Below are 144,179 nucleotides of genomic sequence, written 5' to 3' on the forward strand. Positions count from 1 at the left end.
AGAAGGTGAGGCGGCTGTTGAGGTACCCTGGGCCTAGGTCGTGGAGGGACTTGTGTGCGTGGGTGAGGAGTCTGAACGTGATCCTCTTGTTGACAGGGAGCCAGTGCAGGTCTCTCAGGTGGCACGAGATGTGGCTGCGTCGGGGGACGTCCAGGATGAGTCGGGCGGAGGCGTTCTGGATACGCTGAAGTCTTTTCTGAAGCTTGGCTGTAGTACCGGCGTAGAGGGTGTTTCCGTAGTCTAGTCTGCTGGTGACGAGAGCGTGGGTGACCGTCTTCCTGGTCTCGGTCGGGATCCATCGGAAGATCTTTCGGAGCAAGCGGAGGTTGTGGAAGCAAGCTGAGGAGACGGCGTTGACTTGTCTGGTCATCGATAGGGAGGAATCCAGTATGACGCCCAAGTTGCGTGCGTGGTCCGTCGGTTCAGGTGCGGTGCCTAGTGCCGGGGGCCACCAGGAGTCGTCCCATGCGGAGGGTGATGGTCCCAGAATGAGGACTTCTGTCTTGTCCGTGTTCAGTTTCAGGCGGCTGATGTTCATCCATTCAGCGACGTCTGTCATCCCTTCGTGCAGGCTGGCTTTGGCGGTGTCGGGGTCTCTGGAGAGGGAGAGAATCAGCTGGGTGTCATCGGCGTAGGAAATGATGTTGAGGTTGTGTTGGCGTGCGATGGCAGCGAGGGGTTTCATGTAGATGTTGAAGAGAGTAGGGCTGAGCGACGATCCTTGCGGGACGCCGCAGATGACTTCGGTGGCCTCGGAGCGGAACGGAGGGAGGCGTACTCTCTGTGTTCTGCCGGAGAGGTATGAGATGATCCATTCCAGAGCCTTCCCTTGGATGCCGGTGTCGTTGAGGCGTTGGACTAGTGTGCGGTGGCAGACAGTGTCAAATGCTGCGGAGAGGTCTAGGAGGATGAGTGCCGCTGTTTCGCCGTTGTCGAGCAGGGCTCGGATGTCGTCGGTGGCTGCGATGAGGGCTGTCTCGGTGCTGTGGTTGGCTCTGAATCCGGACTGTGATGGGTCGAGGGATCCGTTCGTCTCGAGGAAGGCTGCCAGTTGCTTGTTGACGACCTTCTCGATGACTTTGGCCGGGAAAGGAAGGAGCGAGATGGGGCGGTAGTTCTTGAGGTCGGTCGGGTCCGCTGTTGGTTTCTTCAGCAGAGCGCTGAGTTCGGCGTGCTTCCAGCTCTCCGGGAAGGTTGCTGTGTTGAAGGAGGTGTTGATGATGTCTCGGAGGTGGGGTGCGATGGTAGAGGCTGCCTTGTTGAAGACATGATGGGGGCACGGGTCGGTCGGAGATCCGGAGTGGATGGTGTTCATCATGCGTGACGTGTCTTCGGGGGTCACCTCGGTCCATGTCTGGAGGGTGGCGGCGGGGCGCGAAGGTACAACCGATGGGTGCGGGGGTGAAATGTCGAAGCTGTTGTGGATGTCGGCGATCTTGCGGTGGAAGTACGAGGCGAGGGAGTCGCAGAGGTCCTGTGAGGGAGTGATGTCGTTGTTGCCGGTGCTGGGGTTGGAGAACTCCTTGACGATGTTGAAGAGCTCCTTGCTGTCATGGGCGTTCTTGTCCAGTCGTTCCCGCAGGGATTTCTTCTTGGTGGTGCGGATGAGCTGGTGATGTCTGCGAGTGGCGAGTTTGAGTGCTGTTCTGTTGTCGGCGGTCTTGTTGAGGAGCCAGGCCTTCTCGAGGGTGCGGCAGGCCTTCTTGGAGTCCTTGAGTTCGTCGGTGAACCAGGGGGCCTTCTTGCTTCTGGGTCTGGAGGGGGGGTTCTTCAGTGGGGCGAGGTCGTCGGCACAGGAGGTCAGCCACTGCGTGAGGTCGAGGGCAGCTGTGTTAGGGTCCGTGGTCCTGGCAGGTGGGCTCTGGCTGAGGGAGGTGGCGAGCTGGTCGGCGGTGATCTTGCTCCAGTTTCTGTGGGGAGCCTGCTTCGGGTGATTGTGGACCGTGTTCTTTCTGAAGCTGAAATGGACGCAGCTGTGGTCGGTCCAGTGAAGTCCGGTGGAGTGGCTAAAGGTGACGTGCTTGCTGGACGAGAAGAGTGGGTCGAGCGTGTGGCCGGCGAAGTGGGTGGGGGTGTTGACCAGTTGCTGAAGTCCGAGGTTGGCGAGGTTATCCAGCAGGGCGGTGGTGTTGTGGTCATTGTTGTTCTCCAGGTGGAAGTTGAGGTCCCCGAGGAGGATGTAGTCGGCGGAGGGGAGGGCGTGAGGGCTGATGAAGTCGGCGATGTCTTCGCAGAACTGTGCGCGTGGTCCCGGGGGTCTGTAGATGAGGGTGCCTCTGAGGGTAGTCTTGGGGTCGGTGTGGATCTGGAAGTGCAGGTATTCGGCGGCGTTGAATACGTCGATGGAGTCAGTCGAGATGCGAATGGTGCTCTTGTGTACGATGGCGATGCCTCCTCCGGTCTGGTTGACGCGATCCTTCCTGATGATCTTGTAGCCGTCCGGGATGGCTATGGCGATGTCGGGGGCTGAAGAGTCGTTCATCCAGGTTTCCGTGAGGAAGGCGACGTCCGGAGATGCGGTGTCGAGGAGGTTCCAGAGTTCCACGGCGTGTCTGTGGACGGAGCGGGTGTTGAGCAGGATGCACTTGAGGTGGTTGCTGTTGTCCGTCTTGGTGGGCGTGGTGCTTGTTTGGAGGCAAGAGAAGTTGCAGGATCGGCAGGTGAAGGGTCCATGGGTGCGTCGCGGGGACGCTCGGTAGCATCCGGGGGCTCGGGCGGTTTTGAGTGCGATGAGCGTAGCGAAGTCGTAGATCCTGCGGGGGGGCTGGCGGGCGCGGGGACCAGGGAGTCTGGCGCTGGGCGCGGTCCAGGCGCGGACGGGCGCAGACGGGCTTACCTTTGGCGCACCTTTGGTGCTCATTCGGCGCTCCCGCTGCGCGCGTCCGCTGCGCGGTCGCGGAAGGGGCGTCATAAGTAGGAGCCCGGAGGGAGGGTCAGCAGGGAGGCGGGAGGCTGGGTAGCCAATGGGCAGTGAGGGGAGGCGGGACTGCGGGGACCGGAACAGGGAAGCGGGAGGAGGGGAAAGAGTGACCGGGGCAGTGGCGGCGGAAACGGCGAAAAAGAAGAAAAACAAGCAGGCAGCGAGCGGAGGCCGGTACCTGAGAGCGGCGGAAGGAGGTAAGTGGCGCCAACGGGGGTTGCAGTGGGTGAAAGGCAGCGGCAGGCGTAGGCAGCGGCAGGCGTAGGCAGCAGCAGGGGATAGGAGCGACCGCCTGTGGGTCACAGGGGGGTCACACTGACCAGCGCGGTGAGGATCCCTAAGTAGGAGCCCGGAGGGAGGGTCAGCAGGGAGGCGGGAGGCTGGGTAGCCAATGGGCAGTGAGGGGAGGCGGGACTGCGGGGACCGGAACAGGGAAGCGGGAGGAGGGGAAAGAGTGACCGGGGCAGTGGCGGCGGAAACGGCGAAAAAGAAGAAAAACAAGCAGGCAGCGAGCGGAGGCCGGTACCTGAGAGCGGCGGAAGGAGGTAAGTGGCGCCAACGGGGGTTGCAGTGGGTGAAAGGCAGCGGCAGGCGTAGGCAGCGGCAGGCGTAGGCAGCAGCAGGGGATAGGAGCGACCGCCTGTGGGACACAGGGGGGTCACACTGACCAGCGCGGTGAGGATCCCTAAGTAGGAGCCCGGAGGGAGGGTCAGCAGGGAGGCGGGAGGCTGGGTAGCCAATGGGCAGTGAGGGGAGGCGGGACTGCGGGGACCGGAACAGGGAAGCGGGAGGAGGGGAAAGAGTGACCGGGGCAGTGGCGGCGGAAACGGCGAAAAAGAAGAAAAACAAGCAGGCAGCGAGCGGAGGCCGGTACCTGAGAGCGGCGGAAGGAGGTAAGTGGCGCCAACGGGGGTTGCAGTGGGTGAAAGGCAGCGGCAGGCGTAGGCAGCGGCAGGCGTAGGCAGCAGCAGGGGATAGGAGCGACCGCCTGTGGGTCACAGGGGGGGTCACCCTATTATTAACAATAGCCCATACACAGGTGAATTCTGCCAATATGTACAATTTAAAAAAAATAAACTGAACCCCCATATTACCAGCTGTAGAGATTTATAATGCTCAAACAAGTAGAGCAGCACTTTATGGTACGGAACTATGGGACCCACAACTAGGAGAAGACTCCCAGGATTTGCTGCAGCGGAGAAGAAAGTAGCGAGAGCTACCACGAAATCAGGCCAACCAGCGAAACACCTTGGGCGAATCGGCTGGCATGTAGGTCCTGTTGTTCTGACAGATCTTCTGGCATTTTTGGGTGAAAAATTCCAACTTTTAGGGTTAATGAGGAGCAGCACCTCTAACACCACTTCCAATGGTCCAGGCCAGTGGGCACCACTTGGTGGTTTAGGACTAACGGCAGCAGAGACCAGGTGCAGGGATCAAGGTCTCTGGAGCTTATTTTGTCTCTGTAGCTCAAACAGAAGACCAGCCAACAACCCTAGCCCTTTGAGTCACCCTGGTTGTCCTGCGTTTAAGGAGAGGGCTTTTTCTCCTCCAAGCAGCAAAGCAGTTCCCAAGCAGCAGGGTAGTCTCCTGAATAAAAAGACAGGCTTCAAGCAACAGGACAGTCCTCTAAAGGACAAGGCAGGCTGTGAGCAGCAGGGCAATCCTCTGCGGTACAAGGCAGGCCTTCTGAAGTCTTTAACAGGTCCAGGGGTCTACTGAAGTGTTCCGAGGGGCCAATATTTATGCCTGCTTCCTGCCTTTGAAGTGGGGGGAATCTTCTAGACTATCCCCACATCTGGTTCTGGAAAGCTCTTCCCTTCCACTGCCAAAGCTCCAAGAAGTCTGGGGTGACAAAAGACTAGTGCAAGGTTCCTTTATATGTGCACTGGAGGCAGGTAAGCGGCCAGGAAAAAGCTCCGCCACCAAGCAATCCAGGCAGGATGACCCATCCTGCCTAAACTCAGTCACTTCTGTCTCACTGTCTGGCAGGAATACACAAACCCCAACAGCAGAACCATACAAAGGCATGTGACCAAGGACACTGTTTTAAGTACACTAGTCTAAATAGTTCAATGGAAGCAAAGCAATACTGCAACACCCAAAGTGCATTAGCTGATCACATAAAGGTTCATGGCATGTAACTGTTTTTAATAAATGACAGGAAAAGAGGTGGTCCTCCCACCACGTAGATATCCCGCATTGGTCTTGAAAAGTTGAGTGTTTCGTTATGCAGATTTATATAGCGCAAACTCGACCTGAAAGTATTGGAGCGCTTTACATGAGCACCGGTTACATTACACAAGGACACATTCAGGCACAGGGAGATTAAGTGATTTGCCCAGAATCACAGGTTGTGAACGCGACCCCGTGGCATGAGCCCTGGTTTCCAGGGCCAAAGTCGGCAATCTAGCCGTCTCTCTTTCAGTGTTCCTAAAAGTTCTGAAACTACATTGATGTTGGAGCTACGTATGTATTAACTTGGAAATTTCTTTAAATTCTGTTGTTTCTTATAAATGTTAGTAACTGAATATTAAAATATAAAACAGGCTCCCCAGAAACTAAGAACATTTATAAACGTCAGTGACAGTCTAAAGTTCTACAGTATGTAATATATATTTGTCCAACCATAATCGCTTCAAATTTTCTTAAAATATAATATTGAGTGAATTTGCAACTAGTGTGTCTGTAACTCTAACCTCTAGTATCTGCAGTAGAAATTACCATTCTCATGTGAGTTTAGAGTTTAAGTGTTTCCTATCTTTTATGTAATTCGTGGACTCTGAAGTCCTTATGTATGTAACTGCATCTATTGTAAAACGCTCTGAGACCCTAGGGTAAAGATCGAGCTATATAAAAACTAATAAATAAACGTGGAGTAGCACACCCACTCGCACGCGCCATTTTGAATACATTATTGCAGGAAACCGGGAGCTCCCATTGGACCGTGATGCCTTTTACTATTAGAAATATATATGTGTAACCTGTTCCAAAATGGCCGCTACCTAGACGTTATGCGCCTATGGTTAGTCTATCTAGTGTCGCTATCTGTTTCCATGGATTCTTCAGCGTCGACCTAGCATTCATTAGAGCGGCACTAGACTCCATATTGGAGTGGGGAGTTACCATAGATGCCCCATTCCGTTGTGTGAGGCAGCACCAGCGAAGACGTTGAGGCTCCGAGGAAGAAGATGGCGGAGGTGGAGGATGGCGAGATCTCCGACTCAGATTCGGATATGAAAGTCGCTGTTCCAGCCGTGGTGGTGGAGAGAGATCCGCAAGAACAGGTACTGAATGCTTGAATATCCCACCCGCCGCTTCAGCTACCCGCAGCTTCAGCACAAAGCAGTATTCCATCTCTGTGAGTTTCCCGCCAGCTCCCAAAGAGCCACAGGGCAGGTGGCACGGAGATCCGCTTACTCCGCAGCGCGTGTGTGTTTTGAACGATAGTGTCTCGTCCCATGGGAGACGCCTGCATCTTACGCTAGCACTTTATAGGTGATTGTGTCTCCGTTAGTTTCTACCTATTGCCAGGGCTTCGGTAGACCTACGCCAGGTTGTCACCTGCTGCTTTCTCTGCAGGGGCTTGCGGCCGCCGCTTCTTATCGCAGCGCCAGTTACTACTGCAGTAGGTCAGACGAGTAACCCCTGTCATTCTGTCAGCGCCGAGACATGCACGTGAACCTTAGTGTCTACGGCAATACGCATATGTACTATTTAGAATTCAGCGTCATCCTGGCAACATCTTTAAGGAAGAAAGAGCTTGTAGTTGACGAGTGGCATCCCTGAGGCTGCTAGTTCAGCTTCTCAGCCATGTTCATGTGTAGGCCTGGCGTTAGCCAATTATATATACAAATCATAACAAAATTACTGCTGGATCCCATATGACTGCTGAAAGGGTCTGGTGTCACGAGGGGCGGAGTACTGAAAAGAAGAGCCTGACAGTCCACTTTCACATGACACAGGAAGTGTGCCTGCTCTAAGGCACAATCGTAACCTATCGCAGATCTGTGTTTTTTGTAGCTAGTTTAGTTTATTACTGCGTCTTGTTTCAGGGGTCCGTTTTTTACTTGCAGTTAATAAGTTACAGTACTGGTATAGCACAATGATCTAAACCAACATCAAAGAGCTGCATGCAAACTGCAGGAAATAGGTTTAGGACCTTATTGCATGTTCCTCAATCTTTTGTTTTTCAGAGGTTGCTAAAAACAGTCCATTTGGGTACTAATAAAACCTTAATATTGCAGAATACTCATAACCACGTTGTTGCTTCTTAAGTCTTGACTTTTTCCAGACCAAGCACTCTTTAGTATAGCGCCTAACAGTATGTAGGTCAAAAAGCTCTCTCTTTAGCATTCTTGAAGTGATTATGAGGCGAGTGCCTTTGTTTCTCTTCATTGCGTTGGCTTCTCATTGTTAGGATCAGATAGCTCCCACATTGGATTAGGCTCCAAACAAAAGGAGGGCTGATTACCTTTTAAGTGGAACCTTATGTGTTGGTCTCAGTTGAAAGTGAAAATCCTCCTCATCTCCTGCAGGCACTCGTGAATGTGCCATGAAGCCAGAAGGTTACAATGGGACAAATTCAGCATATTTCACTGGGGTCTGCCCAGATCCACCCCAATAATTGTTGCAGGTTCCCCTTCATATCCTACACTGTATACATACTTATGTGGAGGGGCTTTCAGTCATCCCTCTTCATCTACTGGTCTACTGTATTGTCACTTACATTTTGCTTCCTTCCACCACAGCATGGGACACAAGATTAGCACACTTCAACCACTGGTCTCCCTGATTGTGAGTGACTGAATTCAGCTCTTGCACATCTGTACAATAAGTAGCACTCTTCAGCACTGGTGCAATGTGTGCTTTTACAATTAGAATACATTTTTTGCTTTTAGACAAAGCTGGTTTCCCTGCAGTGCATGGCTTCATAAAGGAAATCACAAACAAAATAAGCATTAAAAGCCGAAGGAACGCAAATAGCCAACACCAGATCCGATATGCTTTGTAAAGTATAGCTCTCAAGAGGCTTCTTCTCATGTAACACAAGCCAGCCCGCTTTCCCTTTTACATTTTGGGACATGTAGTTTTCTTTTTTGTGTGTTAAATGCATCGTCTTATCTGTTCCAGCATGCAGGGTCGTGCTAGATTAGAGGGTAGATTTAACATGTGAGGAAATGTGTTCAATTAAAATACATCTTGAGCTGTTCTGTCAAGAATGTTGCGATTAGGAGACAAAAGGACTAAAACTCCCCTTTTGTCCTCTATGTACTAGAAGATCTAATGATACATTAATATATATGCTGTGCAAAAATTAAAAAACATGCAAACATTATATTATTTACTCTCGGTTTTTGGAAACAATGTACATGTATTAAAATGGCAATTCAGACACAATTCAAGCTTACATACAAAACCCACTCTTTTATTTGGTTTTATAACTATTTCTCATTCCTCATTATTTCATGGTGAAGGTCGCTAGTCCTTATTTCAGTCAATTGGACTGTGAAAGGAAATGAGTGCACAGTATTCATCAACTGGCTTCGGTGGTAAAGAGTAATAGCAACCACCTTCTTCAAGACCCACAGTTAGAAAGCTTTCACACAGAGTTTCCATGTGGCTAATATTATAAAACCACCATATTAAGTTAGGAACATGCCTGAAACCAACATACAATTCACATACAAGCATGATAAAAACAATTGCACACACGCTTAAAACAAAATTTGCTCAGAAAGCACAGCTGTAATGAAATATATGATGTACTTTTGACCACAAAGTACAACCTACTTGGTCATTAAGACCATAACTGTAGCTGTTATCCTAAATGGGTGCTATATCAATTATATACACAGTCAAAGGGTATGTAAACAAAGACCACGATTAGTTATCTGCGCCTAGAGTATGGCAGTTACTATGTTTAAATAATGCCATTGATTTTTCTCCCAATTTTGGAAGTTTCTTTCTAATTGTACAAAAAAAGTTATAATATTATACTGCAGACTTAAAAACCTACAATACTCTAAAAGATCCTAAAGAGGACACCACTATTAGCACACACACAAAAATCAGGGAGTGCAGCTTCCTTAGGTGAGCAAAGAGCTTGATTTTCTTTTTTTACCAATATATACATTCATGTGTTATAATATATGAATGCACTCTATTTTTTCTCTTTTTACCAATAAATAATTTTTTGGGGTTAAACATCAATATATGAATGTACTCTATTTTTAGAGCCAGAAGAATTATGTGCTGCTTACTTTGGAAAACATCACATTGGGCAAATACATTTTCCTTTATCAAAAGAATTCTACCGCAAAGTTTCAAGTAAAGCGCCCCAGGGAAAAATACTATCCAATATGGAGTACTAAGAGTGGTGTCCACTCTAGGATTTTTTTTTAGAGTATTGTATGATTTTAAGTCTATAGTGTAACATTATTTAGTCAGACTGTTTCAAGGTCCATCTATTGTTTACATAGGGGCCTTTCTTCAGCGATGTAACATGCTGTCAGTCTTTTTTGTACTAGTCATGAGCCTCCAAGATTGGTAGATAAATGAATATAATTATTTATCCATGGTAACTGCCATAGTCTAGGTTCAGATGACTTTTAGGGCTTTGTTTGCAGAACATATTGAAGACTATATATAATTGATATATCATCTATTTATGACAGTGCTATAGTTATGGTCTACATGACCAAGTGGGTTGTATTTTAAGGTTAAATGTACAGGATATGAATAAGCTTTACTGTTTTCAGTTTCTATTTTTGCTAAATTCTGGTGCACTTTTTACAGTTATTTCCAGTGATTTCAATACCTTAAACAGTGGTTACACATTTTCATGCCATTAAAAGCAACAGAAACAGTGTTTTCAGGTGCTTATGTAATGTTTTGCTTTTATTACTGCTTGCTTTCTGCACTGATAGTGCATGATATATAGACCGTGTATAAGAGGTCCAAATATATTTTTACAAATCAAACTTCTTGTTGTACTCCATACAATACTTGAGGGAACATGAAAGAAAGGGGGTTGCTTAGATGTAGTAGGAGATGGCGCCAACAAGAAGTGTGCGTATGGTTTGGCTAATGCTATGTTAGACGGAGCAACAGGTGAGGGAGAACCCCTAAAACTCATTTGGAAATAGACCAAAGGTCATACAAACAATTACAACAAGCCTGTGCACACGTATAAAGTATCAAAAACTTCTTTCAATGTAGCATACAGTTGTAAAAGGAATTTAGAAAGGCACATCCGTTCAGTAACATCAGAAAAGAGTAATCGTGATTGATATCTTTTCTTCTTTATTCCTGAACGGTTACCCAGCCAACACGTGTTTTGTCGGGGGAGGTACCCCACGACTTCTTCAGGGCTGAAAAGATGTACAATGGAACATCATGTGTCCTGAAAATACAAACTGGATAATTTGTTACATGTCATGATATTGACGTTTGGTGAGAACCCTAAGTGATAAACACACATCAGCAAATAAGTGACCTTTTAGTACAAATTACATAGTCAATGGTATGTGCTTCACACCATACATCTGAGGAGTAAGCAGTGGTGACACACAACTCATTTAACTTATGATTTACTAGTGTGCCACTGGTTGGTGGGAATGGGATCGCGACACTGTTAGACCAGTAAGTAGAGACAAGAGAGAAAAAAGTAGAGTGAAACAAGAGACGGGAAGAAAAAAAAAAAACTTCTTTCCATAGTGACAGTGTGTGATTGACTACGTTTGGTCATTGTCAGGGAAGCAAAAACCGTCGCTACCCTCAATTTGCATCAGAAAAGATCTCGAGTGACGGTTAAACCCTCCTGCTGTAACGTTTGGACAAATGCCTATTAGAGATTAAGCGCACCATTTCAAGATGGCCGCTTGACTCATCAGAACTATCTAAGTACTGTTTGACGCACGGGATCTCGCGAGATACGAGGTTTCGTGCGTCAGCGAAGAGCGTTCTCATGCGCACTTCAATTTAGTCCTTTGTGAGAGAAGTTGTGTTTTGGGTGCACTCCGTAGAACTTGAGTAAATTCCAGTGTGCGTCACATGCGGTGGCGAATTCTTCCGTAAGCTGCGGAAGAGGGATTGAAGAGTGAAATTCCGAGCTCCAGTATTATGGGAATATTCCCTCACAGTCCGCCTGAGAGCCTTCAGTGAGAGAAGAGATAAATAATTTCCAGGAGTGATAGGAGCAGTAATATTCCAAGAAGAACTTAGCAGCCTTCCTGCTCCGGTGGGAAATCGTCGAGTTTTAGGGAGCTAAAGAATTCGTGTCCAGACTTCCAGAAACAAGTAAGATCAACTGTTAAAGACTAGAACTTCTTGTACTCATTTGCTGAATGTGAAGAGACCACGCTGCCTGGCGTATTCCCCCCCCCCCCTTCGAATCTCCCCGCTTGCGTTCTTCCCTATTCTCTCCTTCCTAACTTTCCTTTTACTTACCTTTTTGCGCGCTTCCCGTTGAAAGCCAAGAATTGCCTGTGGATCACATCACCAGAAGCAGAACTATAGCCCATTAAGACTCTGTGGTCATCCCACCATTCACCAAGAGCAGTGCAGTCCTCGCTAGCAGTAGACCCCCTTGATAATCATTCAGTCAGACTACACAAGGTAAGAGAAAAGAAGGGGAGGCGAAGGAGTAAAGAGACCTGAGGAGAGAATAGGTAAACACCTGACTGAATAATATCTCTTTGTGCATTAGGTTGATAGAAACACATGCCAGAAGTAGTCAGCTGAATCCGAAGAGGAGCTCAAACTCCAGCAAACCTGGGTAGGGAAGGTAACAACAAGGGAGAACTGAAGCAGTCAGGTATTTAGAGTAAATAAGGTTAAGTGATTTCTCCCTCTGTGCATTAGGTACTCCAGACAACAATATCAAGAATAGAAAAAGGAGTCCAGAAAAGCTCGAGTGTCTCTTCTTGTCCCATTCCCCTTTCCCCCTGCCTGGAGCCATTGTATTCTACGGTGCGTTCCGGGAGGTGGGCATTGGGAGCTAGCAGCGTTCTGCCTCCGTGGGAATTCCGACACAGATTCTGACAGTCATGCTGTGCATGAAGAAGAGTGAACATACCAGCCGTTCACAGGGAGATTACTCCCTGGGGGCAGGTGATTGAACATGAATATGTTTAGGTCCGCATGTAGTAAAATACGTGTTATGAACAAACTCTCACTGGGTTTCCACCAATGTGGCTCATGTGGGGTATGTAGGTGGGCATCACTTACTAAAAAAAAGTTTTGACCGGATGGACGAGAGTTTGTGATTAGACAAAATATCAAATGCATTTCTAAATATGTGGTGTACATCGAGTGTAAATGCAAAAAACAGTATGTGGGCAGCGCCAATAGAATGCTAAAAGAACGAATCGGTGAACTTGCCAGGGCACTAAAACAATGCGATGAAAAGTATCCAGTGGCAGTCATGCCATGGACTGCAAAGCACAAGGACCCCTCAAGCAATTCTTGTTTTTTGGGATTGAATCAATCCCACTGAATCAGAGGGGGGCTAACAGGGAGCTGAAACTTCGTCGCACTGAGGAAATTTGGATTATGCGACTCAAAGCGGTAAAATGTGGTTTGAACACTGACCACGAGATGCAATATTTCTTAGGAGATTAAGCTTCTAGATGGGTGGTCTCTTTCACAGGGTGATATGAACTAGTATTATAGTTGTGTTGTCAATTGCACTGTGGGTCATACGTGTGAGATTACCTCGATGCATTACACTAGCCCTTGTCAAGCACCATAACACATGTGCCTTCGATTGTTTATCCCGATTATCTATACTTGTAACATGTGTGAAGTAATTGGGTTCTCCATCATTATATTTTTCTCTTTGTATTCTGCTGATGCACCCACATAAAGCATATGGTCATAAATTGAATGTTGTACACTTAATATAACCATGCCTAAACCGTATGAATTTTTTGCGGTATGCTTAGAGACCGAGATTCGGGTGGTCCTTTCTCTTATTTTCCAAGACACACCTCTACTGTCTGGCCTGCAGTTCTTTGGAAAAATTAAATCACTCCTCACCATAGTACCTTCTTCTTTATGGTGCACAGGTCCTACCTCTGTGATCTCTTCAAAATCTTGAATCGTATTAGTTGTAGTCGATATGGGCTGCCACTACTTCTTGTTGTCCGCTCCTGTCTTAGTATTATACCAAGATGCAAGAGGTACGTTTCTGGTACACTAGGGATTTCTCCTCAGCTCACGCTGTGGTTTTAAGAAACGTCAACTACTTGGAAACCTCTCAGGCTCTGTAAATATATCACATGGGTTTTGTGCCTTCACTCGCGAGTGTTTACGTGTTGTTTAGGATCTATAATATTTGGAGTGTTAATTATTATTAATTATTGGACCTGACTGTGACCAAAAATTTTATGGACTCATTCACTCTGTTGAGTTTTGGAATCAGACTTATTCCAGTTATCGTAAATTGCCACTTGCTCCACGTGTTTGCTGGGACTTATAGTTAGTCTCAACACGCTTGTAGGTACCCTTCCAGGACTCGTATGTTTTTCTTCAAGTTTACTTTCTAGTTTTTTTAAGGTCTCGCCTATTTAGAGACCACGTAGGGTCAGGACATTACTTCCGGGTTATCGAGGAACTGCGGAATGGCGTGTGCAGCGTACCCGGTGTCACAGGTAAGTGCAGATTATGGCGGTTAGTTATTACCGTATCCTAGTTGCCACATGTGGGTATCCCCCTTTTTCTGTTTTTCTGTTCAGATATCCTTACTCGGTATCTGATCTTCTCGGCCATCCACGCTCGCTAGATTCTCAACTGTGCGTTACCCATTCAGGTAACTTCACAAGTACAACCAATGTAGAATTCGGGCATCTGTTTTAGCCACTACCAGCCGTACATGGGGCCGGGTGACTCTTTACACGTTGTGCTCCGATATCGGGTTTTGTTTGTCTGTTATACAATTCTATTACAAATTATTGGCACTCAGTATTTTATATTTGACATGAGGCTGGGTGAAGGTTTACTCTTTGTGCTCCGACATGGGAGTTTTGATCGTCTGGTATATGATATATATTTTTGTACAAACATTTGGCACTCAGTATTTTATCTATGACACATAGGATGCAACCATTATTCTTTAACCTAACATGGTGAGATTTATTTACGTCCCTAGAAACTACTGTAGATTTATTTGCTTACGTATTGTCATTTATCTTCCAGCCCTAATCTGTGCATAACTACTGGCTTCCTAGTTTTAGGTCTCGCCTACGCAGCGTGCAAGCGCTGCTTTGGAGTGACCTTTTGGAATCACTCTGTACTTTCTTGGAAACTCGTGCATGTACTGCACTGTTTCCAATGAGTACTCATGCATGGACAGCGTTTTCCTTGCGGGAGCGAGCAGCGGCGCCATCTGTTTGCAATTATCTTGCCCACCGCTACTTGCTCCCGTAAGGTAAATGCTGTAGATGGGTTTGTTTACCTCACTAGAGTAAGATTCTAGTTGCGTCCCTCCCTCCCGCCTCACCCCACCAGTAACAGTTTGACACTGTCTGGCGCTTTCACTTTCGTTCACAGCCGCACTTTAATGAGCCTGGACAATGGCGGCCGCATGTTTTTCAAACACACCACAGGCATTTGTCCACTGCAGGCAAGGTGTGTTGTAGGACAGCCTCGGCGGTGCGCCCCGGGACGGCAAGGGGCACTGGCTCCTGTTCCTCCGAGCATGGATGAGGCAGGCAGCAGCAGCGCTTCCCCCGCAGCGGCATGGATGAGCGAGGGGGCAGGATCCGGGCGGGTCACTTTACAGGAGCAGTATCCCCAACTTTGCAGCAAAGGGCTCAAAGGAACACACAGCCACTGCTCCGGCAACACTCTGCCTGCTGCAGGAAGCAAGAGGCGTGCGCTGTTTCAATCAGAGCAGCCACAAACATGGAGAGGGGCTCAAGGCCAGCGCAGGTCATAGAGAGCTGTCTGGGGGACAGACTAGGCAAAGGGCGATAGAGTGCAACAAGGCCCACGAGGCTCTGATGGTCCAGCGAATCACAGGCACTTCAAATACTCCCTGTAAAGAAGCACTGCACTAGGAAATGCATGGATAACAAAGTCTCCTTGCGGGTTAGGATGCGATGGAAAATGCGAGCCAGGTTGATTTTATGGTGTTGAAAACCCTCCCCATAAACGAGCGTTCCCCAGGAAGTCTTAAGTCTGCTGTGCAGCATGTGGCCTCCCTCAGTGCGGCCCTGCAGGATCGTGGTTGGTAAAATCAAAGCCCACAAGCTTCTCACCGGTCTCCAGTGGGGTCCCTTGCCGTCCGCCCCACTTCACGGGAGGCTGTCACAGCTCACCGGCCATGGCAGTTGCGCCACATCCTCTCCCTTCTTGGTGTTTTTAACTATTGTAGGCAGGCACAGCACCATTGCACATTATAATAAATCCTTGCACCCTTCTAAAGTCAGATCAACTAATTTCCAGTCTCCAAGCGGACAGTCTACTATTCTTTTAAATGATAGGTTCAGATTTTTGCTAATGAATTCGTTTGCCCGTATCCTTGTTACTCTCCTGTGTTCGATAACGTTTGTTGAAATAAACCGGATAAGGGCTCTCCTGCAACCAATCTTGTCGACCTGTCCCCGCCTCCAAGGCTGTTTCGGCCAGTCACGGCAATTGTGGTGTCCAAACAAGCAGCACTGGCTAGCCCACAGTAAGCAGCCGCAGCCTTTGTTCTACATAAAGCAGAAAACGAGGGAAATATCGAGCAGTGTCCATGGAGCTAACCATGGGGACTATGGCGATATCCCCTCTCTGTATTATGTTTACTTTTACCAGAATTAAGACTTTATTCTCTAAGGGACAGATTTCGTCAGATTTTGTCAGCAGCCAGTGATCAGATTGCTGGCAACAGGTATGGCCGTTGCATTTTTCTCGCAATTTGGGGTTTGGTATCATAGTAAAATGTGCCATAATAAAGAAAAACTGCTCATTTGTACATTTCAAAGCTAAAGCTAGCTTAGCTTTCTGAAAGGTATCGTTAACAGATTGCACAACGTGGCTCTTATTTACACTGCTCATTGTGCACACTTTGCATCTAGCCTGTTTGAGTCCTGTGGTTTGAACTTTGAACTCCCCTTTCGCTGCCTGTAATGTGATCCCGGGGGCTCTCACTGTGGGAGAGCCCAATAGTCGAATGGCCAATGCAGGCCAGCCAGACTCTAGCACTAGCGCAAAAGAAAGGCACAAACATTTTTTGCACAAAAGCAATATTGGTCGCACAGTGTTAGCTGGGGACTGCCCCCTCCCTCTCAACTTTAGCTCTTTGTTCTCTGAGGGACTAAAAGAAATGGCTTCTTGAAATGCTATAGCACCAAAGGTCAGTGAGCACTCTGATTCATTCCGAGTAATTCTGCCCCTTAAGAGTTACAAGAGCTGCTGCAGATCTCGGGTCTTTCACCCAGAGGCCGCACATGCTAAAATAACTGGAACCCCCCCAGAGGAAATAGCAACAGGAATAATCTAGGGAATCTGGACCGGAATTACCAGTGCTGCTGGTAATTCCTCATTTCCATGCAGACCCTCAGGGTTGCACTTGTAAGCAGCTGGTAATTCTTCCCATCTGTGGAGTTACTGTACCCTCAGTGGGGCATCCCCCATGCATTGGACACTCTTAAAGAAGTTTTAGCAGCAAGACTCAGTCACCAGATGTAGAAGTCAAAACCTCATGACCTTGTAAGCTAGGACAATGGATTACATTTTGTGTTGTAAATAGAAACCTTCACTTCAAGTGCAGTAAGCAATCTTAACTGTAATTAACGCCTTTATGAGCCTGTAAAAAAAGAAGGTTTTTCATTATGACTCTGGTTTGCACGTCTTACTTGCTGAAATATAACGGAGGGCTAACTGAGGTGCAGATTTCTTGTAATTGCAATGTCTGCAAACGGGTTTGCGGCGGGATCGGCAAAATAACAATGGAATCGAAATCAAGGCCTAAATATTAAAAGTTCAGAAACGCACATTAAACTCTTTTATCATATTCCCTAGGCTTATGGCATGTTCTAATTTTTTTTTTTTTTTTAGCTTTTTTCGTTTTATTAAAATAACATACAGCCGACTTCGGTATACCATGACTGACTGTGTATTCCACATTGAAGAATAAACGAACAAAGTAATATTCAACATTTACAAGTTCAAAAATACAAAAACATAGTTTTTTTTATAACACATTGTTATTAATTCTACTTAAAAAAAAATTACTTTCTCAATGGTACTTTAGTGACCTGCAGTTCATGAGCCTTAATCCTTGTGAGGGCCACTTATACTTCCATCTTTTTGAGGCCGGTTAAATTGAGGATCATGAAATTGGATAATGCTACCACCCTATTTTTTACAGCTCTTAGAAACACCTGAAGTGAGACATGAATCGCTGTATTGTCATGCTGTATGATAATGCAATTCTAGTTAATGACTGCCCCTGCTTGTGAGCACTATTTCTTTTTTTTAAGATGGGGCACTTGAGACCAGTGCTCCTGGTTTACAGAGCTCTTTTGTAAACAGGGCTGTAAATCTTATTTGTATCTTGCCACATTTGCTGTGCATTCAAAGACCGAGGTCTGTTTTGGCTGCAGCTGCTGCCTCCTCCTCCCTCCCGCTTTTGATAGGCACGGCCTGGCGTCACGGTTCCTGCCTTCCTGTGGCTTCTGCCGGCTGCATCTCAGAGCTCAAAAAGCATTGGCAATGCAATAGGTCTCGCACTTGCAAGAGCTTGAGCTATTGGCATTGTAAACGACAATGCCTTTTATTTAGGTATGAAAACCTGCAAGCGGTGCATAAATACGCACTTTGTACTTATTTTCGTTGCTTACGAGAATCAAGGCTGGCAGTAACCTTGCCTCTTTACTGACAGCCATGCCTCTCGTAAGCAAGGACTATAAGTACAAAGTGCAATAGGTCTCGTATTTGCGAGAGTTTGAGCTATTGGCATTGTAAATGGTAATGCCTTTTATTCATGCGTTTTAAAAACCTGAAAGTGGTGCGTAAAGTGCAAAGTGTGTGTTTATGCACTACTTTCAGGTTTTTAAAACACATAAATAAAAGGCATTGCCATTTGCAATTCCATTAGCTCAAACTCTCGCAAATGCGAGACCTATTGCATTGCAAATGCTTGTTCTTTATGTCAGGACCTTAACGTTCCGTCTGAAGCCACGACTCCTAGCTCCAGTTGACGTCCATCACTAGGACTGTAAATTAGTAGTATCTACTTTTATCACACCAGCTGGGACGGGAGTACAACCGGCAGAGAGGTGAGAGTACTGTCTCACTTTCTCACGACCCACTCTCACTACCTCTATGCCAATGATTGTCTATTCTGACACATTCCTCTGTTCTCTTGTATTCAGATTGTCAGTCTAGCAAGCTTTGCTAGAAGGCAGGACCATTCATTAGGTTCTATACCACCTTATGCATGACTCACCCGGAGTTTTGTTTCATACACATAGGTCACAGCCACTTTGAGTTTTGAACTCATCACAGTTTGTTCATAGCACGTATTTTACTACATGCGGCCCGAACTTATTCATGTTCTATCACCTACCCCCAGGGACTAATCTCCCTCTGATCGGCTGACATGTTCACTCTTCTGCATGCACAGCATGACCATATGTACTCAATCACACACTGTCACTATGGGAAGAAGTTTTTTTCTTTTTCTTCCTGTCTCTTGTTTCACTCTACTTTTTTCTCCCTTGTCCCTACTTACCGGTCTGACAATGTTGCGATCCCATTCCCACCAACCAGTGGCACACTAGTAAATCCTATGTTAAATGAGTCTCGTGTCACAACTGCTTACTCCTCAGATGTACGGTGTGAAGCACATACCATTGACTATGTAATTTGTACTACAAGGGCACTTATTTGCTGATGTGTGTTTATCTTTTAGGGTTCTCACCAAACGTCAATATTATGACATGTAACAAATGATCCAGTTTGTATGTTCCGGATACATGATGTTCTGTTGTACATCTTTTCAGCCCTGAAGAAGTCGCGGGGTACCTCCCCAGACGAAACATATGTTGGTTGGGCGACCGTTCAGGAATAAAAAGAAAAAATAACAATAACTCTTTTCTGATGTTACTGAGCTGATCTGCTTTTCTAAAGTCCTTTTACAACTGTAAAATACATTGAAGGAAGTTTTTGATACTTTATAAGAGTGCACAGACTTGTTGAAACCCTACAATACTTCTTCAGTGATTCTATGGTCATGCACGCTCACTCTTATCTTCCTATGTAAACATTTATCTATGAAAAAGACCTCTCAGCATTGGCACTTGATACAGGCAACGCCAAAATAGCCAGTACATAATTTGCTAACTCTGGCCACTTGGAGAGCTTTCCATGCCAATACCGGTGCACCTGAAGATTGCGATTGGGACCGGTTCTGCAACATATACGTTGAGCGGGTGCATAGGCCCTCTGAGTTATAAAAGTGGTAAAAAATGAAGCAGTACCTTTGAAAGTCCAGCAAAAGTTCCCCTTTCTGCAAGGGATTTAGAACATGTGCAGAGAACCACAGTGAGGTTTCATTGACTTCAAATGCCATGATTGGTAAAGGGACATTTCTTTGCATCATTGCATGCCATTTTTGTGCATTATAAAATTTCCTGAATTGCTCTTCAACATTTCTTTGCTTACCCAGTAGCAAGCATTCTAACATGGAACATGTTGCAGTGCCAAAGTCACTAAAGGTGTCGCCCAGCCTACTCTCAAGGAGATGGTTCACATCCTATTTCAATTGTTAGAAATGGGGGTCTCTAGTTTGCAGAGGTAGATACCTTTGTCCCATTAGGGACCCTTGCTTCTAGTCCGGGTAAGGGGGGGATACACTTCTAAAATAATCCCTGCTCACCCCATTGGTAGCTTGGCACAAGCAGACAGGCTTATCTCAGAGGCAATGTGTAAAGCATTTGTGAACACATACAGTAATACAGTGAAAACACTACAAACGGACACCACACCAGTTTAGAAAAATAAGTAATCTTTATCTAAACCAAAACAAGACCGAACAACAAAACCCCACAATACTGTAACAAAGATATGACTTTCAAATGGTAGAAATAGTTCAGTTCAAAGCAACTTGCAGATGCGACAATTTTCACACAAAGTACCTTGGCTGCGTCAAGCAAACAAACAAAACAGGTCGCAGAGAACGTGATGCGTCGGTTCCTTGCTCCCGGAAAGGTGAAGCGTCAGTTCCTTGCTGCTGCGCAGGGGAGGTGATGCGTTGGTTTCTTACTGCGTGGGGAGGTGATGCATCTTTCTTACTGCATCCCCCAACGATGCAACAGACTTGGTGCCTCGATGAGATGCGACTATGAGTTCAGTGGAGCTGGTGGTGAAGTCTTTGTGTCCCCGAGACTTCAGAACAGGAGGCCAACTCCGCTTCAAGCCCTTGAAGATCTTCTTCAAGCAGGTGACACAGCAAAATCCTTTCCTCCTTTCCTTGGCAGCAAGTAACCACTGCAGGCCAACCCCATACAGCAAACACGGGCAGTATTCCTCCTCAGCTTCTCCGGCTCTTCTCCTTGGCAGAGGTCCCTCTTGAGTCCCAGAAATGATCTAAAGTTCTGGGGTCAGGGCCCCAATATTTATACAGCAAAATCTTGCTTTCTCTGGTGGCAGAGAACTCCTGTGCTCAGTCCAAACCACTTCTGTCCTCTCTGGTGCAGCTTCCTGGCAGAAGGTGGAGACAGCATTGTCCTTAGCAGACCAGGCCCATTCAGATGAAAGGAAATATCCTCCCCTACTCTAAAAGCAGCCCAGATCTATTCAGCCCAGCCCTGACTCATCAGGCTCTCTGGAGCCACTGCTCCTCCCCAGCCCCTGTCACCCAACAGCCAGACATGCAATCCACAAACCTAGCAGAGGCACACCGGATGGCTAAGCAAGAAAATACCTACTTTGTAAAAGTGGCATTTCCAAACACAGAATGTAAGAAGCATTTGTAATGCAATCTGTCTGGCCTTTGGGACCTTATAGTATTAAGCTATGCAGCACATTAGCCTGGGTGCTGAAACATCTTCTGTTCTTTAACATGGAGGGAAGGTGAGCACCAAACTACGTGACACACCAGGTATGGGAACACATGGAGAGAAATATTGCCTTTCAGAGGGGAATGGTATAGTCCAAAGCTCTGTTTTTAATATAAAATCAGGGCCTCCGGTGGTCATATCACTGATAATGCAAGATTTGAAAATATTATTGTCTACGTGTGCTCGTGGAAGACAATTTCTATGGATTGTGATCTAGAGAATGCTGAAGTGATACTGGTATTATACTGACCGCTACTGGTCGGTTATTACCAAGACAGTTGAATAGAGGCAGTTGAACAGAAAAAAAGTCCCTAAGCGGAAGCAGACAATCCTAGGACTGATCTCCAGAGCCCACAAAGTACATACACATGTAGGCATATACTAAAGTATATACAAGAGGTCTTGAATGCACGACTAAAAACACCCTCACTAAAAGATGTATTTTAACATTCTGAGTGCAGGCATATCAAACTTTATTTTCCTACCTTGTTACCAGTGGTAGTTATGTTTATCAGATGTTCTAAACAAACTCCACATTCTGTTCTATGGCAACAGGTTGCCTTGCAATAGTGAAAAAACAAAATTACCAGTAATTCACTATCAGGATATGCCACACACACCAGGGCATGTCCTACCTTTCACATACATTGCAGCCTGCCCACAGGGGTACCTTGGACCTACCTTAGGGGTGAATAATATGTAAGAAAAGGGAAGATTAAGGCCTAGCATGTGGGTGCACTTGCCAAGTCGACATGGCAGTACCAGACTGCACACAGGCTCTGCAATGGCAGGCCAGAGTTACCTTTACAGGCTGCTTATGTGGGTACGCGCAGCCAGTGCTGCAGCCCACTAGCAGCATTTGATTTACAGGCCCTGAGCACATACTGTGCACTGTACTAGGGACTGACTAGTAAATCAAATCCGCCAATCATGGAAACACCAATCCATAACAATTTACAAAGGGATCGCTTGCACTTTGGCCCTGAACAGCAGTGACAAAGTGCCCAAAGCATCTAGACCAGCAAAACGGAGTCCAACACAGAGCAAAAACACAGGAGGCAAAGGCAAAATATGCAGGGGAGACCCGCACCAATGGTGCTAGGTCTAATACCAATTAAGCTGAACACTTGGCAGACAAGGGGTTTTTCACTGATTTTAATATGTCCATTACAGCAGTCATGTTTTCCTGTAAAATCCAAGAATGTAGTAAAGTGTACTTTTTTCACATCACTATCAGTATGCGACCGAAGATCCTCACATTTCTTGTCTTTGGCATGATCACCAAGCAAAAATTCTGTAAACGGTTACCACATAGATAATCTAGCATTCACGGCCTCTAGGACCGAGAACTTCCTGTAAAAGACACAGTTGGGATGACTCTTTATTTGACACACAGCCTAAAATGAGAAATATTTGCATGTTAGTTCCGGCGCATAATGAAACGGTGCACCAGAATGGACTACAAAGTCAATAGCATTCTTCATTAACTCTGAAGATTGTACAGATGCTTTTCAGCATACCATCTAGCAAGTGGCAAGGATCTCTTATAGGGAAGTACTTCAGCTCGGGTATTGATTTTGACAGGCCATCACCCAACTTTTTCATATATGTAGCTGAATCACTGCAAATACAAAAAAATATCACTCTAATCTTTGTTGAACTTGGTGAGAACTTTTTGCAGAAGCATTCCAATTGATACTGCGTTCCATGTTTTCCAAAAGTCTGGGGTCATGTTTTCTCCACTATCCCATATGCTTGGTGACAAAACTCTTCATATATACCTGTTACTGCATTTTTCATTGAATGTTTAAAGCCTGTGGTGTCTGGCAATTCAACTATTATCAATAATGACATTCTATAAAAGGGGGCTGATGTAGCAACATTTTACCTATTCTCTGTAGGTAAATGTGATGTTACGTATTGGGAAATGTTCTTATGAAACTAGCCATTTATCTATCAGTGAATCAAGCATAGTCAAAATATCAAATGATTTTGATACTTCCTGTTTCTCTACAGTTTATAAAATAATTAAATAAGACTTAAACATTCTTCTAAACTCTGCATATTTAAACCAAGACCACAAAACTGGAAAAAGGAAGAAGGAACAATATTTTAGTGACACCCCTAAACAACAAAACTCAAGCAGAAAAATGTTAGCCCAGTCCTTCCTGCTGCTACCTTGTATAACAAAGTTACATTGCACCGGCCTCTTCAAGAAGAAATACAAATTACTGTTTCACTCTGTGTTTACATGTTTACACTGGTGAGTAAAATGCCCTTTCTGTGTGGTTTTATCAGTTACTATGGGTAAGGATTTTCTTAGACTGGCTATTCCCCACACTCCTCTCCCCCCCAAAAAAAAAAGTATTATACAGCTGAATATGATGGGTATACGAATGGCAGAAATGAGCTTTTCAAAGAGGCAGAGGAGTTGGAAAGAGATTCATATATTTCGAGCTCCACCTGCTTAAAAGGAAGATGTTAAATATGTAGGAAATCCACCTTTTATCTGTGGGCAGCCTTACTTTTTGCCTTTTGCTGGACCATGTTTTTCTGCTGGCATTAGACCTCTGTACTTTAACCCTGCTAACCAGTGGTAAAGTACATGTGCTCCCCCTTTAAATATCCTCAAATTGTCATATTCCTAATTGGTATATTTAAATTGCTTATAAGTCCCAAGTATATGATACAAAGTATAGCCAGGGTCTGCAAGTTAACTGTCACTAGTAAACTGCAGCACTCATTGTGCCATTCTCTACAGTGATAGTGTAAAACATGTCTTCGGGCCTATTGGTGTATCCTGACTGTAGCAATGTGTAAACTGCAATTTGACCTGTCATGCCGTTTTTGACAGGAGAAAACCTCCCTTTGAAAGTATTAATAAATCACCCCTGTGTTGCTCATGTCACCCACAAGGCAGGGTGCATGGTATTGAAATTTAGGACATGAAGTGTATCCTTATAGAGTCTACCACCCAAAAGCTATTTTTCACTGTGGCGGGCTTAGCTGTTCTAAGCAGAAAACCAGAGTAGCGCTTAAAAATCCTAATTTTGTACTTTGTGAATTTGAATAACTAGAAAAGTAATTACACAATTTTTTGTAAAAAAAAAAAAATTCAATTCAATTCAGTGGTCAGATGTTTAATTCATATTAAGGTAAAGCAACTTATAGAAAGTTACCTTTTTCCTGCCTGAAGTTCATAGAGGCTAAATTTGCATTTGCTGTCCCACTTCTGATACCAGTAGTAGGGATTTGAAGAGGTTTCAAAGTACCTCCTAGTAGAAAACACTATGGTGCCATGAATGGGCAGAGATGCCTGACAGACTATGCAGGGTAGCGTTACATTAAACATAACCTGCGTATTGATAATGTGCACGTTCACTGAGAAGGTTATCTTGGCCTAGTATAATAGCTGAATATTGTTCTCCAACTCAATGGTGCTCATTTAATCGTGCTCGGAAGGATGAAAGTTTGAATGGACCCTCTGGGATTTGAACCTCTGACCATGAGGTCGGACACATGTCGCTACCGTGGATGCATTCGTCCACTAAACCACCAGACCTGGGCAGACTCATTAGTGTTCAAACCTGCTTGACAGGTCTCTTGGGTTTACATAACACTCTGGGGCACACTTGAAAGAAGGGAAACAGGATGCCAAAACAGTTATTGTGTGATTGCTGTCTTGTTTGTTGTACCAGACTTGTGTCTTTTTGGTTTATTGTATGTACAGTGACTGCTCCAAAATTGATTTTTAGTGCTAGGTGTGTGAGGACACTAGATATACCATAATGTGTGCGTGCCACTCGCACTCACCCCTTCACCCCCTCAGAGCCCAAGTTGAGTGTGGCTGAAGACATGCCAAAGTTTGTCCCTGGGAACTTTTACTCCATTAGTCATAGTGTGCCAGGAGTCATTTCTACTTCATAAGCTTGTGCCAGCCATAAGTGGCATCGATAGACAACCACTGCAGAGCAGTCCTGGACCTGAGGAAGTACAGAAGTGGACTGGACCTGCTGTCTGTGACCTGAAAGGAGCCCTAAAGGTCTGGACATGCTCCCTCTGGTACCTAGGACAAAGAAAAGGCTTTAAAGGGTCAAAGTCACAAGAGGCCTCTTCTTGCAAGTACCCAACTGACCAGTTGCAACTAGACTTGGACTGGACTCTGCTGCCGGCCTCTACCGGGGACCATGCGATCTATTGGGTGCCTCATCTGAGAAGTGTACTCCTGTGCTGGATTGGGACTTGAAGGAATCAGTCCGAAGGTAAAATGTTTGACCAAGATGAACATGGTTAGTGTATCCGACCTGCACTTTTTTGCGGTTGGCCTCAAACTGCACTTTGATTCCAGTCTACAGCGGCCATTGACTATTATTGGCACTTTGTGCTTCTTTGCGGTATTACTACTTAAAACTTTAAAAAGTCATATTGCCAGTTCCCCATATTAGAATTGTTGCCATTTTATTTATTATTTTCTATATTTTCTTCATTGTTAAGGATTTTTCTTGTGTTGCAATTTGACTTTATTACAGGTTTGGTACTGCATAAATACAACATAGTTGTGAAGTTAAGCCTCTCAGCTCTGTGCTGTAGCTACTAGGGGATTGAGTTTCAGTTAACTTAGTGTCTACAGTCGTTTAGCCTGAATGATTGTGATTTTTACTTGAGATGGGTAGTTATCTCTCTCAACTAATACTCCAATTTCTTACAAAATAGATGAAGGTGGGACAAATGGGGAGGATGCTGAGAAGAAAAGGGTCAAAGCCTTCGAGTTGAATGGTTTAATAAAAAGTAGTGTTTACCTGACCATCCCGCCAACGCCTTAAGACATTCAGACAGGAGCTAGCGAAAGGTGTCCATGAAAGAATGACAAGCAAAACATTTTAATTATCGTCTTAATCAATATATACATTAAACTCAGAAGACGAACTGATGGGTTGTGATAAGTGCTAATTGACTCCTGATTACGTTTACTCTAATCCTGGATAGCCTTGTCCTGCTTGTTACTAAGCGCTGTCATTAGTGCCTGCTGACACTGCCTGTTCATTAGCTTAGAGCAGCTCGACAATTTAAGTCTCTTTGGTTTTAGTTGAAGTGAAATTCAATTTTCTTAATACAGACAAGCATTTTAAGGCTTTCAAAATCTAACCATGTATGGCATATTAAATAATGCTTCCAGAATGCACTTCCATTAAATCCAAATAGATGCAGAAGACTGGAAGCATACTTGGTGATTGTTTCAAAATAAAATATACCCAAATAATGTGTGCAATTTGAAAAAGAAAAGCAGACCACAGAATCCATACTTTTCGTCAACTTTAATCAATTCCATTTTCACATGGGCGAATATGCATGTGTATGTTTGAAAATCTGCTGAGCAAATGCAAAATCATCAGTTCAAAGTGTGTATTTTTTTCTCTTTAGGGTGAGTAAATTCCCCACCCCCAATTTTGAAGTCCTCCCCTACACACTATTTGTTTCTGCGGGTGTGATCCATGCCCATCCTACCCACTCTCCCCTGGAAAAGTTTTTTTTTTTTTTTTTTTAAGTGTGCCATTGACAGAAATATGTCTCCACTTTTCCGGAGCGGGCAGTGGCTGGAGAGGAGATGGTAAATACCTTTAAATAGGTAAGTTTGAGTGTTTACAGACATATGGCATTACAAAAGTCTGTGAGTAAATCATTTTATGAGTGCAAAACTAATGTTTGCACTCACTTAGTTCACTGGTTGCTGCAAAGTGGCAAGAGCACTTTTCAACCTAAAGGGCATTACTTAAAACTAGAATAACCCTGCTGAAGTAGAACATGCAGTCTTCTGTTGCATTAGGTGCTAAAACAGTCCACCAGTAAGCACTGCCCAAATGAATGGTGCTCAAGTACTTTGCAGTACCCAGCCAGTGTACGAGCTCTTTACTCTGGGGACTTGATGTGCATATGTTGTAGTGACTTCATGATGGGCCCTATAGTCTATACAAAAGCAGTAGTCTGAAATTTTGCTTGAGCAACAACACCCTGGCACAAGGACTAAGATCTCTTAATCCCTTCCAAATACAAAATTCTTGCCACTTCTGCTGTAATGCATTCTTGACTTTGTCAGACTAGCAATTAGTTATGCGAGGATCCGATCTGGAAAGCAGCAGAGGTCTGTCAGGAAAGCGGAATTCAAACAGTAGTGATGTCTCAGAAGGGTGACGTCAGACGCTGCAACTCCGAGAGCCGAACCGAGCAGTGAGGGAGAGGAGAGGAGGGGAGGGGAGGGGGCATCCCGGCCCTCCAGACCCAGCGGCAGGACCTGGACCTCGCAAGGAGATGAACCGGAAAGGTGCGGGAGCCCAGCCGCCCTGCTGCACTGGGAGCCCCGTGGGGAGCTGTTTTGAGCCGCGCTCGGCACTGGACGATGACTTGCTCTTGACGCCCTGGTCCCCTGCGGTGAGTGTGATGAGCGGCGTGACCGTTAACAGAGGGTGACAGCGGGGGGTGATTTAAGGTCATCTTGAGGCACGCAGCGCCTAATAACCCTCAGCTCTTGTAAGCTCTTCTAAGCATCTGCAGCCGTTTCTTGGCACAGTATTGTGGCGCAATTGGTAAATTGCGGCTGCTTTAACAGCCCGCTTCTCTGGGTCACAACAATATTAAAACACTACGAATGGTCTCAATTTCTGCAAACGTAAGACCGCATTTATGGTCGGTTAGTGAAAGTCCAGGAGGTAGGAGACTTGCAGGCTGCTGATTATAAGGAGCAAATCCTCAAGTACAGTTATCCTTTGGTTCTGAACCTCAGTCGCCGTCGCAGCAGAAGTTCCAGGAAGCCCAGCCGCCCCAAGAGAGTTCCCGTTGACAGCCCTATGGAGGCAGCTCGTGGGGGCCAGGGGCACCCTGATTCTGCCCTATTATTGTTTTCTCTGCAAGTCAGTCTTTCACCCAGCCTCGTTATTTCAGCAGTTTTAGTACAAAGCAAAACATACAGCCAACAGGCAAAATACATTCAACCTCAGCATGTGCTGTCTCACCCGACCTTGAAGGGGCTGTTTAGCGCAGTTGGTGGGAACAAGGAACGCACAAGGAAGAGAGCGTAAAGAAAGGGTAACTAAATCCTAATACCCTGCCCACCCGGGAGCTGAAGAAGAATGCTCAAAAGGAAACCAAACTGTCAAAAGGGGCTGGAAGCAGATGAGAGCACGCCCATACGTTCCACAATAAGGATCACAAGAAGCGCGTCCCAGCTCCTCAATCAGGAGCTGAAAACAGTGAGCTCTCCCCAACAAGGTCCTATTACTTATTATTTCCAAGCATCAGGTAGCCCATCACCCCTGGACAAGTCCTCTGAAAGGGTCGAGCCCTAAGTAGTTCAGTACATTCGCTGGTGGAAGTGCAACATCCAGAATTGCAAAGAGCATCAGGCCCATGAAATGCAGAGTTGGGGATGATTTTTTAGTAGCTGTGAATCGACAAAGCTGTTGAAGGCTTTGTGTGCTGGCTGGACTTGTAATTAAAAAGAGTTGTGGAATGTAAGCCAGAAATTTTGCATTTTCTATCTTGAGAGTGCAGAGTTGTTAATTAGTTATTGAAGATACTTCCACCATGTCCTACCCAGTCTCATCTGTTCCATGAGTGGCTATGTGAAACCAGGCAAGTATATTCGAAATAGTTCAAGTTTGGCAGCATACTTTGGGAATAACCGTTCAGATTAGGCTTGCCGAATAAGAAGCAAAAAGGAGGCCGTAATAGTGGAGGTGGGCTGTCTATATTGTTTCTCTGTGGTCATCTGCTGTCAGCTGCCTTGCATTCAGATTTCAAACAAATATCGATCGCTATACAAGAGTCACCCTAATGACAGGTGCACCAGAGATGGTCACAATAACACTCTGCAATAGTTTTGATGTTTGTGATCACTATTGCAATCACAACTCGGAAATTGTGAACTTTATCCTTCATTAAAACAATTCAACCCAAAAGAGGCAATTACCGTAACTTACAGTAGACTTCTCGTTAAGTGGTAGTCTAGGAGATGTGCAGTTAGCTGAATATAAAAGACCGATCATGTGACAATAACTGGGGGCGTGGCCAAGCCGGCTATGAGTGCAGACTTGCTCTGCTGAGGCTCCGCGATCGGACCAGCATATTGTTTCCCGTCGCCGTTTTGGGCTGCTAAGGCGCCATCCAAGTGTCGGACTGCAAGCTGCACCTGATGGTTCCCCCAAGTCCCAATAACTGGGGGCATTCTCGGCAGAAAACCGAAGAAAACGGAACTCAGGCTTTTGGTGGCAAGATGGCGTCTGCCTGCTCCTGACTGCAGGCCCGAGTGATGGAGCCTACGACGGGCATTGCTGGCAGCGACGAGAACCAGCACGCCACTACAACCGCTTCTGCAGCTGGTTCACTACAACACGGACTCGTGGTGCAAATTATAACCTGCGGTGACTGTGAGCCGACAGAGTACAAGAGGGTCCCTCTTATCGGCGATGCCTGGCCCTAAAATGGCACCTAGGTCCCAAAACTAATGGCGCTACTGAGATCGTGACCCAGGGGCCCTTCACGGACATCTTACATTAGCAAGACTGAGGTGAGCAACTGGATTCCTTGCAAGGGGTGGAAGGGGAGCCGACAATTATCCTCAGTTCCACAGAGTACGGGACTGCTTTTTCCTTGGGGTTGCCTGGACCTAAGATAGCGTCTGAGACCCACAGCGAACGGTACTGTTGAGTTACTCAGGAGCCCTTCATTGACGCTGCACATAGGCGAGACTGAGGTGAGCAACTGAAATCCTCTCCACAGGTGGAACTACTACAGTGATCCCCCCCCCCCCCTTAATGTACTGAGACCCGAACACACCTAAGATGGATGCTGTCTGACTCTAACCTGGCTGCGCTGTAATCCCTGCTGCTCCTGCATCAGTCTGCATACTCCGCCAAAGGTGTGATGCACAAACAGACTGTCAGCTCACCAGGGACCCCCGCAAGGCCCTACCCACCAACACGCGCAGTACCTTCCGTCCCCACAAGACCTGTAGGGAGGCGAACTGGACACTGAGACAACCGGAGTAGGGTCTCCCTCCACCCCCCACCCCCTTCGGAGGTCAATTGACCCATTATTATCCAGTACCTGGCAAAACGGGCACCACCCTTCCACCGGACCCCCTGGTCCAACAGCGGGACGTCTCATCAGCAGGCCTCACACCCCACAGTCCTCAGCGATGCTTGCGAATGGGAGACCCGCATAGTCGCCACAATGGGGAAACCAAGAGCATCCCAGCAAACCGCGGTGCCCGAGACGACCCCCGAAAACATGCCCAACACCAGGACATGGGCTACATCTACTGCACCACAGCCTGACCCATCAATCTTGGACAAGCTGGATCAAGTATTGACAGCCATCGAACACTCTAGGATCTCCACGGAGAAGCGCCTGGGCACCCTCGCGACGGATATCAGCCTTATACGGGACGATCACAGCAAACTCGCTGACAAAGTGAAGGAGGGGGAGAAGGAACTAGCCGAGCTGCAACCCACCGTCCAGGTACACCAGAAGACACTGCAAGACGTCCTGAGCCGACTGTCCACCATAGAGGAACGTACGGACGACTTGGAAGGGCGTTCCCGACGCTGCAACTTGCGCATGCTGGATCTTCGAAGGGAATTAAAGGCACAGACCCGCTGGAATACATAGAAACATGGGTGAAAACCTTTACCCCCACGAGGGACAGGACGGCGTTCTTCTCAGTTGAACGTGCCCACAGAGTACCAGCTCGCAAACCACCACCAGGAGCACCCCCCAGACCGATGCTGGCGCAATTCTTACACTTCCGAGAAGGGATGCGGTGCTTCGAGCAGCCAGACACACAGGCCCTTTGCACGTGAAAAACAAACGGATAATGATATTCCTGGACTACGCACGAGCGGTGCAACAGCAAAGATCATCGTTCCTGGAAGTAAAACGTCGACTGCGCGCGAACAAATACAGTACTCCCTCCTCTTCCCAGCCCGCCTCAAAATACTCTTTAATGGCTCAGCTACCTTTTTTACGAGTGCAGACGAAGCACATGAATGGGCTGACCACCACAGCGCGCAACAATCCAGAACCGAATTAGCACGAGGCCCGACCTTCAAATCACCGAGCACCAGGAGACGCACTCCGAACCTGCAACACAGCGGGGTAAAGACAATGGCTGGGACAGGCACCCAAGACTCCCTGGACCTAGAACAAATCATGAAACCATACCAGAGGTCTTACAAGCGGTGATTGACCTCCAAGCCTTCCCCCATGCGGAGGACATAGATCGAGCCCCACACCTCTTCTCATCCGAATGGGAGGACGATAGCGATGGAACATTTTCTGGAGTGGACTCAGTTACACCTCCCCATGGTCACCCCCCAGACAGCTGATACCATGATGGATGGACAAATGAACTCCCTCCCGGCATGAGATGATCTCACCGTCAACCCTAAATGATCTACGCAACCTGAACTTACTTCTTGAACACATGTGACATAGACATGTTTCAGCATGCCCCAGACGATGCTCCGTGATCCTACTAAGGCCTGATCGGCGAAATGCCTCGCTTACATGTACTGCCACCCCCATTGTATATTGTTGTACTCTCCCTTTTAGAGAGAGTAGGTTTGGACGTATCGCTGACAGCGATGGGGTTCTCGGCATTGGGAAAGTTTCCCGACCCCAGTTTATGCAGTTTCCTACCCTTGTTCATAATCACCCCACTCCTCCATGGAACATCACACAACGGGGTACCCGAGACACATCTATGGGTGGCAGATGGTATTGTGTGCCCCTCACACCACAGGGGACTCGTTGGTTGCCAGCACTGACAATATCGCATGGCTATAACGACACAGAATGCTGACATCAGCATCCTAACGCTTAACGCCTGAGGCCTTCATACACCACGCAAGCGATATGCCGTATACGACTCGCCAAAATGCTCCGATCGCGTTTTTACAAGAGACGCATCTTACTAACACCGGGATAACCAAGCTACAGTCCAAATGGCGAGGTACCATATGTGCCACATCATTTTCTGCTTACGCACGGGGAGTGCTTATTTGGGTGCGACCAGGGACCCCCTTTCAGGAACTTCGGGTGGTAGACAAAGAAGGTAGATATTCCCTATTAGAGGGCCTCCTCGACGGACACTCGGTGCTACTGGGTAGTATATACGCCCGAACGTAGAACAGGACAAGTTCTGGGATCGCCTCACTGGGGTACTCGCCCAATTTGCCTCCATACCATGGATTTTAGGGGGAGATTACAATTGCACACTAGACCTAACTTTGGACCGCTCCCACCCCCCACCCCCCACCCACACACTCCGCCGCCCAGAAACAAACAGAACAATTCAGGGTCTGGGTCACACAATGGACGCTAACTGACGCATGGAGAATGCAACATCCACAGACTAGGCTGTACTCGTTCCACTCCATCCCACGTAACCTCAGAGTCCGACTAGACAGATTCTTATACTCAGCGACGGTTCTGCCCAAAGTGCAACACACAGACTACATGGGTAGGGTTATTTTGGCCTCCCCTACGAGCTCAGTTCCACTCCGAGGTACCGACGGAGAGAGCGGGGCCTCCCCTAACCTGAGCAGTAGCCAGGCGAGGTGAGGCGCACACCCACAACATTTTGGGTCAACGGAGGAAAAATAACCTCCCACAGAGTTCCTTGGCCCTTCGTTTTGGGTCCAGGTTGTATCATTTCACTTTATTGCTCACTCGAGCACCGTTTATTTTTTTGCAGTAGCTTTTTTGGTCCTGAAGAATGCGTGGGTGAATTTCACCCGGTAGCAGAAACATGTAGACCTATTTGTCATCACAGTTATCTGTTTAAACTGTCATAGCACTGTTTTTAGTCATTGCTAACAAGGCAGCGATTGAATAAAAAGGGTTTTAGTGCCTTGCTAGACAATTTTTATCGAGCACCCCCACAACATCACGTTTCACGAGCACTGCAATTCGCACACCTATCCATCCATCATCAAATAACAACTATATCATCCACTGGTTTGGGACACATAAGAGACCAAGATCTACTAATTGCTAAGTAGAATATGGTACTCTTGCCGTCCTCTTTTCCCAGATGATGAATTTAACCTCTTGAGGTTGATGATGGGAATTTTATTTCCAGTGCATACACACATATATGCATAAATGAATTCACAGCTTTACTAAACTCTAGCATTACCTTTATCCTTGTGTCTAGGTCTTCTACTTTTTGAGACTCATAGTTGTTCTAGTATGTTATAGGGTTATTTCTGACCATGATGCTCACATTCTGCGATCAAATTGGAGACCCCCAGTTCCCACATGGCGCCTCCCACGGGACTGCGTAGCAGATCCAGTCTTCAAACATGACCAGGGGCAAAGTATACAAGACTACTTCACTAACCACGCATGGACAGCCTCCTCCACATTGGTAGAGTGGGACACATTTTAAGTGGTGGCCCGGGGAGAATGTATTAAGCAAATAGTGGGGGTAAAACGGACCCTAGAACAGGCACTCACCAAGGCCGAAAAGCAACTCGCCACCGCTACTAAACAGGACGACTTATCGGAAGAGGCGACGACACAGATTGCCAAGGCCAAGACGGAATATCTAACGGCCTGCATCGACCTCCGACGATACAATTTCAGGACGTATGCAACCCGAATGCACAAGGAACGAGATAAAACAGGCACCTTATTTGCATGGTTAACTAAACAAGACCCCGAAATGAAACCCATAACTGAAGTGATAGACTACCACGGCAACCTAGTACGGTCCCAAGATCAGATCCTTTTAGCATTCCATCAACACTACCCGGAGGTTTACTGTCATCCAACCCCGATCGAGCAGGACATAAGAGACCATTTTCTCGATCCCCTGACGATCCCTAAGATTACAAAAGAAGATAGTACGTCATTAGAGGCGGTGATACAACCCACGGATATTACTCTTGCCTTACACCCCTTAGCTTGTAACAAAGCACCGGGGCTAGACTGATTTCCCCTTAGAATACTACATGACCTTTTCCCCCTTATTGGTCCATCGATTGGTGGCGATATTCACCACAGCATTGGATAAAGGGGAGCTGCTGAGATCCCTCCGGGAATCGGTTATTGTGAACTTCCTGAAACCCAACCGCGACCCACAACTGATGGCATCATACCGCCCCATCACGCTCCTATCCACCGATTGCAAGATCTTGGGGGGAAGATATTAGCGGATAGATGCACACAAATCATACGACCCCTGGTACATCCCGATCAGTGGGGTTTCGTCCCGGGCAGAAACACATCCCAGAACATACTCCGACTCTTCCATGTCCAAGATCAAGTGGGTGACGCCTACCCCCGAGCAGCGTGTCTTATCCTAGACCTCAATGGCCTTTGGCCCCCCCCCACATGGCAGTATCTCTTCCCGGTCCTACAGCGAATAGGACTTGGCCCCACCCTCTTGCTGTATACACAACTCTTATACACCAAACTTACCTCGCGTGTTCTTATAGGGTGATACATTTCGCCGGAATTTGCAGTGCAGAGAGGCATGAGGCAGGGCTGCCCGCATTCGCCTCTGCTCTTCGCCCTCGCGGTAGAACCACTGGCCATACGGTTGCGACGAGAGGGAGAACAATGGGCCGTTCCCATAGCAGATGCTGTGCACGGTGTTTCTGTGTATGCCGATGACCTTCTAATATATATCAGAGACATCACCGAGGATTTAACACCCATCTGGTTAACGCTGAGAGAATTTGCGGAGGTCTCAGGGCTGCGAGTAAATTGGGATAAATCTACAGTGTACCTGCCACACCCAATAACCCCCCCCCCCCCGGGTTGTCAGGCTAGGCGATCAGAACCTAACCTGGAGCGCAGATGCCCCCCCGATACCTCGGGGTTCTTCTCTATTGCACCCGACCGACATCAATTACCGTAGGGCATTGGCTGGCATCAGATCCCCAGTAGGATTCTGGAGAAACCTCCCATTAGCCCTGATCGGCCGGGTGGCTATCGCCAAGATGATAATAGTTCCGCAGCTACTATACTACTTCACGAATCTACCAATAATCCCGCCCAGAACCTTCTTCCGAGACTTAGACGCACTCCTCAGTTCACTGAAATGGGGGACAAACAGACATAGGATAGCACTAACGAAGCTAAAACTACCCACCTCACAGGGAGGACTGGCCGCCCCATTCTTCAAATCCTATTTCCAAGCCACTCAATTGCAGTGGCTCTCCTATTGGATGGCAGGCAGACCTATAGGGGAGACATACACCACGACTGGTCCAGTGCCCATCCCAGAACTCCATCGTCTACTATTACCTGGCACCAAACCAAGACGTACATATCCCCTACAAGTAACAGTGGCACGCAAGTGCATGCAAAGGACACACCGTCTGTCGTCAGGGAAACCCCCATACTACCTCCTTTTTCTGCTGGTGGATGGCCCAAACACGAAAACTACTACACATCTAACATGTTACATACATGGACAGACTGCGGCATCACTGAGATGGAGTCGCTATTTGAAGTGGACAACTTGGGCCATTCCAACTACTTATAGATGACCATGATCTTCCCGCTGGACAGTTTCTACTCCACCGCCAACTCCTTGCAAACTATCGACAGTACTATGACCTCTTGACTGGGGAACCAGCTACACACCTGGTCATACACACAATTTTACATATGGAAGTGGGACGACACCTGGTCACATGGCTCTATAAAGCCATCAGGGAACTCATGAACAGGCCACTAGAGACCCTGCGTGCCACCTGGGAAGCCTAACTAGGATGCTCGCTACATGAGAAAGAATGGGAGAGGGCTCTTGAAGAAGGTGTCTCAAAATGTGCGTTTCAAAAATATACAATTCTACATCCTGCACAGTGTATTTGACACCAGCGCGCCTCCAGCGATTTTATCCCGACACCCAGTTTCTATGTCCCAGATGCCACTTACAAGCAGCCGATTTTTCTCATATGTTCTGAAGCTGCCCCACACTACAACCATATTGGCAACACATTCATAAGTCACTCCGGGATCTTACCGGGCTCACATACCTGAACACTTGGGAAGCCTGTGCACTGGGTATCTTTCAGAAGCAAAAACAACACAAAGTGCCCCTCAGATTTACCTTGTAGGCCATTTTACTAGCCAAACGAAACATAGCCATGCATTGGCGGTCCCCCACAGGCCCTCCGATCGCAGCATGGGTGGGGGCGGTACACAAATGGGCAACGGCGGAGGAAGAAACATTACGAGAGGAAGAGGTGAAAGGGATGCGTAAACACCCCATATCATTGGAATGGGCTATTCTGCTGAATCAATTCAAACAACCACTACCCCATGACAGCCCAGAGGAGGACCCCCACACACCACGGGACACACAATCGCAAGTACAGACCACAAACATGCCCTCCAGATCCCCTCCCGCAGCGCACTCCTAAAGTAGTTTGTTATTAGTGCCATGAAATACGCCCCAAACGAAGGCCGGATCCCAGAGCTAGACCAACCACAGTCCACCCCCTCCCCCCGCCCCTGGAAACACGCGCAACTACCATCAATCGGGGCACATGCCACCCTAAGGCCTCATTCGACACCTGTACCCAGAACTCCATGAACACTTCCTCAGTTTTGCACCCCAGTTTATATTTAGAAATTCTATGTCGAAAGACTTCACTAGTGGCAGGAAACTTGACTAATTACTATGTGAATAGCAATGCATTTTGGTATAACTACGAGAAACGTGATCTGACAAACCGTTTTTTGATGCACAATGTCACTTTAAATTCAAAATGCCAATAAAAATGTTTGACACTGAAAAGTTAAAAATAAAATAAAAAATCATGTGAAAATAACTAAAACGCTGTGCATGTAAAACCAAACATAATACAATGCTATAGATTTGCTAGAAATTAATTCACCTTCTCTATCTTTAATTGCAGACAGAATCTTGCATAAACTTTGGGGTTCTGCACACTGACTTCTTATGTTAACTGGAGTTTTCCCAAATCTTGCTTCTTCACACCAACTTTCCCGCTGGATTCAGTGACTGTTGACACCTCCAAAAGCATCATACGTTATTCTGCACACATTCTAATCCACCTGCCATCTGTTTTGAAAGCATTGTAAAATAGTGTTACAAACTTAAGTGGTTGTTTAAACCTGGACCACTCTACAGTTCTTGTAGGTGCTTTCACTTTCACTTCCACATCCCTTTTCCTTTATTGCTTTACAATCTTTCTCTCCTTCATGTTCCCAAAACTACTTTTCATCTCCCAATCTTTATCAAGGCTTGAAATATTTTACCAGACCTCCAGGTCTAGTGATGTGAAAAACCGTCTCCACTTAACTGTTAAGCGCTTGACCCATAAACTTGTCTTTAATTGGGTGATCCTAGACAAATACTTTATTTCACTGAGTAGACTTTTTCAATTAGAACTCATACGAGAGCTCCTTCAATAATGTGAGTTCAGAATGTCTGTTTTACAAAAAAGCTTTTGTTTGATTTAATAGACTAAACTTTTGCTCCAAGTATAATCCTGATACAGCCCACACAAGACCCCTGACTTGTATCTTAGTTCAATAATAGCGTTGTCATCAAGTCGGGGATAGGAATGTTTATAAATTCATGTTTAAAAACTTGTACTTTTAATAAATATAGTACTAAAGCATGGTATGATGTGCCCTGTCATTTACAGGCAGATATTTTCCATTGAAATAGCCATAAACATTCCCACTCAATGCAGTTTTACTGATAAAACTATGTAGCGCACAAACGATAATGTGTGCAAATTGGGTTTCAGCAAATATTTATTATTTGTATATCACAGAGTAAAGTATTCTGAGTTGTGTTGATCCATTAAAACTGTTCCCATTTCACTTCAGAATTACCAAAAAGTGCTTTCCTAACTACTGCAGTATATTTTGATACAATTGTTTGGTTCATTTACAAGCTATTTAAATGTTGTGTGCCCATCACCTTTGTCAGACAGTTCACTTTACAAAATCCTCTAACTGCAGTCAGAGAAAGAAAAGTAAACATCAATCTCCAGGATAAAATAAGCAGCAATATGTTAGACATAAGTTGACATCTGTCCTCCGTCTTTCAACACAGCAAACGTGACATGGTAAAATCAAGATTTAAAGGCATGTGCATTGCTCATTCAATTTCTGAATTAATAGAACACCTGCTCTTTGCCAAATTAGCGCTCTCGCCAGACCAGGCTAGTAGGCCCTAAATATAGCTCTGCCTGATAAAATCTGACACGCCGCAGTGAGTGTGTGAGTAGATTTATTGAGGCCTCCCTATTACAACTTATCCAGCCAGGGACCAAGTTCTTGTCTGATTTCCTCCCTTTGAACATCTCAAATGTAATTTTATTTGTGGCGCAGAGACATTCTGTAAGCAACCAACCTCGTCAACAACTCCTTTCGCTAATCCAACCATTCACTTGTTCCAGTTGAATACTATCTATTCATGTTTTGTTGAAATGCTGCACTACTCCGTTCATTTATGGAAGATGGAAAACACATTTGGTATATTTGATCCCACATTTATCAGAATATCTTCGGTCTCTTGAACAAAAATGAACACCATTGTCATATAACATGTTGCTAGGTAATACATCTCTTAGAAAAATGTTCTCCAAGTATTAAATGACATTCTTTGAGGTGATTTGGGATATTAGGTGAACATCTGCCATCCTTAAGTAATTTCACCACTCAACAGCCCCATGGTCTCCACAGTGACGTCTTCTGAAGGATGCACCCCTTTTTAAGAACTTCTTCTAATTTCTACCTCATTCCCAACACTGTCTAATAGCCATCCTTACGGCAAAATCTAGTCATGGCCACCAAAAATCTATCCTCAAATGTTCTTTTGTCTTCACCGTGCTCTAATGGCCTTCATGAGCCAACTCAATCAATCTTTTCCTCATACACAGAAGTGATCAATCTAGTATCCCTGAAAAGATGGCTAGCTTTCACCGATGGGTCATCCCACACATTCCAAAAATCTTGAAATGTCTTCCAGCTTATGACCGTTTTACTTTTACAATTCTTTCCACCTCATAGAGAACAATATCTTTCTCTTCTTCAGTTCTCCTTTATTCCTTCCGTATCAAACCATCTGTGATAACACAGACTCTGCTACATACATTTATTGTCACCAATTTTCTCTTCACATTCTTCTTTGACCAATCTGGACAAATAGTATGCCGCATTGTTCCTCACCATAGCTATGTACTCTACGCAGAACTTTTATTCATGCTAATAGAATTCCTATTTCCTTACTCTGGAAGAGACTACATTGAGTTCCTTTTCGTGAATGATCTTATCTTATGATCCGTTTTCACCTTAAAAACTGCTTACCAGAGAAACGTCCTGAACTTAATGACTCATTTCACTGCCAGTTCTTTCGCAAATACTATATAGCTCACCTCAGCACCTCTCAATGCCCCGTTAGACAAATGGAATCCTTTTTTCTTTACAATCATCAATTTGTGTCAGAACAGCTGCTAATCATTTGGAACTTGTATCTGTGATTAACGCACAGTCTGTACTTGGTTTGAAGCTCATAACAATGGCCCATGTTCTAGATCTTATTTGTGTTCTTTTTTTTTTTTAACAGAGCACGCTCCTTTTTTCATACAGAATTCTACTTGAATTTCATTTTGTTCATCAACAATAATCTCATGTTACTAGTTCTGTCTGCTAAATTAGGAACGGGTCTTCCCTAGTGTTCCACCATTTAAAAGAAAACAACAAGAATCCTTCTTTGCAAGTAGGCACCTCTATCTCCTTACTTGCCTCCACTAACTCTGTTCTTGGTTTCACCCCACTAGCACTAATTATATGTCCTAAATATGTTTACCCGCTTCCCTAAACTACACTTCTTTGTCCTCCAAGTTAAACAAACTCTTTATTTCTCCAAGATCATTCTAGCTCTCCTAGCGCACCGTAAAGCAAAATGTCTTCCAGGTAAGAACCTTGTAGTGTCCATGTTGCGTAACATAAGGCATAAAACTCTGAATAGCAGAATCTGCAGATGTGGGTTGTAGGAAGCTGGCCTGTATATGGTATGCCACTAGGTGGTTCTACCGTGCACGGAGTCCATAGATGTACCAGAAGTGTACAGGGCTCAATGTAAACCCAAAGTGCTCTATTAGTAGTAGTGTGGACGACCAGCCCTATAGGCCTAATACAGAGGAGTGTAAGATATTTATTGCACAACATTGACTATTAAGTGACACATCACTCAAAAAGGGAGATCCACGCCAATTTTATAAAATAAGCTTTGTTTAAGTTTTATTTTAAGACCAAGATCTTTGCAATAAGGTAAGTACGTTTTGCAAGAAATGCGTTTCAATAAAGACTGAGGGTGTTCAACGCCACACTGCTTGCAGGTAGGTTAATCTGTTACAGCGGCCAAGCTTTGGGGGTTAAAGCCAGCAAAGGGGGGCCCACAAGGCAGCCCCAAACATTCACCACCAGCGGCACAGGGGCGGCCGGGTGCAATTACAGCGTTGGAAGCCCGATGCTTCCCAATGAAGAACTTGCTCCAGACAATCTGGGTGTAGGCGTTGCACCAGAGGTTGCATGAGGGAGATCAGCGACACAGAGGTAAGTAGGGATGTGGGGGAGGGGAGAATCATAGGCGCACAGACTGTTCAGCTCATGAAGGCCCAAGGGCTTCTGGTGCAGGGGTGCTCTAGACGTCGAATTCTTTATAGAACTGGTTGATGTCAGAATGAGCCTCTGGATTCATGCTGCAGGTGTTGTCATGGAGTCTATGAGGGGTTAGACAATGCTGGACTAGAGGCCATGATCGCCGGGGAACCTGTTCTGGATCGTTGGGTCACCTGGACATGGGCCGGAGGTGTCGGGTGCAGAGTGGGCAGAACTTGCGGATCCGGAGGTCACCGGAGTCCTCTATGTAGGTTTCTTTGGGACAGAGCCGCTGTCTTCTGTAGTCTGTGGTCTTTGTCGAAGGGCAGGCAGTCTTCCTCAGGTGCAGGACAGGCATCTCCTTTGCAGGGTCTTTGAAGCTGGAGACAGGCTAGTGGGGCTGGGACCAAGTCAGCAGTCCTCTTCAGGCTTCACTGTCCGGCGTCGTCTTCGTCCTTCTTCTTAGGTCGACAGGAACTAATTTTCAGGTCTGGGGGAGCTGCCTAAAAACAAAATCTAGGGGAGTAGCACGTAGGGTCAGTGGGCACTTTACCTGGGGTGACTACACCCTCAGTTATGCCACTCTCTGGTGGGAGGGGCATAGACCTAGCCCTAATTGGAGGGGTCTCCCCATCCTAGGGCTGCGATATTTGCTGTTAGCAGCAGATGCTGGGGGTTGCTTACAAAGGCGGCAGGCCTTTGACGCTTCCTTCTCGAGCACTGTGCCCATCCTGGGGGAGGATGTGTGACACCTCCACCCAGGATGTGCATTGTTTCTGGCCCCAGAGAGCAGAGTCCATCACCCAGGGGTCCAAAAACATGTCTGGTGGTAGCAGTCTGCCTACAGTCAGTCTGTAACCACACCAGCGTTGGTAGGTTTTCAGGCAACACCTCTGAGGTGCCTTCTGGGTAAATGGTTCAGTAAATCCTACACTGGCATCAGTGTGGGTGTATTGAAAGTTGGAGTTTGGTACCAAACACTGCTGGCTTCAGAAAAGCCATCATGGTGCTGGGGAACTCAAGTTGTAGAGTTTCGAGCCCATGTACTCGCAATGGTCTCCCTGGCACTTACAATATTTAAGGCCATTCTTAGATATTGTAGGAGCATAACTGCTCATTCAGATACGCCCCGCACACGTTGTATAGTGCACCATGCCCTTAGGCTTGAAGGCCTGCTAGAGGGGTAGCTTACCTTTACTTTAGGCAGTGCTATGTGGAACGGCACACAGGCAGTGTGCCATGTCAACTTTGTCATTTCTGTCTACACCAGGCCATGCATGCTGGAGTGGCAGTCTGCATGGCCTAGGTGAGAGGTCCCTAAAGGGACCCTCTTCAGTCCCAATTCCCTAGGTACCCAGTCACCATCTAGGGACATACAGGGGGCCTGAAGGGCCAATCGTGGCATCGTTTTTAGAGAAGAAGCACTGGCAATGAGGACCTGGTTGGCAGGGACCCTGTGCACTACAATTGAAACCACATCAAGACCAGGCAAAAAGTGTGGGCTAACAATGTCAAAAGAGGCCCTTTCTCATGAGTCCAAAAGGCATTTGTTCCAATTTGAAAGCAATCATCGGTGTAATAGACTCTGTCAGATCCTGTGAGTCTTTGTGTAGCTGTGATATACTGAAGCCAAATTTAATTTGGCAAACAACCTGGCCCCAGACAACATTGTCAACATTTCCATTATATTTGAACTGAAATGTATCCACAACAATTTTCCGGTTGACCTTCTTTGTCACCACCACTGGAGCCCACCACTCTGTTGCCATAACAGGTTCTAAAGCCCTAGCTTACACAGCTTTTCCATTTTGACCTACTCATACACAGCCACACACAACTTCCTGACTTTCACATATACAGGCTTGGCTCTTTTTTTAACCTAATCTTCCATAGGTAGGTTTTTAAGCACCCCAGTTTCTCACAGAAATCCCTTGGAAAGTTTTGTTGACAGCCTTTACGACTTACCTCAAATTGTCGCACTTGTACTTTAGGACATGCACTGGATCCTACCGAACCTCCAGCTCTTTTTGATGTGGCCACCATAAAATCTCATCCTCTTTGACTGACAGACATTCCTTAACTACCCCACTCATGCCACTAAAATTCGGCGCAGCTTCAAAATAACCCCTCATTTTTTTTAAATCAACTTACCTCCATATCCTCCTGGCTTTGCATCCATTCATACACCACATTTCTTTCTGCAAAACCTTTCCTATACTGGTTTTCTAAAATGATGTAGCGTTTAGAGCAAGAATCAATCTTTTCATCTTCTCTTCATTCAGCACCACCTATTCTGCAGGACTGTCTCCTCCATTCTCTCCCAGCTTCAAAACAATCTATTTCTTTCAGTTATTGGTTCCTCTTAAAAAGTTGGGGGTGCGACACCTGTTCCAGATTGCTTTATAAGCTGGGCATTCTCTACTACTGGCCATGTGGCCCACCACACAGGTAACACTTGTATCCCTGATTCACATCAGTCTTTTCTTATCTTACTGCCATTGCCACGCTCTACATTTTCTCTTCTCTCCATGTTTCCTTATCCTATTTGCACACCTAATGATCTGTTGTATTCTCCGCACTTTTCTCCCTTCCCTTACATGAGCCATCTAAAATATATTTCCAGTAAATTGGAAACCCTCAATACATAATGCACATCTCATTTTCTTTTAATACAGTTATCAAATGTACGCGCCACATGCATAATTTCTGTCCAAATGTGGCAAATTATTCAAGAATTCCTGACCTGCTTCAATGCTTTGCAATGAGAGGGCCATTTTTTTGCGCCACTGGCATATTTGGCCAAATACTGCATAATTCTTTTCATTTTTCTTTTCTTTTCATTTTTGCATTTGCTCCAATATATTGGTGGTTACCAAGGATGACTTTAAAAAATCGCTGATGGCATGATATTCTGTATCTGCACTTCCAAATTAGCTTCTCATGCACTTAACCAAACACCCAAAGACTCCACTAAAAGTGCCCAATTCCTCTTAGAATTGTTTTCCTCAAACCAGCATGAATGTTCCCTTTAATGCAGAGCTCAAACGGAGGTCACAGTTTCTAAATATTTAAATCTCATGTAATATCTGTTGAGAACCCCTTTCAGGCACCATGGTACCAAGGCTGGGTGCATTTATCACCAACAAGCAAGCATGTTTTTTCAGTTTCCTTTTGTTTCTTTATTATTTAGTCTACAAGTTGGTATGCCTGTCACCAACAAGCATTTTTCAGTTAGTCTCTACAGGGTGGTAGCTTTCTAGCATTGGTGTTACTTTGATGCTTCTATCCCTCAGACCCTGTGTCAGTGTGCCCTTCTTGATTAAGTGTCTTTGTTGGGATGGATGCGCACACTTAACTTCCATTGCATTTCACTCTTCCCCTGGTGTTCCTACTTTTCAATGCCAATGGTCATCGCAGCGATCTTTGCATATTTCTCTGTGTATCTTTTTCAATTATGAATGTTACTTTGTGCATAAAACCTCCCATGGCGCCTGGGAGTGGCTGACCTGGATATCTATGCTCCGCTGTATACTCCTTTCTAGATGAAGCTGTGCCCTTTCTTCCATGGTAGGAGATGTATTTGAGTGCCATTATTCTCCTTGTTCTTCACCAGTGTCTCATTAGCCCATAGGAGGTTGCTCAGGAACAGCAAAAAAGGTGTTTTGCAGCTCAGGTGAGTTTATTTATGGCATCCCTCCAACACTCCGTGCCCTACTGCAAGACCACAGAACATCCGTAACAGTTACATGTAAAGCATTCTAAGGTGGAAACCTTTTATGGAAACCTGTGGTCACCACAGAGGTTGTAGAAGAAATAGTTGTATGGATGACTTTGAAGTAGTAGCTAAAGCAGGGACGAGGTATACCAGCATGGGAAACTAGGCCTAGCAAAACTCCAGCACCTTCTTCCATATGACGTTTTGCATTAGCCCAGGAGTTCGTCTGAAATATTAAAAATAATTACAGCACTGCTAATACATTTGGAGAGGATGAATGAGAATGGTTTGTACTATCCCCGCTAACAATATTACTTTGTGTTCTCCTTTGCTGTCTTACTTGTGTCCATTACCTCTGCCATTGTATAGAAGAACCTAGATAGTGAGCAGTTAAGTTATTTCTTGTACAGTAATTTCCTTTAGCCTTGTGTTCATTTTTTTTTTTTTCTCTCTCCAGAAATCTTTCTTGATTTGCACAGATCGAAGTCTTCAAAACATCGCCTTACCCCTTCCTTCTAGTTCCAGTTATCGCACAACCAAGGGTGCAGTTTCAAGTGATGAAAGTGCTTCGGACTCTGATGATGAAGTCCGTTCCCTGTGGAAACGACAAAAGCAGGTTAATCTGCCTCCTAAACCTGAACCCTTACCCTTTGTTTTAGGGTATTCAAGGCCAGCTGCACCCCCCATGAAAAAAATGAACAATATCTGGGGCTCTGTTCTACAGGATCAGAGTCAAGATTTAGTAGCATCAGAGCTTGGAATATTGGGCATGGATGGGCAGCTTGATATGAGCCGGCAGTCTGAGGCCTACAATTATATTCTGGCTAAGAAATTAATGGAGAAAGAAAAAAAGCTAGGAGGGGAGGAGATGGCAATCTTGGATAAAGAGCTGGATGAGTATATGAACGAGGAAAAAAATGAGGATAAGAAACCAGCCCACAAAGGGGAGGAAAATGGACATGCCCATCTCAAACGAAAGCGGCCTGTGAAAGAAAGGCTGGGGGAACGATTGGAAATGGACTTCAAAGGACGATTTGAGATCACAGAGGAAGATACCGAAGAAAAAGTTGCTGATGAAATTGCTTTCCGGTGAGGTTTGGGCCACTTTCTATCATTTTTGAGTTATTGTTGGGTACTTTTTAGTGTTGCTTGTTGTTTACAACAGTGTTATGTGTATGCAGAACGGTTTGAGAATATTTTACTCTGTGAAAGATTATAGACATTTTGCCTATCTTATCACATCTAAAGGCACAATTACACATTTGACACCAGTCTGTGCACTGTTTGTCATGCTAAATTCCTCAGAGCACCTTTGAGTGTTTGTACTTTCTTGTAACTTGGTGAAAGTATGCCAAGCAACAGCTGTCTGTGTGCATGGCTCCCAAATATGGCCTAGTGTGCCAGGTTAATACCTGGGAGGATGTGATATAGAGGTTTTGAGAGAGTGGCACAACTCGTCAAATGGCATGTTGTCTGGGTACATTTGAGGGGTTAACCAGAATGTGAAAGCTAGCCATCGGGAAACGGCAATAACAACGTGGTCTAACGTTGGATTCGGCAGGAATCGGAGCACTGCATTGGCTCCCTGTGCAGCAGCGTGTGGAATTCAAGGCTCTATGTGTGGTTCATAAAGCATTGCACTGGGGAGTGGCCAAGGATATCCAAAAAATGTTTATGCCCTATACCCCCGCTCGCGCCCTAAGATCCAGTAATCTGGGCCTTTTCCAAATTGATAGAATTAGGCGAGTGAGATGGGGTGGAAGAACCTTTTCAAACTGTGCAGCAAAGTTATGGAACAAAATGCCAACAGCCATGAGATTTAGTCAAATCGGCAATCCTTTAGGAAAGATCTGAAAACTTGGCTATTTACCTCAATCTAGGTCCTGTAACATAGGCTGTACCACTTCCATACACCAGCGCCAAGACGCCGCGGCATTCGAGCGCTATACAAACATATATCTTATCCTATCCTAAACACACATGCTGTTACAACGCAAGCGCAACAACATATATGCCTAAATCACTCCTATTCCTTTACAACGATTTCCATTGTAAAGGGGGTAAAGGCATATGTGTGGTGAAGGCAGTCGGGTCTAGCATTGGAGCAAGTGGGCAGGGGGTGGAAGGTGTTGGAGACTTCCTGCAGACGACAATTGAAGGAACGGCGGCTTAATGAGTACTTTTACAGATTTTTAGGTTGGGGTCGGGGTGTTTTTCAGGGCTGGACTGGCCGGCGTGGGCATCAGGCGTTTCCTTTGGAGGCTGGAAGGGTGCGGCTCAATTTATAGCAGTGGCGGCTGGTTTTGTTACTGGGTTGCGGTATGCAGCGGTGATGCGATATCTGCTCCCAATATCAACCAGCAATGCTTCACACTTGCGGGAGCTGGTCCGGAAACATTGCCATAGCTGCATTAGGTTCCTGTTCTGGTCCTGGGGGCTGGGTTTTAGGGCTCAGGGTGTGGAAGGGGGTGCGGGGGGGGGGGGTCAGGGAAGTTTTTAGGGCAGGGTCTGAGTAGCATCTATGGTTTGTGGCCGGGGTTTAGGGCTCAGGGTGAGGAGTTGGTGTAGCTGTTAGGGCTGGGGCCCAGTTTTCGGATTCAAGGCAGAGGGCTGGGATGTAACCTTTACCACTTATTACCTTTACCAATTATGCCTTGACAACGAAATTCGTTGTAAAGGCATGCTGGATAAGCAATGTGTGGTAAAGACGCGGTCATGGTTATGACCTTGTTAAGGCATGTGAAATAACATGCGTTGTTCGGTCATACAACCCCAGCCATCATGTCAACTCAATTACACATGTGTTTACTTAATCAGGGGGCCCAGGTGAAGAAAATCACCTCTTGGAAAACCCTGGTTAACATGATAACCGAGGTAATGTTGAAGTGGTGTGATAGCTGCGATTGCAGTCTAGATCATCAACTGCCCAGCCCATCTGTTCCTGATCTAGGCTGGGATGATTTGGTCAGGCTTGTTCAAGTTCTTTCAAATAGCGAAAAAGCTATGTAGCAGTGGAATCACAAGTCCTGGGAAAGTCATGCGAGCGAAGGACTTTTTAAAAAAAAAAAAAGAAAAAAAAAAAAACATGTTTGAGGCTGATTTTGGAGTTGAGGTTTGCATTTTCAATTGTGTTGAAAACTTTGTATTGATGCACTTCTACCGACTCTCTTCCTGCTTGCTACACCCGTTTTGATACAGCCTGGAAGTGTAGTAGACTTTATTGCTATTTAATCTGGTTAGATACTATTACATCACTGCTGCAGCCAATTAATTTGTGATGTATGAATTCTGTCCTAAGTAGAGCTCCATTGCCTGCATTACTCTTTGCTGTGAGGCAATCCATTTTTTGATATTGATGTATATATTTGTAAAGCGCAACAAATTCGCAATGGCGTCTTGGCGCTGATGTCTGTAAGGAACTGTACTGTGGGCAGGCTAGTGGAATCAAGAGGGAAAGTGAATAGCCAGGATTTGAGGATGTTCAGATTGGACTGACATCTCAGATGCCAAGGCAACCCATTCCAAAATAGGCAGGCGGAGTGGACAAAGCTCCTCCCAACCCAAGATACTTTTAGTTAATGCGACAATCCCCTTTTGACAGCTGCAGAGTGCAGACACCTTTTAGGGGTATACCACAAGAATTTTTTGTTTAAATACTCGGTCAGTTCCATGGAGAGCTTTGTGCACTGTGCACATACTTTAAAAGGCTACTCTCTGTTTTTAGGTCGAGAGACCGTCCGGTCTGCCGAAGGCAGAACCAGAAGTCCGGAAATCTTATGATGCTTAGAGTGGCTATTTAGCCCGCCTCTCTTTTTGGCTCTCCTCCATTGGCTGGCTTCCTAAACGGAGGCCAGCCATTGGAGGAGAGAGCCGTCCCTCCAAATAGGCTCTGTCTTTTTCAAATTCGGGGGCGTGTTCTGTGCTCTTCTTTCCACTTTTTAGCCACGCCCTTTTTAGGTTTCTGCTCGAAGGCTGCGCTTGCGCAGTCTCGCTCCGAGATTTAATGTTTTGGAGAAGAGGGGCTTGAACCCGCCCCTCTTCTCCATTGGCTGGCCTCTTAAATGATGGCCAGCCATTGGAGAAGAGTCTTTGTCTCGCAAAACAAGCCCCGTCCTTTTCGGATTCGGGGGCGTGTTTTTTCGCTACTTTTCGCTGGGCGTGTTTTTCTCTCCTCCAGCCAATGGCAAGAGGAGAGAAAAGAAAAACACGCCCCCGAATCCGAAACCGCCGCTGCGTTTCTCCGAGGCATTTCTGCTTCGCCTCGGAGAAAGGCGGCGGTGTTCATGGCTCTCGCTGCCCTATCCTCGCAACCTGGAGCTTGTGGTGAGGTGTGGTCTGATGTTTACGTTTCCAACTCTGGTCACAAACCATAACCCGTTTAAATCCTGGTTTCTCCACTTGACACCAACCGTGTGATCTTGCGAAAACTACTTTAACTCCCTGTGCAAAGTTCCGGATTCCCCCGGAACGGTCTAAGCTCCAATATTAAGCCTTATCTTGGAAGACTGCATCCTCCTGCACTGGAGCCGCACTGTTGGGGTCCCCCGTACCCCAGGATATCCACGGTGCTGGCAGAGCTGCAGAAAGGAGGTCCAAGGGTCCGTCCCTGCCGCGCCGCTCCTTATGCGCCCTTGGCTCCTCTGTGCACTGCACCCTCAGCTGCAACGGGTGGAGAACGAAGGATCCGCTGAAGAGTGGGCGCAGTGACCTGGCACCCCCGGGTCCGCACGGGTCCAGCTGGGAGTGCGAGGTGAGTGTGTGGGGTGCCACAGGTGCACTCTTCTTCCCCTGCAGTTAGCCTTGCGGAGCTCTCAGCTATGGCACAGTACCGGTGCTTGACACGGATCCTCCCCCCTACCTTTAAGTACAGTGCATCCGCCCTATCCAATTACAGCGCCATTTCCACCCCTGCGGCCCCTCCCGGCCCCTTGTGCGCTCTATTGTTTGCTAACAAGCTTCTGATGAAATTTAAGAGCCGCCAGACTCTGCCAGGCCGGGAGGATGTGACTTATTCATGAGGCGCTGCGGTGGCGAACCTTCAAGTCTTGGCACCTCCCACAGTGCCCTCGTGTGATGGGCAAGGCGCTATAGGTCACCCCTCTAAAGGCAGCTCAGTGTGTTGGGACCCTAATGCAAAGAGTACCGTTAAACCCAGGTTGTCATGATTGGGCAGATATAGGCCGCAATCCTTACGAGGTCGATATATTTACAGCCATATGTGAAACTCAACCTGTTATCCTTAGCAGATCTATATAATCAGGGCCACTTGAATTATGCGATTCTGCAGCCGCAGCGTTTTCCACATAATAATAGATTTGCCCCATTTGCCACTTGATCCATCCACTGCTGTATCTTCAGATTTTAACCAAACAATGCGTCTAGCTGAATCGCATCAAACTAAATATGTGGCGACCCCTGTTTCCGCACAATAGAATGCCACCCGCAAAGGTTGACTGGTTATCCATCCTTCAGTTGTTTATGACCGTATTTGGTTGTTAAACTGGTACCAAAGGGGTCAAATCTTTGGCCAGAAAGTGTTAGCAAGTATAAAAAACCACAAAATAATGAAGCAATACTATAAAAAAGTGCCTCATTATACTGCATAGTTGCCTTTTTTGCCTCCTAGTTTGGCCCTCCCTTTCTGCGTCATTCGAGTGGCCTAGGAGATAATAAATATCATAATTCAAATTAGGCATGTCATCTTTCCGAGGTCGATAAAAATAGTCCTGCCGGTGACACAGCCTTTAATCCTTCTGAGGCTGCTAATGTGAAGGACATTCTACTCACTCCCTCCACTGTACAACAGCAATCTAGATGATACCATGAAAGGGGCGGGGTAGGGGGGGAAAATAAATACACTATAATTGTATTATCTTAGCTTTTATTTGTCTCGAGGATTGTATTCACAATGTTAGCATACACTATACATTGGTTCTTCTCTCTCCGGCAGATCTAGCATCTTTGAGCTTACCCCTTTACTGCACCTCCTTTCAGCACTGAAGTTGGCAGACATAGTGATTGTGGTGCGGCTGTGGTGGGAAGGGAACGTTTGGGAGTACTTTTGAGGGGGGAGATTAAAGTTAACAACCTCTGACTGTTCGGGGCAACGCGTTCTGCTTACATGATGAGTGTGAGCTCAGATGCATGATGGGTCGTGTAGTTTCCTTGGTCCTTGCGAGTGTAGTTAATCCTACCCAGATTGTATTTTTGTTACAGGTTCGGATTTATAATTCTCCTGTAAGAATGAGTTAAAAGTAGGGCTACAAGTCTTAGAAGGCACAGCGAAAAACATGAAGTGGGCGAGCTGCTCACGCATGGATCAGGGCACACGAGAACTTAAACAAATTCGCCTTCAAAGTCTCCTAAGTGGTTGAGGTCAAGAGGCAGGTCAGTGGGTCCTATAATTCAAACAGAGGACGTAGACTTAGGGCTAGAGCAGCCGACTTTGGAGCTGACGCGCAGGGTTCGAGTGTCGGCCTTGGTTCAGCATCCTGTGATATCTTAATCTTCCCGTGTTTATAAAAAATGAATGTGTCTTGTGTAAGGTAACTGGTGGTCATTTAAAGCGCTCCAATACCTTCGGGTAGAGGTTGCGCTATATCAACCTGCAAAAAAATAAACAATGGATTTAGGAAGAGAATGGGGCCACAGAGGTGGGTGTTCATAGTTTTTTGACTTCACAGCCTGTAAGCGCTTTGTGAATTTACACATCGTTAGTTTAAACAAGCGCGAGCCTCGCGCTACAAGTGGGAGGGGTGGGGGGGAGTGCAAGAGCACACAAAGCGTTTCCCTTGCTGGAGCATTTGAGAGTGATTAAGCTATTGACATTGTAAATAACAATGCCGTTTCTTTAAATCTTTTAAAAACAACAACATAAACAAAAATAATGTCATGAGCAATGCCAATAGCTCTAACTTTAACAATGCCGAGTCCATTGCATTGTAAATGCTTGTTTTTACTGGGAGCCAGTGAAGCTCCACCTTTGCCTCAGAAACGGAGGGAAATTTTGGAATTTCTTGAGGACACTTGCTGCGGCATTTACAGCCTTTGTAGTTTGTTTAGGGGGCCTAGTTGGATTCCCAGATAAAGGGCAGTACATTTGCCCTGTCTTGACAAAACTAGAGGGATGATAACTCTTCTGTTGGTCAAGGCTGTCTTCCGTCCTTTTAGTATGAAGAAACCGGATGAGGTGAGTATGTTGATCTGATCAATAAATGAATTTTGAGTCAAAGGTTACCCCCAAAATCCTAACCTTAGGTACTGGTGTGGGAAGAGTTCCACCAGGAAGTGCTCCAAAATGAGGTGTCCTTACCAAAAAGGTGTACCTCACTTCTCTCCGAATTTAGCTTCAGGCAGTGACTGCTCATCCAGCTAACTACTGATCTCATGCAGTTGTTAAAACGGTGTGGCACCTCTTCCACATTACTTGTAATCAGAACTACATTCTGTATCGTCCGTGTAAGTTGAGAAACCAAATGACCGGATCAGCTTAGCTAGGGGAGCAAGGTAAATTGTAATTAGGGCTCCTGATTTTATGGTATTTATGTTTTTTAACATTTCCTCTTGTATTTATCCATATTTATTTGTGGGCCATCTTATTGGTATTTATTCATATTTATTTTGTGATTTAAGAATAAATAGAGTGGTAACATGGTACATTTCATATCAATAAATAGGAACGCGCACGAGTGGTTCCAACTGTTAATCACTCTACTCCATTTGTAGCATGCTGTAAAGGGTCTCGCTCACTGATCATGGAGCATGTGTAACAATATAAAGTGGACACGTCACCGGTTGGGATCCGTCCCCTTCAGCACAGCACATGCCCCTATGTCCAGGGGTTGTTGAAAAATTATTCAACTTGGATTAAGTTCAGATGTGATATATTTATTATATCAAGGCAGTATTCAATTTTCGTCCGCATGGTCAACCATCAAATTCATTCGATAAATCATATTTTTCTCATAATGATTTATATCCAAAGCAAGGGATCGGAGATGTGGGCTTGTGGCTTTACAATTAGGAGTAGTCTGGCAGCAGAGTTCGGAGTCCATTGTAGTCTATTTTTATACTTGATAAATCTGATCCATAGTAGATGCTATTGATGTAATCAAGTTTAGACCGTACAAGCGAGATAGTACCAAACAAAAATGGGGGCTACTGTTCCTAAAGAGTAAGGGGAGATATCAACAGGTTGTGCAGGACTCTGGCATATGCACAGTGGCAGTCAGCAGGACTGGTTTATGTTGCCCTCCCACATCCCAAAGGGATGTCATGCTTCAACATGGGGCTATCGCTCCTCGTTGGGCCAGCGCTGCAATGCCCATCGGGTCCCCCGAAGGGTCACTTTGGTGAACATCTTTTATTTGTATGCTGTATGATGAATGCAAGGTAGAGTCTAGGTGAGGTGTGATCTCGTGTGATTTGTGTTTAAATTGGTCAACGAGCCACCAACTACTTTTAACTACTTTTAATTAATTACTGGACCGCCCTGCCAGATTAAAAACCTTTATAGGTAAATGTTTCCAATTGGGTCATAAAGTACCTTGGTAGTCTGAGAGTCCCTTACACAGCTCCACTGGCTACCACTCAATGCTAGGGTAAAATTGAAATTCCTATGCATTGCTCACAAGGTCCTGAATAATAAATGCCCGGAAAAACTCAAAACCCTGATAACCGCGCACGAGCCCACTAGACTACTTAGGTCTTCCCACCTGCACCTCTTACGTTCCACCAGAATTAAAAAGTCTAGGTGGGGGGGGCAGATCCTTCGCCCATCTGATTCCTAAACTGTGGAATGATCTCCCCCTCGAACTGAGAGTATTGCAAAATGAACTGGCCCTCTGAAAGAAGCTGAAGACCTGGCTGTTTCACCATTCTCTTTAATTGGGCCACACTCCCACCACAGTACTTTTGGTCAGCGCAGGGAAGCCTTCCGGCAGCCAGGCGCTCTATAAATCCCATAGTCAATCAATCCTGTGGGTTCCCTCATTAGGGTCAGGAGAATCTGTGGTGCTTCGTCAGGACGGGAATAGTGAGTGAATCTTCCTACCCCACAAATGTGTCAAAAGTGTTCCTCTTTGAGTGGTACCAACTCTGCTTACCCCAAGGACAGGTGCGACAATCACATCGCACTCAGAAACCTTTAGCACGACTCAGCGTGGCACCTCTGCCACACCCTAGGGAGTACTTTTATCTCCAGTTGGAGGTTGGAAAGCCAACATCAGAAAATTTCTGGGAAGTATACCAGTGTCTTGTCTACTCCAATGGTCACTGACTGACAAACTTGCCTAATGTGTGCACCTGCCAGTCTCTGTGAACTTACTGGCTTTGGCAGCATAGCAGCAAAAGTGGTTCTCCGCGTCCTTGTCTCAACCTCTTCACCCTCTATAGGTACTTGTGGAGCAGTACTTTATGTAAATTTGTAGAGCATTTGTAGAGCAAGGCTAATCATGTGCTGAGTAGGGCTTGCCTGAGGGGAGAGGAAGAGATCATGCCAGTTTCCTCTGTAAGAGCCATGTCTTGGGTTCCTCGGACATCCATAAGGGAGGGGGAGGTTCTGAGATGTTTCGAGAGGTCATTCCAAGTCTTGGCTGTGAGGTAGGAGAAGGAGCGTCCTCAGTGTTTGGTGTTCTTGATATGAGGGAGGTGTGCTGTTGTCTAAGATGCAGATCAAGGTGTCTGGTGAGTTGGTAAAAGTTGAGGCAGTGGTTGAGATAAGCAGGACTGGTGTTGTGGAGAGCTTTGTAGGCATGGGTGAGAACTTGCATCTTTCCTGGACTCTGAGCCAGTTGAGATTGTTGAGGTGTGGAGAGATGTGGTTATTTCTCTGGATATTCAGGATGAGCCTGGTGGCAGTGTTCTAGGTGGTTTGGAGTCTGCATAAGACATTAGGCTGTGATTCCGAAGCAGTGGGTGTTTATGTAATCAAGTTAACTTGTGATAAGAGCCTGGGTGACCGTTCCCCTGGTGCTCAGTGAGGTCCACTTGGAAATCTTGCTTAGCATTCACAAAATATAGAAGCATGATGAGGAGACTGCACTGATCTGTCTGCTCATGGAGAGGTTGGTGTCCAGGATGATCCTGAGGTTCTTGACATGGTCTGCAGGGGTGGGTTGGTGGCCCAAGTTCAGAGGGCAGCCAACAGGTGTCCTGGGGGAGTGGTTGTTGCCGAAGATTAGGACTTTTGTATGTGTTGAGCTGGAGGCTGTTGTTTTTTTCATTGAAGCAGCAACGTTGCTCATGCAGTTGGCAAGCTTGCTTTGGTGCTGGTTCAGTCGGTAAGGGAGAGGATGAGCTGTGTCGTTGGCGTAGGATTCTATGTTGATGTCCTATGCTCTGACTATGTCTGCAAGGGGTGTCATGTAGACGTTAAAGAGTGTTGGGTCGAGCAACGATCTTAGAGGGACTGTGCAAATTCGCTTCTTCTGTTCTGAGGTGTAAGGGGGGGGGTCTAACTTATTGAGTTCTGTTAATGTGGAAGGAGGATATTCACTTGATGGCTGATCGACTTGTGGGAGACAGTATTGAATGCAGCAGAGAGGTCGAGGAGGAGGAGTGTGGCCATTTCTCCTTAGCTGGACTGCTTTTGATGTCATTGGGACCACAGTGCGGGCTGTCTCTGTGCTATGGTTGGTTATGATTGGGAGCTGTCTAGTAGTTGATGTATTTCTAGGTGGTCTTTAAGTTTGGTATTGATGGCTTTCTCAATAACATTAGCTGGAAAGGGCAGGCGCGAGATGGGTCTCTAGCTGCTGAGGGTGTTTTGGTCTGCTGTTGGTTTCTTCAACTGGTCGTTGACTTCGCATTTTTCCAGCAAGACTGGAAGGTGGTGGTGATGGTTATGGAGATGCTGATGATAGTGGTGAGCACGGGGGAGATGTTTCTTCCAAGATTGTATATGACTTGGGGCCCTCTCAGCTCCTGAGTGGATGGTATTCATCAGGGCGGTAGTTTGTTCGAGAGGTTCTTCCAGTTGCTTGTTTGGTGATGAGGGAGGTGCCCGGCCGGTCGGAGGAGTTCATGTTGATATGCTGTGGGTCAATGTGTTGTAGATCTTGGCAATGCTCTGTACGAAGAAGTTTGAGTGGGTCATTGCTGAATGCCTGGGATGGAATGATATCGTCGTTGGCAGCTACAGGATTGGAGAACTCGATACAAAAAAGTTCTTTGCCATTGTTGGCTCGGGCTACGAGTCTGAGAATTGGGGCCTTTTTCTTTGCGTCTTGTGGTTGGTGGTAGAGGTTAAGGACAGCTTTCTATGTGGCTCTTGTGGTGATGTTTTTGGCGAGTCTCCATTTCCTGTATGATCATACAAGAAATTTTGCAAAACTTTGTCTGTTATTTTCCGAGCTCAAACTGAGTTGTACAGCTGTGCATGGATGAGCTTTCCTTAACAGCCAGGATAAAGTTGTGCTGGATATCTCACTCTCAACATATACATGAGCCTGTACTTTTTCTACCTAGAAAAGTTATTTTCCTCTCAGCTGCCTCTTTAATTTGCAAATATAATTCATTAAGAATTCTAAGGATGAGCTTGCTAAAGGTAGCTTCATAACTGCTTTTTCTGCAGGGGTTTGAGCTCTCAAGAGGCGTTTAATAACTTATGCCTAGAGGCCTCCTTTTATATTCGACAACCTCAGACAATCCTGGCTATTTAGCTAGCATGTGCTGTGCATGGTTAGATTTGTTTTTTTAGCCCATAGTTCAAATGTACATGTGAAAACTAAACACCACAGATTGCAATATGGTATTGACTTACGCCTAAACGGCTACCACTTAGTACCATTAATACATACAAATGGAATGACTGAAGAGCTGGATAGTGCAACTTTATTGGGGGTTATTCGAAAGAGCTGAAAGGTAATTGAAAAGCAGTGAGTTCATGGATAGGATTGAGGCAAAAAAGTCTAAAAGCATCCTAAGAAAACATGTAGCATTAGATATACCTCCTGTTTTTATTTCTTTATTTACCTTTCTTCTTAAAGTGTTTAGAGAATGCTTTGTCGTGTAAAGCAGAGTCCTTTGAAGCTTGTGTTTAATGCTGCAGTAACATGCCATTTATTTTCTTCCTTAGCCTTAGAGAACCAAAAAAGGATTTAATAACCAAGGTTGTTCAGACCATTGGAAAGAAAAAAGCAATCGAGCTAATGATGGAAACTGCGGAAGTGGAGGAAAACGGAGGCCTGTTTGTAATGGTAAGGAAATTGGTAATGTTTTCGGATGAAGTCTGTGGCACTTGCAGTTCAGGTACCTTTGGGAAATTGTTTCTACCGTACATGTTTAAGGTAAATTTACTCTCTGGTTTATTTAATCTGTGTCCTGTGCATATTAATTTGACCAGAATTCTCAAATTTCGTGGAATGCAACAAAAGCCCTTTGAAGGCCTTCAGTGAGCCAGCATCCTCTACACCAGCTAACTCAAAGTTTGGTTTAAGAAGAGAAAGCACATGAAAAAGCAGTGTTGGGCTCTTCTCCCAAGTCAGTCAAGCACTAGCAGCAAGTGATGTGTCCCACTAACCCAGGACAGCAGGTTGTTTGTCTGCCATGGAAAATCGGTTTCCCAAGTCCCTTGGGTCACCTGGTAAAGTGCAACCAAATTACAACAAAAATGTGACTGACTACCCAAAGTAAATTTTTGTAAAGCGCAACAGTTTATTATGTCAAAATGAATATATGAATAAATATATTAACAGTAAAAACAAATTTCAAATAACAATGTACACAATAAAGATGGACTGTATGTTTGTATGTCATAGTATCCACTACTCATATAGAATATACAGGCTATTCGTATCTCCCAAACACTAAATGATTGCAAACCCCACAAAACTTCTGAAAATGAGAAATCCCAAACCACTATTTTGTGATCAAATTCTTGTATGGCTTATGCAGTATTTTGCACTTGTTACCTGATCACAAACGGGACTACTGAAAAATGGAGGATTGTAATCCTCTTCCCAAATTCTAGTTACTTTGTTGTGATTCTAATAATCAAGTTTTTCGAAAATTATGTACACCAAAAACTGGTTGAAATAAACCGTGCAAAACTAACCTTGAAGATGGTCAAGTAGTATTTCAGAGTTCAGTAAAGTGGATTAATGTCTATGAAAACAAACCCATTTTCTGGGTTAAGTGGCGTTTGTTCCTACAGATGTGGAGATATTGCAAACTAGGGTTGTCCTAGCTACACCTAGAGCAAGTCTTCTAGAAAACAGACCTCCAAGCCCTGACTGTCTCCAGGAATGTTTGCACCATCTAAGATAACTTTGAGAAAAACTGTGACAACGTGGTGCATTTGTCCCTTAAACTATTTCTAGAAAGCTTAAGGTGATGCAGGCAGGTAAGAAAAATGCAATTTTCATGCCTTTCATTTACCAAAGCATCTGTCTACAGGTCTCTGGATCACTGGCTGGAAAAAATAATGATGCAAATTGAGGCAGTAGAGTAGATTCTGTCAAATTGTACTGGTTATGGAGGCCCTGCAGGTTAAAAAACTAGACCGATTGCATTGACCTTACAGATCAGGTATTCAGACCACAGTAGTGATTATCACTGAAATATCTGCTTTATATAATTGTCCCCAAAAGTTTGCGCGTACTTTTTTTTGTTGAACATATGTACATTTTGCTGTCCAATGCAGGCTTATATTTGTGAAAAACGTACATTTTGCAATGGGTAAGAAAGGGGGAAGCAATCATCCTGCCATGGATGCTCCATTATTAAAGAGGCATTGGTTTGCTGTTTGAATGAAGTGAAGAGTGTTGGCTTCTAAATCCGAATTTACTGTATTTGTCAAGTGATGTGCTTGTTTTCTTATTGCTTTTAATGTCAGTGTGTCTAGCTTGTTGTGTATTTACTAAAACCAAAGATCCAAGCATGCGCTCAAAGGTTTTCTGCATCAGTGCCCAAAAATGTAAGAAGGGTAGCTCGGTTACTTTATTCTGATTAGTGTGTCTATTACCACTTGAACTAGAGAGGTCCGGTACTTCTTCCCCCTCGTCCTCCTTAATAATCTAAAACTTTTGTTGGAAAATCGGGTATAATAGGATTTTTTGTGAGAATAGTAACATTGTCGCTCAGGGAAAACTTGTGAATGCAGAGTTCTAAATCGGGAGGCAAAAGCGAGCCTTGCTGCAGCTTTTGATGCAACACTAGCTGCTGATTGAAAACCGGAGCAGATGATTATCGAGGCAGCCTATTGCCCACCACCTCTAATCATTGAGACAAATTCCATAAGCATGGCATCTTTGCAAACGTTTAATATGTTAGGAGCCGAATCTAATGTAATAATAACAGTATTAATCCCAGACGCTGGAGTTACACAAGCAGGAAAATCTTCTTTAGAAGAATCTACATCTTTTGAGTTTAAAACAAAGTTTTGTATAGATGTAGTCTAGCTTCGATGGAGCTTTTCTTTGTTGATCGATGAGGGAGTCAACAATGGTGGGGGGGGGTTGCAGGGAAGACTTGACACAATAGGGTCTTCTGTGTCTATAATGATGCAATCGAAAGATAGTAGGGTAGGTTGTAAAGTAGACCAAGGCAAATATAATCGCATTTTCGTTTTTTGATGCACACCCCCGTGTGGAAAAGCAATCTGCTTTGGTATTTGGAAGAGAGAGCGGGTTTCCTGCTCTCTCTTTCAAATACCAAAGCAAAGTTTGCTATGGCAGGGCAGGAACCGCGAGGCTCCCGCCCTGCCATAGCAAACTGCAGTGTCCCGGGGGTGGGCACTCCGGGACACTGCAGGAGCTGGCCCTGGGGGGTGGCTGTCCCCAGGGCCATACAGGCTCCAGGAGGGGGGCCGCGCAGCCCTCCTCCCAACACCTACAAAGCCCCAGGGGGTGGTTGTCCCTGGGGCTTTGGAGGTCCTTCACGGACCCCCTAATTTAAATATTTCTAGTCGCGGAGAGGTGGCGGTCCCCAGGGCGTGTGGGGGGACTCCAGCCCCCCCCTCCCCACACAGGGTTTTTAATTTTTATCTTTTAAAACAAGCTCCGGGGGGGGGGGAAGGCGGCGGTCCCTGGGGCTGCGGGGGGGGGGGGCCCATGAGCCCCCCTGCAAATATTTTAGATAAGCCCCGGGGGGGTAGTGGTCCCCGGGGCTTGGGGGGGACTTTGAGCCCCCCACACATAATTAATAAGCCCCGGGTGGTGGCGGTCCCCAGGGCAGGGGGGGCTGTGAGCCTCCCCCCCCCAATATGTTTTAAAAGCCCCGGGGGGTGGTGGTCTCTTTGGGCCCCCCATCCCAATACATATTTTGCCCCCGGGATTCAGCCCACCCGGGGGCTGAATACTAACGAAGCGCGGGAGTCCGCGCTTGGCTTTCTTTTAAATTTCGGCCGAAATTCGCGCTGGGTGCGACAATCCTTCTTTTTTTTTTTTTTTTTTTTTTTTAAATGTTTACAATTTTTTTTTTAAATATAATTTAAAATGCTTTTTTGGGCCCTGGGGGTCCTTGTGGGAGCCCCTGAGTAGGCCTAGGGGGTCAGGGTGTTTCTACCCTGCCCCCTTTTTGCGTTTTGCGCCTTAGTTTTCCTGATTTCTTGTGCCTCGGTTCTACCGAGGCACAAGATGGCTGCCAACACTTCCTGGTTTGGAGTGTTGACGGCCAATTAGCATAAAGCTCGTGATCGGGAGGGTGTGTGGATCCTGTGCGGCCATAAAGGTGTTTTTTACTTTTGATTTTCTCAGCAACTACTGAACGGATTTACACCATTTAACAACAAGCATTTGCAATGCAATAGGTCTCGCATTTGCAAAAGTTTGAGCTATTGGCATTGTAAATGACAAACCTTTTATCTGTGTGTTGGTTTTGAAAACAGATAAATAAAAGGCATTGTCATTTACAATGCCAATAGCTTAATCCCTCGCAAATGCGAGACCTAAGCATGTGCAATGCAATAGGTCTCGCATTTCGCGCCTTTGATCTATTGGCATTGTAAATGACAATTTCTTTTATTTATGTTTTAGTTTTTAAAACCCAAATAAAAGGCATTGTTGTTTACAATGCCAATAGCTTAAACTTGTGTAAATGCGAGACCTACTGTATTTCAAATGCTTATTTTCAAAGTGCCGCGAAGCTACCAAATGGGCCAAATGTGCTGGCGGCTTCTCGCCGCATGGAGCCCAGAGCGCTGCGATAGTTTATTGCAACTACACGGGACGTTGTCAGAATTAGAGGTAAGGTGTGTGTGTGTGTGTGGGGGGGGGGGTAAAGCGAAGGGGTGTTCACATGAGCTACTTAGGTCCCCTGCACGGTTTATATTTTTGTAGGCATGGGGAGGTTTCCATAGTATGCCCAGATGAAAAGTGAGTGCGTTGTATGTGCACAGTCTGTTGTCGCCGCACTTAGACGGGAGGGGTCACTGTCCACATCAAGCCCGAGAAACACAAGGACCGACCCCGAGTATGTTTGCTTATAGCGCATAGAGGCGATTTGTTCAGCCCAAAGCGCTAGAGATGTACCATGGTTTTTGACACACTTTCTTTATAGTTTGTTTTCTCTGGAGGCCCAAAACTGCATAGTTTTGTATTTCCTACGTTTTAATTGTGTAAACTGCAGAGACTAATTTTATAACTCCCTGAGCCTTAGTTCAGTTTGTTTCACACAAAAACCCTTAACAGGAATACACAAATACTGACAAGAAATCGTGACCATGGGCATAACACTTCATAAAAGTGTAGAGTGATTCTGACAAAACATTTAGAAATTGTAGCTCTTTCTTGGAAATGCACCGCAAGTGCTTGTGGTCACTTATTACTCAGATTTATAGAGCGCCACTTGAGGTCCTCTTCAAGGCGCCATTCTTAGACCCGTGTAACTTAGTTCTTGCAAAACTGGTAATTGATTCATTGGCTGAAGCAAGGATTCGCCGCTGAGGTCACATTTATTTTGCCATTCGCGGTGTAGCTGTGTTTTTAAGGGAAGGGGCTCTCAGTGGACTGCTGGGAGCAGGGGGAATCCGCTCCCTTGATAATTCCTTTTAATGAATCGCCATTTGTAGGAGGTGACAACATGCGCTGGGACAGACACATGTGATCGTAAGCTAGCAATTTTGGTAGCCCACAACCCTCTCTGCGCCCCCGCTTCCTAAAAAAAAAAAACCTTCCCTGTGATCTGCTTTGAACTCACTCACAATTCTCTGTACTCCTTAATTTCATGCATGGGGGTTAACAGACAAAGGTCAGCTATGCACGCCGAAACCCACCTCTGCAAAATAAAAATGCTTGTTGATCTCGGCGTGGCCCAACATCCTGTGATCCTGGGCGGATTATTAATGTCAGAGTAGGTGCAAAGAGGAATTGGCCTGGGGTGAAGCAGCCGGGGGGGGGGGGGGCATAAGAAACGTTTTTAATGTTGGAGGCATGGGGGCCCTCGTTTCGGTGGCTTAGGGAGGGGCAGCAAAGGGTTTAATTACAAGGGTAAGGCGGGGGAACCAGGCGGCGCAGGAGTTGGTTTTTGCAGATAACAATGGAGTGGGTTGGATAGAGTCCATTGCCCCCACGTGTCTGCAATTATGGTCCGCGTGGGGTACTCAGATGAGGCGATGCAGTAAGTTTGCTTCACTGGACATTAAAAACGCAAGCGTAGTGCAAGCTTTGCCTACACTTAATAAAGCCCAGGTAGTAGAGCATGCTTGGCTGACACCGGATAGACAAGACAGAGGCACACTCTTGGAAGGAGAGATCCACGGGGGCAGGGGGGCCGGAGGGGAGGGGGACCGAACCAGGAATGAGAGAGAAGAAACACTTTCACTAACAGATGGCAAGATACAAGCGAGCTCACCACCCCTCTGGCCCTGTGGAGTACCGGTCCCTCCCCGAAAACATACTACTACCACCACTTAGAGCTCCCACCAAAATACCTTGCAACTCATGCCCACCAGCCGGGTCCGAGAACACCCGTTGAACACCGAGAACGGTGACCAGATTTTAAGAAGCAAAAACACTAGGATGGGCACAAGACATAAAAGAAGGACTAACGCCTATAGTTCTTAATTCTATGTGTGTCCGTCCCGGTTTGTGCGTAGCCTACTAAGTGTGCGAGTGTCCACACGCACACACACTCATTTCGCCTTGTCTCTTTTCTGTCCTCCGGGCAGCTCACAAAGATCCGCGCCGGGTTTGAGCTCCTCACCATGTTCACGGCTTCTCGGACTGAAGCGGCCCCCATGATTGTTGGGATGGTGGTTTAGCAGGGCCTGTGAGGCATTGCTGTGCCTGGGCCACCGCGAGGGGTTGGGGGGGGAACCAGAGACCCTGGTGCTGCTGTGGCTGAAACTGTGCACTGGAGCGACAGTGCTCCGAGGCTGAGGAGGGCGCGGGCCCTGTAAAAGCCCCTGGGAGATCACTGCTTGCCTTACCCACACCATTCAGCAGGAGCTGGGCAATTGGTCGCAGAGGGGCCGGACGCTTTCCGTGGCTGTGAACCACAGAAGACACAAGCTACCAGCACACCCGCCCAACGTTTTATAAACAAGCAAACGCCACACGCCAAAAATGCCGAGCGTTCTGTGTGCTTTTATTAATAGTCTAGATGAGTAACCTCAGTATTAACGCCCTCCCCATAATATGCTACTCTGTTCCTTGGTAAAGAATGGCTCCCAACGTAATTTATTGTTAATCATATCTGTTTGTCATACTAGTCAACTACTGACCTTTCAAGAACCACTTTTTATTCTTCAAGGGCTTCACAAACAAGGCTCCAAAACACTGAAAGTGCGCCCGAGTGCGACTGGCAAATCATGACCGCGAAAACGGCGGCGATCGGGCCGGTGCAGCGGCCTGGATAGCGACAGAGCTGGGCAGGTACGCAGTAGGCCCGGGCGAGGAGGGAGTGACGTGGCGGGAGTGACGTGGCGGGAACGGAAAGGCGAGGCAATCTCTGCGGGCGCATATGGAAGATCTGGAGCCCGACTGGGAGAAAACAGCGGCTCAGACGATGAGCCAATAAGGAGTGTAACCAATAAGGAGTGTACTACCGCGGACTCATGGTGAGACTGAGAGCAATACGTGCGGCTGAGCTGGGGAGAGTGTAGACGCACGGCTGGGGGTGGCGGTATTGGAGGAGTGAGCCTAACAAAGAGGTGGAAGGAAAGAGTACAGCAACAATTTTAAAACAAGTTGAATACGACGAGTCGCCATTTTTGAAGTAAGAGCGCGCATGGAGCGCTGCAATTAACAAGGAAGACAAAAGTAGCGTGTGTCTTCCCGTGGGCGGGAACGCGGGCTTTGAAGCGTCAAGGGGCGGAGGAGCGCATTCCAGGCGGGGGAGCGGACCCTTTGAAGTAGGTGCACGCGCCAGTGGGCTGAAGCGCTTCCCAAAAGTAGATTGCATGGCGGCACGATGCACGTGATTGTGCGCGTGCTCGCCATGCAATCCACTTTTGGGAGCCCCTTACTAGAGTCTCGCATAGCGATTGCTACGCAATAGCTAGGCGAGACCTAAAAAGGGTTCTTTCTGAACCAAGAACTACCTCTTTGCCAAATTTGGTGTAATTCCGTTCGGCAGTTCGGGCTGTAGCCCCGGCTAAAGTTTCCTATGGGAAATTGCATGGGGAAAAAACGTTTTGGGGCCCCCCTTTTTTCTTGGCCCCCCGCTTGACGAATCACCCCGAAACTTTCAAGATAGGAGAGGACCGGAGCGCCCCACGAGTTTTGAAAATTCCGCGAAGATTCGTCAATTGGCGCCAAAGTTATTGGGAATAGAATGTTGCGAATTTCCTATGGAAAATAGGTCCTAACTATAACTATCTACTGGCGACCGCCAGTAGATAATATAAATATAAATATATGATACGTGTTATTTTTTATACATTTGTGTAGCTCTCCTTATTGAGTCGTGTGCATCATTTATTGACTATTGTGTGTATTTGCAGATGTCTTGCACTACCCTCTGATAAGCTTAAGGCCGTAGTCATTGTGCAGTATCAACTCCTTTAATAAGGATGCCCAGATACTGCACCGACTCCTCGCGCCAAATCAGCGGGTAATCCGAGACGACAGAATAACCTCCGAAGCGCATGACGGCTTGAAGGATAGGATTTAGGTTTTCATCTGGGTTTGTAGGAAAAAGCAGCATGTCATTCACATACATGGAGAACAGGCACCTGCGTGTAGAGAACATTATACCATTTCAGATGTGTCTTTCTCACAGTAGTGCATTTAAAGGCTCCATTGTGAGTTCCAACAGGAGCGGCAACAAGACAACCCTTTTGCGTATCCAGAAAGTGTCAGATATGTACGTTTACACGCACCTTAGCAGTGGGGTCTGTATACAATAGCCTGGTCATATTTAGAAACTAGTGTCCCAGGCCCATTCTACCAAAGACTGCAAAGAGAAATTGCCACTCTAGGGAGTCAAATGCCTTTTCAGTGTCTAAAAACAGTGATATTGCCAACATCTCTGGCCTGATATGCTGGATCAAAGCCAGCAATGTCCGGAGGTTGATGGTTGTACCCCTGACTAAGATGAAGCCTGACTGATCATGCAGCAGCAACCCCGGCATTAGTAGGTTCAACCTATTAACCAAAACTGTGGCCAGGATTCCTTCCTGGCTTCAAAATTACATATATAAGAGCTTCCATCGCCACCCTAGTAGCAGCCTGCCTGGTAGAACTCCAGTAGTCCCAGGTCCAGGGCCTCTTGAATCCTTTAAAGAATTCAAGCATTAGTCTGTTCGAGCCACTGCCTTTCCTCAGTCAGGCTGTCTGGGCCCTGTAATGTAATGGGGGTGAGCAGTAGCTCCAGGCTACTGCCGTCCACCCAGGCCTGGGCTATCTCTTCCAGAAAGTTTTGGAAGAGACACCCCAGACGTATACAAAGTTTATTTTGATCCCTGTAAGGTCTGTTGTATCTGCCCATTTCCAATGATTTCACCATCCTCCGCTCTCTAGGATCCAGGCGGCATCCTTTTTCAAAAGCCTGAGAGCATCTGGCCCCTGGTTGTCCTCCCTCACTCCCTCCCTCAATCCCCCCCCTTCCCTTTCCTCTACGTCCTCGATTGTGCATAATTAACCATATTTAAAGTTTGACCAGGTCGTTACATTCAGCTAGTAGGTTGTCTAATAACACCATTGTGGGTGTGGTAGGAATAGAAGCATAGCGCCTCTGTACTTCATCCACTCCGCTGTAAAGTCCTGAAGCGAGTGCTTATAGATTTGAGCACCCCAGTGTGTTTTGGAAGTGCTATCCCCGAATATAAACTTTGAACGCTGCCGAGATGCCTGATAGGAAGCTCCAGAGTCCACATTTGTGTCAAAATACTCTATTGTCTCAGTGAGCTCTGCACTGAACACTGCATTTTGCAGGGCCACTGATAAACACCTGTGCCTTTGCAGGCGGTCAGGCAACACAATGGTGATAAGAACTGGGGAGAGGTCTGAGCTTATACAAGGCAAGTAGTTAAAAGATCGAATCGGGGCTCTCGTGCCTGAAATCTATCCTAGAGTGTGTATTATGGTCTGAGGAGTAATATGAATATATTTGCGCTTCTCCCTGCTGTTTATGCCATACATCCACCAAGCTATCGTATTCAAGTATTTGCCGTGGGTGCTGACTGCATTGGGGGCACTATCCCTAAGCTTATTTGTGTTGACTAGTTCTGCGTACAGAACTAGGTTAAAGTCACCCTCCCAGAGAAGGTTTAAACATAAACCTGTGTATTTGTAAAGCGCACTTATCACTCAAGGCGCTAAAAAACAGATGTTTATTGTTACCTAACTCAATGGTACTCATTTTATCAAAACCTGTGACCATCCGGTTGAACACAGGCCCCTGCAGTGGATGCATTAGTCCACTAAGCCACCAGACCCGGCTTTAAGTCACCCGGTCTACAGGTAAGCTGTACTATATCATAAAAAGCTCCGGAGTGTCCTAATTGGGGGCAAATGAAACTATGACTGTGAAATGGGTATGTCACACAGAAGGCCCATTAGGTAGATATATCTTGCCTTGGGGTCTAGGTAGACATATTTTCCCTTGGGTCTATGTAGAAAATAGCAGTGTTTTACAGATCAGCATCCCTACCCCTGCAATGTATGAGCTATTGGGAGCAAAGTAATTGGAAGTTCCCCATTGCTGCGCAAAACCAGCCCTGGCACCTTGGGTCAAATGCGTCTCCCGAAGGAAGGCTACTTGCACATTGTGCCGTTCTAGGTATTGAATGATTAAATTATGCTTGTTAGGGTTTCCAAGCCCCTGAACATTCCAGGTCATGCACCTAATCTCCTGAATTGCATAGAGAGCATGAGCATATTGTACAGGGGGAGAATGCAGTCACTACCTATGTTCAGAGTGACATAGACTAGGTCAGTCAAGCCCAGCCCATCCACATAGTGGTACTCACCTGTAACAGAAAACCTAACAAAGTTCCCTCACAGCGCATACACTCTAACCATCAATGGAAGAAAGCCCATAAGACACCTGCAGAAAAACAGAAAACTAGTGTTTAACGTAGCGGGGGAGTGTGCCTATGCCAGCCACTGCTGCCCACTCCTAGGAGGTAGAAGCAACCATGGTCTTATAAGGCGTTTCATTTCCTCCGTCGCTGAAGTGAAGAACACAGGATTATTCCTCATCTGCCGCATAGTTTTGCTGGAAACAGCACGGCTTAGGGTATGTTATTGTCTCTGCACAATTTCTTCACCTTTGCGTACAACCTCCTGTCCTCCTACACCACCAAGATAAAGTCTGGTGTTGTAAGGGCCCTTTCTCCCTAGTTAATTGTAGGACTGTGTCCCTGTCCTGTTAAGCTATTAGAGGTTGTGGCAGCGCACCTGGAGGAGGCGAGGGCCTCAAAGATCATTGAATGCGCTTGACAATGAAACATTGAGAGAAATTCTTTCTGCCCAGTAACTCTCCCAGCAGGGATTCCACACAAGTGTCCAGTTTGCCAATATTTGTGCATTCTCCAGTTCCCACAATGCGGATATTGTTGCGATGCGGGCATGATTCAGGGTCCGCATTCTTGGTGGATACATTGAGAAGGTCTGAGATTATCTTTGCCAGTTTACCAGTCCTATCATTAATCATACCCACCAGCATATTAATCCTATGTTCTACTACTTTCAGCCTATCACTGTGCTTGTCCATTCTGGTTTTCATGAGATCCAGTCGTGCTGTCAAGCTTGCCGTATATCTATTGCAAACTGGAGCACATTTGAAATGGGAGGGAGCTTGTGTCATCCTCCAACTCACCAAGTTGCATTTAATCTTTGTTCCCTTCCACCCCTCATTGTGGTCTGCTACTGTACCGAAACTGCTTTAGATCACCATTTCTCACCAGCACGTAGTGGGATCCTTTGGGATAAATTTGCCAGATAGCGATCAAACTCTCCTGCAGATTAAGAGTGATGCACATAGGCAGCAGTCGGCCAAGAGTCGTCGTCACTGCAGTGGATGGCAAGACCCACTCGCACCTCACTGCAAAGACTGTAGCGACAGTCACTGACCTCAATCTCCGGCAGGCAGTTCATTTGATCAGGCCGGAAGTGAGGAGTTGCTCTGGCCCACAGGGCCCCAGATATATAGAGGCAGTAGCAGCCAAGGAGCTGCAAAGTGTTGGGTAAATGGCAGTATGGCACCTTTTTATTCTGACAATAAGTTTACTTCTCATAGATTTAGCAATTGCCCTTCTCAGAAAAATTCTTACTTATCAAATTGCTGAAGATGATGTACAATGTCTAACCCTCACTACTGTTATTCCTAACCGCTTTTTAGGTCTCGCTGAGTCAGCACGCATGCGCTGCTCTGAGAGACTTTAGTAAGTGAGGGCTTCAAAAAATGCTACCGCCGGCTACAGCTTGCAGTGCATGTGCGCAGGCGCGCGCAAGCTGTGGCCCGCAGTAGCATTTTTCCCTCCAGCTTTTTAGCCAGCTTGCTAGGACGCGCAACAAGCACGCACTCTTGCGCCTGCATCCCTTGCGTGTTTTAGCGCGTCATCGCGATCACTTTTGCTTTCACAGCGATCGTGATCGCGATGACTTTCCTGGCCAATGCTAGTTTCCTCCTTTTTAGATTTATTTATTCCAGTTCGCGTGTCGCCTCTTTCTTCCTTTGCCCATCCAACCTCCGTTTTTGTCCTTCCTTTTTCGTTCTATCTCCTGCCCCATTTCCACCTAGTGTGCTTCCTTCCCCTTCCTTGTTTGTTGCTGCTTCGCGCGTTCACAATGAGTTCAAAGGCCCGCTGAAATAGTGTTGGCTCGTGTGCCTGCTGGTATCACGGTGTGTATGATGCAAATCAGCGCTCCCTCAAGGAAGTGCCCTTCCTACTGAAAAACCCCTAGTAAACAATCCTGGGCGGAAAATAAACATTGTAGAATCCTTTTTATCAGCCAGAGGAGGCAAAGGAGACCAGCCACGAGTTCGAAATAGCATCGCCTGTTCCCAGTAAAAGTCTTTAATGCAGGTCCGAGGCACTGCTTTGTACAGAGGTAGTTTCTCTTGGCAGTGTATGAGAAAGCAGACATGTGCTGCATTCATGAGTTTCGTTTTTTTGTGGAAGGTAGTATGAAGTTCTTTTGGTTGTTGTAAGCAGAAGCCCACATCTGCTTGAAATGTGACATTCATGAGTATACCGACAGGGTAAATGACATCTGAAATGTGACTTTGGTACCATTTTTATTTTTCAAGTGCTGATCATTTGGACGCCTAGATAATGTGTAGGAATAGATTATTTGGTGTTCATAAATGGTGGCCTCTTAGCGCTGTGATCTCGCCATTATGATGTTTTTAATATATTTCTTTTGAGTTTCCAGGGGTGAGCTAGCCACAAATTTTCGCATTGTATATTGTTAAGGAAACATTATCTATAAAGACCTAAGATTCATTTTCCTATTCCTTCACATTAAAGTTATGAGGTTAACAGTTCTGAAGTGGGTCATTGGGGCCTGTGATTCATGATGTTAATGAGTACATTTGTGTCTAAAAGTATGCTGGTGGTCGATTAAGCAGTGGTTTGATGGAGTTGGTGTTTTGGGTGAAGTAAAGAATGAAAAGAAAATATCTAATTGGCTCATTGGTCGATGTGAGATATTTTGATTTCCAGATGTCTGTCAATTCATGTTTCTATCTGCGTGGAACGGTGGATGCAGGTGAAATATTCTGTCTTGCATGCCTGAGTGTACTGGGCATGTTACTGGTCTTTTAGTAACCTTTAACTAGATTTTTGACATCTAACATGACGGTGTTCATTGTATCATTAACAAGCATTGGCATAGCCACTAGGTCTCGCCTTTGGGACCTTATAAGTGTTTAGCCATGCAACAGCTTATGATGTTGCACCAATGATATTGTGTTGCATAACAAAATACTTAAAAGGTCGCAAAGGAGAGACCTATTGGCTATGCCAATGCTTGTTATAGTTCTTCATGTTTGTGTGTGGGTTTCAGTTTCTCCAGTCTCCATATCAGTTGAGGTTCACCTGGCAGTGCGTCTTTCTCCTGTGTGATAGGTTATTCAGGTTATGTCCTATTTTTAAGCAAGAGTAGGAGTTAGGCAATGAAATATTGACATTTTCAAAAAGTCTTAAGACCTGCGAAAATGGGTGTTTGACATCAAATTCCTGATGGTGCAGAAGCAAATTGAAATGAAAAAGGAGACCAGCTCCATGTCACAAGAGAAAGCTCCTAAGAGTGGGAATTACTACTTCACAGTTGTTTTACATCTTCGAACTGTGGACCACAACATTAACCCATTGAACAGCAAAATGCCAAAGCTTCACATCTAAATATCCCTGGAACGGGAGATGGTCTTTCAATCAGCCGAAATGGAATTTCACTGCACCTGTATACCCCTTTCCCTCCTACAATGACAAATAGCTGAGCAGAAATCCTCCTCATTGGCTAATGGACCACTGACTGAACAAGACAGAATTGTACCGACATGTATTACATATATCGACCTATTGATGCTGCAGAGGGATATGTAGAAGTTTATATGTGCAATTTAGATTATATTGTTCATATTCTACTTTAGCCAGTTCGACCTCTGGGAATACTATAATACACATTTGCGCCTATAAAATGCACCACTGCTGGAGAACTATAGTTCTAATTATACTCTGTGTACTAACTCTTTAGTTTCTACTCTGTAAGCCTACCCCATTTCTTCAGATGGATCTACCCATCATTCCTCTGTGTTAAGAGATGTGTACGAAGTAAAAAGAACTAGGGAAAGAGAACAGTGTTTGTCATGCTCATGCCCCTGACTCACAAAAATTGTTACTTTTACTTTACTCCACCTGAACGTTCTGTAGATCAGGGATCCAGTGAGTAAACAGTGACATGTACTAATCAATCTCCTAGATCATTCGGCCCTTAAGCCTTATGGAATGACCCTCTTATATAGAATGCTGCTGGTGTATATAAATTTGTGTCCATTAAACCTAATAGTTCTGGGATTATAAGAAATTGTTATTATGACTGATTTTTACCTTCCACTTTTTAATGTTTCACAGAACGGCAGTAGAAGAAGAACTCCAGGTGGCGTTTACCTCAATTTGTTAAAAAACACCCCCAGTGTCACAGTAGAACAAATCAAGGTAACTATTAAACGTTACAGTTCATTTATGAACAAAATGCTTCAGTTAAGTGGAATCTTGCTGTTTTTTCTTACAGATCTAGCAAGCGATGTTGAGTTAATTTATGGTAATTTTTATGGCATTCTTAAAAAAGAGAGGAACCAGGAGCTTGAAAAGGTCCAGTATGCTTGCTCCTTGCAATAGTCATCTAAAGATAGGGTTGTGCAGTTCCTCTAGGAAAGAAAGGGGGGGGAACATCATTATTAAAATCGTATATTGAGCATCTCTTCACCTAATTTAATCCACTTTTAGTCACCACACTACACACACATCATACCCACACCTTATCATACAGCAAATAAAAGATCTCTGGCAAAGAGCCCCCTAATAGGTGCCGGAAGGGCATTGCCGTGCCGGCCGGACGAGGAGCATGCCCAGTGATGAAGCATGGCACCTCTTGGGGCGTGTGAGGGCACTTGCTTCTATTGGAGCCTACTAGTTTGACTCGGAACTCTACACATTCTCTCTCACCTTTTTTCCTAGAGGAACTGCACACCCCTATGTTTAGAATTTTTTTCATCGCATACAGAGAAATACAAAGTTGCATATAGATTAACTAAATTGTTTAGATCTCAAACAATACAAATGTATACTGTTCAGAGGGGTAGATAGAAAATGAGGTGAAAACATCCATTCAAATGCATTGTACGAAAGACCAGTTTGTCTTAATTCTCTTCCCGGCATCTTCTCTCTGAAGCCGTCCAACAACTTTTTTGTCAACTCAAACTCTAGCTAAAATCAAAATGTAAGAATATGTGCCAATTACACTAAGTTCAGATTTATTACATCATTCCGAGCTTGGAATCATTGAAACTGAAATGTGAGCGTTCCCCAGTGAAAATTTGATTGATCACTCCTGTCTGCTCCTTTGATTCTGTGGTAAATCCACATTTTAAAAAAACACTGGCAAATCCAAGGGCTCTGGGGTATAACTAGAAGCCTCTGGATGCTTGTAGCCATGCACTCACTCATCCAACTGTGCACTCTATCACTATTAATCCTCTGTGCAGTCGATCATCTTTGTCTGATAACTTAAAGTGCCTGGATTATTCCATCCAAGCAGGCACTTATCCATGTGTGCGCTCACTTATCCATGCAGCTGGTCATTCTACTTTCAGGTAAGCAACTATTCGTCCTCTCATGGTCTCATATTTGCACTTACCTACTCGTCCACTGATAACATAAACCCAGCCATAATTGAAAAGGTACTTTTAGCTAGACCTATTGGCTTAGCAGCTAGTCTGTGGCTGGTGGGAGAGGCTCTGGCAGGGTAAAGAGAGGGAGGGAGGGAGGGAGTGCAGTCAGTATTGTTGGACGGCTAGTTTATGGGATGTGTGAGAGTACTGTTGGTAGGATGGAATTGCTTCTCAATGGTATGAGTGTTATTTTTCTTTTATGTTTTTATTACATTTTGGACAAATAGAATTCTCATCTTGCAACAGCACATTTGTAGTAAATAGACATTGTCTATATTTTTTTCTTTGCAAGGCAACATAAGGTGCAGTCTAGAACTAGGCGAAGCAGAGCCATACCAATGTGATGATAATATGACCGTAGCCTGATAGACAATTCACACACCCCGTTGTATGTTTAGTTTCCTCTTCCCCACCCCTCATTAACGCCATTCATTACATTGTTCACATCTGTTTGTGATATCAAGTGTAGCATGCTAGCCTATTTCTACATGAATGTCCATACCGGTAGTCCGTAGACTGTGCAAGGTCCAACCAGTCAAACTGGTATATATTAATCTAACTCCTTACCTAATCATGCATCCACTCTCATCCAGGGACCTCTCCCTTTCCAGTTCCTTTTGCTGCTTGAACTAAGACGTATTCCCCAGCATTACCTCTAATTATCCATAAGTATGAAGGCATTCCCCATCCTTATTCATGGGGATCTGGTTCTCAGTGGGTAAGATAGATGGTGGATCAACTTGGCTCATTCCATCAGACCTTCAACAAGTTTATCATCCGTCCTCACTTTCTTCATTAGGGTTTCCTCTGCTGCAGCCATTCCATTGTATTCCAAACCCATCTATCAAGAGTAGGGGGAGCCCAGAGTTCAACGAATGTATGGCACTTCTCTTTGCCAGTGCTGTTCCGAATATATAGAATTTCAAAATGTTGTGCCCATGCGACCCTTTATCCTTCTTTTGTTTTTTGTTGGGGATGGTATTCTTCTCAACAATCACTGTTTCATTTTGTGTGGTTGCGTGCCTCCCGTGCAACCTCTGAGGCTGCTGGTAACGTCAACCCAGATCCCCTGTATCATTGTGCATTCCTAGGTGACATGTACAAAATCCAATCCCTCCGTATTATATCTGGTGCATCCAAAGGACCTGCCCAGGGAAGCAGCAATCAGGTTGGCTGGGCCCAGGTACGTCATATGAACGTAGATTTACTGAAATAATTTGACGTGTGTTACCAGATGTGTTCTTCACACCCTGACACACTGCCACCCATTCATTCCCAGTCAGTGAGCTCTTCGTCTAAGCGCAGTCGCCATTTCTCCCTCACTTGTAGGGTTTACAATGCTCTATCTGCTCGTAACACCCTAAAAATATTGAAAACCAGTTTTCTGCAACTGGACAGAGCAATGCAGCATTACCATAGTTTGTGTAAGCTTAGACAGTCTTTGGGAATGTGGTCTATATCCCTTGCACTATGAGCTATACCGGCAAACTAACTGACCCCATCAGCAATTAAACTACCTTGCGCCCCCTCAAATGTCTCATCTGTTCTCTGGGTACAAATAAACCAGCATTAAGAAGCCTCTTAGTTTCCAGCTCTGCACTGCTGTAGAATGAGTGAGCAGCTAAAAGGATTAACACACCATGCTGACATATCTGGTGCAAACGGCGGGAGCTGCAAGACTATTTTAATCGCTCTAGCTGAGATGATCGAGAGATTGCATGGGGCAAATAAGCTGCTGCTCTGCGGCCCCTCATTAGCGATTTTGGCAGAGGTTCACCTCCATACTCTCCCTCCAGAATCCTTTTCTCCTTGTTCTCACTTTATCTAGTCCGTGCACTGCATGCTAAAGTTGAGCAGCCATGTCATATAGCTCCATGTCTAGCACCTCCAAACCAGCCTTCTCCCATTCTCGTTTCAGGATAGCGAGTTTCATCCTGCTCCTCTTACCTGCCTGTATCAGTTCCACCTCTAGGTTATTCAAGTTGTTAAACACCATTTGCAGGATCACAGGCATCGCTCCTTGCAGCACATACAAGCACTGCGGCAGAAACTCAATTTTGGTTAAATCTCCTCTTCCCATGACAGACATGTGCACTGTTTTCCAGAAATGAATCTGGGATTGAAGGCTCTCTGTCAGTCTTCCTGTATTGAACCAGTAACTGTCCTCTTCATTCATTGCGATCCAATACCCAGTATCTGAAGTCCATGGTCACACATGTAACATCAGCCCCTAGTAGGGAGTCAAATGTTCAGTCGAAGTCCATCTATCGGATAGCGCCTGGATTTATTTTGTTTAATGTGCAGCCACGATACTTCCCCAGCACTGTGACCCATCTAATGTACCCATGCCCCAGCCGCATAGCTCGTTTTACCTCCACATGTAAGACCAGCAAATGCTTGTTTGATATCTAGCAAGACTTGTGCAAATTCTTCTTCCTCGGTACCCACCAGATGGGTACTGTATGATAGATAATGCAGTGTATAAATCCACATTGATCGTCGTGAATCAGGCCTGAAATCACGTAGGTTAACCCCATGGCCAGTACTTTGATGAGTATTTTGGCATTCGCATTCAACATTGATAGTGGGTGATATGCCGACAAATCCTTTGGGTTCCTATCTGCCTTAGGAATGATGATTATCTGGGCCTCCCATATGGACTCTGGTAGCACTCCTGTGTCATATGCATGAATATAGACATCAAGTAATTCTCTGCTCTTTGCCCTATATAGTTCTGATAGAATTATTTCCAAATGCCTCCTGAAGGCCTTGGGACAGGACATGAGAGGGTTGTGTTCAGTCTGTGATTGCAAGTGTGAGAGGGCTGTTATCACAGTGATTCTGCTTGTCTTGGGGTCACATGTGACTGCTAGTATGTGAAAGAATAAAGTGTTGCCTGTAAAGTGAGGGTGCTACTCTGTGGGGGTGTGAGTGCTTCTGGTAGCGTATGAAGGGATATATAGTACTGCCAGTAGTGTGAGGCAGCTAGCCTGTGAGGGCTGTGAGTGTTGTCAGTAGTGTGCGGCTGCTAGCTTGCTTGCATGATGGGATGCGAGAATGGTGTTGGTTGTGTGACTACTAATCTCGTAAGGGTTTCAGACTGCTGTTGATAGTGTGACTACTTGTCTTGGAGGAGAGTAAGAATGATCCTGGTAGTGTGCGACTCCTAGCCTGTGATAGTTGTGAGAGTGGTGTTGGTAAACTGAGGTATGGGAGTTCTTCTATAATTCCAGACTGCTACTCAATCAGGGTCCCCTGGGAACAAAGTATCAGATACATTAATGTTAAGTCAAGACAGTGGAGAATGCAGAGCTCCAAAGCGCTATGTATACAAGCAGATCACAGAAAGAGAGGATATCTCAACACAGTAAAAATTCCAGAAGTGGGAGCTTCATGACCACAGAAAATGCTCTGATCGTCCTATAGACATAGTAAAAAACATAAGACACGAATAGTCTTGCATGGTAATAAATACAAGCACATCAATCCTGATATTTACTGTAGAAATGAATACATCCCATGGGTTTGCTCGTATGCAGAGCAACCACAAAATGGATATGTGATTGCCTTTTAAATGAAAATGAGTGCTAACTTTGTGAAAAGAGAGAATGCTAATCTCTGTTCGGAGCTATTGATTTACTTTACAGTGCAGACATGAACTTGTAGTTCCAAATAACAATATACCAGAAATAGAAGACTTGCTAACCAAGAAGAATTCTGATAGTTCTGCTGAGATCAATTAAGAGGCCACCATTATAGCTTGTAAAAAGGGTGGCTAGGCAACACTTCACAACATTTGAAGGGCTGAAGAAACCAGTGAGCAGTGCTTCATAAAATCTTAAGCCCAGTGATCAAAACAAATTCACTCCCTGCTTGCAGCCCTCGTAGCACGTTTCCAGTGGCACAAGCAACCTGTCAATAGCACAGTGTGCCTCACAGAAGTGCTGCTAAAACAAAAAGAATGTTTTGGAGCACCATCATTCTTTTTGTCAGCAAGGAACAATGTGCTCTGTAGGAGTGGCTGCAATGAAGACCGCTACAATGATGAAAGTGCAGTACAGATGGCTTTCTGCAGCAGAGGGAGTTGTGGCCAGGACCGCTTTCAGCACTGGTGGCGCTCTGTGAAACAATCTGTTTTCCCCCCCAGGACCTCCTACTCGATTTCCCTCACTACCACCCTTCAAACGTGCCCCTCATCTCACCATAGCTTCTCTAACATATATTTAAATTGTTTTAAAATGCTGGTAAAGGCTGGCTTTACTAACCCACTCAGCTATCCACATAAAATACATATCTGTTCTTTGCAGCAGGCATATTAATCCTCTGCGCTACTTTATGGCAAGTCAAAACTGTCACTGGACAACAGTTTGATATCTCTCTCTAGCAGGAACAATAAGAGTCATCTGGACTTTTTTTTATTGCTGCCTGAAAGCTGGGTGCCCAAGGAACTCTGCGGCAGGTGATTTTAAATAGTAAGTTATTGCTAAACACAGCGCCCCACTTGAGGTCAGTGCTCGCCATTCGGCTGCACCAGTCGCACAGCCCTAAATCCAGCCCTGAGCCAAACCGTGCAGCTCCATTGCAGAGCCCAACCAACACAAAAAAGAGGACAACTATTTTTTGCGGTATGAGAAAGCTCACATAGTAGCCCCTTTCACTCGAGGAAACAACTTTTTACCCTATGCGGTGCGCTGTGGGGGAGCGATAAAAATCTGAACGGGACAGCCACAGACCAATGAATTAAGAGGACTGGCTGAAAACATCTAGAAAAAATATATATATACAATTAATATGCAAAAAAAGAAGCAGAGAACTCTGGGGAGTTGTCAAGTTTAGGTGGAAAGCAGCTCTAGTATAAAGCACTCTCAACACCAGCGACACTCTAAATTTGCTCACCTCAAATGTCTGCTTTTCTATCCAAGTCTTTAGGTATAGGATTAGCACAGTGCCATCCATGCCAAGCTGTAAAATGGCCAAAGCCTTTCAACACTCCAGGCACAGTATTACACCTTTGGATTGGTAAAATACCATCCAAGCTAACCTGAAATGAATAAAAGGAACCCTTGACACGTCTTTCGCTCTCATTAGAGCTCTTCTGAGAGGTATAGCTTTGTCCAGACACAATGAAGCACCCAGTATGCCATGGCGTACAGTGTAGTGTGGTACTCTGGGCAAGCATGCAATGGAATAGCATGGAGTGGCGTACAGTCGATTGGTCTACAGTGGTGTGGCGTATAGTGGAGGAAGATGCATTGTAGTTGTGAAAAGTCAAATCGCGTAAAATGAACTGGTGTATAATGGAGTTGCTTACACTGGAGTTTGGTACAGTGGAATAGCGTGCAGTTGAGTGGGGTAGAGTGGAGTGATGTAGAGTGTAGTAGCATACAGTGGAATAGCATAGTGTGGAGTGGCCTACAGTGGAATACTGTACAGTGAAGTGGCCTACAGTGGAGTGGCATATAGTATAGTGTTGTACAGTGGAATAGCAGTGGTGTAACGCAGTACATGTAACAGAAGTCCGTATGTGACTGGCTAATGCCTGTGTTGAACATAACGTGTATTTGTAAAGGGCACGTTCACCAAAGGGTATCTTGGGGGTCTTCTCGCCTCAGCACTGCAGTGATTCCGTGTGCAGAAGTGGGGGAGAGCGTGCCCTTGCAGCGGCAATCCCCGCCTGTGGAACCGTCCCCTCCAAATAGGCCCAGAGTACCCACCAATGTATTGAGAAGGTAGTAGGAGTAGGCCGGTCCCGATCCCGAGGCCGCAACCACAGCTGCCCTGACTTCTCCGCAACTCACCGCAGGCAATGAGAGCATGGGGGCAGGGGCTGTCACACTATCGGCCTCCATCCCTCCCAAAAATGCGGCCCACTCTAGGGAACGGAAGGACAAGGCCGTCCCACCAGGCCACACATTCACCAGGGCCTTCAAAGGGGATCCCAGCGATCTCACCAAGGCTCTTTGCTCCCAGGGCAAACCCCTCCTCTGGGGTAAGACACAGTCCGGGGCAAACAACACTGCAGCAGTACTGCGCCCCCGCCCCTGAGGGGGGGGGGGGGCACGACCTGGCCGCAGTCCTCCAGTAGCCACTCCCGGGCCTACCTGAGGTGTCGGAGCTATTCACAGACAGTCGATCTCAGGTCCCAGGATCAGCAAGGCGGGGTGAGGGGAGGAGGCTTCCCTGACCCCCGCCTGGAACACCGCGACCTCCCAGCTCACTCATCCGCTCCGAGTTAGAGCGCCAGCTGGGCCGGCTCTCGTGGCCCTAGCAACCCGCCACACAGGCCGCGGCCCCACTCGTGGCGTCTTTCCGGCCACCGCCTATTTCCTCACTCAAGACGGTCCGCCACGATCCAGAGCACGTACCTATTGTCCGAGGTCCCCTCAATGGTCAAAAATGCACTTTTTAGGCGTGGGGCTCCAGGCTGGCAGGATCTCTTGAGGATATTCGCGTGGGTGGGCGCGGAGTTCCTCTATGCAACGTCCGCTCCCATCACCATCTTGGCCACACCCCCATGTTTTTTTATTGTTAATTAAAAACGTTGCAAAACAAATTACCCAAAATTAGAATATAAATATAGAAAGTCTGACACATGCTATTGATAAAATATATCATTCAATTAAAACCAACTTATTCAATATACAGTGCCCAGTTGCCAACACACAGAGCAGTTTGTTCAAGTTTAAAATATGTATTGTAAAAAACAAACAAGCATAGTATATTAAGTGCCTACTTCAACAAAGATGCCATAGTCCGTGGAGGTGCTAAGGTGGCAGTAAAAAAGAATTGGTTTTGTGCCTTTCAGTATTGTCAAGACTTGCAAATCGAAAAAAAGTAAAAAGTGCCAAGGCGCTAGTGAAGAGGTTGAATTGTGTACTATTCAGACTTAGGAAGGCATGATGGGCTTATTAGGCACTATGGGTGCCTATGTGGAATTGTTTCAGCCTTTTCAATGGCAAGGCCAAGAATTTAAAGTCTGGGAGTTAAGGCAGATGTTAAGCTCATTGTAGCACTTAATGACGACTTGCCTACACCTGCTTACCCCCAGTAGATCAAAGTGGGCGTGCAGCAGAGATTTTCGTATAGAGAGTAGTGCATGGCAGATACATATTACAAGAAGTATTGTCTCTTATGCTTCATGGTACTATCTGCATCATTTAACGGAGGTCTTATTCAGCTGTTGCAGTTGGTGATCCGAGTGTGTAGGCCTCCCAGATGTTGGTTCAAGAAATGCATTTTGCTATGTTTCGAGTAGCAACTAGCCAGATAGGATTGCATGCCAGGCTGGCAATCGCTCTTTATTATGATCAATGTATGCGATCTCCTTGCAAACTTTTGTTTGTCTTCGATTAAAGACACCTGGCACATACTAGAATTGATACCTTTTTTGAGTACTGCAAAAGAAGGAGCAGGCCTTAACCCTTGAGTGTGGAGGGACTGACTGCAAGCTGTGTTCAAGGAGTCTGTAAAGGGGGATTTCCATGCAGGATTTAATAATTCTCTCCAGAGCAGATAATCCAAAGTTGTGTGACCAGCATTCCTTTAAAAAAAAAAAAAAAAAGTTTCAAGAATGGTTCTTGTCTTGCCAAGTGTTGGTTTACTAAGCAGTTTACCGAGCCAAACTCAAGCCTCATAGAGCAGGGGAAATGTTAGGTGGCAGACCAAAGAGCTGTCTGTAGACCATGAGGTGTAGTGACTAATGTCTCTTAACTACTCCACACAGTGGCTCACATCCATACAAGATGGTTGGCAGGAGTTGGAATGCTACCTCGAGCAATTGCCAGTGGTTAGACTTATTTTAAGCATCCACCCATCACCTTTTGTGTTTAATGGCATGTACTCCACATGTTACAACCTCTGCCCCCAGCACTTCTGTGAGTTCTGCAAAAAAAGAATCCCTCACAGTTCAGTGCGCCTTATATGACTGTTGCATGACAGTGTCCCTTCAAGGGGACCTCAAAATGTGGGTTCTAAATCGCAGTCCAGTTTCTCCAGTGTGAAAGTGCAGTCTTGAATATTGCTTTTGTGCAATTTTGTTATTGCGTCCCACAGACTGGTCACCTTCTACACCTGCTCGGGTAGCTGCAAGGTATAGAGAGGAAAAGAAGCTGATTATTCATCAGCAGCACTGGATAAATCTTGACCTCGACCAATTTGAGCGACATGATCTCTTTGAGTAGTCTGGAACAAATATAGCATGTTTCTGCCGATACGAAGTAAGCCTCAAAACCTAGGGCATCCGACCATATTGTATTATGTTTGTATAGCATATTCCAAAATCGCAACTGTGTAAATGAGAGAGCTGTGTTTTAAGGCTAGGGGATATGATCGCAACTGGCCCATATATTGGGGGGTTATGTGTATGGGGCGTAAATCTTATTGGAGCAGCAGTTTTTTACATACACTAACGTGTTTTTTGGGGGGTTTTTTGTCTGCGTCCATTGATCCTGTAGACTCATGGCTACAAATATATACAGTGTACAATACATGGCCACAGGGAGCAGGACACACAACTAGCAACATGACCAAATTAAAGGTTCAACAATTGCAGTTATTGAAAAAGGACTCATTTTGAATTGTAGTATAGATAAAAAATAGATTAAGTGTGTTTCTAATAGATACTGTAATTACTTACATGAACATCTTCCCAAGAGCCATATTAATGCTGAATTTTTTCCCAGAAGTATGGAGTAGCCATTGTTGATTGATGCTGTCCGAGCTAGAGTTATGAAACAGAAGTGATGGGGCTCCCTCCTAAAAGGCACCACTAGTCAGTGATATCTGCTTCGTTATTTCCACACTTCCTGAAGTGTGGTTGTTTTTTTACTTTTTTTCTGGGTGGGGAGTATCCTGTACAAGTCTGTAAGCTGTGAAAGGCCCTCCTCACTCAGACTGTCTGTGGTACTTTGGTAAATCACACAATGCTTTTTTATACCACCTTTTTCCCATCCATCCCAAACACTATCTGAGAAACTGAAACTAAGCAGATAGTGACCTAGTTGATGGTCTTACTGATATCTTCCTATAAAGGGCTGTTGACCCCAAACAAGGAGCTATTCTACTGAAAAGATGTATTAAGAAAACAAGAAAAAAGTACCAGCTCTTCCCACCTTGGTAAAAGTCTCAAGAGGTCCACAAAATGTGCCTTCTTTCCCTCTGTTCCCATGCTGCATCCTATCCAACAAGTAAGCTTCCCTTCTACTGAGTAGATTGAAATCTTTGGTCCCTGCCATCTGGTGCATTTCCTGCAGCTACTAAAATTACCAATGCTTCCTCCATGCTGATCCACCACTCTACCACATGCAAATCCAGTCCCTGTGCCACCGTCTGTGTTCAATTTGAGCTGGCGTTGCAGGTAGGTCCTACCATCCCGCATGTTTAGGGTCCAGTGTTTATTTTCCCTCATCAGTATGATCAAGAACAAGAGCGAGAGAAAAAGATCAAAAGAACAAGTTACTTCTGATGGATATCATGGCTCCAATAGATTCCTTAAGGTCACTTTGATGTCAGTCACTGTACCTTTTTGACACCATTTCCATCTGCTTTGTCACAATAAACTAGATGTGCATGACAGAAGCCTTTGGAAATTATACAAAGGGTCAAGTGGCTAATACTACTATACAGGAATTTGCTGGGAAGTCCATATGAATTTGGTAATATCCGAACGGTGGCGTATGAGCAGAGGAATAAAGCCATGAATGCCCCATTTGTTCCATCATTCGCACCCTGCCTATTGAACCAGGGTCTTACTTCTCATAAGCATATTTAAGGACAAAAGATGGCGGGTGGGGAGATCAATAGAGTGTAGCTGTGCTTTATACAACTGACAAGCTCCTGTACGAGTTCTCACTTGTGATCGCTTTTCTTCAGATGCTAGAGTGAAATAGAAGAATTTGGGCTAATAGAACAACTTTGAATCATTTGGACAAAATCAATGGCATACCCTGTACAGATGAGGCTGAACAAAGACATACACTCATTGTGTTTTTTTTAAACGTGTTTATATTGGCAGTTTCAGAAACTCAAGAGACTTAAAAGTAAAAATAGCACAGCATTCCAGTGTTGGCAGAAACCCGTGGGTGAATGAAGTACAGCATGTTGTCTCCCAACAACTCTTAGTACCTGATGGCTGCTCCCCATATTCTTCCCTGTTTTCTGGGGCATACCGTCCTTTTGTAGATTGTTTACTCAGCTATCAAACACCAGTTCAAGTCTCTGTTCCAGACCCCCTGCCTTGGTGCCTCTTCCCCTCCCCATGATCTAGGTATATTTCTTTTGGCCACCTCTAGATCAAGTGCTTCTACGTCTTTTTTGGTGGACTTCTCGCCTATTATATTAAGGAAATTGTGTTTTTTTTTTATTTTCGAGCTGTCATTCTCTGTTCTTATTATTCGTGCTACTATACTGCCCAGGGTGGATTACCAATTGGTTTGTATTACTGGACATTTCCATATGATGTGGTTGAGGCATCCCACCACTTAACACCCTCTAAAGCAAGTCGCGGCTGGTTTTGACCCCATCTTGTGTAGAGTGGTTCTACCATAGTACACTCTGTGTAACATCCGAAGCTGCACCAGGCTGAACCCTGCTCATATTTGTGGTTCTGTGTAGCTCCTCTTCCCACTCCCCCTCTTCACATGAGCCCAGATATGTCTCCCAGGACTCTCTGCCAGTGGAGACGTGCTGGGGAATTCTTGACTATTTTCTAGTACACGAAGGAGATGGCTCCTCTCTGGAGTCGTTCCACCAGCACTCCTCCTTCTAACGGTTTGGCATCTGGAATCTCAGTCCTCATAGCAGTATGAGTCAGTAGTGCATATCTGACCTACAGGTAATGGTATATCTGTGTTTTGGACAGGTGGTAAGTGTCCTTGGGCTGTCCTTGGGGGATCATCCTGCCTCCCTCCCAGAAGTCAGTCAGCCTTGAGATGCCTATTATGTCCTACTTATCCAGTCCCTTAGGGGCTCTCAGCTCCTTACTGTCCCACAGTGGTTCTGTCATGAGTTTACCTTTCCAGCCAAGATCTGATGTAGCTTCCTTCCATATATGTACACTTATTGTTGATAGTGCAGATTAACCACTTTACTGTGTTGAATGTAGCGCCTAGAATCTATTTAGGAATCTACATGGCTGAGATTTGCGTTTGATGTTTATTTTAACAAATCCATTACACAACTTTGCGTGGACATGCATATCTTATTAGACTTTGAAATTGCCAAATATTTAATAAACCATTATCCATAACTGAAACATTACTATACTGTCCAGTAACTAATGATAAATTCCACTCCTAGCTCTACAAAGACCCAGTGAAAATACCATCATCATGCTGCTCTTGAAATCCAGTGCACGTGCATAGTAGGTAGCCAATCAGGAGCCAATTATTTCATGAATAAGACTGAAAACAAGCTAACTCGGGGACCAAGTGGAACGGCACAGCCTCCTACATGATGAACAATGTGGACTCTGGCCCATAAGAGCAATAATGCTTGACCATGGTGATGTTCCTTTTTCTCTCTATAGATGATACAATTGACCATGAAGTATGATGGTAAAAGGCTATAGCAATGAGTAGAAAATTCTCCAGCAGTTCTAGTGTGGCTCGAATGTCGTGTTCATGATCATTGGCGGACATGCGCTATTATAGCGAAAGTAAAGAAATAGATGTTTTTTTCTATTTCTTTACTTTTACTACAATCGCGGCACCCGCGCTTTACTTTTAATGTTCAAAGTAAAGCGCCGGTGCCGCGATGCTTGTGCTTTTATACCAGGCAAATCGGTCACAAGCACCCTCAGATTGTAGAAATGGGATGTGTGTAGTTATCCATATGCCATGGCAGTGTGACTGCAGCACTGCTACCTTCAAAGCCAACAGGAGACATCCTTATAAGGCATTCCTCTAATGAACTAACCTACCAGCGCCATAAACTCATACTTACCCTTCAGGTTGCTCAATTTTGGGGGTGGAGCTGAATTGGGAGCCTTAATGTTAATTTTTAAGTACACTCACGCTTCACAGCAATCTGTCAATCTGGCACCTTACAAATCAAAAATCAGATACTTAGTTAGGCCCTTCACTCTTCTCTCCTCATTTCACCTTCTCGTATCCTTGCTTAATTATTGGTCCCATCCAAGCTTAAACGGTTGTGTCCCTTGAAATAACACTTCTCTGTGTCCTATAGAAGAGATACAGGCAGATAATACTTTACACAACCAAGCTACCCTCACCAGCAGTGGCTTACCAGCGCAGCCATGATGTCCAGCACAGAACCAGACTGTGTCCTTTGGATGTTCCGGTGCCCATTCATGACCACCCGCAGTGTGTGAGGTAAAAACAACGGTGCTACTTAGCTGTGTAAACGCCGAGTAACCTATTTTTTGTAATCTACTGCATTTTAAAAAACATTTTGGAAGCCTCATTTGGTTTAAAGCTTCAAACGGAGTTTAATGGGTAAATGCTGTTCTGTGGCATTAAGAGAAACCTTTAGTTTAATTGCAAGTAACATTAACCGTTTGGTGCGGCGTTCACCACATATTGAATTGTCATTGGTCTCTGAAAAAAAGTTACTTTCTGAATTAAAGGTTCCTATAATAAACCTCCGATGGATTAGACTATGGACTACATATTACACACTGATTTTAAAAGTAGACAGCTAACCCCATTGAGCTTGCTCAGTTCGGAAAAAGGAGCACTAACATGGCAAAACATCATTTTTCCTAAGAATCCCAAAATCGTTGTACCGGTTCCATGGCCAGCACTTCCAAATGGCACATCAAGACAGTAGTCTTAAGCACAACATAACGACCGCACGAAATTACTGCAAAGGGGAAGAACAAGCATTGACAATGACAGTAGGCCTGGCTTATGATTGAAAGTGCCTTTTGAAGTCATTGATGGGTCTAGAAACTCAATTATTCTTATATGCACTCTGCCACTCGTCTTCATACTCGTGCATCCATTCATCCATTTACTGACTCATTCTTGCATTCACCCTCTGACACAATTTCAGTAAAACACACAACGTTAACATGTGCAAGATAAAATACAAGTAGTACAAGCATTGGCATAGCCAATCGGTCTCGCTTTTGGGACCGTTTAAGTGTTTAGCCATGCAACAGTTGATGTTGTTGCACCAAGGATATTGTGCTGCATAACTAAATACTTATAAGGTCCCAAAATCGAGACCTCTTGGCTATGCCAGTGCTTGTTTTTCTAAGCCTCCGCTTGACAGATCACTCCTAAACTTTCCAAGAAGGATCTGAGGTGGAGGAACTTTTTTCGTAAGGTTTTGTAAAAATTCATCAAACAGAGCCAAAGTTATTAGCAAACCGAAAAATGCTCTTTCTATGAAAAAGCAGACCTAACTATAACGACCGCCACTGGTGTGTGTGTGTATATATGTATATATATATATATATATTATATTCCTTCCTCCGCTGTCTCAGTTGTGCTGGTTTTTTGGCGCTCTGACGGTGCGGAACCCCGCCGCGGAGCCTGGCTGCATTAATTTCACAGATCCCTTTTTACAAAAGGAGGTTGGGTCGCACTCACAAAGGGTTTTAATTAATCATTTTATTCCTTATTCCACAGGGTGAAAGCCAAATTAGACACGTTTTGGTCTATCCAGAGACCTTGGTCACGAATAATTGCGATGTTTAAACCAGCCAATGAAATACATTGTCACTGAAATTAGGTCATTTCCTGTTAATACTGACATTGTAATGCATTTTGGTGTCCGAAACGCGTAGGGCGTTTTGATGAATTGGAGGGGTAATGTTTGCTGCCTTGCTGAGGTCCTCCATTAAAGGATGTAAAATTCCCCTTGAGTTGGCGTCTTCATTTGGGGCAACCTTGTGTGTGGAGATATATAGATATATAGATCTCTAGATAGAGAGATATATATATATATATATATATATATATATATATATATATATATATAGAGAGAGAGAGAGAGAGAGAGATTGAGAGAGAGAGAGAGAGATTGAGAGAGAGAGAGAGAGATTGAGAGAGAGAGAGAGAGAGAGAGAGAGAGAGAGAGAGATTGAGAGAGAGAGAGAGAGAGATTGAGAGAGAGAGAGAGATTGAGAGAGAGAGAGAGAGAGATTGAGAGAGATTGAGAGAGAGAGAGAGAGAGAGAGAGAGAGAGAGATTGAGAGAGAGAGAGATTGAGAGAGAGAGAGATTGAGAGAGAGAGAGATTGAGAGAGAGAGAGATTGAGAGAGAGAGAGAGATTGAGAGAGAGAGAGATTGAGAGAGAGAGAGATTGAGAGAGAGAGAGAGATTGAGAGAGAGAGAGATTGAGAGAGAGAGAGAGATTGAGAGAGAGAGAGAGATTGAGAGAGAGAGTGATTGAGAGAGAGAGTGATTGAGAGAGAGAGAGATTGAGAGAGAGAGAGAGGGAGATTTTGAGAGAGAGAGAGAGAGATTGAGAGAGAGATTGAGAGAGAAATTGAGAGAGAGAGATTTTGAGAGAGGGAGATTTTGAGAGAGAGAGAGATTGAGAGAGGGAGATTTTGAGAGAGAGAGAGATTGAGAGAGAGAGAGAGAGAGATTGAGAGAGAGAGAGAGATTGAGAGAGAGAGAGAGATTGAGAGAGAGAGAGATTTTGAGAGAGAGAGAGATTTTGAGAGAGAGAGAGATTTTGAGAGAGAGAGAGAGATTTTGAGAGAGAGAGAGAGATTGATTCATTGTACTCCTCGTCCAGGATAAACTAAGGAATACGGCACTCCAAGCAGTGTTTCACTTCAACTTTTTAATCCAATACGACAAAAGTAAAGCGTCGGCTCGGTTAGGCTTCTTAAGTCGTGACAAAGGCTTATAAAGCAGACACGTGTCTGACGCTTTACTTTTGCCATATTGGATTAAAAAGTTGAGGTGGAACACCGCTTGGAGTGCTGTATTCCTTTGTTTATCCTGGACGAGCAGTCATTGATAGATATATATGTGTAATTCCGATGTGTCTTTATTTCTACTTGAACCCTTATAAAAATCACACCTTAAATCCCTCCTCCCCCCATTTTGTTTGAGCCACATTAAAAATGGCCTCTAATAAGAAAAGGACTTACCTACATGGTAAAGTACTGTATGGTGAATAGGCCAAAAATAACCTGTATGGCAGTTACCTATGTTGTGAGAGCCCACGTAGTAAAAAAATTGCATTGTAATGTTCCATGCTTGTTCAAGGAACAAATTCAGCTTTACTAATTGCCTCGGTCCCACAATCTTTAGATAAAGGAACACTTTCTTTGAATAATGCTTAACGGAGATCATATCGAGGGCGTAGTCTAAAAGGATGCAGGATGGCTGCGTAACCAGTAAGCTCCTGATCTTTCCAGTGGTTCTGGTTAGCCTGCTGCTGAGCATGAGCTCTGGGACCCGATCATTTGGGATCCACTAGTAGATTTGCCAATCCAAAGTCCTACTGCACTGGGTACCTAGAGGGTGAATTAGAGATGTGTCAAGGATGTGATGATAGTCTGTCCTCGCTCACACCAATAGACATTGTAGAAGGGTTGGAAGTTTACCTATAATCTAGTATTACTTCAGTAGTGCATACTTCCATCCTCCCTTTCCAACCTTTCAAACGGCTACTAAGACTATAAAAAACCTTTACCAACACGATACACAGTCGTTTCAGGTTATTGTTCACATCAAGCACAATACAGAAGTTTTATCCCCGGGTCTCGAAGCTCTTCTTCACATCAAACGAGTTCCTCGTCACAGGAGACTCAACCTCTTCAAATAATGTCACTGCGACAGCCACTACATGAAGGTCCTGTGCACAAGCCCCTCAAACATCAAAGCCACTGCTTGGACAGCATCATCAAATACTAAAAATGAGTCTGCAATATAGTCCCCCACCCTGTCAATTGGCATTATCCAAAACCTCTTCCCTTCACCATAGTAGCTCCAGCCATATCAAACAAAACAGTGCTGTTCTGCTGAACAGCAACCAAAGTGACCACATTCAAGTCTACCTCAGAAAAACCCTCTCCATACCAACTTAGCCTCTCATCCCTTCTTAGAGGTTGTCCCAAATGGACAGCTAAATGGTGGACGAATGCGCACCCCCTACAAAATAGATTACACTTTAAATCCAGCAACTGCTGGTTGCGGATTCATCACAGCATCTTAGAAACAGAGGGCCATAAAATAAAATTCACCATATACAGGTGCCTCATCCCAACTTTCATAGCTAAGTTCAAACAGTCACTCTTGCGCCGTTATGCCACCACAAAACCAAACGACGTTTAACAACAGGACATAGATTTAAAAATCTATCTCCCTTCACTAATAAAGTTTAAACATATACACGTTTTACATTCTTTTAGTTTCCTTACATGCTGTCATTCCGATCAGAAGACTAATACCTGTATATATTGACAGCCCACAGTTAAAACGAAAAAGGATTTTCTGGTAAAGTTTAATGCACCTGTGCTAAACTTAAATACTGATGTGTTGAATGTTGCTTTATTGTACATGAGTACTAAAAACCTACAGAAGCCAAGGAGTACATTTATCAGGGAAACGAACGTGCAAATATTCTAGTTGCAACTTCACTTAAAAAAAATAAACATGGAGAGACGGAAATGTGTTTAAAAAAAGTATTATCTCCTGATCCCTTTATGTAATAAGTTACGGTGACAATTTTAGTAAGTGTATTTAGTTTAACTTTTCATTTTACTTTGCTCCCTAAAGGTTATCTTCCATTCGGAAAACCAAAAGGAATGTGAGAGCAAGAAAGCTGCCAAAAAAAGGCGGCGACACATTTTTGCACTGAAGATGAAGCAGGCCATTAAAGGCATCAACCTTCAAGAACACGATGATGCATCACGAGAAACGTTTGCGAGTGACACGAATGAGGCCTTGGCATCCCTTGATGATATTCATGATGGACATGTTGAAATGAGGGTGGACCCAGAGGATGCCATTGAAATTGATCATTGTCAGGATCTGGAAACTTTTTGATCTGAAATATGTTTATTGACGCAACAAAATGAGCTGAGAGAAAACTGTTAACATTGGCATTTGTTTAAATCTGCAATTTTATAGCTGTGCTTTCATCCCAGAAAGAAGCAATGTGGAAAGAGAAAGTTTTGTCTGTATGTACGAAGAAATAGCTTAATTTTATTTCGAAGCAATGTGATTCATCGGCAAGGGAAAATGTAGGATGTTGCCTGCCTAAGTGTTTTCCCATCTTGTAAGCCGTAATCAACTAAAACGTATCGGCAGTTCCAAATTCAGGCAACGCTTTCAGAAAAAAACAATATCCTGCATTTCATAGTTTCTTATACTAGTCTGCATAACACATTTGAAACGCGATTAACTTCTGGCCAGGATCAATTATCCGAAATCTGATTCAATGCAAATGTAATAAAAATGTGTTTTTCATTTAGTTGGTTATAATTTAATCACCTGTTTATTAATGAGCAGAAAGGAAGCAAAAATGCTAACTTTTTTTTGTATTTGCAGTGTGTCCTTCCCATTTGGTTTTTGTGGCTTCTGCTGTCTTAAATTAAAACCCCTCCCTCCTGTAATTGACGAGTTAGATATTTAAATAGCCATTGATAAAGCCAATAGTTCTTGCCATGCGAGGTATTGACTTTTTCAATGTTTTTAGCCATGTTGTACAGCAGCATGGCTGGAAGATGAAAATAAAAAAAGGCTTAATTATGCGGTCGACTGTGACTATGGCATAGTGTTTTATTTTGTTTATTTTAATTGCAGGATGCAACATGTAGTGAGGGCATAGGCTGTGAGCATCATGGGCGAGCGAGTGTAGGGGGAAGCACTGTCACACACCGCTGGCCACGTTAAAGTGCTTATTTTTTCTTTTAAAGTGTTTATTTTTATTATTATGGCCGGTTGAGGGCCTACACAGACAACTGAAGGAGAGCGAGCAGTTTGCAGTAAAACGAGCAGTCCAATCTGTTTGTTGTAAAGCACACTGTCTTCATTGAAAACATGTTAGATGCCCCATTTCCCACTCCATAGCGTGTACTGAAGCATTGAGTAAGGAATGTGCACATACATAGCTATGCACCTGTAGCCTAACCTGGTCTCTTTTTTTATTGCCCTAATTGGTTGGAAAATAGTTGCAATGCACCTACTCTGTACCACTCCACTCTGCGCCAGTGAAATCTATGCCAATCCTCTATTCCACTTTGATCTGCTCTATGCCACTGTACTCTACCATGCACCAATGCACTCTACCATGCACCAATGCACTCTACTCTGGAACAGTGTACTCTACGCCACTCCACGCTGAAACCACTCTTTGCCACTGCACTCTACTCCTTGCCACTGCACTCTGCTCTTCGTCACTGCATTCTATGCCAATGTACTCTCCACCACTTTATTAAAAATCAATGCACTCCATGCTACTACAGTCTATACTGATCTGCTCTGCACCACTGCACTCTGCCTCTATACTCAACTCTAACACTTTTCGTCACTGCACTCTATGCCACTACTCTGCACCAATCTACGCCACTGTAGTCCACATCAATGCATTGTATGCCATTCTACTATACACTACTGCATTCTACGACAGTCTACTTTCCAACACTGCACTCTCTGCCACTGAACGCTATGCTACTGCACTCTACTCTGGACCACTCCACGCCACTTCACTCCTATGCCACTCTACACTGCACTCTCCACCACTGAACTCTGAGACTCTTTTCAGAAAAGTATGCCTTTGCACCCTACACCACTCTACTGCAATCTGCACCAATGCTCTATACAGCACTACACTCTACGTCATTCTTCTGTACGCCACTGCACTCTGTGCCAATCCACTCTAATCTATTCTATGCCACTGCATTCTTTGCCAGTGCACTCTATTCCACTCTACTCTGCAACACTACACTCTACACCATTACTCTGCCACGGCATACTACCCTGTCCAACTCCACTCTACCCTACACACTCCACACCACTTCAATCTACTCGGAAGCAATCTACTCACTGCACTCTATGCCACTTTACTCCACTCTACTCTGCACCTCTCAATGCCACTCCATTCTACCCTGCACCACTCCACTTCGCTCTACTCTGAAATAATCTAATCTTTGCCACTGCACTTCACTCTGTGCTGCTGCACTCTACGCCACTCTACTCTGCACCACTGTACACAGCTCTACTCTAAACCACTGCACTCTACGCCAATATTCTCTACACCACTTTACTCAAAACCAATGCACTCTGCCAACTACTCTGCATCACTGCAGTATTTACTCCACAACACACTAAGCCACCGCAGGCTAAGCCACTGTATTGTGCTCTGCGTGCCTCTACTCTGCGCCACTGCACTCTGCCACTGAACTCAACACCTCTACTCTTTTGCATTCTATGCCAGTGCACAGTACGCCACTCTACACCATTGCGCTCTATCACTGCACTTTATGCCACTACTCTACCCTGCCATACTTCACCCTAAACCACTTCACTTTACTCTGAAACCATCTAGTCTATGCTACTACAGTCTGCTTCACTCCGCACCACTCTTTTCTGTACCACTGCACTCCGTGCACCTGCACTCTCCACTATGCAACTGCACTCTACCCTGCGCTACTCCACCCTGAACAATGCGGACACAAGGTGAAAATTAAACTGCCAGATCACCTTCCTATAAGGGAAGAACCTTTGATGCTTATGTACCATTAAGTAAGCACTTTAAGATCTTACAGTCCGCTTTTTACCTCCATTAACATTTTCTTAATCGGAAAAATATGTTTAAGGCATATGAGCTGTAGATCATATGCTATGCATGGATCGCCATCTAGTGTTGGGTCCGGATGTTTGCACTTTGTTTTTCTTCGAAGAAGTCTTTCCAGTCACAAGGTAGGTGACTGCTCCTTTTGGTGATAGTGCGCATGGGCAACGAATCCATTATTAGATTGTTTTTTTCCACCATCGGGTTCGGATGTGTATTGCTGCGCTCTGGTTCGGCACCGTTTCTCATTTCCCTTTGACGTGCAATCAACTACCTTTGACGTTATTGTTATCGATCGCGGTTCTCCATTTGTTGCGTATTGTCTCACCTCGAAAGAAGAAAAAAAAACTTAGATCGGAAAATTCATGGCGGGGCCTACCCGCGCCGACCGCACTAGCAGTCGATAGAACCGACTCCCTTCAAGTTCTGTCCCGGGTGTTGTGCTAAATTTCCATGCACCGACTTGCACGAAGTTTGCAACCTCTGCCTGTCCCCGTAACACAACGAGAAAGACTGGGACCCGTGTCGATCGTTTCAATCAAAAAAGACACTTCGTGACAGTCTGGCTCGACGCCACGAGATGCAGCCCCAGGGCAGCTCCGCACCAGATATCTTCAGTGAAGATTCCGAAACAGAACAGCAACTCAAGGAGCTGAAGAGGAAGAACATTTCTCTTGTGTCCAAAGTCGACTCCGACATGGAAGAAGAGAAGCAAGTTCCTCCAGGTCAACGTACTCCTTTGCCCCCTCAACAACCAAAAACAAAGGTTCCTGTTCCTCCTCTGACTTCGGGCCAAGATCAGCACCGACAAAAGGTTTCCGATGCCCCGCCTTCTGGCCCGGCTCCGAAACATAAAGGGAAGCCTTCCGGCACTGACTTGAGCCGATCCCACTTCGGTCCCGAAAAAACACCTTTGGCTTAAACCCAAATCTAAACGTGTCAGTCACAATTCCACTGTTGTCGAAGACTCTACCTTCGACACCGAAAGGCTCGGAGCAGAAACCTTCGATGCCAAAACAAACAACTAAAGATAAAGATACTCTGGTCTAAAAAGCCTCGACCCGATGCCCCACCTTCGGATCCGAAACAGAAAAAACTTGTGATCAACCCTGATACAGGACATATCCATGCCACTCTTAAAAAAAAATGGAAGATAGACCAGCCAGAGGACTACCACATTCCTCGCAAAAGTGTGTGCACTAACCCTTCTCCACCCTACATTTCACCTGCTTTCCCCACTGATCCCAATTTAGTTATTACACCATCAAATTCACCACCAACACCATTTACACCTGACCCACTGGATGACGGGGATGAGGATGAAGATCAGGATAGGCCACAAGACATTGACCCTTGGGAGGATTATCATACTGACCCAAGCCCAGATAATGACCCTGATTTGTATCTGTCTAGACCCTCCCCACCAGATGATAACATTGGGTACTTTGAACTCCTTAACAGGGTTGCTCAATATCACGGGGTGGAGTTGCATAAAGAGCCTTTAGAAGAGGATTTCCTCTTTGAGACACTTGGTTCCTCTCAGAGAGCGACTCATACCTTACCTCTGCTAAAAGCTATGTTGAAACACACAGACAAGATATTTAAAGATCCTGTGAGGGCAGAGAAAAAATATAAACCTTCACCCACCGACCCTGTTTACGTCAGAGGTCAGTTGCCTTTAGACTCTCTTGTGGTATCCAACGCTCGCAAGAGATTTAACTCACAAACCACAGGTGAGGCTCCTCCTCCTGATAAGGAGTCTAAGCCTATTGATGCCTCAGGCAAAAGAGTGGCTTCACAAGCAGCTAAGCACTGGCGCATTGCCAACGCTCAAGCTCTGTTGACTCGCTTTGATAGGGCTCATTACGATGAGTTAGAAAAACTCATGCAATTTTTACATGACTAACACAAAACTAAGGCAAATGACCTTATCCAAGAAGGTAACTTATCACTAATACCTCAATCAGGTGTGCCCTGGACGCAGCAGATGCAGCAGCTCGTGCAGTAAACACCAGTGTACTCCTAGGCAGACATGCTTGGTTGAGAGTCTCAGGATTCAAGTCTGAGGTGCAAACCTCCATCCTCAACCAACCATTCAACAAAGAACATCTTTTTGGCCCAACGGTTGATACCTCGCTGGAGAAGATGAAAAAAGACACTGAGGTCGCAAAGTCCATGAGGGCTTTGCAATTGCCTGCCACTAGGGGTTCCTTTCGCCGCTCCTTTTATAGGGGTGGTTCCAAAAGTGTATTCACTGAAAACCCCTCCTCTTACAAGGACAACAACCAATCCCCCTCTTCAAGAGGTTATTTTAGAGGTGGGTCCAGAGGAAACAACAGTAAAGGTAGAGGCAGAGGCAACTCCACCAGCACTTCCCCTGCAAACAAACAGTGACTTCCTTCCGTTACCTCCAGATCATTCCACTCCTGTCGTGGGACGTCTCTCTCAATTCCTACCTGTCTGGAATTCAGTCACCTCAGACAAGTGGGTACTACAAATTATCCAATATGATTACTGCCTGGAGCTTACACACACACACAGATATTCTTCCAAGATCACATGCAATGTAACCAGAGCATCTTACCCTTCTAAAGCAAGAGGTTCTCTCTCTCTTGGAAAAACACGCTATAGAACCAGTCCCATTACAATATCAGGGGACCTGGGTATACTCCCTGTACTTTTTAATTCTCAAAAAAGCCAGCTCTCTCAGGCCCATACTAGACCTCAGAGAACTAAATCTATAGTTCAGTCGGACCGGTTTCACGTGATCACACTCCAACAAGTGCTCCCACTCCTTCAGCAAGATGACTTTCTGTCCACTCTGGGCTTAAAGGATGACGATTTCTATATTCCCATTCACCATGCTCACCGGAAATAACTCTGGTTTCTGATAGACGGCCAATATTATCAATTCAAGGTCCTCCAATTTGGAGTAACTACCGCACCCAGGGTTTTCACCAAATGCTTGGCAGTAGTCGCGGCTCATCTAAGAAGACAACATATTCACGTCTTCCCTTACCTACACGACTGGCTCATAAAAGCCAGCTCGCAGCAAAGCTGCCTACGCCACACACAAAAAACAGTTCAACTGCTTCACGACCTTGGGTTTACTGTGAACCTTAACAAGTCTCATCTCAAACCATCCAATACACAACTGTATCTAGGAGCCACAATAGACACTCAAAAAGCTCTAGCGTGTCCCAACCCAGTCAGAATCCGCAACATGCAGACTCTAATCTGTTTCAGTCACAACACTCGTTACCAGCTTGAGTGTTCATGCAATTGATGGGAATTATGGCGTCTTGCATTTTAATCTTTCCTTATGCAAGACTCCAAATGCGTCCCCTCCAGGAATGCTTAGCACGTCAGTGGAACCAGGCTCAAGGTCAGTTTTCAGATCTAGTGTTGGTAGATTGCTGCACCCATCGCTCTCTGCAGTGGTGGAATACAAAAAACTTTCCAAGGGGCGGCCATTCATCGACTGGGTTCCACAGATAGTGCTAACAGCAGACGCTTCACTCACTGGTTGGCGAGCTCATCTACAAAAACATACCATTCAGGGCATGTGGACTCTTCAACAAAAGCAACTCCACATAAACCATCTAGAACTGCTACCAATTTTTCTAGCGTTGAAAGCTTTTCAACTTCATTTAGTAGGCAAAGCTGTCTTAACTTGCACAGACATGACAGCAATATACCACATACAAAAACAGGGGGACACACTCTCCAGCTCTCACAGTTAGCTCAGAGCATCTGGAGATGGGCCATACCTCACAAAATATATCTCCTTGCGGAACACTTTCCAGGAGTAAACAACCACATTGCAGATCTGCTCAGTTGTCAACAACAGATCCACGAATGGGAACTCCACCCTCAGGTTCTCCTCCTGTTCTTTCAAATGTGGGGCTTCCCAGACGTAGATGTGTTTGCCACCCACTTATACGCAAAATGCCCAAACTTTGCATCTAGGGATCCACACCCCTTGTCCAAAGGCAATGCACTATGGATGAACTGGTTCACACTCATCATTCAGAACCATTCAGGGATAAGGCATCCAGATCCCAGTCATCTCAACCTTGCGATCTGGCACCTGAAATCTTAGAGTTTGGCTACCTCAATGTTCCCCAGATTGCATGAATATCATCAGAGAGGCTAGACGTCCTACCACAAGGGCATGCTATGCAGCAAAATGGAAGCGGTTTGTGATTTACTGTAATAACAATCGAGTCAATCCGCTCGACGCTTCAATCCAAAACATCATATGTTATCTATTACATCTACAGCGTTACAATTTAGCATATACATCCATACGCTTACATCTTGCTGCGATAGCTGCATTTCTTGCAGAACAGACATTTGTCTCTTTTTTTAGAGTGCCTGCTATTACGGCTTTCATGGAAGGACTCAAAAGAGTCATTCCTCCTAGACTTCCACATGCTCCAGTGTGGAATCTCAACATTGTTCTTCCAAGACTCATGGGTCCGTCTTTTGAGCCATTGCATAGATGTGAACTGCAATTTCTCACTTGGAAGATAGCTTTCCTCATAACTATCACATCTCTAAGAAGAGTGGGTGAGCTTCAGGCACTAACAGTAGAAGAACCATTTTTACAAATACATCAAAACAAAGTGGTTCTTAGGACTAACCCCAAATTTCTACCTAAAGTCATTTCTGTGGCAGAACGTGCTCTTCACACCTTAGATGTAAAAAGAGCGTTACTATATTACATTGAAAGAACAAAACCTTTTAGAAAGACTTAGCAACTTTTTGTTGCTTTTTCTCCACCACATAAAGGCAATCCAATATCAAAATCAGGCATTGCAAGGTGGATAGTTAAGTGCATTCGATTATGCTATGCAAACGCAAAACGAACGTTAACAGTTCCCCCTAGAGCACATTCTACACGCAAACTATGGGCTTCTATGGCATTCTTAAGAAATATAGCCATAGATGACGTATGCAAAGCTGCGTGCTACTCAAACAAATGATGGACAGAATGCTGAATAAATCATACATTCACCCCCAGTCAAGAGATGTGGGTTAAATCATCGTTCTTTTGCTCACCATGCCTCCCCAGTTTAGACCCAGCCATGTGCAACTCAGTCTTGACCCTGTGCCTCATGGAAACAGTCCAGACTGAACTGCCAAGCCAGGTCCTCACTGGACCGGAAACCAGCCTCCTGGGACCGGTTTCTGGGTATTACTCTTCATCAGCCAGGCTAGCTTGAATCCAGTGGCACAGTGAGCAAGGGACCCACGTCTGGGCATACCCATCCCAATTAGGGTGAAAAGTGCTACGCAAACAAATGATGGTCTCTAAACTGGGGTGGCATGGTGAGCAAAAGAACGATGGATTTAACCCAGATCTCTTGACTTGGGTGAATGTATGATTTATTCAGCATTCCATCCATCATTTGTTTGCGTAGCATAATATGCAAAGCTGCAACATGGTCTACACCTCATATATTCACAAAACACTATTGTGTTGATGTGTTAGCAAGACAACAAGCTAGAGTGGGCCAGGAAGTTTTACGTACACTATTTCAGACCACTGCAACAGATACATGTTAGCCACCGCTTTGGGAGATAACTGCTATATAGTCTGTGCATAGCATATGATTAGGGCTCCCGGTTTTATGGTATTTATTTTTGTAACATTTCGGTCTGTATTTATCCATATTTAATTTTTGTCCATTTTATCTGTATTTATCCATATCTATTTTGTGTTTTGCGTATAAATGAAGTTGTAAAACTACATTTCCATATTTAACTGATAGACACGCACTCCTACTTTGATATCTGTCGTGTTTTTGCTATTTAAGCTGGCAAATATTACATAACGATACATCCACTGGTAAATACTAGCATTATACCATAAATGTATGTTGACATATGTCGTTATTTAAAGGAAAGTCATCCTGTTTTTTAATTTCCATGATGTCGAGCTACTCAGCTGCTGGCCTATAATCCATGAAAGACTGCACGGAGAGTCACTTAAAAGTAGGAACATTTTCTGTATTTATCCACCTTTAAAAATAAATGCAGATAGAAAACAAATAGTTTTCTGTCTGTATTTATCTGTAAAAATCCATAAAAACGGAAATCAGGGAGCTTTGCATATGATCTACAGCTGATATGCCTCAAACGGAAAATGCTACTTACCCAGTATGCATCTGTTCTCGGCATATGCGTCCACCCACCTCCCCGCATACCTATACCTGTTGCAGAAACATCTTACTTGGATACATGCATTCATGGTCTTCTCCTTTTACTACTCTTACTAACTCCATTATCACCCTCTGCGGGAAAACAATCTAACAATGGAGTCGATGCCCATGCGCACTATCACCGAAAGGAGGAGTCGCTATTTCTATGTGTGATAGCCTTCCTCAATTACAAGTGCCTTGGAAATCCAAATGGGGCCTATAATGGCAGTTACCAGCCGTACGGGGTTTAAAAATTGTGTGGAATTTCACACAGATTTCATCTGCTGACACACCTGGGCAGAATGTGTCCCACTGCACAAAATGGCTATGCCCCCATGTCACAGGTTAACACTTTCTATCTGTCGTATAGCGCTTCGTTCTTTGCTATGAGCTAGGGGTGCAAAGGGATGTCAGCTTTTCTTGTCCAATATTCACCTCTCTTGTTGCTATTACAATGTAAAGCTTCTTACCTCTGTGCTTAAGGGACCATCTTAGATATATCCCAGTTACCCCAAGAACATTGCTCCGAAATGGAGTGTATTCGTTAATGTTGGTGTCCTCCACTCTGGCCTTTTCTTTATACAGGCTATTGATTGTCTCGTCTGTTACTATTTCTCTTTTCGGTCTCCGATTCTTCTCTGTCCCCATCTCTCTATTGCATTTCTTAGCTTTTAAAATATGTTTGTACTCACCCCAACACTCTCAGAGTAACAATTTGCTCTTGGGGCAACGGTGTCACCTCACTAGGGCAGAAGAGACCGCCCCCTTCATTATAAAACATTTTTTCATTATACCAATTAACCTCTACACTCCATCTCCCTCCTTTAGAGACCATGGTTTTGGAACTGATGGGTCTAGACCACAGAACCTTCAGCTCATTTACCATCCCGTCATAAACTGCTAAGATTTCCCCATAATTGTCAGTCATAGAATTCAGTATTGTGGCTCTGTACATTATGCGTTCTAGCAGTGAGAGTTCAAGTACATACTTCTCACAACTCCATCTTATTCTCCTACTGCTATTGACTGGGGTGATCACTTGTGGTTTTTCCTGCCCGTGACTGCTTCCATTTAACCTGTTGAATTGTGGGATTTGCAGTCCAAACTCTGTAGTTTTTCCCTCTCATTCCCTGTGACTATCAGTTTTTCCCTCCAAATGTCTCCTTTGCTCTGTGCTAAGACCTGTATGTTAAGCAGTGCACCCCCAGTGACCATTTTGTGTTAACAAGTCAGTGAAACCAGCCCTCCCCTTCCCACCTGATACAGCAGTAATCTGCTGTAAGCTGTTTAAACTGTGTTTAATAGGGACTGGGCACTTAGTTTCTTGTCCAGGAGAGGGAGTAAAGCTTTATACAAATAGTGTTGTTGGAGGACAGGCTTGTTAGGGCCTTACCTGCAGAAGTCCAAAGTGTGGATTGAGCCTGTCTCCTAAGAGATTTCTGAATAGAAGAGCAGCTTCCAACTGCCTGGTCAGCAAACCTCGTCTGAGGTAGCTGGAACCTTATATAGTCTGATATTGTTTGGTACATGTGTACACCGATTGGTGGTTGTATCTGATGTTTCTATTGGATATGGGTTAGTGTCCTCATTGGTTGGGTATTTGAGGGTTCTGATTGGTTTCTGGGTCTGTGATTCAATCAATGTAGGGTTGGGGCTAGGGCTAAGGTTAGGAATTCTATTGGAAGTAGGGACTAGGGCTTCCTGTGTTATTGTTGTTTGGACTAGGGCTAGGCCTTTAATTGGAAGTAGCAATTAGGGCTTCTGGTGTTATTGGTTGCTGGACTAGGTGTGGGACTAAGAGTAGGGTTAGGCTTTCTATTGGAAGTAGGGACTAGGGCTTCCTGTGCCATTGGTTACTTGGACTAGGGTTGGGACTACTGGTAGGGCTAGGGCCTCTATGGACTTAGAGATCAGGGTTTTTTAAACAGATTGGGTGCTTAGACTAGGGCTAAGATTGGCTGTAAGGTCCTAGTCTCCTATTGGTTTTAGATTTTAGAGCTAGTGTTGTGATTGGATAGTGTTAGGGCTAGGATTCCCATTGGCTGAAGGGGTCACCTGACTACTAGGGCTATAAACGGCAAAGGCTTCGGGCGTCTCAGCCCGGACGTCGAGGATAAGGGTGGAGAGGACAAGGGTGAATGCCTATTTGAGACTGGTCGGGACCTGGGCCAGAAATGCTGCCCATTTTCCCATTCATTAATAGCCACCCTATGTATGTGTCCCTCTGTATATAAGCATTATTTTCACTATAGATACGTTCCTATCTTTGTGTATTGCTGTGGGGGGGGCATATCGGAGGAGCCTACCTGGCTGGCGGACGCTCTGCTGCACACCTCTGCATTACCTGGGGGTTGGAAGCGCTGTGGTCTCCCTCGCCGCCATCTCCCTTGCTGGCCGCTGTGTGGGGGGACTACAGCCCCCAGAGTTCCTAGCGGCACTTCCCGCTTCCGCTTTCCTGCGCGCCCGGAGGCGCTTAAAACAGCGAGGCTCCCTCGGTGGAGCGGGGGCATATCGGAGGAGCCTACCTGGCTGGCGGACGCTCTGCTGCGCACCTCTGCATTACCTGGGGGTTGGAAGCGCTGTGGTCTCCCTCGCCGCCATCTCCCTTGCTGGCCGCCGTGTGGGGGGACTACAGCCCCCAGAGTTCCTAGCGGCACTTCCCGCTTCCGCTTTCCTGCGCGCCCGGAGGCGCTTAAAACAGCGAGGCTCCCTCGGTGGAGCGGGGGCATATCGGAGGAGCCTACCTGGCTGGCGGACGCTCTGCTGCGCACCTCTGCATTACCTGGGGGTTGGAAGCGCTGTGGTCTCCCTCGCCGCCATCTCCCTTGCTGGCCGCCGTGTGGGAGGACTACAGCCCCCAGAGTTTCTAGCGGCACTTCCCGCTTCCGCTTTCCTGCGCGCCCGGAGGCGCTTAAAACAGCGAGGCTCCCTCTGCGTCGCGGGCGGCGCCGGGCTAAGCCCGGGCAAAGGGCGGGCCCTCTGTGGCCCTCAGAGGCCAGAAGAGACTGGGCTGGGCCAGAGACGCTGTTCATGAACATACATGGTACATAAAGCACCGGGTGTGACATACATTAGTAGGCTGCCAGGACTTGGCTATTGTTTTAAAGTGTCTTTTTTTTTAATATAATACAAATAGTAGACGGGGTAAACGTTATAACAATTCAGTAAGCTTTAGAGGGGGCTGTGCCTGTTTATAATATGTCGAGATCTAAGCCCCCTTCTGGGCCACGCACTTTGGATAATTACTTGGTCCAGAAGGTCAGCAAGATAAACTCTGAAAGGCGACAGTCGCTAGGGAAAATTAGTTCCCCGCAATCAGAGAGCCCTGTAAGGGGTTCATCAGCTTCTAGTTTAGAGGATGCGAACAATCATTCTAATCATTCTAACATTATTATTCCGGATGTGGTAGAGATGGGACAGCTCGATTCTGAACAAACCACCCCCAATGAGTTAGAAATAGGAGACTGTCCTGATATGGTAGAACAATGTTTACCGACTCCCGAAGCTCGGGCAGTTAGAACATGTAGGAAATTTCCTATCAAGAAGGGGGGATTGCGTAGTGTGCGGAAACGAGCAGCCTCACCAGATAAGGTCCTTGAAACAAACGTAATGAGAAAATCTAACAATGTTGGTGTAGATGATGATATAGTAACTAACCTAGAGGAGATTATTGGTTTAAAGATTAGAGGCATTATAGACCCACTGGTATCAAAAATTGAGGAATTAACAAGAGGTTGCTAGATTGGGTGGATTGCTTAGCAAGGCCTTGGACAAACCAGGAGAGGTAACCACTGTCACAACTGTTGCAACTGACACAACTAGCAATCAATGTAAGCATTATGTACAGGGAGACCCTTCTAAGGAAGCCATAGGAAATAAAGGGAATGGTAATGTTAACCCCATAATACCTCAAGGGAGCATGCACTTAGGCAGTAAGGCTATGCCTGCCATAGAAAATATAAATGGATGGGAGGAAACTAACAAAAAGTATGCTATTAATCTCCACCTGAGTGTGCTCCTTATGTGGTGGTACTAACCAACGTACCGCCGCTTGATAATAGGGGTCATCAAGAAACCCACGATTCCTTAAAAAATAAATGTCTATCTTGGCTAAATAGACAGTGTGGTTTCCCATTGAATTTCTCTGATAATGTTTTGACTACCAGGAGAGTTAATTGGATAGGGAGTGCTAGGAAAAGCTCAAAGGGGGACTGTGTAATCATAAATTTTAATCATCCACAGCATGTTACTACAGTCCTCCTAAGAGCTGCATCTCTCCCAATTTCCGATGGCAATGTATGTGCCCGAGCACTAGGTTACTTTTATAATCACCTTAATGCCAACCGAAGGGACAATACTAGAATCTCTACTTACCCGCCCACCTCTAAACCTTATTTTGATATTCCCACACAGAACAGATTTCATGCAATTAGTTCCCTGGACTCTAATGATTGACGCATACAAGAGACGGAGATATGTTTAGTAAGGGAAGAGGGACCCGATAGGGATGAACATATGCATGACTGTGCACCTGAAATAACATCTAGGGGCTCAGGATATGCGCCTAATCAGAATGAGGCAGAGAATATTCACGAGGGAAGTGTGAATACATGCAATATGGGCCAAACATGTGGGGTTGGCAATGCTGAGGGAAATGTCCGAGGTTCTGCCATTGGGACTACCGCCAGAATAGGTACATGTTCCAGACTGGTGTGCTGGAATGTAGCTGGTCTGAAATCTAAGAGCAGAGACCCTGGTTGGGAAACTTTTATTAATAGGTACGATATTTTATGTTTCCAGGAAACCTGGTGCAAAAGTAATATTGACTACGAGGGATTTGTTTCATATAATTTACCAGCATATGGAGAGGGCCCGGGAAGAGCTAAGGGGGGCTTACTCACCCTGGTATCGGTCCACCGACAAATACTGGTGATAAAATATGTACCGGTGGGTGATTTAGTCCAGATGCTCTGGATTCGTGAAGGCAAAAGCCGTAACATCCTTCTGATCAATTATTATAACAATATTTTTGATAGCACCAGGGGCAGAATAATAACGGATTTGGCCAATGCTATTGATACCCTGAGTTTGGATTCCAATGTTGTATTTGATATTATTTGGTGTGGGGATTTTAATACCTCATTATGTGAATTATTATCTACAAAGGCCTGTGGGGTTACGAATAATGCTGGATGGGAGGTTCCACACTTTGGTCACGATATGTATGGGGAAAATGTGAATACATTAATGGGGTGCCTTGACCTGGAAATTTTGGATTGCTGTAGGGACAGTAATGGTTCACCTGTCCCCACATTCAGGAATTTGCGCTCTAATTCTGTGATTGATCATGTGTTGGCATCTTCTAGTATTGTCGACTGTTTTGCCCCACTGGAAATGGAAATAATGGACACTAGTGATCATAACTGTATTATTGTGACCATGACTCTGTGGGAGGAGAATGATAGAGAGACAGGGACCACAGTTGGAAATATAGAAGCCCACCGGGCTAATGGGGTAAGGCTTAGGTGGATAGGCGCAAAAGCATCCGAATTGACTGCATCTATCATAATGAAGAATTTAGCAGACATTGTTTTTATTTTAGAAAATAGATTGGATCATGAGCGGGTCTTATCTAGTTTTATAGGAATCAACAATGCCATTAACGCAAAGTTCACAGGTGGTAACAGGGGTGGTACAAAACCTGGATTTGTTTGGTTTGACAAAACCTGTTCTGCTGCTCTGATAAACCTTAAGCAGGCCCTAGCAATAAGGCCTAGGGATAAAAAATTAGTAATAATACTGAGGCTAGAATATAAAAATGCCATTAAAGCTAGGAAGGTGGTTCTTCAGCATCAGGCCTGGGATTCTCTTAACCAAGCGGCGGAACTCTCTAATGGCACGTTATTTTTGGCAACAGTCAACTCTCCATTCCTTAAGGAGACAAATACACCTGAGTTAACAGCAAATGTCTCCTGTGAAGGTTGGATTACCCATTTTTCAACTATCTTTGATTCAGGTAAAAATATTAATGTTGGCTCATATAGATGGCCTATATTACCACTTGAAATCTCTGTGGAAGAAGTTGTAAGGGGGATTAGGGCAAGTAAGGGAGGAAAGGCCCAAGGCCCGGATGGGGTTCCAAGTGATGTGTACAAGGAAGCACCGGAAGTATGGGGCCCCTTGTTGGCTGCTGTTTTCAATGCCGCGGTTTGTACAGAACCTCCGCCGACCTGGGAGGAGTCTATTATTGTACCAATATACAAAAAAGGATCCAGGTCTGATGCTAAAAATTACCGACCAGTTTCATTACTAGATTCTTCCGTAAAAGTTATGAGCAGGATTATGCGGGTAAGATTGGAAGAATGGGCAGAACAGGATGGTATTCTGGCAGATAGCCAATATGGTTTTAGGAAAGGCAGGGGTACGCTCGATCAATGCATTAATTTAGAATTATTGATCGGGAAGTATAGTGAAGCCAAACCTGGCCTTATATACTTGTGCTTTGCTGATCTAAGCAGCGCTTTTGACATGGTTGACCACTCAATTTTGTGGTCAACCCTGTTGAAATTGGGTGCGCCAGAGGGCATAATTTATTTTCTTGCCAGGATGTATGAGAGATTAAAAACATGTGTATGTTTCGGTAGGAAGGGAGAATGTACCCCGAACTTTAGCGTAAAACGAGGTATAAGGCAGGGTTGTGTTTTAGCTCCTCTTTTATTTATTTGATTTATTAATGGAATTGATGCAATTTTAAAGGAAGTTCATGCAGATGCTCCCCTGATGAATGGTGTTTCAGTACCGGTGTTATTATACGCCGATGATGCTGTGTTGTTGTCAAGAACTCCGATAGGGTTGCAACGACTGATGGATAGCTTTGCCTCCTTTATTGACGACAAAAAATTAGTTATTAACAAAAGTAAAACGTACACTATGATCTGTGGCCCAAAAAAATCTAAACATACAATGAAAGGGTTTTTTATTGACAAGGCAAAAGTACAGCAAGTGGACAAATTCTGTTATTTAGGTATAACTTTTTCTAGTGACAAAAAGTGGACACATGAATTTAATAACATACGCAATAAAATGGCTAGGAATGCACACGGAATTTTTAGATTTGCTCAGAAAATTGGGGATCGTAGGACCAGAGATATGATAAAAATTTATCAGGCGAGATGTGTATCAATTGCATTGTATGGGGCAGGAATTTGGGGTTATTGCTGCGCATATGAATTGCAACTGGAAGAGAATTTTTTCCTTAAAAAACTTTTATGTTTACCCACATCGGCCTCTAATGCTCTATGTCATCAGGAACTATCTGTGAACTACCTACTTGACCTTTTGTCACTTAGACCTCTGATGATTTGGCGGTCTATTTGGTTGAATGAGGAGAAGTCCTTTACTAGGTCTATTATCCAGGATTGTTTGCGATTAGATAAAGCCATAGCAATACCCTGGATTAAATACATTATTGTGTGTTTCTCAGATATTTTTAACCTGAATATTGTAACTGATCCGAACGCTGTTTTATTGATCCCCAAGGTTGAGTTAAAAAGGGTCTTCCTAGCTTTTGCTGAGAGGAAGAGAACTGTTATTGCTGGTACTTTGTCCACTGTTATGTTTTATAACAGATATTTGTCCATGGATGGATTTCCTGTCTACTTAACCCTTGTCACCAGGCCGACGCACAAATTTGTGCTAACCAGACTCAGATTTGGAATAGTGCACTACTTGGTGGCCCATCCGATAATGAAAAAACATCCATTAGGACCTTGTAGATGTGACGGGATTTCCAAGCAGAGCACAATGCACTTTTTACTATTCTGTAAGCTGTACTCTAATTTTCGTATTGTCCTGCTTAAACCCATGTTTGTTAAATACGGAACACGTACGGTTGAGCACGCAATGAAATTGATTTTTAACTTACAATCTGCGGATATTTGTTTTTATACTGCTACTTTTTTAAACAAATGCATCAATTCTAGGAAAAGCATGTGTTTTTAGCTGTTGAAATGTAATTTTCGTGTGTAAATGAGATCATTGTTTTAACTAATCATAGTGTTTTAAATGTATGATTATGTCTGCTACAAGTCGTTCATATTTTGTATATTTTGATTTTGTGATTGTGTATGCTTTTATGGTCATTAATTTGTACCGAATAAAGCTGAATTGAATTGAATTGCTGTGTATAAACATGTAGAATAATTATGTTATAAAAAAACAAAATCATATTTGGTCTACATGTACTTGCTTCCATTGTGCATCTATGTACCTCCATGTACTTTGATCTGTGTGTCTGTTACTTTTCTCCTGAAAAAGCATATCCAATGCACTACCCTATTTCTCATCCTGTACCTCTATCAATATCTTTAATCTGCATATACTTACCTCCTTTATGCATCTATATACTTTCAATGTACTTATGGACCTATATATTTATCACCTTTGTCTAATTTAGCATTTCCAATGCACTACCCTATTTCTCAGCCTATACTTCTCTCAATATATCTTCTAGCCCAACTTTCTGACTCATCTCAAACTTCTTTCTACTACTCTTTCCAATGCACTACCCTATCTCTCACCCTATACATCTATCATTACATCCTCTACACCCACTCTCTCATTTATCCCAAACCCCATACCACTACTATGTTCCCCAAAATAACCCTTTCTTGACTCTCTCCTACCCCTCCTTGCATCATCTGACACTTCTTTTACTATACCGATCCCCCCAAAAAAGCCTTTCTAAACTCTTCCCTCTGACTCTTTCCCTCCAAAAACCATTTTTACTCATCCAAAAGCCTCCTCCTACTGCTATGACCTAAAAAAAAGAAATCCTTCACTCTTCTATCCCTCCACTGTCCTTTTCAATCAAAATAACTGACTAACCTGTTCACTTCTCTAATTCCATATTCCACTATGCTAATTCACCACTAATCCTTTATGGGTTCCAGAGTAGCGTGCTACTCTCCAACAAAGCGCTTCAACACCCCATCAGGGGTAACAGGCGCTATATGAATGCAAACCTTTCTTTCCCTTCTATCCCTCCGCTATCCTCCTCACTCCAAATAACTAATATCCACCACTCAAATTACTTTCATATTTCACCATACTAATTCAACACTAATCCTTTATGGGTTTCCGGAGTAGCGTGCTACTCGCCCAAAAAAAGCGCTTCAACACCCCACCAGGGGTAAGAAGCGCTATATAAATACAAACCTTTTTTCTTCTTCTATCCTTCTGCTATCTTTCCGAATCCACATAAATGACTAACATATCCACCACTTAAAATGTACTTGCATGTTTCACTATACTAATTCAACACTAATCCTCTATGGGTCCCGGAGTAGCATGCTACTTGCCAAAAAGCGCTTCAACGCCTCGACAGGGGTAGTAAGCGCTATGCAAATGCAATTACAATACAATACCATACCTCGTGACTGGAAAGACTTCTTCGAAGAAAAACAAAGTGCAAACATCTGGACCCAACACTACATGGTGATCTATGCAAAGTATATGACTCTACAGCTCTACATGCCAAGAACAGATGCATGCTGGGTAAGTAGCATTTTCCTACTTAAGGATATTGGTGGTACAGGAGCTTATTCTATATTTCCTTTTCGTTCTGACTCGCCAACTAGTTGAGAGGCACAAATTTGAGGCACATTTCCTATCTGAGTAAAAACTGAGGTGCTCTTTGTGTGCCGTTGATCCTCTGTGAAGTCCTGAAACGCGAGAAGATGCAATAGGATTCTGAGTGGCCTGTGCAGCAAGTTATTAATGTTTTCAGTATCAATACTCTATTAGTACTAAGATTCCTTTTCTTAGCCTGAAAGAGTATAATTTTAGAGAGTATAAAATGATTGTTGACTGCTGTTTTTCGTCTACACTTGGGTAAGGGTCTTCGTTCTATTTACTGAGTGTACTATGATTTTTTATGGAATTACAGTGATTTCGCTGCTGGAAGGACATTAACTTCGCCTTTAGATTTTTGCGGCACTCTCAATCAAGCTTCTGTATTTGTATGGCCTATGTTTGTTGATTCTGAAGCAGTGTTTGAGTGATCCATCACCTCGGTTCCAAAGGATTAGTCTTTAGTGCTGGGATGTGTTTATGTAACTCCTCCGTGACTTGGGTCTGGTGTGTAATGGATCAGTGGCTGTTGCTGCCACAGTGCCACCTAATACTCGCTGAGTGACTTGCATCAGAAGAAATTCCAGTCTGTTGCTAGGAAATGGTTCTAACTGATGAATCTTGGGATAGTGACTTGCTGTTCAAGGCAGGAAGTGTAGTGTTGCTGAGGTCAAAGGGCATATTATCCCAGTTGTCAAAGTAACAAAGTACAACAACTTAATCTATGGCATGGAATTAGGGTTGAACAATACCAGAGGGTCTTGGATACCATTGACATGCATAACAGATGATGTTCATGAACCCAATAGCTAGTCATGTTACTGAGCTCCAAGGAACCTGGTGTGGTACTGCAGTATCTTATTCACAAATCTCCTCCTCTTGTATCTAGGTCAGTGGTTCTTAACATTTCGACTTCCGTGTACCCCCATGTTGTCATTACTGGAACCAGATAAACCCCACTAAATCATTTTTACTGTAATCCCCCCTAGGCATTTTCTATAATTTGTAATTGAAAACAATACATTAAGAATATGGAAAGAGGCATTCATAAAACGCACACATTTTGAAATATTTGATTTACTTCACAAACAAATATAAAATAATCTAAATGTTTTAATTTTAATGGGAAGGTTGGAGCTTTTCTATATTCAACTAAGGCCACTCATCATCCATGCAATATGTTTTATGCGCTTTGCACTGCTACCACGAATCAATCTAAGATACTAAGTTTTTAGCCTCCAATTTCAAATTCCTTCACATTTACCAAATGTATTAAAATTCAATTGTACTTCTTTATTTATGTACACCTTTATTAACTTGTTAAAATCATTACATTTTCTAAGCCATTGCGGACACCCTGAGTAGGCTTTTGCAGACCCACAATGGTCCACAGACCAAAGTTTAAGAACCACTGACCTAGGTTACTCACTGGGGTCATGAGCTTCCCTATTTTCAGGCCAAGTTGCAATCCCTTTTAAATGCGGTGATCCAAGATACCCACTGCTTCAGGAGGTCAATCAAGTTTCTTTAGGGCTTGTTGCATTATAAGGTATAAAGCTGTTCAATAAAACACGTTGATTTCAGTGTGGCCTTGCAGTTTACACGCTGCCAGTCGCAATGTTGGCCTTCTTGCCGCTTCATTAGAAGCAAACTAGTCTTTTCTGACCTCCTTCTACTTGTCCATCGCCCTTGAGATTTTTTACAATCTGTGGTTTGTTGTGAACTAGCCTAAATTATCTGGGTTTTTCCAAAAGTATACACTTCATATGCCCCTACAAGACTCCATATTTGTATTTTCTTACTCGCAGAGGATGTTGGCCATTAAGGAGTCACTAAATACTTTCCAGCACACTGACAGTCTAGTGGTTCCAGAGGATATTGTCAGTTTGGTGCTCTCGAGCTGCTTTTCAAGTCTAAATACAGGATCTGTATTGTTTTATCTGGTTGAGCAATTGGATCAGTTGTTGAATAGTCTTCAAGCCACATCTTGTAAAATCCTTACCGTGGTGAACCATGCTCACAAATTGTCAGGGGGACTGCTGTTTCAGCCTTTCTGGGCCGTTTGAGTACCTATTCGAGTTTTCCAGTTGCTCCACAGTAGCTTAAATCGCTCTGCCATTCTAATGGCTCTGGCTTGGATTAGAAATTCCTGCAATTCTCATCCAAGGAAAACCAACCAGTTTTAGTGAGGATAGTCGCCTAAAAGGGCCATCTCGCCATGTCATCCTGCAATTATTTAACATAGCCCCCTGTCGGAAATTAGGGTACTGGCTGAGGAAATACTACCCAAGCAGCAACCACAATTTTTGTCTGGTGAAACACAAGCAGAACCTAAATTAACGTCTGCTTATCCGCCTGGTAACTTGGTACAAAGCATTCAGGATTAACTTAGAGGCAATGTGTAAAGTATTTATGCAGCACACAAACAGAAATAAAGTAAAAATACAATGCAAGAAAAATCCTACACCAATTTAGAACAGTGTATTAAAATTTATAAATTTGACAACAAAACGAAAAAATCTAATCTGTAGAACTGAAGATATGCTGTTCTAAATTTTTGTTTGTAAAAATAGTGCTTAAACATACAAAGCGCCAACTGTGGTTATCTGCTCCCACCGGAACGTGACAAAGTAAGAAGTTCAGGCTGATCATAAGCAGCGTGGGCCAGCTACAGGGATCGCGTTAGGTCTGCTGAACAATGTACCTTAAACCCTGGTTGCGGAACAGTGCGAGGTTCCACATTGAGAATGAGCCATGCAGCGATGATTCAAGGCTGCGATGTGAGGTCCTTTGTTGAGGCTGTGCCACACAGCAGCAGATCTGGAGAGCCTACTAACTGTGAGGATGCATCACACAGCGGTTGTTCTGAGGAGCTGTGAGGTCCTGTGTTGTGATGAATCGTGCAGCGGCAGTTCCGATGCAAGGTGATGTGTCTGTTCTGTTTGGACCAAAGCTGGGCTGGAAGAGAACCTTCAGGCCCACTTCCAAGGGTTCAGGACTGGGTTGTACCACTTTGGGGGGTGAGGGGGGGGGCAGGAGACACAGCAGATGTTGTCCAGGTGCTGCGTTCAAGGTAGTTTAAGACTTCTCTGTACTTGAGGCTCTGATCAGAAGGCCAAACAATTTGCCCTTGGAGTCATTCTACTGGTCCTGGCTTGAAGATGCAGGTCCAGTCCTTCTCACTCAAGCAGCTGGGCAGATGAGGATGGCTGCCTTCTTGTGAAACACTGCGGTAGACCGGGGGCCGGGACTCTTCTGGACAGATACGTCTTCTCTGCACCGTTAATATCAGAGTCCTTTAAGCTATGAAGGGCTCGGACCACATATCGATCAACAAATGTGCCTGTGGTGAGCAGTTTGCCAAGATTTTCTCTCAATCCTGAAACTACAACATTAAATATCCAAAAAGCACATTGCTTGGGCCATAACCCAAGTTCTGCATCTTCGTCAAGCAAACCAAGGTGTGTCAATCCTTTTGGGGGGGAATATACTGATGTACTAAAGGTGTTACAGGCAGTAAAATTGAAATGCAAGATCTCATGGCAGATATCTACTCTTCTTTTCTCAGGACTATGCTAAAGCAATGGCAGACAGGAGGAAGGAATTTGTGGACATGAGACCTGCGCTTCGGAATCTGAATGCCAGATATGGCCTTTTCCATCCTTGCCTTTTTAAGGTGGCTTATAGAAACAAAACCACAAACTATGAGGATCCTGATCTATTCCAGCACTTCTTGGATAATTGTAAAGAAGAAATGGAAGTTGCCCAACTATCTAATGCTGGATTATTCCTTAAGATTTCTTTTTGAGTAGAACTTCTATTTTCTGTCATGTATATCACTTTGTTACTATGTTTCTGTATAACATGTTTTCTTTCTCTCATGTTTGGTGCAGTTTCATGGTTGCTCAGTGTACCTCCTAATCCATCCGGGTGATGTCGTCTTTTTCCCGTTCATCATCATAGGATTCCCAGTTGGTTGTGTCGTCTTCCTTATGTGGCTTCACCACCCTCGTTTTCTGTGAATGTTCTTGGTATGTCCTTTGTTTATTCATTAGATGGTTTCCGTCTCTATTGTTTCTATCTTTTCTCGCAGCTTTTATTTTATTCATATGACATTTCTCATGGACCTTCCACATTTCTACTATATATTTTTCTTTTTTCTTTCTCTTTTCATTTGCCTTTCCCTTTTCTCTCTTTACTTAATATTTCTTGCTTCATGATTGTCCTTTTCTCTCATATATCCATATCTATTGGTACATCAATGTTTTTTTCTTTGTTGATTTTCATTACATATCTGATATTATTGCTTTTTGCTGATTGTTATTGGTTGAAATCTTTACATCTCTTATCCGTAGTATAGATGACTTTGAGCATTATCTTAGAAAGTTAAGGGTTTAGTATCACCTATAAAACACCAAAGGGTTTTGACACATGTCCTTAATCTAAAAGGTTATATTGTTTTATTGCAAGAAACTCACGTAATTCAGAAGGAAGTATCTAAACTTAAACGCCAATGGGTTGAACATATTTTCACATCTCCAGGTTCAGGGAAGCGCAATGGTGTAGTTATTCTATGCCACAAATGTTTGGATATACAAGTTAAAGGTCAAGATGCTGATACTGAGGGCAGATGGGTCTCTGCCTCCTCATTAGTAAATACAATTCCTATGACTATTTTTAATGTATGTGCTGCCACCATTCCAGAGAAGTCATTCTGGCCACAGATATTATCTAAATTAATGCATTACAATGATGATTATTAGTAGGTGGAGACTGTAACATGGTTTTTGACCCAATTATTGATAGACGTTTCAAAACTAAATTCTTTCACACGTACATTTTCAATTTACATCAACTGTACATCAAAGGTCCCTTGTTGATGCCTGGAGATTATGTAATCCTACTCTCCAAGAGTATACTTTTTTCTCACTTGTACATTTAACTCAGTCCCGAATTGACTATTTTTTTCCTTTCTAAATCACTTGCACAACATATCTCATTCTGATATAGGCTTCATATTAATTTCAGACCATGCTCCTGTCGCGCTAGATGTAGATCTACTTCCACCCATTTTAGGAGATGGAGATTTAATAATTCTTTTAAATCCCAACTTTACTCAAGATTTTCAAGAATTTGTAAACACATTTTTTTCTAGAAAATGAAACTCCAGATAGTTCTCCTCATATTGTTTGGGACGCCTTTAAAGCTGCTTCTAGAGACTTCATTATTTCTTTGTTGCTTATAAAAAGAAATCTTCATTGAAAAATTTGCAGTCACTTAATTTGCATATTAAACAATTAGAACATCCTTTTATTCTACAAATTCTAACTCTTATATTGAGGAACTAATTAGTGCTAAATTTACTTTTAATACACTTTCCACAAAAATTACTAATTCGTATTTACTTAAATCTAGTGCTAAATATATGGCGGTCAGATTAGGGAAGGGAAGCTTCTTGCTAATTACTTTAAGATTAAAAAAGAATGTACTAGGATTGATTCCCTTCTAACTTCTTCTAATCACATTGTTCATAAAAATGAGGATAAACTCCCAGAATGTACTGTTTCTTTCAACTCTATGTACTTAGGACTCTCTTTCTAATCAGGACGATGTTCTTCAATATTTAACCTCTATCACTCCTCCCTCTCCTCTCAATATAGATTTTTCCACTCTTGATGCAGAAATCCCGATTCATGATATTCTTACCGCTATAAATGCCATTGAAAGAGGGAAAGCTCCTGGTCCTGATGGTTTCTCCCAAATTCTTATTCCTAAATTACATCAATTGTTTCTTAATTTGATATCTTCCCAGACATCTGGTGGGTCTTTTTAAGATGCTTTAATATGTCTCTTTCCCAAAAATAACAAATACCATATATTGTGCAAAAACTATAGGCTTATATCTTCAATTAATTTAGATTATAAGATATTTGCAAAAATACTTGCCCTCCGTTTAGATATTTTATTGACCCAATTGATTGGGAAGGAACAATGTGGTTTTGTCAAAGGTAGACATAGTTCAGATAATACTATATTATTGTTCAATGTACTAAAGCATATAAACACTCGTTAGCGGCTGTTTCTTTAGATGCTAAAAAGGCTTTTGACCATATTAAATGACCTTTTATTTTTTTCTACGCTTTCTTGGTTTGGTTCAACATTTATTAATTCTGTTTCTTTGCTATATTCTTCTCCTAAATCTTCTATTTTAGCTAATGGACTTATTTCTCCATCATTCTCCCTTTATAGGGGTGTTAGACAAGGCTGCCCCCTATCCCTTATTATTTATTCGTGCCCTAGAACCATTTTTTAAATAAAAATTCATATGAACTCACTGTCAAGAATCAGTAACTGAGTTCTGGCGAATCCACGGGAGCAGAAGGGCCGAAGGCCAACTGGTGTATTATTCCCAACCCCCCTACACCTCTGAACCAGAAGTCACTCTGATCTCAGAAGCGTGGGGGGAAGGGGAATGGGAAATAACAAGAGAGACTGCCACTCTGGTGCCTTCTCTGCTTCTTTCTCTGAAGAACGCCTGCACCTGTAACAACAAGCACAGAATTACTAAGTCCTGAACATCTCAGTGAACCCAATTTATTAACATCTCATTTAACCTCTCATACCTGTCTGAAAGTGGATTTTGCCTCTCTATTCAGTAGATATTCTTATGTAGTCTTAATTTTCTGGTGTACACTATCTAGTATTTTAAATATTGATTTACATTTTTAAATTATAGGTTTAACAGTCTTTTTCTCTTTTCTTTCTTTTACGATATTCTTACTGCGGAGGATGTTGCCTTTTCAGTTGTTAAGTATATAATATATATATTGTTACATACATTAAGTCTTGTAAGCTGAATTAACTAAACTTGTTGAAAGTCTCTAGTTAGCAAACTAGGCGCACTGCTGCAGAGGATGTTCTCAATTCTGTATTCAGACTGGTGTTTAATATGTACATGTTGCGCCAGAATCTTCACTGGAGAAAAGATTAACCTTTGTTGACTTGCTTGCCAGAGACTAAAAATCTGGAACAGCTTACACACAAATTTGCCTCAAGAAAAGCTCCTCTTTTATCTCCAGCAGATCAGTTCTAATGTGCATCTTAACTAATAGGAAGAAGCATGATGGAGTTCGCCGATACTGTGACAGAGCGCTGCTGCAGAACCTCTGAGGAATGCTCTGCTACTCTGACTAAGCGCTGCTGCTGCTTCAAAACTCCAAGGAATTCACTGCTACACTGTCTGAGCGCTGATGATTCTAGTCTCTGTTTCTCTTTAAAATGACTCGCTTGAGGAGATTTTGTCAACATTTGAAATATAGCGGTTTTCCACACAACTTTAGGAAATAAATGGTCTCACCACAGGAACTAGCGGTCGCTGATCCCTAAATACCTCAAGGCTCTTTCGGAATTTCAGGAACTCGGGAAAGCTGAGTTTACAAGAAGAAAAACTCCAACCTCTGAAGAGCGCTTAACGGGAACTGCCCCTTCACCAAAACACGACAGTTGAAATGCGCAGAACTCCAGAGGAGAGCGAGCAAGACGAGGCTGCTGGCTGGCTGCAGGAGGAAGAAACACTAGAGCGCTAACTCGGGAAACCTGTCCTCAAGGTTGAAAGTACTCTGCCTAGCATTGCGTCTGGCAACCTAATCACTCCATTTTGCAAGCGAATGAGCAAGCCCAAACTTGCGTTCTGGACCCCTTTGCAATGACCAATGCTCAATCTGACCAGACCTGACAGTACCCCCCACCCTGGGCTTCTGTGGGTAAGTTTTATGGAATTCTTTCTCTAATCTAGGGGCGTGGACATTAGAACTGTGTTCCCAGGATCTTTCTTCCAGACCAAAACCCTTCCAGTCGTCAAATAGAATAATCTCCCTTTCAAAATCTTGGAATCGATTATTCTCTTTACTTCAAACTCTTCTTCTGATTGCACCTGAATGGAAACTGGTAGCCCTACCAATCTAAGGTCTGGGGGACTTCGCTTGATTAGTGTAACATGAAATGTTGGGTGCACTTTTAACTTACTTGGATGTTTTACTCAGACACTTACTGAATTCACCATTCTTTCTACAGGATATGGACCCACAAATTTAGGTTGGAACTTCCGATTTCCCTTCAACTGCATATGTCGAGTGGATATCCAAACCTGATCTCCTGGTTCAAAAATGGGATTTTCTTTTCGACACTTGTCCGCCTGTTTCTTGTAAGATTCCTTTGCCTTAATTAAATTCTCTGATGCATTTTGATATGCCTCTTGTAATTTCTGAATTACCTTCCCAACTGCCGGGACATCTTCCTCAACTTTTCCCAATAGCATGTTAGGATGCCTACCTGAATTCAAATAGAAGAGGCAGTATCCAGTCGCGGAATGGACTGAATTATTATAAGCAAATTCTGCGGTACCAAGCATCATTGGCCAATCGCCCTCCTGATCCATCAAATACAGACGCAGGTACTGTTCCAAGTCTTGGTTTACTCTCTGTCTGTCCATCAGTTTCTGGATGAAAACTGGTGGACAAACGAGAATCCGCACCTAATCCTTTCAGGAATGATTTCCAAAATTGGTACGTAAATTGGGATTCTCTATCTGAAATCACAACCTTTGGAATTCCGTGAAGTTTCACAATATGTCGAGTGAACAAGGTGGCCAACTGAGAAGCGTTAGGAAGGGCCTCTAAGGGAATAAAGTGGCCCATCTTAGAAAAATTATCCACTACCACCCAAATTACTGAATAGCCTTGACTGGAAGGAAGATTTACATTGAAATCCATAGACACAGTATGCCAGGGATATGGTGCTACCGGTAGGGGCATTAGGAGACCTTGGGGAGCCTGCCGAGCCACTTTGCCTTTCACACATTGTTCACAAGTAGCTACATACTGCCTCACCTGAGCTTCCATGCTATGCCATCGGAATGATCGCTTTAACCGTTCCAGTGTCTTCTTAACTCCCTTGTGACCTGCCAAAGGACCATCATGAAACAATTGAATTATCTCCTTCCACAATTAGTCATTTGGCACAAAGAGTTTTCCTTGAAAAAATGGTTTTCCATCCCTGACCTCACGATCTGGACCTTCCAATTTCCAAATGGCTAGATCTTCATCTAGAAGGTTGGCTCTTATCTTGTCTTCCAATTCCGAATATACGATTGTACTCACAATCTTTTCTTCAGGAATTATATGACCCTCTTCTTTTATTTCTTTTCCATCACCAGTATTCAAACGGGTTAAAGCGTCGGCCTTCCCGTTTACGGAACCAGGTTTGTAAGTCAGAACAAAATCATAATCTGCAAAAAAGAGCTACCACCTGAGTTGTCTTGGGGTAAGTGCTCTGGCGGATTTCAAAAACTGTAAATTTCGGTGATCAGTGAAGACAGTTACCTCATGTCTTGCACCCAGAAGATAATGCCTCCACTCTTGAAAAGCATCTTTTACCGCCAACAACTCTTTATCAGCAATGGAGTAATTTACTTCTGCAGCTGACAATTCACGGGAGCGATAGGCAACGGGGTGAAGTTGACCAGTATCCTTATTTCTTTGAGACAAAATTATCCGATGGCAAGATTCGAAGCATCAGCTTCTACAAAAAAAGGTTCCTTCAAATTTGGATGCTGCAAAACTGGTGCTGTGATGAATGTTTCCTTTAATAGTTGAAACATCTCCTCAGTTTCCTTTGTCCATAAAAATCTTTCTTTCTTTCTGAGTAGACGCGTGATAGGACTAACTTTCTCAGAGAAATTGTGAATAAATCTTCGGTAAAAATTCGCAAACCCCCAAAAACTTTGGATCTCCTTGACGGATCGTGGGGATGGCCAGTCCTTTATTGCCCGAACCTTTGCATCATCCATGGATACCCCTTCTGGTGACAGGATAAATACCAAAAACTCTACCCGGGTCGCATGAAACACACACTTCTCCAGTTTGACATACAGCTGGTGTTCGAGTAATCGTTCCAAAATTGTCCGTACATGCCGAACGTGTTCTTCCATATTTTCAGAAAAAATAATTATCATCAATATATACCACGGCAAAACGATCCAGAAATTCTCGTAAAAAATCATTTACAAAATGCTGGAAAGCCGCCGGGGCATTGCACAAAACGAAGGGCATGACTTGATACTCGAACAAACCGAATTGAGTCCGAAACGCTGTCTTCCACTCCTCACCTTCGGCCATTCAAACCAAGTGATAAGCCCCTCTTAGATCCAAATTGGTGTAAATACGGGCATTTTTAACTTGATCCAAAAGTTCAGAAATTAAAGGTAGAGGGTACCGATTCTTCTTGGTGACTAAATTCAAAGTGCGAAAATCTATGCATGTTCTCTAACTCCCATCTTTCTTCGGAATAAAATAAAGAGGAGAGGAGACTGGAGACTGAGGAGGCCAGATGAAGCCATTGGCCAAATACTGATCCAGATACTCTTTTAAATGTTTGTTCTCAGATTCTGATAATGCATATATACGACTGCAAGGTAAGGACGCTCCAGGCTCCAATTCAATTTTGCAGTCATATTCTCGATGTGGAGGTAATTTCAAGGCCTCTCTCTCATTAAAAACGGCGTCCAGGTCTTGGTACTCTTCAGTAATATTTTGAACTTCTGCAGAACAGATCATCCGCATTTGTTCGGCCAGGCAAGAAGACTGAGACGAATGAGATTCCATCACCTCCGGGTGAAAACAATGTTCTGAGCAGTATTCTGAGTTCAATTCTATAGTTCTTTTAGCCCAATCCATTTTCGGATTATGTTCCGTCAGCCAAGGAAGACCCAAGATCAACTGGAATTGAGGAGCATCTATGAGGTTAAAACTTAACCAACTTCGATGTCTTCCAGGACCGATCAGAATTATCTCTTCGCTATCATAGGCGATGGGACCTGAGGAAAGATTTGTGCCATCCACTACTCTGACTGGTTCCGGCTTCTCCTTTTTAACAAAACAAATTCCCAAAGTTTTAGCGAATTTTAAATCGTAAAAATTTCCTGTTGCCCCCGAGTCAATCATGACAGAAACATCTTCGACCTCTTCATTCCGGAACAAAATCTGACTGGAAATAATTAAATGAGGGGCAGACGATTGCAGGGTGTTTACTAAAAGCTGAGCTTTCGGAATTGATTCTTCAACTGCTTCCACCAGAGCAACTCCTTCTACTAGTGAAGCCTGTCTTTTACCCATGCGTTGTTCTTGGATTTCTTCGGGCACTCATTTACGAAATGGCCTGCTCCGCCACAATACATACACAACTTGCCAACACGTCTCTTCTCTCTCTCTTCCTTGGAAAGAGGACCTTGCACCGTACCAATCTGCATGGGTTCTTCACTAATACCAGCCTCAGCAGTTTTAGTCACTTCCGTTCTGATTCTATCAAACTGGGGTGGAATAGCTCGTATTTCCTTCCATCTTTCATTGCTTCTTTCCATTTGACGTTGTTCTATTTGTAAAACAAGATCTATTAACTCAGAAACTTCAGTAGGCCTCTTTGGAATTTGAGCCAGTCCATCCTTTAATTAATCTCTAAGGCCCCTGTAAAAAATTGCTGCTTTTTTTGCTTCCGGCCAGTTGGTCTCCACGATTAGTTTATTAAAATGCACTAAATAAGCAACTAACTCTCGATTCCCCTGCTTCAAGTCTAACAATTCATTATCAATAGTCTGCGAAACTCTTCGGCGATCAAAAATTTGTAAAAACTCCGACTTGAACTCTTCAAAATTATATAAAACTGGATCATTGGTAGTTACTAAAGGCATGGACCAGGCCACTGCATCTCCACTCAGGTAAGACAGTATGAACGCCACCTTAGACTGATCCTCCTTAAAAATAATGGGCTTACATAGAAAATGTAGGGAACACTGCGTAAGGAAAATCTGGGCCTTGTGTGGATCTCCCTGAAACATTTCTGGTGGAGCTAAAGGAATAGTAATTGACATAGCGTGGATTACTTGGGTGGTTAGTTCTGTTGAAGAAGGAGACGGGGAAAATGCCTGTGACTTTTGTTCTCTAAAACTAGGGCTTGGACTAAACGTTAGCTCGTCTAACCATTGTCGCAGATAACTAGTTTCCTGATTTGACTTGCGAACCTCTTCCCTAGTTTCACTTAGTTGTTTCTGTAACTCTTCTAGAATCGAAGTCAAAGCCTTGACATCGAAACCTTCAGCCATTCTGCTCAGGTAGAACTCCAAAGAGGGGGACTTCAATCTGTCAATCAGTACCTGAGTTCTGGCGAATCCACGGGAGCACACGAGCCGAAGGCCAACTGGTGTATTATTCCCAACTCCCCTACACCTCTGAACCAGAAGACACTCTGATCTCAGAAGCGTGGGGGGAAGGGGAATGGGAAATAACAAGAGAGACTGCCACTCTGGTGCCTTCTCTGCTTCTTTCTCTGAAGAACGCCTGCACCTGTAACAACAAGCACAGAATTACTAAGTCCTGAACATCTCAGTGAACCCAATTTATTAACATCTCATTTAACCTCTCATACCTGTCTGAAAGTGGGTTTTGCCTCTCTATTCAGCAGATATTCTTATGTAGTCTTAATTTTCTGGTGTACAATATCTAGTATTTTAAATGTTCAGTTACATTTTTAAATTAAAAGTTTAACAGTCTTTTTCTCTTTTCTTTCTTTTAGGATATTCTTACTGCGGAGGATGTTGCCTTTTCAGTTGTTAAGTATATATATATATATATATGTGTATATATGTGTGTGTGTGTATATATGTGTGTGTGTGTGTATATATGTGTGTGTGTATATATGTATGTGTGTGTATATATGTATGTGTGTGTATATATATGTATATGTGTGTATATATATATATGTGTATATATATATATGTGTATTACCTACTGGCGGTCGCCAGTAGGTAGTTATAGTTAGGACCACGTTTCCATAGGAAAACCTCAACATTCTATTTTGAATAACTTTGGCGCCGGTCGACGAATCCTCGCGAATTTCTCAAAATAGGTGGGGCGCTCCGCTCCGCTCCGCTCCGCTCCGCTCCGCTCCTACCCTGAAAGTCTCGGGGGGATCCGTCAAGCGGGGGCTGAGATAAAAGGGGGGTCCCAAAACGCGTTTTTCCCATGCATTTTTCCATAGGACCTTTAGAACGAGCTACAGCCCGAACGGCTGAACAGAATTACTCAAAATTTGGCAGAGAGGTAGTCCCTAGGTCAAGGAAGTGCCTTTTGTAGGTTTGGTGTAAATCTGTTCAGTAGATTCTGAGAAAATAGCCTTTAAATCAATATATATATCTGAGCCCGCTTACGGTACGCTTACCGTACGCTTACGGTAAGCGTACGGTGGCGTGCGCGAGCGCGATTCTGATTGGCTCTTAGATCTTAGTAAACATTCGAATCGGCCGAAACCAGGAAGCGGCGGCCGCCATTTTGTCTCTCGCACTGAGTGTTGTTTATCAAACATGATGGCCAAAAACATGGTACGGGGCTGTTTTGACAACTCCCTCCCACATAGTCATGTTGAGGGAGTCCACAAACATCCCCCAAGAGCAAAAACGGTTTTATTTTTTTTTCGGCAATTTCGCGGGGTACGCTTACCGTACGCTTACCGTAAGCGTACGGCAAAAAAATAAAAATAAAAAAAACACTATCCATACTTACCCCACCCCCTGTGCTTTTGCTGGCCGAAGGCCACCTAATGTACAGGGCTTATTAATAGGTAAAAAAAACTAAATTTTGGCAACATGGAATTCTAAAATTGAAATAAAAAAAACACTATCCACATTGACCCCACCCCCTGTGCTTTTGGTGGCCGAAGGCCACCAAATGTACAGGGCTTCTTAAAGTTGATAAAAACCGTGCACGGAACGAACTGCGTTAAGTGGGCGCGCACGCCTCGAATGGCGTAAAGTAACTTAGCATTTAAAAAACCGTACAAATTCACTGAAAAAACCATAGGTTTCACACACGTTATAGTTAGCGGAAATTTTACTGATAAAAAACCAGTGAAATTCCCCCGTTATAGTTAGTGCAGGCAACTATAACTCACGCGACCGCAATCTTCTGCTGATGACATATGTGTCTTTATGAAAAAAAAATATTTGTAATATATGTATAGCTAAAAATGTATGGAAGAAGACATGGGCATATAAGTGTCTAAATACAGTATTAGCATCAGCAGAAGATTGCGGTCGCGTGAGTTATAGTTGCCTGCACTAACTATAACGGGGGAATTTCACTGGTTTTTTATCAGTAAAATTTCTGCTAACTATAACATGTGTGAAACCTATGGTTTTTTCAGTGAATATATATATATGTATATATATATATATGTATATATATATATATATATATATCTATATGTGTGTGTGTGTATATATATATATATATATATATATATATATATATATATATGTCTGTATATTATCTACTGGCGGTCGCCAGTAGATAGTTATAGTTAGGACCGAGTTCCCATAGGAAATTTGAAAATTCTATTTTGAATAACTTTGGCACCGGTTGACTTATCTTCGTGAAATTTTCAAAACTAATGGGGCGCTCCGCTCAGCTCCTACCCTGAAAGTCTCGGGGTGATTCGTCAAGCGGGGGCTGAGAAAAAAAGGGGGTCCCAAAACGCGTTTTCCCCATGCATTTTCCCATAGGACCTTTAGTCGAAGGTACAGCCCGAACGGCTGAACAGAATTACTTGAAATTTGGTCAAGCATGTGTCTTTTGCATATATGGTGTCAATCTGTTCAGTAGTTCCTGAGAAAATTGCAGTTAAAAGTACATAAATATCTATATGCGCGCACCGTGCGTGCACGGTGCTCGCACTGGGCGCGCCCCAAATGTCCGCGAGTGTAATTCTGATTGGTGGTTAGATGTCAGTCAACATTCCAATCGGTCGAAATCAGGAAGTGTCGGACGCCATTTTGTGTGTGACAGTGAAAAAGAAAGGTGGAGAACGTGAAAAGGGGGCAGGGTAGAGAGTTCCTGACCCCCTAGCCTTAGTCAGGGGGTCCCTGAAGGACCCCGAAGGGTGAAATAAACTTTATTTTTTTTCAAAAAATTGCGGTGTGCACGCACCCCCCAGCCGCCATTTTGAGTTTTAGAGGCAGAAGAGAGCTAAAAACACAAGTGGAGAACGTGAAAAGGGGGCAGGGTAGAGAGTCCCTGACCCCCTAGGCCTTCTCAGGGGGACCATGAAAGACTCCTAAGGTCCCAAAAAAAAAAAGTTTTTATAAATATTTCGCGGTGCGCGCACGGTGTGCGCACGGTGCGCTCACCGTGAAAAACCCTTAAAAAATTTTAAAAAAATAAAAAATGTTTACGTTTATAAAATGCTGTTCAACTTTATCCAAATAAAAAAAAAAAGAGCTGAGCCATTCCATATTACAGGATACAGTCAATCTATAACTATATACATAGGTAGTTTATTGTAAAATAAATATCTAAAAAATATAATAATACATACATAAATTAGCATTTAAAAAACCTTACAAATTTCACTAAAAAAACCATAGGTTTCACACACGTTATAGTTAGAAATTAGCATTTAAAAAACCTTGCAAATTCACTTAAAAAACCATAGGTTTCACAAACGTTATAGTTAGGAATTAGCATTTAAAAAACCTTGCAAATTAACTGAAAAAACCATAGGTTTACACACAATATAGTTGAAAATTAGCATTTAAAAAACCTTGCAAATTCACTGAAAAAAACATAGGTTTCACACACGTTATAGTTAGGAATTAGCATTTAAAAAACCTTGCAAATTCACTGAAAAAACCATAGGTTTCACACATGTTATAGTTAGCTGGACATTTCACTCGTCCAAAACCATTGAAATTCCCCCGTTATAGTTGAGTGGATGCGTATGTAGATTTTGGAATTACTGAATAGGTTGTTCTAACTGGTATTGGTATCTCTATAGTTTTCAAAACTTTAGTTTGTATTTTTCAATGTGTGTATCAAAGTTTATATTAGGATAAGAGGAGGTCTGCCACTCTTACACAAGGATGATGTCGTCAGTGATGTCATGAGTGATGTCACTGACCATTTCATGAGTGATGTAATATGTGACGTCATCAGCAGTGGATTGCGGTCGCGCGAGTTATAGTTAGCTGAACTAACTATAACGGGGGAATTTCAATGGTTTTGTACGAGTGAAATGTCCAGCTAACTATAACATGTGTGAAACCTATGGTTTTTTCAGTGAATATTTATATATGTGTGTGTATGTATGTATATATATATATATATATATATATATATATATATGTGTGTGTGTGTATATATATATATATATATATGTGTGTGTGTGTATATATATATTCACTTAAAAAACCATAGGTTTCAGGGGTGTTCTAATTAGCTGGACATTTCCCTCGTACAAAACCCTAGAAATTCCCCTGTTATAGTTAGTTCAGCTAACTATAACTCACGCCCCCGCAATGCACTGCTGATGACGTCACATGTTACATCACTCATGACATGGTCAGTGACATTACTCATGACCTCACTGATGACACACCATCCTGCACAAAAACAATGAGAAAATGTATTTTTCTCCTTCAATGTATGCTGAACATTTTAGCATGCATTGAAGATATAAAAATGTGGAGAAATGAAAACAATTCTCCTTGTTGTGCTTTCCTACACCAATTTTAGAATGGTACAGCATTCACACACATATCGAGATTTATGATATATGATAAAACTAGACATGTGTCTTGTTCTATGAGTATTCAGTGCAATCATGCACAACAACACTTATAGAACACCCTATCAACGCAAAGTAGTCTGCATGATGAGGTTGTATTTACATGGAGTATAAAAAGTGCACAGAGTGCCTTTTCCTCTCTTTCTAAATATGAAACAGTATCTTACACAATAACTATGTTACAAAAAGTGACATATTTTCGTTTTTAAAATTCCTTGCGAATGATAAAAGTAAGCACAGAGTTTTGTCTGCAAACATGTTCAAAGAAGAATGATGGAAATGATTGCAGTCCTTCAACAGCTAAAAAGGTGAAATATTATGAACCCCTCAAATCTCTTTTTTTGCAGGTCACATGATATCTGATTATGGTCAGATTTCAAAACTACATAAACAGAGTGTTTTTAGAAACGTGTTTCAACTTTGTAGCTTCTTGCAGGCCTCTTCATTCTGCATATTGAGACTTAGTTAAACTTACCCTCACAGTAATAGGAATAAAAAATGGTATACATTTTTTTTCTGTTTTTCATTCAAATATAAATTCTTAAAAATTACTTATTTTAAAATTTGGATCTGTGAAAGAAAAGAAAAAATAATTATAACATGTAATAATACATTTTTTACAACACAACATAATTTCCACAAAGTAAATTGTTTGCCTTTTTTGCTGTTCTCAGAATATATTGAATTTCACTAGAAATAGTGATTTCAATGGTACTCATCACTTAACAGCGTGCAAAAAAAAAACAATCAGAAACAAAAACCCAACATACTATTCTCAGCAAAATACCAGAAAATACAAATCACACATATATGAAATGCTTACAGATTACAAAATTTTATAACTTTAACTTATAAAAACTGTAAATGTTGCCGCATTAAAATAATCACCGAATGAATGACCACCAAAAAGTCCATAATTCAAAAATATACCTTTCCTTGAGGCCAAATGGTATTTTTGCACTCCTTCTTTATGTAAATTGTCCAATGGTAGTCCTATTAAATTATAATAATAAATTCCTCAGAGAGTGAATTATCTTCCTAAAACTTTGGCTTTAAAAATATTAGGTAGGAATTTGGTAATTCACTAGGCAAACGTTGTTTGAAAACCAACTGGGCATCATTACAAAGTGTCCAGCCTTTGTCACATTTTAGATAGGCAGTGTAATGTCCAGATGTGGTGGAAGGACCATCATGGAAAATTATTGCAATTGCCACAAAAGTCCTTCCTGATATTGATAGTTGTGCTGCTACAAATTGTTTTATTAAAGTATCCAATTTTCTTCCGTCAGCTGTACAACGTTGCATCATTAAAATTATGTATTTTCCATATTTTGTTAAGAATAATGTGGATAACATTTCTGATTTACATTGGCTACACTCCATGTTTTGAATTGCAGCTTTCACTAATTTATTGAAAGACACTGATTTACAGTCTGGTAATGTTAAATACAGAAATCTCTCAGTGTCTACATTGGTGCTACATGTATACATGCAATTTTCACAATAATGTTCCCATTTGTAAGAAAGGCCAAAAATATTTTATATTTCTACACCTTCATTTTCTAAAAATGGAAAGCATATACATTAAAAATTCCTGAGCATCTTGTTGGATATTTTGTGTAAATTGTGTAGAACCAGAACACACATCCAAAAGACTCCGAACATCTGAAACAGAATGTATATTACTTCTATCTGTTGTCAATTTTTCATAAACAGAATGCAACAGAGAACAAAATCTTTTTTCCCGATTCTGCATAATTTGTGCTTGCAAACCTTCCAGATAAAAAACAACATTGACCACTACATTAGCATAGCAGTTGACACCAGAACTATTTTCAAACTGATAACCAACAATCTCTTCAACAGTGTCCAATTTCTTTTTACCTGCAATCACAAGATTATCTTGTTCTTTTCTTTTCCTGATACCTTCAGAACAGATATTTTCTAACCTTCTCTTTCGACCAACCATACGCTTTTCAAATACAGGATAGTGACCTAAATTTGGAGCATACACCCTTCTTAACCTATTATACTCTTTTACACAGTTTGCATCTGCAGTAACCTTTGTCTCATCAAAATCAATCAAAAACAAACCAGATAATGTTCTGACTCGCGACAAGACAACATATGCCATACCCTCTTTAAATACAGTAGATCCAATGTTCACCAATGCACTGTCTACACTTAATCCTTGAGATTTATGAATAGTCACTGCATATGCCAGAGAAAATGGAAATTGTTTCCTACGGTCATATAGATCTTTAACAAGCAAAAAACGAACTGAACAACGACCAATTTCTTTAACTTCACCAATCTGATCAAATTTAATTTTAAAAAATTCAATTCCTTCTTTTTTCTGATAATTCACAAAATCCACCACTTTGCCCATTGCACCATTAACTAAACCTTTCTCTACATCCAAATTACGCCTTAAAATTACCCGACAGTTTACACACGCATACAGTGTCTTTTCCAAACCAGCAGTTTTAGATATTTTTTTTTCTAAACAATCTAGTTTTGATCTCAACTTACCAGTCAAAATAATAGTGATTCCTTCATGTAGTATTTTATCAATGGCTTCCATTTTTACAATTTCTTCATTTTCCAATTTTAATAATTATACGTTGAATATTGAACACTCACGCAGTGTCGGCATTAAGCAAATCACTGACTTATTTTTAGCAATTTCCACGTACACTTTTGCAGGAACTGCATTGTCATTTGGAAAGACATTGCAAAGTAATCGACTCTCCAAAGCTTCTTTGCCTTTTTTTGAAAGAATTCCAATTCTTATATCTTGAAGAATACTTCCATATTCAGCATCATTTGCCTGTCGCATATTTGTTTTCAGTTCTTTGTATTCAAAATTACTCCAAATGTTCACATTACCAACACTGCCAAGAGACTTTCTGGTATCTTCATGGGCAAGTGTTTTAAATACCGGTTGTCCTTTTACCGGTGTCAGTTGCAGTAGATCTCCAAAAACTATGACGTGTTTTCCTCCAAATAACACGTCATACTCTGTTTTAAGAATTTGCTGCATTCTTAAATGCACAAAGGCAAGCATCAAGTTTGAAACCATGCTCACCTCATCAATAATGAGAAGTTTCATTTTCTTCAGCACTCTTGAAACTTCACAACAAGCTTCTCCAGATAGCTTGTGGTATTCCAATTTGTTCTCATGCTCTACTGGCAGCATTAGTAAACGATGTAAAGTAATTCCATTAATGTTATGTGCTGCCAACCCAGTTGGAGCAGTGACAACACAAGACAAATGCGACTCAGTTGTTTTTTGCAGATAACTTGTAATTACTTTAATTAAGAAACTCTTTCCTGTTCCAGCTTGACCACTCACATACATTCAGATAGGTTGAAATGATGTACATGAGCACACTTTCTTTTCATGAAGTAATCCATGGTCAATCTGCTCTTTCACTTGCTGATATATTTGTTTCTGTTCAACATTTAGTTGCTCTTCCAAGTTTCCTAACTATATTACATCTTCTTCAGCTTGATACATTGCTGTTTCCACCTCATTCATTGCAATCACTGCTTCATTTTCAACAATTGGTTGTCCTAGTGGATCTTGACTCAGTGCAGCAGAACTTTGACTGTCTTGAGAACTGTCTCTAGCAATCTCAGCTGCAATTGTAGCTTCTTGATCAATTTCATCATTCAACATTTTGACATAATTTGCGAAAGCACTGCATTGTATGCTATCTTTACAAGCATTAAATGAATCTTCATAGCTGGGAAAATCTCCAAGTAATTCCAGTTCAGAACGCCATGGTTTGAACATTTGCAAAAGGGCTAAATAGTAAAATTCCCTTTTGTCACCAGTATCGCAACTCAGTTTTCTGTGATTAATTAAATTTCCTTTCCTTTGTTTCACCAGACATCCTTCAGAACCAATCACTCCATATTTTCCATCGTTGATGTTCTCTGTAATATTCCGTTTAAAAGTGTAGTTTTGCAGCACTTCATAGAGACACATGTTCTCAAGATGATGACTTCTCTTTGGATAGTATGTGTCCAACATAGTGGTTTTCAAAATATCTGTACTTTCAGGGTCATTTTCTGCTAAATATTCAATTTCTTGAACAGATCTCAGTACCCGATTTCGCATTCCTGCAAGACCTAGACTCACCCAAATGATTCTTCTACTTTTGGAATATAGACTTGCAGATGATAACCTATCTGAACATTCATATGCTCCAATTTCACGATGCGATAACATCTTCAAACTGAAACTGTATAATTTCTTACTTCGTCTTCTCGTGAGAAATCTCTTCCCACATTTCTTTCAATTCAGTCTTTTCTGATTTAGTAAGACGTTACATATCGAGCAACAGCAATGGAATTGTCCGCAACATACTGAATATCCGTGTTAGCGTTCCACATGGATAAAATAACTGGATTGTAGTCATTTATGTATTTTGATTCTTTGCTTTTTTTTAAGTTGTAGGTGTTTTTCAGAGACTTTCTTGTGATGGTATGTCGTACAGCTGACATAAAACTGTTCACTCTTCCTTTGGCTAATACAGGACGTGGAAATCCAAAACGACATTTGGTATAGAACTTATCCTTTGACTTGTACTTTCGTCGACAGTATTTTCCACACCTGTGGCTTTGAAATCGTAAGACTTGTTGTTTTAAGTCTTTCTCTTCTCTGCTATTTGGAAGAGCACATGTAGCATAATCTTCAATGAAAGACAAAACAGTTTCATCTGAATCTGTTCCAAATTTGGGGGCGTCCTTGACCCATAACAACATATGTATGTGAGGAGCACCTCTTGCTTGATACTCCTTTCTCCAAAAGAAATCCACAACTTCTCCAAGAGGAGGATTCTTTTTATTGCAGATGAAAGACATCATAGCTTCAAATCTATGATTGAAATATCTGCATACATTCACAGGATCCAAAGAGCACAATTCTTCAGATGTCTTGTATTCAAAAAAAAATTTTATATTGGAATTTGCCTCTCGAAGAAATTCAAGAAAATCATCCCAAGCATACTCAGCACAGCTTAGTGTAACAAACCATGTAGGAGTTCCCAAGTTCCGTAGCATACATTTCAGTTCTCCATGTCGACGGTACCAATATTCATTAGTCCCACGCTGACATGCCATCTGATTAATCAACTGAGATTCTAAATGATCATCTCTCTGATGCACTTTATCCATAAAATCCTTTGCAGTTACATTTTGCAGATGCATTCCAGTTTTTAAAATGTGATTTACTGCATATGAAAGTCAAGACAAGTCACTTTCAAACAGAAGATGAAACCTATAAGGGATACATTGTCAAAATCTTGGATCTTCTGCATATAATCTTCAGATGCAGGAATCTGCACAGGACGTTCATCATATCGTCCACATTTTCCTGTTGGAAACAACTGCGGGAAACAACGAGCTTCCAAGCTCTCTTCCCATACACTCATGGGACTTCCTGTTGCTTTTTTCATTTGGAACAACTCAATTGTATTCCCCATCATCTCTTTGGAATGAAGTGGATGTACACTGTAATGTTCATAGATCTCTTCACATCTGGACATGTCCACTTTTTCTATTTGTCCACTTAATATTTCACTATCTTCTGCTAAATCTATTTCTTCTTCTCCAACAAACACATTTCTATAGTACTCATTATTTTTTAACAGATACAATGATGCCTTTTGCACTTTTCTAACATCCACTAACTCTTGCCAGATTGTCTTATTCTTAGTAGGAACACCATATTAACTAGAATGACTAGTGGCTCATTTTCTGCATGATCTACACCATTAGTTTCAACATTTTTCCTTAAATCTAATGGTAAATACACAACTCTTCCTTTCAATCCTCTTTGCAACTCTGATGGAGGTAATTTACTTGTTTTGGGCTCCATACGAACAATAGCCTGAAACGGGTGAACACATTGTATCAGAATAGACTCATACGTATTTAAATCTATCAGCTCTGGAGGAATAGCAACCAACTCTAGATTATTATGAACAGCTCTAGCAGGCATTTTATTCTCATCTAATTTATTATAACAATATTTGCAAATACGCTGCTCACATCCCAAATCAAAACAATCCTCTACCAACAAATAAGTTGCAAATTCCATCCACTTATCATTATCTTCTATTTCACTTTTTAAATACAGATTGACACCCCTAGTCTGATTTTTATAGTGACTTCGCCGACAACAAATACAAGAAACATTTGGTCTTTCACCTGAAATTACCTTAAACTTTGATTTCATCCTCAAATTTTTCTGTAATTACAGGTTCTACATTGTCTTCAACATTTTGTTCTACTAATGTGTCAGTTTCTTCACTCTCTTGCTGAGGCCCAAAGTAACAAAACTCAATATCCTCACAGACCTGCTTCACATCTGAAACTGACCCACGTAAAAGAGCACTCTTCAACTCACTTAACTTTAGTGCTGGACTTTTTGCATAATACAACCTTCTCACTAACTTCCGCATTTGAGTATGATGTACTGCCAGCATTCTGAAATGGTGAAAAACATTTTCACAAATTTTCCTAGAAAGACAAGCCAGATAATGACCTTGCAAACCAGTATGTTTTCTCACTCTGCAAGGGTCTAGTCCTTGCAACAGCTTAATCTTTTGTTTTACACTTTTTTTAGTATAGACTCGTAAAAACTACATAATTTTTCAATAGATTCCTGTTGTACACTACAAACACTACTGCAATCCCAAGTGTACACAGGGTTTTTAGCACGTCTCCCTAAAAACTTCATCAGCTATCACTTCTTCTGCATTTCTTTCAACCATTTTCTCTTTCTCCATTGGACAACCATCACTAACCTCATAACCTCTACCACTGGTGTCAACTGCATACAATAATTTTTCACTTAGTGAATAACTCTCTTCATTAAAAAAAGGCTCTGAACTAGAACTGTGTTTCCATTCTCCCAATAAAACATCACACATTTTGTTTTTATTAATAACTCCTTTCCTCCTACTTTTGGCCTTCATTACATATATTGGTTTATCTAGTGATCGAATTCTGTTTAACACTACAATAAACAGTTCCCTTTTTACTTCAAAAGCCTTTTCCACAATGCTTTCAATATGCTTCTTCTTTTTATAAAATTAAGCTCTCTTTTTATATTTCTTCACATCTTTCAGCAAATTATGCACTACTCTCTTGTAAATTATTTTTTGCGTAATTCCTTATACTGATTTTGTCTTCTTTTACCATACTTTATCTCCTTTGACTGAACATTTGCTTTTTTACTTTTCCTCTTATTTTGATTTTTTTTCTTACTTAAAAAATTCTCTGAAGTTGCAGCATTATCTACATTCTGTTTGCTCCTACAAACATTTTTAATAAATTGCTTCGTGATCTTACCAGAAGATTTTTTCCTTTTAGCCACATTATCTTGTTCATTCAATACTTGTGGTTCATGTTTCTTCAAATAATCCTCCTGTCTCTGTTCTTTTCTTTTTCTTTTTATTTCTGGCATAATTTCTCTATTTTAACATTGAAAAACAGTATCTGCAAAAAAGAATCAGAAATAAATGTATATTAATAACTTTAAAATTTACAGTATTCCATTTCTGTACAAACACATTTTATATAAAAACTGACTAAGAAACTATATCCCTGAACCACAAGTGTGACGATGATTAAAACACTACATACATAGTGCATACTACTTTGAAGCAGTTCATGCCCTAAAGCCTACCTCACTATAAGGCTACATGCTAACTGACTGAATGATTACAGTACTAAAAGGAGACACACTGGGTGAGTAACAGGGTGTTTGCTAGAAGTGTATGAATACTAACTGGGGAATTGAAGTTGTGAAAGACAACTGTGTAGCTGATTAAAGGACTGAATGCATACTGGATAGGCATTTAAAGCAGTCCATGTGCTAAGGCCTGGCTCACTGCATGAGTACTTGGGTGCTGACTGAATAATTAGACTACAGCAAGGAGACTGGCTGGATGAATTTATAAGTGGTAGGCTTTTCGCACAGGGAATGGATTAGTACTTGGTACTGAATGGGTCACTAGAGGAGTGCAAAGGCAGTGACAAGATGTTTGCTGGACTGTATGGATACTGACTAGGGAATTGAAGGTGTGAAAGACAAGTGTCTAGGTGGTTAGAAGACTGCATGCATAGTGGATAGGGGTTTGAAGCAGTCCATGTGCTAAGGCCTGGCTCAGTGCATGAATACTTAGGCACTGAGTAAATGATTAGAGTACTGTAAAGACAGTGTCTTGGTGAATTTATAAGTGTTTGGGTTTTGGCACAGTGAATGGATTACTACATGCTGCTGAATGGGTCACTAGAAGACTGCAAAGGGAGTGACAGGGTGTTTCCTGGAAGTGTATAGATACTGACTAGGGAATTGAAGGTGTGAAAAATAACTGTGTAGGTGGTTAGAGAACGACATGCATACTGCATAGACATTTGAAGCAGTCTATTTGGTAATGAATTGTTCACAACATAAGTACTTAGAAACTGACTAAATCATCAGACTACTTCTAGGACAGTGCCTGGGTAAACATTTTAAATTTACAGTTCTGGTGCAGTGAAGACAATACTACATGGTACTGCACTTTAGTGTCGAAGCATGGCTCATTTTATCAATGCATAAGCAAACACTGGCTTCTAATGCTACTAAAACTTGACAACATGACAGGTTTTAAAACACTTATCTGCCACCAAATACACAATGTTACCAAATGCTTCTCTCACAGTGGTTCCCAAATGCACACAGACTCACAGTGTGATTCTAGACAAGCACCACTATCCCTAGGAGTTTACCAAAACTCATTCACTACAGTGGAAGTGGTAAGGGAACTGCACACAATCTACATATTTCACAACTGCACTGTACTGTCAATGCCTGACTCATTTAATGAAAGCATAAGCCATAACTGTCTTCTAATGCTACTAAAACTTGACAACATGACATGTTTTAAATCAGTTATCTGTCAGCAAATACACGATGTTACCAAACGCTTCTCTCACAGTGGTTCCCAAATGCACACAGACTCAGTGTGATTCTAGACAAGCACCACTATCCCTATGAGTTTACCAAACCTTATTTACTACTATGAAAGTGGTAAGGGAACTACACACAATATGCATATTTCAAAAGTGCACTTGACAACATAACCGGATTTAAAATAGTTATCTGTCAGCAAATACACAATGTTACCAAATGCTTCTCTCACATTGGTTCCCAAATGCACACAGACTCAGTGTGATTCTAGACAACAACCACTATCCCTATGAGTTTACCAAACCTTATTTACTACTATGGAAGTGGTAAGGGAACTACACACAATATGCATATTTCAAAAGTGCACTTTTGTGTCAAAGCCTGACTCATTTAATCAACGCATAAGCAAAGACTGCCTTCTAATGCTACTAAAACTTGACACCATGACAGGTTTTAAAAGAGTTATCTGTCAGCAAATACAAGATGTCACTAAATGCTTCTCTCACAGTGGTTCCCAAATGCACACAGGCTCTCTGTGTGATTCTAGACAAACAACACTATCCCTTGCACCATACCAAAACACATTTCTTCATCTAGAAGGAGTACTACATTTTACTGCAGAAACATAACTCATTTCACAAATTCATAAACAATATAACAACTGCATAGTTATCTGTCTACAAACCCATGAAAAAAACAAATCCTTATCACAAAATGGTTTCTACATGCACACACACTGTCAATAAGATTGTAAAGAAAAAAAGTACTCCCTACACTTTAGCAGAAGAAATACATTAGTCTGATTAAAATAAAAATAGTCTACATACATCCCCTCACAATTAAATATCTCACCTTTCAAGATGTTTAGTAGATTAAGAAGTATATCAGTCACACACCAGATATCAGTCACACACCAGATTTTCTTATACAGAATCTCTGCACTGTGCACCTGTCAGCAGAACCAAAAAATGGCAAAGTTTCCCTTTTATTTTCCACACATATACATGTAAACATCAAATCACATTCCTTCCCACATACATTCAAAAGCAAACACACATTTCTATTGGTTAAACATTTCAACCCTTTCCAAATGACATAAACTTCAACCCTTCCCCCAATCTGCCTTCTGCCCGTTACCATAGAAACAGGTCATGGAACACTGTACTGAGCACACAGGTCACAAGTTCAGCGCACACAATGTTGCTAATCAAAACAGCAAGTGTGCTTGACTTCTCAACATATCAGCTTATCATATATAATGTTCCTTACAATCAGTTTTTGTTAACCAATAAGAATCATGCGTTTAAAAAACAGAAATATGCACCCTACCTTTCAGTGTAGAAGGTTGTCAAACAACCAATGATTTCTTGTCTTTTTTCAAAATTGCATCTTAGCCACCATTTTAGAAACATCTTACTTTCCAAACTGCCATTTCATTTACAGAGACCATCTGAGTGCATCCAGACCTCCTTACAAGATGCTTACAGTGTGGATTGTGGGACACAGCTACATTTTCTGGAGCCAAAGGTATGCAAAAAACAAAAGCATTCACAAAGACCTAGGTTTGCCAAATGTAGACATTAAATGGATTGGACAGAGAGGGTTAAAGTGGCACCAATTGATGCCATTGGTGAAATCCTTCATGCAAATCCAACACCCTGACCTCATAATAGTGCACTGTGGTGGCAATGACCTAGGCACTTTGACTGGGGTAGGTCTGGAAATGCTTATGAAGGACACCTTTGCAGAATTGATTTCACTTTTCCCTAAAACTGCCTTTGTGTATTCTAACATATGCCACAGGCAGAAATGGAACTGGTCCGATCATTTTTGTCCAAAGATTGAGAAAGCTAGGAAACATGTGAATAAATCTGTTTCTGCTTATCTCCGAGACTACAGAATGGGGTCCATTTACAATAACAATCTGCGCTTTCATATGCAAGAGATGTATAGGAGAGATGGAGTACACTTTACTGATGAAGGAAACAGAGTCTTCCTCAACAACTTTAGACTCTGTATAGGTACTTACTTATAAGTACCAAAAACTCTCAATGAACACAACGGCTCTTTTTAGAGCCACTCAAGAACAAAACACTTAAGCTTAATCTTTATCTCCCAACAATTTCATTTTTTTTCCCTTGGATCTGCGAACCCACCGCGAGAGAATCCGTGCATCCAACGCGATAGGATGCGCGCACCGTGCGCGCATTTCGCCGTTTTTTTTTTTTTTTAAAAGAGGGCTCCCAGTGGGTCCTTCTAGGACCCCCTAAGCACCTCTAGAGGGTCAGAGTATTTCCACTCTGCCCCCTTTATATGTTTTACACACATTTTCCCCTTGCTTCTTCAGCCTCGCTTCTACCGAGGCAGAAAATGGCCGCCAACAGTTCCTGGTTTCGAATGTAGAGAGACACTCGACAGCCAATTAGCATTCAGTGCGCGATCGGGAGGGTGCGCGCTCGGTTCGGGGAGGGTGCGTGTACGGTCCGCGGATCCTCCGCGGCCATAGATATTTATGTACTTTTAACTCTAATTTTCTCAGGAACTACTGAACGGATTCACACCATATATGCAAAAGGCACGAGTCCGAACTGAGGACTACCTCTTTGCCAAATTTGGTGTCATTCCGTTCAGCGGTTCAGGCTGTAGCTGCGACAACAGATCCTATGGGAAATTGCATGGGGAAAACGTGTTTTGGGACCCCCTAGTATATAATAGGGCAGGGGATTAAAACTACCTCTTAAAACGCGCCACAGAGCGTGTTTGCACACGTCACCTCAGGCCCCGTCCCCTCCCTTCACCACTGTGTAAACACGCCCTGAGGACGTTTTTAGTTGGGAGATTAAGTCCATTTGAATCCTGAGGGTCCCTAGGGTCCAACTAGCCCACTAGGTACCTCCAGTAAGCGCCACAGAGCTGCATTGCAGAGAGGTGTAAAAAGTGGCACGGCCTGGACCACCTCGCTGCAACGCTGCTCAGTGGCGCTTACTGGAAGCACCTGGTGGGCTAGTTAGCCCCCAGGGGCCCTCAGGATTGAAGGGGAATTATTTCCCCAACTTAAAACGCGCCATAGGGCGGGTTTGCACACGTCACCTCAGGCCCCGTCCCCTCCCTTCCCCATAGGGGTGGGCGGAATTTGCGAAATTCACTTTTGCAAATTATCACGAAAATGTTAAAAATCGCCGCAAACACGCGGAAATATCGCGAAGATGCAGAAGTTTTTTTCCCGCCCGTTCGCGGTATTTTCTGCGTGGTCGCGGCTTGCCAACTTACCCAGGCGGTTGCTCGCGGCCGTGGCCATCTTGTTTTCACTTGTCTCGCGGTGCATGATCACGAGAAGAATGACATGATCACGCGATGAATGACGTTACTGCGGACGCGAACTGTCGCGAGACAGTGCAAATGGCTACCAACAATCTAACATCTCATGGAGAACGCGACCGGATCGGGAAAACTTGTCGGCGAACGCGGGGATTCAGGTAAGGCAATCGCGTGCACGCGAGAATGGATTATTTTACAGCGCGAGCAAGCAAAAAATTTCTGGTCAAATGCGGACTGCGGAGATTTTGAAATTTTTGCGCTCTCCGCGGAACGCGAAAATGTCAAATTATCGCAATTTCCGCGAGCGGAACGGATTTTTAGCCCAGGCCTACTTCCCCACTGTGTAAACACGCCCTGTGGCCATTTTTTAAGTTGGGAGATTAAGTCCCCTTGAATCCTGAGGGTCCCTAGGGGCAAAATAACCCACTCGGTACGTCCAGTAAGCGCCATTGCAGAGAGGTGTAAAAAGGGGCACGGCCTGCAACACCTCTCTGCAACGCAGAGCAGTGGCGCTTACTGGAAGCACCTGGTGGGCTAGTTGGCCCCTTGAGTCCCTCAGGATTGATAGAGAATTATTTCCCCAACTTAAAACGCGCCACAGGGCGTGTTTGCACACGTCACCTCAGGCCCCGTCCCCTCCCTTCACCACTGTGTAAACGCGCCCTGTGGCCGTTTTAAGCTGAGAGATTAAGTCCCCTTGAATCCTAAGGGTCCCTAGGGTCAAACTAGCCCACTAGGTACCTCCAGTAAGTGCCACAGAGCTGCGTTGCATAGAGGTGTAAAAAGGGGCGTGGCCTCAGAACACCTGTCTGCAACGCAGCTCCCTGGCGCATACTGGAGATACCTGTTGGGCTAGTTGGCCCTCAGGGACCCTCAGTATTGAAGGGGAATTAATTCCCCAACTTACAACTGGCCAGGGGGCACGTTTGCAGAGTGCTGCAAGGAGGGGGCGTGGCCTCCGGCGCAATGCCGGTCTTTTATTTATTTTATTTTTATAAGAAGGAGGGCTGTGTGGCCCCCCTTCTTTTTCTAATTTATTGGCCCTGGAGACCCCATCCCCCAGGGCCTGCACCCTAATGTTTTTTGTTGAAAAAAAAGTAATTTGGCTCTCCCAAGGCCTTAATCTGCCCCGGGGACCCCAACCCCCGGGTCATGGCCTTTTTTTTTTTTTTTTATTCTTTAGGAGGGGGCAACGCAGCCCCCCTCCTCAGGCCACTTATGGCCCCGGGGACCCCATCCCCTGGGGCCGGCCTTTGTTCTTTATTATTATTTTTTTAAATATATTTATAGAAACACCTAGGACATGCTGGACAAACCGTATGTACCTATCACCATGACGATTTGCGTGATATTCATTAAAAGGCGACTATGCATAAAATGAATCCACGTGGAATGTATTTACACCGCTAGTGAAGCTCTGACGTGTCTGACGCCCTACCGTGCCTAATCCCGGCGCCCCCGCCGGTGGGTACTCTCCAAGTAGACACCCTTGTCGTTTATTTATACAAACATGGGTAGCTATTGACGGGCACATTTAATACACACGCACACCAAGCCATTCAAAGGGTATTCAACAAAAATTCGACCAAACTATGCAAGAAACCCCCCTCACGGTTAATAATACACACATCCACCGCTGGATGTGTAATACTTTTTATTTTACTCTCTGGAATGGAGACGAACCTCACTTGAGAGTCACAGCGTGCTCCTGGCTGAGCCCAATGCTGTGTTGCACCCACCAGTGCCCGCCGAGTGCCACACACCTCTGCTAGTGCGTATGCTATTACACTCTCTAGCCCATGTGCACTGTAACACCACCCCGTGAATATGTCCTGCCACACTTGCCTTCGCACGGGTTATATTGCCCCATCTAACGTGCCTTCCTTGATGCCTATGTTATAACGCACAGCGCTATGCCATGCATATTACAATCTGGGATCAATATCTTTGTCACAGTGCATATGCAACATTACACTCCCCAGCACATATTTTATACTACAACTTTAGAGACTAGTTAGGTTACACAACACTGCCCTGTGCATATTACACTCCAAGGCGCATATCGCATAGCACGCGCTAGTGCCTGTGCTATCTCGTGCTCTCCAATGAATCTGTCACTGCGCACAATGTATTGCATATTGTATTTCACGCCCCGGTTCATCTTTTATCACACTTTTTGGTGCATCGTTCATACCATGTACTATATATAGTTTTCATTTTCAATCGTGCTCTCAGGACTATGTTCTATATAACACTGCGTCCACCTACCCTTTTCACAGGCATTGCATTTTGCGATGGGGGGTGGAGGGCCAGGGGGTGTTTCTGCCAAGTGAGCCCGGAGTCACAGTCACAAACGTCCTCTTCTTCCTGAATAAAAGTGAGATTATGCTGCATACTTGTTCATATTTTAAGTAGTTCGCACAGACACACATTTTAAAAACAATAAGGTTCCTAATACCCACCTTCTATGAACAGTTAGCTTGCTGCCCCATCCACCTCCTCCCTATTCTCTGTTGTCTGAATCCATGGACTAGCCTCCTCCCTCCTGCCATGCATGGTCTGATGTGCTGCCACTGCCCTCCATTTAGCATGATGTACCAGTCCTCTCCTACTGCCCTCCATTGCCCAATTCTATGGTCCATCATTGACCTCCTGCTTAGCCTCTGTGCTTAGCTTGCTGCCCTTATTCTCCTTCCCCCTACCCTCCGATGTCTTTGTGCATGCCCTGCTCCATCCTTTTTGCCCACCATGTTCCATGGACCTGCCACTCCTATCTACTCTGAGTGTTCTGTTGAGCTGCCACTCCCCTCCCACCTGCCTAGCATTGTCAGATGACTGTAACCTGTCCCTGCCACCTCCACCCTGCCTGTCCACATGCCAAGCCCCTATCCCCTTCCTCCTGTCCTCCATGGTCCATTTTACTGTCACACCCTTCTTCCCTCCCTGGTCTGTTGTGCTGCAACTGCTCCTACTGCCTGCCCCGCACGGTCTGTTGTGAGGCCCCTTCCCCTGAACTCTCTTGTCTGTGCCCAGGTCCTGACTCTCCCTTCTATCCTCCATGGTCCTTTGTGCATGCCCCTGCACCCTCCTTCTTGCCCATCATAGCCATTGTGCTGCCACTAACCCTCCCGCTTGCCATGCATGGTCTTCTGTGCTGCCATGGCCCCTCCAACCTTCCCTGTGTGGTCAGCTAGCTGCCCCTGACCCCCTCCCACCTTCCCTCCATGGTCTGTGTGTATGCCATCATAGTCTCACTGTTGCTCTCCATGGTGTGTCTTGTTTCTAGTGCCCATCCTGCCTGACCTCCATAATCATCTTGCTGCTCCTGCCCTGCCCCCTTGTCCCCAGCCCTCTGTTTCCATGTTTAGACCTCTATTCCCTCCCTCCTGGCTTGTCTGTTCCATTGTAATGCCCCTGATCCGTCCCTCCATGGTCTGTTATGCTGCGGCTTTCTCTCCTGTCTGTCCATTATGGTCAGCTAGCTACCATTGCCTCTTTCCCCTCTGTTCTCTGTTGTCCATGTGCATGGTCCTGTCCCCTCCCTATTGCTATCTATGGATTGTTGTGCTGCACTCCCGTCCCGCATGCCCTGTGTGGTGTATTGTGCTGCTGCAAACCCTGATACCTGCCCTGTAGGGTAAGTTTGGTGCACCTCTCCTTGTCCCTCATGTCCTCTGTTATCCGAGTCCATGTCCCTACCCCAATTCCTCCTGCCTACCATGATCCAATGTACCATACTTGCGAACATTTTGAACTTGGTAAGAGGGAGATTTTGAAAAAAACTGGGGTATTGATTTTCCCCTTTGAGTTACATTGAAAAAGAGGAGATTGTAGACAGGAGACAGTTCAAATAAAGCCCATTTGAGCTTAAAAACATTGGACGTTTCCTGGCTGAAACGGGTCTGTTGACATGCATGGTTGTACTACCACTGCCTCTTCCTTCTGCCCACAATGGTCTATGATATTGCCACAGCCTCTCTTGCCAGTCCTGTTTTGTTGGTTTGTTGCCCCTGCCCCCCTTTCCACTGCCCTCCATAGTCTGTTGTGCTGCCACTGCCCTTCCTGCCTGCCCAGTGTGGTCAAATTGTTGCCTCTGCACTCTCCTACCTGCCTTCAATTTTCAGAGTCCGTGCCCCTGGACTCTGCTTCTCAACAGTATCCCAATGAACAACTAGATTGCTAACCTTCTATATTTATTACAAAAGTGTGGAACGCCTGACGTCATCTTCATGTTATCAAAACTGTAATACCTAGAGCATTTCCGTTAGAAATTATATATATGAGAGGGTCTTATTTGCATCAAAATTATGGTTAGTGCTCTAAAAAACTAAAATGAGGACATAGTTTCTGAGTTTTCAAATAGCGACAAAGAACTTCTAAATTATTTGTAATCTTTATGTAATCTTTGTTTTTTTTATCCAGTTGACCACTTGATTAAATGTTGCACCTAGGGGAGAGGATGTGGTGTTACTTCCAGAGCTGCAGACTTTGCAACTGGAACCAGGTTGGAGTTTCTGCTTCAGCTCAACATTCTGTGATTCTGGTCAAATCACTTAATCTCCTCATGTCTACAACCAAAATGAATTTGGTCTTGTGTGATGTAACCAATGCTCATGTAAAGCACTCCAATACCTGAGAAGTCTGCACTATATGAAACTGCAAATACACAAAAAATAAGTGTTTTGCACACTTCTGTCATTGGGTACATGTGGGCTACATCTGGGTGATATTTGTGCCGCATTTGGGCTCTTTTGTCTCTGGCGGCCATCTTGGGAGATTTATTTGTTATGAAGTTTCCTAATTTCCTCATTTACTGCAGTCTCCTCAGTAGGAAATACTTTCAGTTTTTTACTTTGGTTCCATCAAGAAGGCATTCAGATGTGTCACACATTTGCCATCAATTCTGAATGTTAGCACTCTAGTTGCTCATTAGATCACTGTAGTAAAGGTACTGCTCACCAGGGAAGTCTGCTGCTGGTATTCAAAGTGCATGTTTCAGTCTGCATGTCAGAATTTTTTTATGAAATAGAAGAGGATTTGAGAAGTCAAAATGTGCCCTAATTTTTCTTTCTTCAGCACAAATCATAATTTCTGTGACAAAATGAACCCCGTCATTTTGTTCCTTTGTAAATTAAATGTTTTAAGAGTTACCACTTTATTCCAATCAAGATGGCTTCAGGTGTGCCATATGTTTGTCATAAGTAGGACTGTTAGCGCTCTAGTTGTTCTTTAGAACACTCTGGGAAGCTGCAGTAGACCACAAAGGAATCAACTGACAGTCTCTGCCCTTGTTGGATGTACATGTTTTACTGAGAATGTCAGACTTCATTCTCACATGACTGAGAAAGATAATGTGAACTTACAGAAAATATGCTCTCAGTTTAGCTTATAGATCACCTTCCAAACCTCTGTGGGAAAAGCATGAGAAAATAGTTTTCTCTCAAACATGATTCATGATATCACAGCAAAAGGCTTTTTCACATGGTAAAATCACCTTAGAACACACCACAATTCCTAAAATGAGTATGGTACCATCAACACATGATTTATAATGTAACTAATGTCTTAAAACCTATTAACAATGCTTTTTAATGAGGTGCTATCATGTATATTGGTCCCAAGATGGCTGACAACACTTCTTGGATGAAGTACTGACAGCCAATCAGATCTCACGATGAGATGTGTGGTTAGGCTCCGCCCAGATATATCTATCTTTTTAACTCTAATTTTCTCAGGAACTACTGAACAGATTTACACCATTTAAGCAAAAGGCACGAGTCTGAACTTAGGACTACCTCTTTGCCAAATTTGGTGTAATTCCGTTCAGCAGTTCGGGCTGTAGCTGCGTCAACAGGTCCTATGGGAAAATGCATGGGGAAAACGCGTTTTGGGACCCCCCTTTTTTCTCGGCCCCCGCTTGACAAATCACTGTGAAATTTTCAGGATAGGAGCGGACCGGAGCTGGCCAAAAGTTTGGAGAATTTTGCGAAGATTCGTCAATCGGCGCTAACGTTATTCCAAATAGAATGTTGCGGATTTCCTATGGAAAATAGGTCCTAACTATAACTACCTTCTGGCGACTGCCAGTAGGTAATATATATGTGTGTGTGTGTGTGTGTGTATATATATATATATATATATATATGTGTGTGTGTGTGTATATGTGTGTGTGTGTGTGTATATATGTGTGTGTGTGTGTGTGTGTGTGTGTATATATGTGTGTGTGTATATATATATGTGTGTGTATATATATGTGTGTGTGTGTATATATATATATATATATATATGTGTGTGTGTGTATTATCTACTGGCGGTCGCCAGTAGATAGTTATAGTTAGGACCGTGTTTCCATAGGAAATCTGAAAATTCTATTTTGAATAACTTTGGTGCCGGTTGACGAATCCTCGCGAATTTTTCAAAATAGGTTGGGCGCTCCGCTCCGCTCCTACCCTGAAAGTCTTGGGATGATTAGTCAAGCGGGGGCCGAGAAAAAAGGGGGGTCCCAAAATGCGTTTTCCCCATGCATTTTTCCATAGGGACATTTAGTCCAAGGTACAGCCCGAACTGCTGAACAGAATTACTTGAAATTTGGCAGAGAGGTAGTCCTCAGGTCAGGGATGTGCCTTTTGAATGTCTGGAGTCAATCTGTTCAGTAGTGCCTGAGAAAATTTCAGGTAAAAGTACATATATATCTATAAGCGCGCACAGTGACGTGCGCGAGCGCAATTCTGATTGGTTGTTAGATGTCACTAAACATTCTAATCGGTCGAAATCAGGAAGTGTTGGCTGCCATTTTGTCTCTCGCAGTCTGAGGCAGTGAAAAGCAAAGGTGGAGAACGTGAAAAGGGGGCAGGGTGGACAGTTCCTGACCCCCTAGCCTTTGTCAGGGGGTCACTGAAGGACCTCCAACGGTGAAAAAAACATTTATTTTTTTGACGAAAAAGCGCTGGGTGCGCGCACCGTACGCGCACGGCACGCACAACGCATCGTGGGCGCTGGGTGCGCGAAGCGCACCGTGCGCCCACAGTGTGCGCACCGTGCGCGAAGCGCACGGTGAAAAACCTGAAAAAAAAATAAAAAAAAATAAACTTAGCATTTACTGTACAAATTCACTTAAAAAAACATAGGTTTCACAGACGTTATAGTTAGGAATTAGCATTTAAAAAACCTTGCAAATTCACTTAAAAAACCATAGGTTTATATACATATATATATATATATATATATATATATATATATATATATATACCACACGATGCTCCTTAAACAAAGAGACACACTCTGCAAAAGAATACGGCCTGCAGTGATTTAAGAAACCACGTGGGTCATTCAAAAGTCAGAGACTCCTCCCGTGATCAAGGCTTGCAGAAGCAGAAACGTTGGGAAATGGATGCCTGTTGCCTTCGTGCTTTTCCATAAATAAATGAAATGCAGCTTTCAGCCAGAGTCAGTGTGTCTCTTTGTTTAAGGAGCATCGTGTGGTATGTATTACTGGAAGCCTCGTACCAGCTACACTGGCCGCCCTTCAAGGTCTGAGTTC

At 43.8% G+C, this 144,179-nt stretch overlaps 1 protein-coding gene across 1 annotated transcript; it reads left to right on the forward strand.

The window, feature by feature from the left end:
- Nucleotides 1-5,856: 5,856 nt before the first annotated feature.
- Nucleotides 5,857-89,524, forward strand: PHAX (phosphorylated adaptor for RNA export). The gene is made up of 5 exons (XM_085632695.1): nt 5,857-6,204; nt 44,802-45,433; nt 56,421-56,541; nt 70,806-70,889; nt 88,828-89,524. The coding sequence occupies exons 1-5, from the start codon at nt 6,109-6,111 to the stop codon at nt 89,095-89,097; spliced, it is 1,203 nt and encodes a 400-aa protein (XP_085488821.1). The 5' UTR covers nt 5,857-6,108; the 3' UTR covers nt 89,098-89,524.
- Nucleotides 89,525-144,179: the final 54,655 nt, after the last annotated feature.

This window comes from Triturus cristatus, chromosome 2_1, assembly GCF_964204655.1.
Source record: "Triturus cristatus chromosome 2_1, aTriCri1.1, whole genome shotgun sequence".
Classification (NCBI taxonomy): domain Eukaryota; kingdom Metazoa; phylum Chordata; class Amphibia; order Caudata; family Salamandridae; genus Triturus; species Triturus cristatus.

Bases quoted from the DNA above. Each gene is read 5' to 3' on its own strand.
- PHAX (XM_085632695.1), top strand. From the start codon at position 6,109: ATGGCGGAGGTGGAGGATGGCGAGATCTCCGACTCAGATTCGGATATG. The intron at 6,205-44,801 runs GTACTGAATGCT...TTCTCTCTCCAG, and splicing joins AGAGAGATCCGCAAGAACAG to AAATCTTTCTTGATTTGCAC. The intron at 56,542-70,805 runs GTAAGGAAATTG...AATGTTTCACAG, and splicing joins ACGGAGGCCTGTTTGTAATG to AACGGCAGTAGAAGAAGAAC.